At 42.9% G+C, this 117762-nt stretch overlaps 1 protein-coding gene across 1 annotated transcript; it reads left to right on the top strand.

Moving 5' to 3' along the window:
• Positions 1–1494: 1494 nt before the first annotated feature.
• On the top strand, positions 1495–116909 carry TMC3 (transmembrane channel like 3). Its single transcript, XM_077473268.1, has 22 exons — positions 1495–1624; positions 3220–3363; positions 6698–6773; positions 49959–50040; positions 52157–52263; positions 58754–58852; positions 62248–62390; positions 66516–66663; positions 71966–72009; positions 77711–77858; positions 81905–82014; positions 82111–82183; positions 84872–85099; positions 87656–87784; positions 90407–90474; positions 92213–92341; positions 96421–96531; positions 98846–98971; positions 105211–105289; positions 105365–105407; positions 110846–111107; positions 116011–116909. Exons 1-22 carry the CDS (start codon positions 1521–1523, stop codon positions 116858–116860), a joined length of 3303 nt encoding a protein of 1100 aa, XP_077329394.1. The 5' UTR covers positions 1495–1520; the 3' UTR covers positions 116861–116909.
• The last annotated feature ends 853 nt before the right edge of the window (positions 116910–117762 follow it).

The raw sequence follows: 117762 nt of genomic DNA, 5'->3' as shown, positions 1-117762 counted from the left end.
AACGCTGCTGCCAATAGCGCTTTTCAGGCGTTCTACAGGTGCTTCCCATTGATTTCAATGGGAAGGGGCGCTTCAGGAGCGGTGTATTCACCGCTCCAAAAGCGCTGCAAAGAAGCTGCTTGCAGGACTTTTTTTGACGCCCTGCCAGCGCAGCGCCTCGGTGTGTGCTTCTAGTGTGATCTAGCTTCCTCCCAGACTCCAAAAGACATGCTGGTAAGTTAAAGGGTCTGTAAAGTCCCAAGGTTTTTCACCTTAATGCATTCTAAAAATCTTTTTTGCTGCAGCTGCCTCCAGAGCCCCCCTTTTACTTACCTGAGCCAGATCCGTTATAGCGATGGGCGTGAGCCCAGCGGCTTCAGCCACTGTCTCTCTCATCATTGGATAGATTGATAGCAGCAGGATCCATTGGCTCCCGCTGCTGTCAATCAAATCCAGTGAAACGGAAGCGGGGGCGGGTCTGGGTCCTGCTGTCTGTGTCAATGGCCCCCAGCATTGGGACTTGGGAGTAAGCCCACATGGGTGCCCACAGGGAAACATACCTCCCAACATTTTGAGATGGGAACGAGGGACACCTATCAGCAAAAGTATACAGGCATAGGACAAACCCCTGCCACGCCCCCTTAAAGGGGAATTGTATAAAAGAACAAGATTGGTTAAACCCATAAGTGCTTTTTTACCACTACTATTCCTTTATATTGGCTTTTGGAATTTACAAATGCAGTAATTTAGAAATCAGATGAAAGGTTTAGCACTGGCAAATACTTTTTGATAGATAAAAAGTGCATTTTATATACAACTATATGGATCAGACCAAAATGAGGGTCAAATGAGGAGGAAAGAGGGACAGAGGGACATTGTTCCAAATCAGGGACAGTCCCTTAAAATCAGGGCCAGTTGGGAGCAATGGGGAAAGCGGCTCTATGCAAGGGCACCTGATGGAGGGGAGGGGCCTGGAGCGCTGGCGGGGCACCCCAGAAGAAGAGAATCTGGGCTGCTCTGTGCAAAACCCTTGCACAGAGCAGGTAAGTATAACATGTTTGTTATTTTTATGCAAAAAAAAAAAAGGAGCCTTTACAACTCCTTTAATTGTCTCCTGTCTAAAGTGGCCTTAGTATGCCTCCAAACTGTAAGCTTATTGAATGCAGAAAATTATATGTATGTATAATATGTAAATTGTTGGCGCTATATAATTAGCTGTAATAAATATTCTCAACTTTAGCTTGCTTAGGAACATTACAGGCAAATTGTTGGTACTATATTGTCATACTAAGACATATTTTACCTTGATTGATTTTACTCTTATTATAATTTTCTTAATTACAACTTAGTTGCTGTTGTCACAAACACATACAACTAAAAAGTGAAGTACATGTGAGCCCATATAAGATAAATGTGACATTAGAGACGTATAGCTCTGAGCTATGTTACAGAGGTAGGCGTTCCAGGCAATAAAACAGGAGGAGAATGCTCTAATAAGCACACAGCTCAGCTCCTCCTGACAGAGGAAGGATTGTACTGAAATGACAACGGTGAGTGTGTCTGCCGCACTAAAACCCACAAAGTCAACCAAAAGATATAAAAGTGTCAGGAGGAATACCAGCATCTACCAAGTCCCTCCACAGAGGTAAGCTAGGTGTTTATTCACTATGTATTATATCATCTATGCATTGACTGTAGTGGTTTGGTATGATTACCATTCAAGGATGTATGTCATTCTAAAATCAGTCTATAGAATAAGCTAACATTCAACATCTCAGTGTATCATGTGTTCAAGAATTTTGTGCACTTTATCCTTTCTGTGAAAAAATTTCACAGCTTTGTGAAAGCGAACATTGAAAAAAAACAAACACTAAAATTATATTCTATATGGTAAAGCACTGTGTAAACTGTTGGCGCTATATAATTCCTGTATTATAATAATAATATATCTTATAGAAAACAGAATTATTTAAAATGATATGACGTGTACAAAACATTGTTCATTTTTGTGTATTTTATTGTGTATAATATTAATATTATTATTATTATTATTATTATTATTATTATTATTAATAATAATAATAATAATAATAAAAATAATAATAATAGAAATGTAGAAGAGTGGCAGCAGAAAAAGTGGTCCATTGGGTCTCCCCTTCCACTCCCAGTACAGGTCTTTCACTAAGCATGTTTGAATCCACTTACTGTACTACTACTACTACTTATTATAATAATAATAATAATAATAACAACAATTGCCATCATCATCACTATTGTTATTATTCATATTCATTTTATTCATATGAATGCATTGGTCATGCAAATATTTTTTTTAAATACATAAGTACTGTAGTACATTTAAAAAGCTGGGAGATTCAGTACCTTGGACAGCACCTGCTTTTTCGATGATACTCTTTAATATCTATGAGGCTCCATGCACCCTGGGCTTAAAAAAACGCCAGTTCCCTTGGCATAAAAAAACACTCATATAGAGCATTTTTTTTTACAAAGTTTAGATGAGTTTAGGAGAGTTTTGCATTTTTTTCTGCCAGAACGTTTCAATTAGGAACGCAAACCAGAAGGGTTTTTTTTCCTGCCTCTAAACGTTGAGCACATAGGAGAACATTGAGCTGCTTCTACAGGCAGAACACAAAACTCCTGTAGAAGAAGCGATTTTTAAGCCAGTGTGTATGGATCCTTATGCCCCGTACACACACTCGACATTCCGACCACAAAATCTGTCAGATTATTTCCGACGGATTTTGGATGAAACTTGTGTTGCATACACACGGTAGGACAAAGTTGTTGGAAAATCTAATAGTTCGGAATGAGGTGCGGTAAACATCTTAGGACAGGACTATGTAGAGGGCAGTAGCCAATAGCTTTTGTCTCCAAATTTTTTCTGAGCATGGGTGGCACTTTGTGCGTCGGAATTCTTTACACTAGATCGGATTTTCCCGACAACATAATCCGATTGGACTTTTTCTATCTGAAATTCCGATCGTGTGTATGGAGCATACAGTCCTCTGTTTTAATTTATTTGTCACCTTATAAAAAAAAATATAAAAAAAATAAAAATAAAATACATTACCAAGAAATAAAGCCATACATTTGAAATGCCAATAGGACACTTTTTTCACCCTGTTATCTTTGTAGACTTTTATGCCAGTTATAATACTTCTAAACAAATCACTCTTTTTTTGTTTTTTATTTATTTTGCTTATGGTTTTGTTCTTTCAGCATTTCAGATGATGAAAATGCAGAAGGAAAAGAGGAGAACAATGACCCAGAAACAATCTTCCAGAATATTCAGATGCAAAAGGAACTTGTTGCAGACATTCGATGTAGACCTTGGCCAATGCGACAAAAGCTACGCTCGCTCAAGTAGGTTTTTATTTTATCTTAAACATTCCTATCCACCATTATGTATGTAGCAACCACATGAAAAATATACAAATTGGCATGCCATGCTTGTGATGACAAGGATATACATATATGAGGCATACATAGAAGAAAATAGGGTAGTTAAAGTCGCATGTCAAGAAAGGGGTGCACAATGAGTGTTCAAAGAGATACTTGTACCTGCGATCACCAGACGTTGGCTTTGGAACTACCCTGTTTCCCCAAAAATAAGACCTAGCGTGATTGTCAGTGATGGCTGCAATATAAGCCCTACCCCCCAAATAAGCTATATTTAAAGTCCTTGTAGGTCTTATTTTAGGGTAGGGCTTATTTTGGGGGCAACAGGGTACATATCACATAGTTCTCAGTAGGCTCCCACCATATTATAGAGTACTATAAACATGAAAGTAAGCAGGTTAGACACACATAAAATATATATAAATGTCTGGAAAGTTTGGATCACCTGTGGTCGCCCAGAAATGAATGTAACCAGTTTAACTCTTTTCTGATGGTATTGCTTCCTGTTAAGATTCCCCTTAGCCCTCCCTTTTCCCAACTGTATTTTACCCCCCCCCCCCCTTTCCATTTTCTTACTCATTTATATTCTGCCATGGGGCCGTAGACGTCAGGCTATAAAACTACAACCCACAAACATGCATAATAAAATACAAACCACACCACACATAAATAACTTGGATAAAAATAGGCCACTGCCTGGTTTATTGGTTTAACATAGTTCATCCAGAATTCACCAAAACTCAACCCAGCCACTACTACTTGGGTTGACGATTATCTCTTCTTTAAACATATTCTCACATATCCCCTTTGCTTATTTGACCAAAGGGACCCTACCACTTAAACCGGCCGTGATAAGAGGGAGCATTAAAGTGTTACTAAACCCACAACAGTAAAATCATTCTGTATATGCAGTAAAACATGCTTGTAATACTCACTGTGGAACCCAAGGGGTTAATCCTGCACATTTTACAAAAAGGCTGTTTGATTCCTCTGATCCTTCTCTTCTTGCACAGTCCCCAATCCATCTCCTGATAAGATAGAGCCTTTGGAGTCACTAGAGAGTTTTTTTTCTTTCTTGGGAGAGTGCATGTGATCATCACTGTCCAGACAGAGGGTCAGGGGACTTGCAGCCTCATAGGACAGTCAGAGTAGAATGAAAACTCCTTCTACAAGCTTTAACCAGACACTGATAGAAGTCACAAGACTGCTACATACTGCTGATGTGAAAGGGTACTAAGCAGTTTATATTTACTAAAATAATTGCATTTCCATGTTCTGTGTACTGTGGGAGACCAAATATAGTAATTGCGGGGTCCTGGGTTTAGTAACACTTTATTAGAAAAAATATTTATTTACTTTACTTGATGGCTTATGTTTTTAAGTACAAGTGTAATTAAGCAAAAAACAATGTATGAAATGCAATGGCTTATAGTAAAACAATCAGAAATAATGCTTGGCTGATGTGATTTGGATCACATGTCTTTGCACGTCATTATTGTTCTATTTTTTTGCTCTGTGTTACTGAATAAGTCACACCAGTAAGTGCGGCTCACTGCAATTTGTTATTACGTGCAAGACGACAAGGGTATAGCACAGTGGCTAAGTGGTTAGTGCTTCTGCCTGCCAGCACTAGAGTTTGAATCCTATCCACACCACTACCTGAACAGAGTTTGCATTTTCTCCCTGTGCCTGCATGGGTTTCCTTCCACACTCTGGAGACATGCTGGTAGGTTAATTGGCTCCTGTTTAAACTGGCCCTAGTATGCATATGTATGAATGCGAGATAGAAACCTTAGAGTGTAAGTTCCTTGAGGGCAGGGACTGATGTGAAGGTATAATAAATATCTAAAGCACTGCATAAATTGATGGTGCTTTAAGTACCTGTAATAGATAAGGGTAAAAACGTTTAAAGTTTAAACCACATTAGGAAAGAACAGTTCCATATGCATTACATAGTTAGTCAAGCTGAAAAAATACCCAAGTCCATCAAGTTCAACCAATAGATAAAAAGTTGACAGCCTGCATATATGGAATCCTAAACCCAAAGTTGGTCCAAAGGAGGGCAATAAAAACCCTTATAAAACATGGTCCTATTTGCTCCAACAGGAAAAAGAATTCCTTACAGATCCATTAAGGTAGGGATCTCCAAGCTTTCTAAACAAAGGGCCAGTTTACTGTTCTTCAAACTTTAGGGGGGCTGGACTGTGGCTAGTGGGGGTAAACAATGTCCTAAAATCATTAAGAGTAAATATTGCTCAGCTTGGTGGTCATTAGGAGTCAAAAAGATTACAAAGTTGATGTGATTAGTAAGAGGAATAGTGTTCCATCCATCCAGAAAAATTGCCCCATTGTTGGTGTCAGTGCCAGGAGGAGTGCCCCATCATTGGTATCCAGTGGAAGGAATAGTGCCCTACTATTGGTGTCAGTAGGAGGAATAATGCCTCAAATCAGTGGGAGGAAAAGTGCTCCAAGGGCCAGATAAAGGCTAGCAAATGGCCACATCCCCTCCATTGGCCAGAGTTGGAAGACCACTGCTCTAAGTCAATTACATTTTCCCTGGATCAACGTTCTATGGTGTAAATGCTTATAAATAGTTTATTCTGTGCATTTAGACATCTATTGCCTTTTTTAAAAACAACTAAGTGGTCTTTTGGGGAAGTCTCTTACAGTGAAGAAGTCTTTCCATTTACTGAGGTTTAAAAGGGTTGTAAAGGCAGAAGGTTTTTTTAACTTAATGCGTCGCCATTGGCTCCCGCTGCTGTCAATTAGAGGAAAGAGGGGGTGGGGCTTTGTGTCTGAATGGACACAGGGAGCTATGACTCGGCTCTGGTGCCCCCCATAGCAAGCTGCTTGCTGTGAGCACACTGAACAGGAGGGAGTGGCCAGAAGAACAGGAGTGGGACCCAAGAAGAGGAGGATCCAGGCTGCTCTGTGCAAATCCAAGGCAACAGGGCAGATAAGCATAACATGTTTGTTATTTTTATTCATCACTTTAACCTTATTTCTTCCAGACTCAAAGAGCGCCCCTTCCTATTTCAATGACCTTAAAATAATGAAAGAACAAATGTCTCCTTTATTCTGAAGCAATATTCAAGGGATTGCATGGTGACTATAGGAATCTATTCATGTGTAACTCTGAAAAAAATCTAAATATATACGGTAAATGACACTAGAGTGCAAAATGTCCCTTTATTTAGTGCTACATGCATCAGGTGAAATCAATACATATTTAGAAGCTTGAGGTCGACCTGTTCATTAGTAAAAATATATAGTAATGCATTTTGTCTCCATCCAACAGACAGGCTAAAGAGATTGTGTTGAAGTATGAAGGACGGCTAACCAGAACACGAGGCTACCAGGCAGCTGGAGCAGAGGTGGGATAAGACTGATATCATATATAACATTTACTAAGAAAAGCCATATAAGATAAGAGCAGTAAGGGGGAATGGAGGGCCAGTAAGTTGTGATGAATTCCTTTATTCATTTGTAGTTGAATACAAAGGTTACAACCTAGTTTCCAAAGCTTTTGCATCATTTGCTTTAAGGGTATTCATGATACATGATTAATACTTCTTAGTGCAATCTGTCTACATACAGTTGAAAGATCTGTTGATGGAAGGGTCCTTTAGGACTGATGGAGTATTGACTTATGTCACACAGCCAGTTATCATGTTCCCTGTCTGTTGTATGAGTAAAAATGTCTTCTACAGTATGTGCTGAACTGTTAGCGCTGAGATACAGTTCAAAAACAAAAATTTCCATCCCACTCCTTCAAATTTTCTTGTCACTGTGGGCAAAATTAAAGGTCTATTTGACTCCACTGAAGGTTAGATAATTGAATAAACGTTCTTAAGAAAATTTCTAATTAAATTCTACTAGCATCTACCCAGTTTTAGTGCATATGGTAACAATTGACTTGGCAAATAATACCTACTCACATGCAAAGAAAAGAAATGTGTTTTTGTCTGCACATGATTGGATGATAGAAGTCAGCAGAGCTTCACCTTTCACTAAGCTACAGAAAAACTCTATTTCCTATTTGCTTTTAATAAATCAACTCTAAAGGCCTCTAAAAAAATCATAGCAATCACATTTTGGCAGTACTCTGATTAGCATGCTTTACAATTAGGAGTTCATGCTCCAAAGGCATTAGAGATGAGCACACAGCAATCATGGCTTCTATTCATCTTTGCTTGCTAAATACTAATAATTACCACTATCCCTATATAAAGGTGGAATTTTGCTCCGGCGTTTTCTTGTGATAGTCATGGTTAGAGTGCCCTAGAATGGGAAGCCTATGAATATAGAACTAGAGCAGCTGTCATTATTGACTTTCTATTTTAAAGACCAAGTCATTGACCTGGAACAAGAATGGAGGATGGTAGTTCAGAATTTCTGGCTCCACTGCCTGCATAGGTAAAACATCCCATGGCACTGCTCCAGACTCGCTCCTTTACCTTGTCTATGGGCTGTCAGGGTACTGGCTCAAGAAAGCCCATCTTTGCTCATCATTGGAAAAAATGTGTAAATGAGAGTAGCTACAACCATGATGTCTCCACCCAGAAATCACAATTTCCTTGACACACTTCACCAAAAAACAGCTTGATCACAAGGATAGGGGATAGGCTATTGTGGTATTATCCTTTGCTTCAATATACTTTAAGTCACTGACATCAAGCATGCAGTCAGTGGAAAAATGTGTGAATAAAAGCCACACTCCAATCTCTGCTTTTTATTTGAACATTGGTAAAGTAGCTTCAACTATGTCTCCATCCAAAGACCACTATCTTCTTGATGCATTTCACCGAAAAAAAATATTGATTATAAGGATAGGGGGTATGTGCTACATTTGCAAAGCAAATTTCACCACATTCACTAAGCTAAGTGCGAATTCCCTTGCACTTAGTGAACAGCCCATTTGCCTATTAGCCTTTGGTAAACCAGCCAAAATAAACTGTGTAACTATTCACTTCATTTATCCAATTGTGTGAAAAGCTAATTCCTTATTTGACTTATTTGCTTTTATAATGATTGGTAAAGTAAAGTGAATATTCACACAATTTATTTTTGTGAAGATTCCCAACTCCTTTAGTAAATCGGGACAGCTGCTTTTGACATAATGTATTTTGGTAGCAAAATGTATGGTTTGTGATAACAGTACAGAGAAAATAATAAGGTTAGATAGTAAAACTATCATTATACTCCACTCCAATGCTGTAATTAATACAAGAACTAACCACTGAGTTTTAAAGAGGAAGTAAACCCTGATGAGTTTTCTTCCTCTTTCATTCCCTGCAAAAGTAAAGCATAATGGACTACTATGCATCGCATAGTAGTCCATTATGTGTCACTTACCTGACACAGGAGCCAGCGAAGTCACCGATGTCCCCTGTAGTCCGGCGCATCCATATTCTCGTGGGGTCTCGCTGCTCCGCCACTGTCATTCGGCAAAGCCGCGATGACGTCACTCCAGCGCATGCGCACGGGAGCCAACATGCGCGGCATCTTCGTCGTTGACGATGCCGCGCTCAGTGCGCCTGTACGCCGCTGTCTACGGTGCATGTGCCGTAGACAGCAGTGCCTGTCTTTCTGCAAATATCTCCTAAACCATGTAGGTTTAGGAGATATTTCTTGGACCTACAGGTAAGCCTTAATCTAGGCTTACCTGTAGGTCAAAGTGTGTTGTAAGGGTTTACAACCACTTTAAGTACAACTTGAGTTAAATATCAAATCTCATTCATCATAATTGAGATTATTCATCATAATTCATCATAATTTATATTTAACCACTTCAGCCCCGGAAGGATTTACCCCCTTCCTGACCAGAGCACTTTTTAGAATTTGGCATTGCGCTGCTTTAACTGATAATTGCGCAGTCATGCAATGCTGTACCCAAACTAAATTTGCGCCTTTTTTCCCCCACAAATAGAGCTTTCTTTTGGTGGTATTTGATCACCTTTGCAGCTTTTATTTTTTGCAATATAAATGAAAATAGACCGAAAATTTTGCAAAAAAATTATATTTTCTACTTTTTGCTAAAAAATGAAATTTTAGTCATACATTAGGCCAAAAAGCATTCAGCAACATGTCTCTGGTAAAAAAAAAATTCAATGAGTGTATATTTATTGCGCAAAAGTTATAGTGTCTACAAACTAGGGTACATTTTCTGGAATTTACGCAGCTTTTAGTTCATGACTGCTTATCTAATTTCTTGAGGTGCTAAAATGGCAGGACAGTACAATATCACCCCCCCCCCAAATGGCCCCATTTTTAGAAAGTAGACACCCCAAGGAATTTGCTGAGAGGCTTGTTGAGCACACTGAATATTTTTTATTTTTTTGTCATAAGTGATTGAAAAATAAAAAATAAATTAATAAATCAATTTTTACACAAAATTGTCACTGAAATGATATATTGAATTTAAAGATTGGAGAAGAAAGATGGACTTTTCAGGCACGTATATAAAAAATAAAAATTTCTTTATTTATACACATCAGAGACACACTGGTTACAAAAACAGAGACAAGTTAAAAATATCCAACAGGCCCATGAGTTAGCCCTAACAGAAAAAGCAAAATCACCAAATAGTATTTCCTGTAGGGTATTATTGTTAATACAAATACAAACTCCCACTGGGGTGTGATATCAATTGCTGGAATGCATTCATTGTATTCATGGGATATATTGCTCAAACATGGCATGGGCATATGTGAAATTACACTCCAAAATACATTCTGTTGCTTCTCCTGAGTATGGGGACACTACATGTGTAGGACTTTTTGGCAGTCTAGCCACGTACAGGACCCCGAAAATCCAATCACCACCTTCAGGATTTCTAAGGGTGTAAATTTTTGATTTCACTCCTCACTACCTATTACAGTTTCAAAGGCCATGAAATGGCAAGATAGCACAACCCCCCCCAATTGACCCCATTTTGGAAAGTAGACACCCCAAGCTATTTGATGAGAGGCATGTTGAGTATTTTGCAGTTATTGCTTTTTGTCACAAAGTTTTGAATATTGAAAAAAAGGAAAAAAACATTTTTCCCCTTCTTTATTTTCAAAAACAAATGAGAGCTGCAAAATACTAACCGTGCCTCTTAGCAAATACCTTGATGTGTCTACTTTTCAAAATGGGGTAATTTTGGGGGAGGTTGTGCTATCTGGACATTTCAGGGCCTCCGTAAGTGTGATAGGTAGTGAGGAGTAAAATCACAATTTTACGCCTTTAGAAAGCCTGAAGGTGGTGCTTGGTTTTTGGGGTCCTGTACAGGGCTAAGTTCCCAAAAAGCCTCACACATGTGGTATCCCCATACTCAGGAGAAGCAGCAGAATGTATTTTAGGGTGTAATTCCACATATAACCATGCCTTAGTTGAACAATATATCATTTAGTGACAACTTTGTGTAAAGAAAAGAATTTTAATTTTCCCGAAACTTGTGGCAAAATATAAAATATTCCACATGGACACAACATGCCTCTCAGCCAATAGCTTGAAGTGTCTACTTTCCAAAATAGGGTCATTTGTGGGGGTTTTGTGCTATCTTGATATTTCATGCCCTCCGAAACTGTAATAGGCAGTGAGGAAATGAAATCACCCTTTTACTCCCTTTGAAAGCCTTCCAAAAAGTCTCACAGTGGTATCCCCATACTCAGGAGAAGAAGCAGAATGTCTTTTGGGGTGTAATTCCACAAATGACCATGGAATGTTTGAGCAATATATCATTTAGTGACAACTTTGTCAAGTCAACAAAGTTTGTAATTTTCCCAAAACTTGTGGCAAAATATAAAATATTCCATGGAATATAGATTTTTTCAAATGCAATTCTTGGGGAAGAAACACTTTTTGATTTTAATGCACTAAAACACACTATATTGCTCAAATGTTGCCCAGAAGATGATCTTATGCTGAGTACATGGATACCAAACATGACATGCTTTAAAATTGCATACAACTGTGCAGCGGTGACAACTACCACTTTAGATTTACAGAGGAGGTCTACTGCTAAAATTGATCTGATGTGATACCTCACACGCATGGTGTAATTGCTGTTTACATATGACAATTTTTAATTATTTATTATTTATTTTGCTTTTTTATTTTACTTTTACACTCTTCCTTTCATTTTTATTTTTTTATCATTTATATTGTTGTCACAGAGAATGTAAATATCCCCTATGAAAGCAATAGGTAGTGACAGGTGCTTTCACAATGGCTCTGTTTATATCTGGCGAAATCAAAGCATTTAAATGCTCATAGCTTCAGGTTTCTTAGGCCATAGAGATGATTGGAGCCATTCTGATCTTTGATTAGCTCTATGGTCAGCTGGTGGAGTGGCCGGCTGCATTATCAGGTTCCCCGGTGGGACAGGAGAGCAAGAGAAAACCAAGGAATACGACAGGAGGGGGAGGGCGAATCATTCCCTCCTGCTGCTTTTAAAATTAGTCTAGTGGCTAATTAGCCACTAAGATTGCTTTTTAAAAGCCGACCGCTGGCTGAAAAGAATGATACCAAGGTAATACCTAAACCTGCAGGCATTATTCTGGTATAACCACTCATAGTCCAACAACATACCAGTACGTTGCTGGTCCTTGTTGGGCACATATATTGCCCCTGTGGGCTGAACGGAAAAAAAAGTTATTGATCGGTGGTTATGGCCACCACTAGAATACCGCCCTGCATCCACCCACTTCTAATGATGGGCATACATGCACCATTTTTTTTTAAACTGTGGTGGTGAAATCACCTTCTACAGCACTGGAGTCACTGATTTACGTACCGCGAGAGCAACTGCTGTTGCTGTCAAGATAAATAAATCAGTGCTGCAGCTGAATGGTGTACCGTATATACTCGAGTATAAGCCGAGATTTTCAGCCTCTTTTTTGAGGCTGAAAGTGCCCCCTCGGCTTATACTCGAGTCGCCGCTGTCTGACTGCTCGATCAGCGTATCGAGCAGACAGACGGCGGACATTAATTTTCAAAAGCCGCGCCTCCTTCTCCGCCTCCGCCTGTGATAGGCGGAACACTGAATTTCCCAGCAGTCAGTGTTCCGCCTATCACGGACATCCGCTCATTCTCATACTACGGACGAGTATGAGAGGATGTCTGTGATAGGCGGAACACAGGCTGCTGGGAAATTGAGTGTTCCGCCTATCACAGGCGGAGGCGGAATTTTGAATTGTAGAATGGCCGCCGAGAAGAGCGGCGATCCATCGGCACGGGACGGAGGAGGCACGGCACGGCACGGGACGGAGGAGACACGGGACGGAGGAGGCACGGCACGGGGGAGGCACGGCACGGGACGGAGGAGGCACGGCACGGGACGGAGGAGGCTCGGGACGACGGCGGCTCGGGACGGAGGCTTGGGACACAGGTAGGCTGGACACACACACAAGGCTGCACGGACACACACACACACACACACACACACACACACACACACACACACACACACACACACACACACACACACACAGGGATGGATGGATGGATGGATGGATACACACACACACACACACAGGGATGGATGGATGGATGGATGGATACACACACACACACACACACACACAGGGATGGATGGATGGATGGATGGATACACACACACACACACACAGGGATGGATGGATGGATACACACACAGGGATGGATGGATGGATGGACACACACACAGGGATGGATGGACGGACACACACACAGGGATGGACGGACACACAGGGATGGACAGCCATGTCTCACCCTCGGCTTATACACGAGTCAATAAGTTTTCCAGTTTTTTGGGGGTAAATTGGGGGCCTCGGCTTATACTCGGGTCGGCCTATACTCGAGTATATACGGTAACTGAAAAGCAAACAATGGTAACAATAAAACATTAACTCAATAAAACCACAACAATCTGTGTAAAAATAAAAAAAGAGTAGAAAATATATACCGAACCATGGGGGTAATCCGCCCCATACGCTGTTGCTATCAAAATAAATAAATCAGTGCTGCAGCTGAATGGCGTATCTGAAAAGAAAATAATGGTTAACAATAAAACACAGTAAACAGTAAAGTATAAAATAATTACATACCTGAAAACATAGTAAACATAGTAAAAAGAGCAGAACAATAGAGAGAGAGCATTAGAGAGAGAGCAATAAAACAACAAATATTTTTGGCTTTTTTATAATATATATATATATATATATATATATATATATATATATATATATATATATATATGTCTACACTTTTATTTGTAACTGTAACGGTTCCAGAATCAGGTCTCTAAAAATGCAATGGCATCATTGGAGACCCTGTGAAAATGTGTCCTAGTCTGTGCAGTGCTGTACCCTACACCAGTGTTTCTCAACTCCAGTCCTCAAGGCGCCCCAACAGGTCATGTTTTCAGGATTTCCCTCAGATGAAATGGATGTGGTAATTACTAAGGCAGTGAACCTGATCAAATCACCTGTGCAAAATAATGAAAATCCTGAAAACATGACCTGTTAGGGCGCCTTGAGAACTGGAGTTGAGAAACACTGCCCTACAATAATACTCCACTAGTGTCTAGTAGCGTTCGAAACATTCACCAATGCAAAGACCAGGATGGTCAGGACAGGAGAGACAGTAATAGTGGTTGTCACGCCTATATACATGTTTCCTACAGACACAACATCTTCTTTGGGGTGATCGTTGGGTAGGAGTACCAGGGAGGACATACAGAAAATGCCTCCCAAGCAGCCGGCTTACTGCATTTGCATTGGGAAGTCGGGGCACAGCACCGTCTAGAAACAAAAGGGCTGAGGCAATCTCTTCCTGGAATTTAAGGAAGGATCTACCGTATATACTCGAGTATAAGCCGAGATTTTCAGCCTCTTTTTTGAGGCTGAAAGTGCCCCCCTCGGCTTATACTCGAGTCATCGCCGTCTGCCTGCCCGATCAGCGTGTCGAGCAGACAGACGGCGGCCATTCTACTATTCAAAAGCCGCGCCTCCCTGTCTGTGATAGGCGGAACACTCAATTTCCCAGCAGTCAGTGTTCCGCCTATCACGGACATCCACTCATTCTCATACTACGGACGAGGATGAGAGGATGTCCGTGATAGGCGGAACACTGACTGCTGGGAAATTGAGTGTTCCGCCTATCACAGACAGGGAGGCGTGGCTTTTGAACAGAGGAATGGCCGCCGTCTGTCAGACCAGGAGAGCATGGCACACAGAGGCTGCAGATCGGCACAGGTAGGCAGGGATGGACGGGACACAGCGTCGGACGGGACACAGCGACGGACGGGACACAGCGACGGACGGGACACAGCGACGGACGGGACACAGGGACGGACGGGACACAGGGACGGACGGAACACAGGGACGGACGGGACACAGGGATGGACACAGGGACGGACGGGACACAGGGATGGACACAGGGACGGACGGGACACAGGGATGGACACATGGACGGACGGGACACAGGAATGGACACAGGGATGGACGGGACACAGGGATGGACACAGGGATGTCTCACCCTCGGCTTATACACGAGTCAATAAGTTTCCCAGTTTTTTTTGTGGTAAATTGGGGGCCTCGGCTTATATTCGGGTCGGCCTATACTCGAGTATATACGGTAGTTTGTCCTGACACTTTGTATAGCACATAACGCATTCAGCAGAGCCAATTAGAATAAGTATACAGACACTTTTTTATACCAGTGTCTAGCCTTACAGGCAATTAAGTAGAGCGCCATCAACTGGTCATTGAGGTCCACCCCTCCCATATTAAGGTTGGACACAGAGGGGTTTCTCCACAACACCAGTTGCCATTTGATTTTGGAATGTCATGTTAGCGTGAAGGGAGGACAGAACGAAAACATTCCGTGAATCCCTCCACTTTACTGTGAGCAAATTATTACTTCTCAAGCAGCCTCTCTCCCCCAGCCTAAGATGGGATTCTACAAGCCGCTGGGGTAAGCCCCGGCAATTAGATTGCACAGTGCCACATGCGGCAATTCCATTATCAAACAAGTGACTAAAAAGTGGCACGCTCGTGTAATAATTATCCACATACAAGTGGTACCCCTTTCTGAATAAGGGTGATACCAAGTCCTACACAATCTTACCAGCTCTCCCTATGTTGTTTGGGCAGTTCTCTGGCTCCACGTAACTATCTTTTCCCTCGTAAACCATAAAACTATATGTATAGCCTGTTGCCCTGTCACAGAGCTTATACATTTTGACCCCATATCTGGCTCGCTTGTTGGGAAGATACTGTTTGAATGACAAGCAGCCAGAAAACGTAATCAGGGACTCATCAACACAGACAACTTGATCGGGAGTAAACAAGGCTGCAAACTGTTGGTTGAAGTGGTTTACGAGGGGCCGAATTTTGTGGAACCAATTGTATTCAGGGTCACCGCAAGGATTACAGAGTTCATTGTCATTGAAGTGCATAAATCGCAAGATCTGCTCGTATCTAGTCCTGGTCATGGAGGCAGAGAACATGGGCATATGGTGAATTGGGTTAGTGGACCAATATGACCACAACTCACTTTTTTTAGTTATGCCCATGAGGAGGGATAGGCCCAGAAAGGTCTTAAATTCTGAGACCATGATAGGTCTCCAATCTCTGGCAAGGGTCAACTGGGGATTAGCGATGATTAATTGTCCAGCATACAAATTGCTTTTGTCCACAATAGATCTATAGAGATCTTCAGTGAAAAACAGCGAATAAAAATCAAGTAACGTAAAATCAACTGTTTCCTCCTGAATTCCAGGTTGGCCAGTGAATGGGGGAAATACAGGTGCTGCAGAAGTGGTGGGCTCCAAATTCGGATTAGCAAATGCAGCAGGAAGGGCACTATGGGCTGTGGGACACTAGTTGTGCTAGCCACCTCATCAGCTTGAACTGCACTTATGGGACTTGCCACGTCACCATGTGATACTGCATTGCTGTTTTGTCTATGACCAGGGTGTACAAGGCTGCTGGTGCTTGCCAGATCACCAGAAGGATGAGTGGCACTAGTACTGGCTCTCTGCTCCATATGAGAGCCCTGCGGCTCTTGCACCTCAACAACAGCAGAAGAACGAGATCGGGTACGCCTGGCCTTAGCAGGAACCACTACTTCATCATCAGAGCTATCTATCAGGGTGCCGCTACTGTTTACAGGATCGCATTCTGAACCTGAATCTGACAGATGGGTGACTTCCTCTTAACTCTCATCTGTCATGCTTACAAACGTGTAGGCCTCTTCACAAGTGTACGTTCGATTGGACATTGTGGCCTCTACATTTACTGGTACAACTAGTGAAACTCACAGGAAAAAAGAGCACTTGACTGTCAGAGACTGCTTCAAACACTACCAAAAAAACTGTTAGCATTCGCAGGGATCAGGCCTGTCTTTGTGAACACTGCAGTTATGTGTTTTGCCTTTTGTAAGTGATTTGATTGATACTGCACTTGAGTGAGCTGGGCTGGGCTTGGTGAAGGGGCTAAACGTAGATGCTAGCAGGTATCTGGGCTGATCCTGTTAACACTGCGTTTTTGGGAACCCTAAACTACTGGGGATGCCAGATCTGATTAGATATTGATCCAGACACTATACTACTAAGGGAGGTGTATGGAGCATGTGTGGGTGTTAGCGCTACTGGCACTAATCTGGCACTAATCTGACCCTGACTGGCGCTAAAACCTAACTGATGTCACACGCCAGGTGATCGGGGGATTAAACCTTCATTGGGTAATATATGGCGGGTGCCCTGACGCTATAAAAAACTAACTAACTAGCATCACCTATGACACTAATACAGTGATCACTGGTGACAGGGGGTGAAAGGATTAACTAGGGGGCAATCAGTAATATATGGGGGTACCTGACGCTATAAAAACCTGATGGCGAAACTAATCAACTAACTGGCTAACTAGCATCACCCGTGACACTAATATGGTGATCAGAAAAAAGATCAATTAGTAACACTGAGACAGAGAGTGAAAGGGTTAACTGGGGGCAATCAAGGAGTTAATCCTTTATTGGGGGGGTTGGGGGGGTACCCTAGACCTAACGGGGCCTACTACTAATTGCCCTAACACTGATTAGAGTCACAAGTGACACCAATGCAGTATTCAGTGAAAAGTCTGAAAACTGCAATTGGTGACACAGTGACAGGGAGTGAAGGGGTTAACTGGGGGGGAGGGGGGGCGACCGGGGGTTATCGGCGGGGTGACAAGTGTACCTACATGCACTGGTGTTAGTGTAGTGTTGTGCAACTCATGGTAAGATGTTCTCTCTCCTCTTTCTGGAACGGAAAAAAATTCTAGAGAGGGGGATGACGTCACTTCCCCTGTCTGTGTTTACACTTACACATGCAAGGGAGGATTTCATTCACCAGAACCGATCAGCAGGTCCAGGCCAATGACTGATCGGTTCTTCTACGAATCTGATCACTGCGGGCACAGCAGGGGCGCGAGCAATGTACGGGTACGTGATTATGCACACCCGTGCCACTTTGCCAAGGTATATCGGCGTGAGCCGGTCAGCAAGTGGTTAAATATATATATATATATATATATATATATATATATATATATATATATATATATATATATATATATGTTCTTCAAAACATTTCTGCACTTTTTTTAATCTCTATTAACTATAAAGAGGTGCGGAAACTTTTTGAAGACACTATATCTATCTATATTTCTGTACTTATTTAGTGTGTGTGGAGACATTTTTAAGAACGCATGTACATATACACATATACAGTTGTGCTCATAAGTTTACATACCCTGGCAGAATTTATGATTTTTATAAATCATAATGTCAACAGAAACTACCAAAATGACCCTGATTAAAAGTTTAACTACCCTGTGATTTTGGCCTGATAACATGCACACAAGTTGACACAAAGGGGTTTGAATGGCTATTAAAGGTAACCATCCTCACCTGTGATCTGTTTGCTTGTAATTAGTGTGTGTGTGTATAAAAGGTCAATGCGTTTCTGGGCTCCTGACAGATCCTTGCAACTTTCATCCAGTGCTGCACTAATGTTTCTGGATTCTGAGTCATGGAGAAAGTAAAAGAATGTTCAAAGGATCTGTGGGAAAAGGTAGTTGAACTGTATAAAACAGGAAAGGGATATAAAAGATATCCAAGGAATTGAGAATGTCAATCAGCAGTGTTCAAACTCTAATCAAGAAGTGGAAAATGAGGGGTTCTGTTGAAACCAAACCATGGTCTGGTAGACCAACTAAAATTTCAGCCACAACTGCCAGGAAAATTGTTTGGCATACAAGAAAAAACGCACAAATAACTTCAGGTGAAATACAGGACTCTCTGAAAACATGTGGTGTGGCTGTTTCAAGATGCACAATAAGGAAGCACTTGAAGAAAGATGGGCTGTATGGTCGAGTTGCCAGAAGAAAGCCACTACTATGCAAATGCCACAAAGTATCCCAATTACAATATGCCAAACAGCACAGAGTCAAGCCTCAAACCTTCTGGCACAAAGTCATTTGGAGTGATGAGACCAAAATTGAGCTTTTTGGCCACCACCATAAACACTACATTTGGAAAGGAGTCAACAAGGCCTATGATGAAAGGAACGGAAGTGGATCTCTGATGTTTTGGGGATGTGTGAGCTACAAAGAAACGGGAAATTTGGTCCAAATTGTTGGCAAGATGAATGCAGTATGTTATCAAAAAATACTGGCGAAACATTTGCATTCATCAGCTTGGAAACTGCGCATGGGACGTACTTGGACATTCCAACACGACAATTATCCAAAACACAAGGCCAAGTCGACCTGTCATTGGCTACAGCAGAAAGTTAAGGTTCTGAAGTGGCCATCTCAGTCTCCTGACCTCAATATCATTTGAGAGATCTCAAATGTGCATTTCATGCAAGACAGCACAGGTGTCGCCAGGGGGTGGCTATTGAGGCTGTAGCCCCGAATCTGCGAATCTCACAACTGCTACTTCTTCCTGTGTTAGCGTCTGCATGCTGCAAACCCCAGGAGCAACTGCACTTGCAGAGTACAACTGCATTTTGCAAAGTACACAGTCTATTTGTCTTTAGTAAATCCACCCCTATATATCTATTCAGACACATAGGGGGAGATTTACTAAAACTGGTGCTCTCAGAACCTGGTTCAGCTATGCATGGTAGCCAATCAGCTTCTAACGTCGGCTTGTTCAATAAAGTTTTGGCAATAAAACCTGGAGGCAGATTGGTTTGTTTAGAGAGCTGCACCAGATTTTGCACTCTCCAGTTTTAGTAAATCAACCCCATACAGAAAAACCCTCTAGTGAGAGGATTAAGGGCAAGAACTAAAAAAAAAGGGGTAGGATTTGCAAAAAAAATGTACAGCATTTTATTTAGTAGATGTTAAAAGACAAAAAGGTAATGATGCAGATTAAAACAATGCAATAGATGAGGTTACAATCAATACATAATGATTATAAATGTATAACCACAGTTCTCTGTCAATGGTACAACCAAGATCAGAGTAATACCCAACATGTTTTGAGAGATTACGTAGTTCCTCTTCTTCAGGGGTGGGTGGTTAAAATTACACAATAGTATGTATAGTGAATGAAATTAGGGAGAAGGGAGATACAATTAGAGGCTTCACAAACATTCTTAATATAACACAATTTAATTTTGCAAATGTTTACTAACCATGTGGATATATATTCATATCCTGACTAACTGCATCATTTAAAAACAAGAAAAATTGCTGCCATTAGACACTAGAAGGATGGGGAGCAGTGGGCCCAACTTAAAGCTCCCCACAAGGGGCACAAAACCCAATCCCAAGGTATTACGCCACACCGTTTGCCAAGGGACCAAGGAAATCTACTGGTACAGAGCAATATAATCAGTAATCTGGTTTATACTGAAATATATAATATTCCACACAAAGGATCATTGTGCCCACCTGGGCATTTAAGGTATGGTGATTAAATAAACTCCAAAGCACCAAAAGATCGGGGTAATAATTGTATTAACAGACCTAGAATGTGTAGGATTTTATAAACCTCAGCTGTGTGTTGACAAATTAACCAAGGCATCACCTTAATCATATTTACAGAATGGAACTTGAATCAATAACATCAGAAAGACAGATCAAATTAGATGAGTCAGTAAAGTCCCTGATGTATATGTCCAAAAAGGTCTCCAAGTGGATGAGGATAGCCTGTCCATGACAGAGAAAGAAAGGGGGAGAGAAAGGAGGGTTTTTTAGTTAGATCTTATAGGAGTATACATGGGATCTTTAAGGCTCAAGGGCTGCAAGAGACGTAACCTCTAAAGCCCCGTACACACGAGCGGACTTTTCAACATCCAAAATCCGTCAGACCGAGTCCGTCAGACTATCCGATCGTGTGTGGGCTGCAATGGACTTTAGCTTCGCAAAAGTCTGACGGACTTTAGAAATGAAGCATGCTTCAAATTTTCCCGACGGAACTCCGCCGGACCCGGTCCCCTTCGAAAAATTCGCTCGTGTGTGTGCTACTCCGACGGACTAAAACCGACGCTAGGGCAGCTATTGGCTACTGTCTATGAACTTCCTACGTCGAATCCAGTCGTACGTCATCACGTTCGACTCCGTCGGAGTTTGGTGTGATGGTGTGTGGTCAAGTCCGTTCGGTCGAAAAGTCCGCCAGAACTCCGTCGGAACTCCGTCGGAACTCCGGCGGAACTCCTTTGGAGGTCTGTCAGACTTAATCCCTCTCGTGTGTACGGGGCTTTAGATTACCTTATCCACAATGGTGAGTCAATAGGTCTGGAGAGCAGTTTTGCACTGAGCTGCACAAATATACTGCCTTAAATAGGCTGAAGTGGGCAGAGGGGGAAGTCCCTGGAGATGCAGGCTTTAAAAAGGGGAGGGCGGTGAGAGTGCCCCACGAGCCGGCCACGCGCGGAAACACCTTCCGCGACAACCACTTGGCAATGGCAGTGTTCTGACAAAATGTCGAACCTGGCAGAATGAGCAACCCGCATCACTTCTGTTTTCTTTAAATCATCATGAATTGCAGATTTTGATGAATTGCTGTTTTTTTTCCACAAATTGTTGTTTGGACACAACATCAGCAACCAAATAGATGTATGAGCAGAGATTGTTACTTCGCTCCAAAACAAACCAAGAAAATGGCACCTCCAAAGCGGCGACAACTTTGTCCTCATTAGCCGCTGTGCTGTAAAAACAGCAAAATCTTCCTGTACCAGACTGTATTCGGTAGCCGGCATTGTATCCAAACACCAATTCATCCAAATGAGCAATTACTGATGGTTTAACTAAGCGGAAGTGACGTGGTTCGATTTTCTGCCGAGTTGCCTATTTTGTCAGGACAGTGGCCAAAAACCATGGACACCAGGTGAAGAGCAGTGTCCTGGCATCATAGGCCCACACAAAGCCATGCCCATCACCTTTGCCATGGAGCCCCTTATCAGCGGTCCGTGAGCGCATAATGGAGCCATGGCAACCAGGATGCAACCTGGCCGCCACACCTACTGAAACAAGCCAATACAAGATATTAATACTTGATCAGTGAACATTTATATATATATATATATATATATATATATATATATATATATATATATATATATATATATAACAAAGCAACTACTCTAAAGGGAGAATACAGAGGCTACATGTATGCTATTTGGGGAGCAAACAGAGTACGAAGGGAAAGACAAGAAGGGAAATACCGAATAGATGAAAATACGGAAAGCCATACAGGAAATAGAACCAATGAGTCGGGATTGAAATAGACATTCATGCCTTACTGAAATTAAGTCATTCAATTTCTGGGCCCCCTGATGTAAATCCTTCTAAAAAAGGTCAGAAAGACAATAAGTTAAACCTGAGGGGCATGTAGCATTGAGGTGAAATATCCATCTTTGTGCCTGTTGTAGAAGAATTTTGTTCCAATCCCATCCTCTTATTCCTGGGTGTATCCGATCCAAAATTAGAAAGGATATTTTTGGAAAGACACCACCATGTGTAGTGATTACATATCTACCTAGGGGGAAATCGGGAGTACAGGTTTTCATGGAGGCTATATGTCAATATGCCCGTTGCCAGAATTCCATTTTCGTCTTCCCTACATAGAAACATGAGCATTTGCAAGAGAGAAGGTAAACCACTCCCTCAGTCTTGCAGTTAGCATAATGTTTAGGCCTGTATTTTTCCCCATTGGGTAAAATAACAGGATGGGATATATTCATGAATCTACAATAATTACATCCCCCACATCTGAAAGGGCCCAAATGTTTGCAGGGATCTCTGCCTGCTCTGCCATTAAACTCACTTGAAACTAATTTGTCTTTTACATCAGGGTGTCCCATCAGAAGCCCCCTTACATCAGAGTGTCCCATCAGAAGCCCCCTTACATCAGAGTGTCCCATCACCAGCCCCCTTACATCAGAGTAAGAAACTCCCGGTAGTCCCAATGGCCAGTACATGCCTGCCCTGGTGATATTCCTGAGTCTGGCTCAGGGTGGAATTTCAGTACCATTAGCGGTAAACCCAAGCCAGACTCAGGAACGCAACGCAGGATACAGGGAAAGTTACCTACCTTGTCCCCTGGATCCTGCAATGTCTCCCTGCTGTGTGGGTGAGCTGTCTCCTCGCTCGATTCACACAGTGCCGAGTGCCACTGAGCTCCATTGCCTGCTATGTTGCGACGCACGGGAGCGGAGATCGGCGCCAAAGTCAAAAAAGTAAAAACACAGTACACATACAGTACACTGTATTCTTACAGATTACAGTACTGTATAAAGAACTTACACATCTCCTTTGTCCCTAGTGGTCTGTCCAGTGTCCTGGATGCACTTTTATATTATAAATACTGTTTTTTTTCTGCCTGTTTTTTTTGCCTGGAATTTGGAGATTGTCCATAGCAAGCAAAAAGTGTCCCTTTATGTCAAAAGTGGTTTTAGACCAGCTATAAAACAGTGATAATAAATTAGAATCACTTGCAGAATTGAGCGATAGCGATTTGTGGGGAAATTCGTCATCAAACACTAAATCTAATGACAGCGACAATTCTGCAACTGAGCAAATTTCAGTATTTTTGATTTGATTACATTATTGAATAATTATTGTTATTATATTATTATTTGTTATAATTATTTATAGTTATTTATGATATTATAATTTATGATTTTGTGTTTCAAACATTATCATACCCGGGATGTCTACTAGACTCTGGTTTGGACAGATTTAAGTGAGTTATTCCTAAGAATTGCAGGCCTACAATATAAAATACCAAATTTCCATGCAAAATATTGTACCGCTTTCAGCACCTAAAATAATCATACCGCCAGGGAGGTTAAAGGGCCGACGTACAGTTTTGGCTATTTGTGGTAATGAGCCGAGATGCCACAGTATAACCACTTTCAGACCGGACCATTTTGCTGGTCAATGACCAGAGGTCTTTTTACAATTTGGCACTGCGCTGATTTAACTGGTAATTGCGCGGTCATGCAATGTTGTACCCAAAAAAAATTTGCGTCCTTTTTTTCCCACAAATAGAGCTTTCTTTTAAAGGTATTTGACTGACTCTGTGATTTTTATTTTTTGCGATATAAACGTAAAAAGACCGCAAATTTTGAAAAAAAATGATATTTTCTACTTTTTGTTATTAGAAAAATCTAATAAACTCAATTTTAGTCATACATTTAGGCCAAAATGTATTCAGCCACATGTCTTTGGTAAAAAAAAAGTCAATAACTGTATATTTATTGGTTTGCGCAAAAGTTGTCACATCTACAAACAAGGTACGTTTTCTGGAATTTACGCAGCTTTTAGTTTACGACTGCCTATCTCATTTCTTGAGGTGCTAAAATGGCAGGGCAGTACAAACCCCCCCCAAATGACCCCATTTTGGAAAGTAGATACCCTAAGGAAATTGATAAGAGGCATGTTGAGCCCATTGAATATTTTATTTTTTTGCCTCAAGCGATTGAATAATGACAAAAAAATATTTTTTTTTTTTTTTACACAAAGTTGTCACTAAATGATATATTGCTCACACATGCCATGGTTATATGTGGAATTGTACCCCAAAATACATTCTGCTGCTTCTCCTGAGTACGGGGATACCACATGTGGTCGACTTTTTGGAAGCCTAGCTGTCATGGTCGGTCCCGAGTCCCTGCAGCCCGTGGAAGACTTACCCACAATGTCGGTCCGTTGAGCGCTGATGGGTCTTCCCGGGCGCGCGTTGGCGCGAGCGGACGCACGCGGGTGCGAGCTGGTACGTTCGGGCGCACGCGGGTGCGCAGAGTTGTAGACGTACGCACGCGAGTGCGAGCTGGTACGATCGGGCGCACGCGGGTGCGCAGAGTTGCAGACGTGCGTACGCGGGTGCGCGGGGCCACGCTCGGTTGCACGGTTTGACGTGGGCACGAACTGACGTGCCGTGCGACCGTCTTTGGCGCCCAGAAGGCTTCTTAAGTGATTCACTCTAGGGGCTTGTTGCTGTCCTGTCTACAGCGTTCCTGAGAGTTGCTCTGTTTGCCTGATTGTTCCTGTCTCTGTTTACCTCGGCTTGTTCCTGATTATCCTGCCTGCTGCCTGCCCTGACCTTCGGACCTCCTGACTACTCTTCTGCCTTATCCTTCGGTACCTCTGCTGCCAGCCCGTTGACGACCCGGCTTGTGACCACTTCGCTTCTGCCTGCTGTTCCACTTCGTGTTGGTGCCCACCTGCTTGCTTCCAGCTGCTGACGTCTTACCGTTCCTGAGTCACCTGACTTCGTCCTTCGCTGTCTACGCCAGTTCCTGACCAAGGCCCACCTTCACGGACTTGGCACTTGTGCCCTCTGCCCTCCAGAACCCCTGTTCTCACCTTCAGGGGGTCTCGAGCCAGAGGCTTACGAGAGGCCGCTCCCTGCACTCCGGGCTCCTACCACCAGGTACGTGACAGTACAGGACAGCCATGTCCGAGCCCACGCAGGGAGCGTCTCCAATGGACGAACTTTGCCACCATCTCGCAGGTCTCACTCAAGCGGTGAAAAGCTTACAGGAAGGCTACAATCAACTGGAGGAACGGGTTCAGGCCCTATCCGCTTCCTCTCCTGCTTCCTCCGGATCTCCTGCTACTCCTGCTGTAGTAATGCTGCCACCCGAACCCAGGGTGCCTACACCCGAGAGATTTTCCGGAGATCGAGGGAAATTCCGGTCTTTCAGGAACTCTTGCGAACTGTTCTTTGCCCTACAGCCAAGGACTTTCTCCCTCGAGGCCACTAAGGTGGGCTATGTGATCTCTTTGCTGACCGGTGAACCTCAGTCTTGGGCCCACCGTCTTCTTGAAAGAAAAGATCGCTCCCTCGAGACCCTGGACACCTTCTTCCAGGCCATGTCGCGGTTGTACGAGGACCCACAGTTAACCGCCACCGCTGAAGCAGCTCTGCACTCGCTGCAGCAAGGCCGTCGGCCTGTAGAGGACTACGTGTCGGAGTTCCGACGCTGGAGCTCTGACACGGACTGGAATAATGCAGCATTACGTTACCAGTTCCGGATGGGCCTATCGGAACCATTAAAGGATGAGCTCGCCCGAGTAGGCATCCCAGAGACTCTAGAAGCCCTAATAGATCTGGCAATCCAAATTGACAGACGGCTGAGGGAACGCCGTCTGGAGCGGTCTACAACCACATCTCGTCCGGTCTGGATGCTTCCACGAGTCCCCAGCTCTCCTCACCTCATCCCTCCTGCTACCACCACGACCAGTCAAGACCTCCCTGAGCCCATGCAGCTGGGTTTACTCCGGCCTTCTTTAACGCCTGAAGAACGCCAGCGCCGTCGGGAAGGAAACCTCTGTCTCTACTGTGGTGGGTCTGGACATTTTGTGCGCAATTGCCCTGCTAAGCTCCGTAAGTCCCTCCGTGTTTCTCCTGCCCTCACATTAGACTGTCCTAGTGCTGCTTCCCATTTGACTGTGTCCATTTCTTTGCAGCTACCAGGAGGGAACGTCCAGACCAACGCCATTATTGACTCCGGTGCTTGCAGTGGCTTTATGGATTCAACCTTTGCCTCTAAACATAATATACCACTTCGGCCCAGGGCAAGGGGTCTTTCTATACACCTGGCCGATGGTTCCACTCTCAAGTCCGGACCTGTTACCCAACAGACTCAACCCCTGTTAACTACAATTGCTGGAGTCCATCAAGAATTACTCTGCCTGGACATTATCACCTCTCCCCTCTCCCCTATCATTCTCGGCATGCCCTGGCTGAGGGCACATAACCCCTGTATTGACTGGACCACTGGGGAGCTGAGATTTCCTTCTCCTTACTGCCTCCAACACTGCCTTCCGGGAACCGACCAGGCCTCTTCTGCTTCCTTGTTCTGTCTGGAAGCTGACGAAGAAACCCGCCAAGTTGTACCCGCTGCCTACCACGATTTCCTAGACGTATTTAGCAAGAAGGGTGCAGAGACCTTACCCCCTCACAGGCCATACGACTGCCCCATTGAGTTACTTCCTGGGGCAGAAATTCCTTTTGGGAGGATCTTCCCGCTGTCTGAAACTGAGTTGGTGACTCTGAAGTCTTATTTGGACGATAACCTCAGGAAGGGATTTATCCGTCCCTCCACTTCTCCGGCAGGGGCAGGGATCTTTTTCGTGGAAAAAAAGGATCAGACCCTGCGCCCTTGCATTGATTACCGGGCCCTTAATAAAATAACGATCAAAAACCGTTACCCCCTACCACTCGTACCGGAGCTTTTTCAGAGACTGGGATCAGCAGCAGTATTTTCAAAACTGGATCTCCGGGGGGCTTACAATCTGGTCCGCATCCGTGATGGTGATGAGTGGAAGACGGCTTTTCGTACTCGCTTCGGGCACTTCGAGTACCTTGTCATGCCTTTTGGATTATGCAACGCTCCCGCCACGTTCCAACATTTTATTAACGACATTTTCAAGGATTACCTAGACCTGTTCGTCATCACTTACTTGGACGATATCCTGATCTTCTCCTCCTCTCTGGCAGAGCACCGGGAGCATGTCAGGAAGGTGCTATCCCGACTTCGTCTGCATGGGTTATACGCCAAGCCGGAGAAATGTACCTTTGAGCAATCTAGCATTCAATTCCTGGGGTTGATAATCTCTGTAGATGGCATCAAGATGGACCCTCAGAAGGTTTCCGCTATCCAGGATTGGCCCGCTCCCACTGACAGAAAAGGCGTCCAGCGTTTCATAGGATTCGCAAATTTCTATAGGAAATTTATCAAGGGGTTCTCTACTATCATTGCCCCCATCACCAGACTGACCAGGCAGAGTCTAAAATTCCAATGGTCTCCAGAAGCTCAGAAAGCCTTCTCCACCCTGAAGGACTTATTCGTGTCAGCTACCATCCTCAAACACCCTGATCCAACCCGGCCCTATATTTTAGAGGTTGATGCCTCTGAGATCGCGGTTGGGGCAATTCTCTCCCAGAGACATGGTCCTAGGGCCCGCTTACACCCGGTGGCATTTTTCTCCCGCAAATTAACGGAGGCAGAAGCAAACTATGATGTCGGTGATCGGGAGCTATTGGCCATTAAAGCGGCTCTCGAGGAATGGCGTTACCTACTGGAGGGAGCTACGCATCCAATCCTCATCTATACGGATCACAGGAACCTGGAATACTTGAAATCCGCTAAGAGGTTGAAACCACGCCAAGCCAGATGGGCTCTTTTCTTTTCCAGGTTCCTGTTCCACATAACGTATCGTCCGGGTTCCAAGAACACCAAACCGGACGCCCTGTCCCGAATGTACAATGAACCTGAGACTACTCCACACCCGGATACCATCTTGGCCTCAGGGAACTTTCTTTTTCTTCAGGCCGATTTATTGTCCCTGATCAAACAAGCCTCTGTGGGTGCCACTCCTCCACCAAATGTCACGCTTCTGACCCAAGACGAACTTCTCTGGCATGAAGATAAAATTTTTGTCCCCCAGGAAGCTCGGGTATCAGTCCTCAGTGCATGTCATGACCACCCGTTGGCCGGTCATTTCGGCGCCTTCAAGACTACCGAGTTGGTCAAGCGCTCCTTTTGGTGGCCCCAGCTGAGAACCGATTGCAAGAGGTATGTGGAAGCTTGTGTCATTTGCACCCGTAATAAGAACAGCAAGTCCAGGGCCTGGGGTCTGATGAAGCCATTACCTGTTCCAGAGAGGCCCTGGCGAATGATTTCGATGGATTTCATCGTAGAACTTCCTCCATCAGAAGGTCACTCCACTATCTTCGTGGTGGTGGATAGGCTAACGAAGATGGCCCACTTCCTGCCAATGAAGGGCACCCCGTCTGCTGCAGAGACCGCTGAGGTTTTTATTAAGGAAATCGTAAGGCTGCACGGTGTTCCCGCGAATATTATCTCGGATCGGGGTGTGCAGTTCACATCCAAGTTTTGGAGAGCTCTCTGCAGGGCTTTAAAGATTGACCTCTGTCTTTCATCAGCCTACCACCCGCAGACCAACGGGCAAACAGAGCGGACAAACCAGACGCTAGAGCAATACTTACGCTGCTTTTCGTCCTTCTCCCAGGACGACTGGACTTCCTTGCTCCCGTTAGCGGAGTTCGCTTACAACAATTCCATCCATTCTGCCATAAGTCAGTCTCCATTCTTTGCTAATTACGGCTTCCACCCTTCATTCTTGTCCCAAGACCTGCCTGAAAGCCCGGTACCTGCTGTCCAGGAGAGTATCAACTTCTTTAGTGCCAATAATAAGCTTCTGCAGGAGACCTTGGCGAAAACTCAAAAACGTAATAAGGAAATCTTTGACAGGAAAAGAAGGGGGGAGCTTGAACTTAAAATTGGAGACCAGGTGTGGCTCTCCACACTAAACCTGAAGATGGCCTGCCCTACCAAGAAGTTGGGACCAAGGTTTGTGGGTCCCTTCCCTATTATTAGAAGAATTAACGAGGTAACTTTTGAGCTGAAATTGCCTGAGTCTTTCCGGATTCACCCCGTGTTCCATGTGGCGTTACTCAAGCCAGCCGTTCCAGACCCCTTTGTCAGCCGGAGGATTGTCCCACCGGAACCTGTGGTCGTCGACGGTGAAATCGAATACGAGGTGGAGTCTATCCTGGACTGCAGGCGTAGACGGAATCAAGTCCAGTTCCTGGTAAAATGGAAGGGGTATGGACCCGAGGAGAATTCTTGGGAACCTGAATCCAACCTTCATGCCGAAAGATTGATTCTCGCCTTCAGAAGGGCCCATCCTGATAGAATAGCCCAATTGGGCATCCGGAGGCTGCCCCTCGGGGGGGGGCAATGTCATGGTCGGTCCCGAGTCCCTGCAGCCCGTGGAAGACTTACCCACAATGTCGGTCCGTTGAGCGCTGATGGGTCTTCCCGGGCGCGCGTTGGCGCGAGCGGACGCACGCGGGTGCGAGCTGGTACGTTCGGGCGCACGCGGGTGCGCAGAGTTGTAGACGTACGCACGCGAGTGCGAGCTGGTACGATCGGGCGCACGCGGGTGCGCAGAGTTGCAGACGTGCGTACGCGGGTGCGCGGGGCCACGCTCGGTTGCACGGTTTGACGTGGGCACGAACTGACGTGCCGTGCGACCGTCTTTGGCGCCCAGAAGGCTTCTTAAGTGATTCACTCTAGGGGCTTGTTGCTGTCCTGTCTACAGCGTTCCTGAGAGTTGCTCTGTTTGCCTGATTGTTCCTGTCTCTGTTTACCTCGGCTTGTTCCTGATTATCCTGCCTGCTGCCTGCCCTGACCTTCGGACCTCCTGACTACTCTTCTGCCTTATCCTTCGGTACCTCTGCTGCCAGCCCGTTGACGACCCGGCTTGTGACCACTTCGCTTCTGCCTGCTGTTCCACTTCGTGTTGGTGCCCACCTGCTTGCTTCCAGCTGCTGACGTCTTACCGTTCCTGAGTCACCTGACTTCGTCCTTCGCTGTCTACGCCAGTTCCTGACCAAGGCCCACCTTCACGGACTTGGCACTTGTGCCCTCTGCCCTCCAGAACCCCTGTTCTCACCTTCAGGGGGTCTCGAGCCAGAGGCTTACGAGAGGCCGCTCCCTGCACTCCGGGCTCCTACCACCAGGTACGTGACACTAGCCGTGTACAGGGCCCCGAAAGCCAAGCACCGCCTTCAGGATTTCTAAGGGCATACATTTCTAATTTCACTCCTCACTACCTATCACAGTTTTGAAGGCCATAAAATGCCAAGATGGCACAAAACCCCCACAAATGACCCCATTTTAGAAAGTAGACACCCCAAGCTATTTGCTGAGAGGCATGTTGAGTCCATGGAATATTTTATATTTGGCACAAGTTGCGGGAAAATTACAAACTTTTATTTATTTATTTATTTTTTCACAAAGTTGTCACTAAATGATATATTGCTCACACATGCTATGGGCATATGTGAAATGACACCCCAAAATAAGTTCTGCTGCTTCTCCTGAGTACGGAGATACCACATATGTGGGACTTTTTGGGAGCCTAGCCGCGTACGGGGCCCCGAAAACCAAGCACCGCCTTCAGGCTTTCTAAGGGCGTAAATTTTTGACTTCACTCCTCACTACCTATTACAGTTTTGAAGGCCATAAAATGCCAAGATGGCACAAAACCCCCACAAATGACCCCATTTTAGAAAGTAGACACCCCAAGCTATTTGCTGAGAGGCATGTTGAGTCCATGGAATATTTTATATTTTGCCATGCCACAAGTTGCGGGAAAATTACAAACTTTTTTATTTTATTTATTTTTTTCCCAAAGTTGTCACTAAATGATATATTGCTCACGCATGCCATGGGCATATGTGAAATGACACCCCAAAATAAATTCTACTGCTTCTCCTGAGTATGGGGATACCACATATGTGGGACTTTTTGGGAGCTTAGCCGCGTACGGGGCCCCGAAAACCAATCACCGCCTTCAGGCTTTCTAAGGGCGTTACAGTTCTGAAGGCCATAAAATGCCAAGATGGCACAAACCCCCCCAAATGACCCCATTTTGGAAAGTAGACACCCCTAAATTTAGGGGTACACTAGTGAGACTAGGTAATAAATGGCGGGTGCCCTGAAACTATAAAAAAATAACTAACCAACCAGCGTCACCTTATATGGTGATCACTGGTGAAAGGGTTAACTAGGGGGCAATCAATTTATGCGGTAGTATATGGGGGTCCCTGGCGCTATAAAAAGCTGCAGCGAACCTAAATACCTACCTGCCTAACTAGCGTCACCTGTGACACTAATACAGCAATCAGAAAAACGATCGCTTATTAGGCTGGGTTCACACTGGAGCGATGCGGGAACGCCACGAATCCGCGGCGGGTTCCCGCATCGCATGCCTCCCGGCGGCAGTTCACACTGCCCTATGCGAACTGCTGGGAGTGTCGGTGAAATGTTAATGACACCCCCAGATCAGTTCGCATATCGCAGTGCGATCTGCAAACTCGGATCGCATGGTGTGAACACCCATGCGATCCCATTCTGCTGCGGACCAAAAAAAGGGTCCCATGCGAGTTTGCGGCGGGTGCGGCGCGAATTCAGCCATACTATCTGTATGGCTGAACTCGAATCGCACAGAGATCGGATGTGATTTGCACTGCAGTGCGGTGCGAATCACATCCGTTCTCATAAACCGCTGCAATGTGAACCCAGCCTTAGTGACACTGGCGACGGGGGGTGATCACGGGGTTAAACCTTTATTGGGGGGGTTAGGGGGGTACCTTAGAACTAAAGGGGGCTAACCCTAACTGCCCTAACAGTTATTACAGTCACAAATGACACCCGCCGGGTGATCAGGGGGTTAAACCTTTATTAGGTAATAAATGGCGGGTGCCCTGAAACTATAAAAAAATAACTAACCAACCAGCGTCACCTGTAACAGTTGATCACTGGTGAAAGGGTTAACTAGAGGGCAATCAGGGGGCTTTATGCGGTAGTATATGGGGGTCCCTGGCGCTATAAAAATCTGCGGTGAACCTAAATACCTACCTGCCTAACTAGCGTCACCTGTCACACTAATACAGCGATCAGAAAAACGATCGCTTATTAGGCTGGGTTCACACTGGAGCGATGCGGGAGCGCCACGAATCCGCGGCGGGTTCCCGCATCGCATGTCTCCCGGCGGCAGTTCACACCGCCCTATGCTAACTGCTGGGAGTGTCAGTGAAATGTTAATGACACCCCCAGATCAGTTCGCATATCGCAGTGCGATCTGCAAACTTGGATCGCATGGTGTGAACACCCATGCGATCCGATTCTGCTGAAACCAAAAAAGGGTCCCGTGCGAATTTGCGGCGGGTGCGGCGGGTGTTAGGGGGGTACATTAGAACTAAAGGGGGCTAACCCTAACTGCCCTAACAGTTATTACAGTCACAAATGACACCAATGCAAAAAAATAAAAATAATGCAATTGGTGTCACTGTGACTGGGGGGGCAGGGGTAATTGGGGGGGTGATCGGGGGGTGAAGGGGGGTGTGAGTGTGCCTGGCATGTTCTACTGTGTAGTGTCGTGTTGGTGCAACTCACCGATCCTCTCTCCTCGGTGCCGGAACGAAAAATACCGACACGGAGGAGAGATTACATCACTTCCTCTGCCTGTGTTTACATTACAGGAGAGGAAGTGATGCAATGCTTCACTTCCATTCGTCAGGAGCGATCGCGAGGGGGTGGCCATGAATGAATGGCCGCCCCCTCATCCCGGATCGCTCCTGCACGGATACCGACCGCCGCTGGCACCGGGGGGGGGGCCCGATCGGGCCCCCCACCCGCGGGAAGGCAGGGACGTACAGGTACGCCCATATGCCTGCCCGTGCCATTCTGTCGACGTATATCGTCGTGCGGCGGTCGGCAAGTGGATAATGACGGCGGCTGGTCAGCAAGTAGTTAAGAATGTTTGTGAAGCTGGTGGTGCAGTTCCCTCACTGCCAATTTCATGCACATATTTTGGAATTGCTCGAACATTCAAGTATTTTGGAAGGGAGTCACGAAATGTATAGCAGAAGTAACAGCTATTCCTATACAGCCTACAATAGAGGTGTGCCTTTTGGGACTGGTGGACAATGTAGCCCCAAAAAGAGTAACTCGTACCTTGCTGATGATCCTATTCTATTATGCAGGAAAAATGATGTGTTATCATGGAAAAAGCCTAATCCTCCAGCGGTATCAGCGTGGAAAGGTTTGGTTAATAAGGCTGCACCCTTATACATAGAGTAGTAGGGGCATACCACAAAAATTTGATAGGGTGTGGGGCAGTTGGATGAATAGTGAACCCACAGTGGCGGATTGAGTAATACATAATAGTATGCACCTGAGAGGGGCGTTTTAACATGTATTTAATTATCTGACATAAGTGAATGTACCATTAACTGTTGTTGGGAAAAGGTGGCCTTATTATTATTATTATTTAGATTTTTTTATTATTGTTCTTATTTTCCCCTGAGCGGGGGTTGGAAGGAGGAGGAAGAGTCAATGCTGAAGCTGTGTTTTTTCTTTTTTTTGTGTGTGTGGCCCCTTGGGTCTTGTATGTACCTGTTATGTTAAAAAAGTAATAAACAAAACTTTTCAAAAAGAATGTTTGTGAAGCCTCTAATTGTATCTCCCTCCCCCCAAATTTCTTTCACTATAGATACTATTGTGTAATTATAACCACCCACTCCTGAAGAAGAGGAACTACGTAATCTCTCGAAATGCATTGGGTATTACTCTGGTCTTGGTTGTACCATTGACAGAGAACTGTGGTTATTTATTTGTAATTATTATGTATTGATTCTAATTGTGATGCAGCTGCCCCCCTCTTCCCATGGTTCCTATGCTCTCCTGCCTTACCAGAGCCTGGGAACACAACCACCAGCTAGGGGAGGGAGATTGCTGTGAGACCAAGGCAAATCCGTGCCTCAATCTCAATTACAAACCATGAAACTGGAAGTGATGTCACTTCTGGTTTAAGATGCTCCCTTTCCTTGCCAGTACAGCTAGGAAACACGTCTAACCAAGCCGATCTGTGCTAGGCTACATGGTGTAAAGAGCAGGGGAGACATTGGGGTCTATTAGACCCCTAATGTCTCCATAAAGAGTACCTGTAACCTACCCACTGCTATCACATAGAGGTTTATTAAATGGGTTGTAAAGGTACTTTTTTAAATTTATTTTTTAAATAACAAACATGCCTATACTTATGCAATGGAATCGCACAGAGCGGCCGGGAACCTCCTCTTTACCCCGCCGGCACTCCTGGCCCCTCCTCTCTGGCCAGTGTCCCCATCGGAAACCACTTTCCATGGGATCCATGGGAGAACTTATGCCTGCTTGCACCAGAGTCCTTCTGCTGCGCCCATTGACACAGACAGAGGGACTCGGCCCTGCCCCCTGCTCCCTTTTCACTGGCTTTGATTGAGAGCACTGGGGGCCAATGGCTCCCAGTGCCCCAGCAAAGCCAGAGAGACCCAGAAGTGAGGGGAGAAAAGATCTGCCGACGTGCACGGCGCTGGATCGAATGGGGTCTAAGGTAAGTAAAGGGGGGCTGAAAGGGCGATGCTGACACCTAAATATTTTTTACCTTAATGCAAATAATACCTTAATGCATTAAGTTAAAAAAAATTTTAGACTTTACAACCAATTTAGCCCCTTGTGATTGCAATCAAGTAAAAATAAAAAATAAATGAAATGAAAAAAGTTTAAAAAAATTAAATTATAATAAAAAATATTAACATTTAACCACTAGAGATCTGCGCTATAGCCGAATGACGGCTACAGCGCGGACCTGCTTTGCCGGGACTACGTCTATTGATGTCGTCTCGTGCACGAGCGGCCAGCGCCCTGTGATCAGCGAGTCTATGAGCAATAGGAGCAATAGGTTGATCCCGACCCCTTACCACGTGATCAGCTGTCAGCCAATGACAGCTCATCATGTGACAAAACAGAGCCGATAATCGGCTATTTTTCCTCCTCGCGCTGACAGCACGAGGAGAGAAAAAAAAAGCCGATCACCGGTGGCCGTGATCGGGACATTAGTCCCGATCACGGCCAGCTTATCAGTGCCCACCTGCCCCCTGCCAGTACCACCCAGCTATTAAAAAAGTGCCACCCATCAGTGCCCATAGTGCCATACATTAGTGCCATACATCAGTGCCCACAGTGCCATACATCAGTACCCACAGTGCCATCTATCAGTGCCCACAGTGCACCTATCAGTGCCCACAATCTGCCTCAACAACAGTGCTGCACCTCAGTGCCACATATCCGTGCCCATCAGTGTCATCTACCAGTGCCCAGCAGTGCCACCTATCAGAGCCACCTATCAGTGCCACCTATCAGTGCCCATCAGTCCCATATATCAGTGGTACCTATCAGTGCCCCTTAGTGCCACCCATCCATGCCACCCATCCGTGCCACCCATCAGTGCCACCTATCAGTGCCATCTTATCTGTGCCCATCTTTGCCCATCAGTGCCGCCTTATCTGTGCCCATCAGTACTGCCTTATCTGTGCCTATCGGTGCCACCTTATCTGGGCCTATTAGTGTCGCCTTAACTGTGCCTATCAGTGCCCACCATTGCCACCTATCAGTGCCCACCAGTGCCGCCTATCAGTGCCCACCAGTGCCGCCTCATCAGCGCATTTCAATGAAGGAGAAAAATTACCTGTTTGCAAAATTTTATAACAAACTATTAAACACGATTTTTTTTATTTTTTTTTTATTTTGCACCTTTTTTTGTTTGTTTAGCAAAAAATAAAACTCCCAGCTGTAATTAAATACCACCAAACGAAATCTCTATTTGTGGGAAAAAATGATAAAAATTTCATTTGGGTACAGTGTTGTATGGCCGCGCAATTGTCATTCAAAGTGCATCAGCGCTGAAAATTGGTCTGGGCAGGAGGGGGTTTAAGTGCCCAGTAAGCAAGTGGTTAAAAAAAAAAACAATTGCCGTAACCTCCGTTTCTCCATGCAAACGTGAGTGCAAGCCCAGGGTGTGTATGTGTATGTAAACCACAGTTGCACCACACATCAGAACTTCAAAGTGAGAACAGTAAAGCCATGATTTTTGTCTTCAGATTTACCAAAAACCATGTAGTGCAAGGGCCTGCCTGATTGCTTACACATTGAAACTCCTAAGGTTTGACCTCATATTATATGGTTTTGGTAAATCTGAAGGAAAAATCAGCAGAAAATCTGATAGTGTGTATGGAGCTTAATTCTAGCACAAGAGCTCCTACTTAACTTTAAATTGATAAGCTGTAAAGGCTTTTAAATAGTCACCTATGGTGATTTTTGGGCACCATAGATTTTGGCGATATTATAGAATGTTTGGTATCTGTTTACTCGATGCATCCTTGTCTTTTATATTTTAGCCAAAAATGGGCATTATATTGCGTTTTATAACAAGTTGCTCTAATATCATCCGAAATAAAACTTTGCAACTATCATCCTTTGATTCTACAGGGCCTCTGCTTTCAGAAAATATATAATGGGGTTTAAGTAATTATGTTGCCAAAAATGTTATTTATTTATTTTTTTTGTGAAAAATGTAAAAAAATGCTCTGGAGCCAAACTGGATAATAGCTAGTGTGCAAAGCATGCTAGCACATTATGCCATTACCTTGCAGGGGGGTCCGTTTTTGTTTTTTTCCTGGATTTACTACCATTTAAAGGGCTCATTCCCATGGGCGTACTATAGCATATGCCTATGCGAAAGCTGTGTTTGCCTGCATAGGTGTTCCTTGCATCTGTGTGCTGCAGTCCAACTCACGTCAGTCGGGATGCAATGATTGCACAATGACAATGACACAGCCGCTGCCCCCAATATGACAGCCAATTGGGTGTTGGTGCATGACCTTGAATACAGACAGTGTGCATTCAAGGCCATGCATTCTCACCCGCATGGCTGTCAAATTGGGAGCGGGTACTACAGTCGTGCAGCCACTGCATCCCAATTGACATGAATGGCACTACTTACATGGGTGTGCATGGAACACCTCTGCATCCCTGTACAGGTAAATACAGCCTTATCATGAGCATACACTATAGTATGCCTGTAGGAATGAGGCCTTACCCTGAACCTATAAAGTGTTTTTGTGCAGCGAAACACTTTTATTTGCCATGGTAGGAGAAGCATACTGCACAGTTCTATTTTTACAATGCACCAAGCTGGCCAATTTACATTTTGCGACCAGAATAATTTAGCTTGCATTAATATTGCTGTTATAAAACATGTACCTTCAATTATAGACATTATAAAGGACTCCAATACCTCTGTTTATCGCCGTGCTTTCACTCCATCACTGATCCTCCATAACAGAATAAACGCATTTTTATCTGTGCTAGCCCAGACCTTTCCCAGTGACACCTATGTGTAATTTATATGTCGTTAATTTAACCTCCTGGCTGCTCTTTAGTACAAATAAACAGCAGCTCTCAAATTAAAGAACCCCGTCCGGCAGTTTCTGTGGCTGCTAACCGCCTCAGTTAATTCTTTGTTTAATTAAAATACTTCAGTCACACAATAAAATTTGAAATAGCTCTGTAAAAATTAATTAACTTTCCCATGCTGATTTATGGAGCAGTTAGGCACTGAATTCCCAGGACCGCTTTATCAGTAGAAAATACAGCAATTTGTGTGTTTGCTAAAAGCTTTTGGAATACATTTTGAGTAAATATATTGAAGAATTAATATAAAAAAAAAAAAAAAAAACAGAAAGCCAAAGCTTTCCCATTTCTAGATTGACTGCCAATTAGAAAGAAGTTTTAAAATTTATTTAGACATTGCTATGCAACTATATTGATGGCAATGCTATTTATTAAAAACAAATACTTGCATATGATTCTAATAGAAAGGCATGTATTACTTAGTCTGATAATTAGTTTCTATTCAACATTTTTTCTATCTTTTTCATGCAAATTTGAAAAACCTTAACAACTCTTTTGCATTCATTTTTAAAGTTCAACTTGAAAATTCTCCCTTGCAGTGGGGCTGGGCCTGCAATTAAAGTTGTAGCTGCTCGTGTTGGTCTAGAATAAGTATAAAAATAAATGTACTTACCCAATCCTCTGCTCCTATGCACTGCTAGACCAGTCCCCACATTGTCATCTCCCCCTGCTGTAGTGTACATCAAGACAAATGTAGGTTCCACATCCCTACTTTGGAAAAGAGGACACTACAGGAGCCCACACCACAGGGCACCACAGGAGCATGTGGGAACATTATCAGCCAGGCAAGCGGAGGATCAGGTCATTAAAAATGCTTATTTTCTCCGCTAGACCTAAAAGCGCCAACCCTTACAGTGGGGCTGAGCTTTCAGTGTTCCAGGAGCCATAGGCTGTAATAAGTGTCAAAAAAGGTAAAGGCAGTTCACCCAGCTGTGTTAGAAAAGTGAATGAATATTCATTTTCCTAACACTAAACTGCCTCTCCGCCAATCAGGTACTCAGGTCTGTTACCCATCACCTGATTGGCTGAAACGACAGGTGCTGTGAGGAGAGGAACGGGAAAAGAGAACAGGAGAAGACATCAAGGACATGGAGGGGCATGGAGGACACCGCTCGCCACCCCACGCCCCCACCCGATGCCCCACCAAGACATGGTAAGTGCCAGGCAGACGGCGGGCGGGGGGCACAGTGGCAGCATTCGATGGGCACAGTGGGAGCATTCAATGGGCACAGTGTCAGGTTCTAAAGAGTCTTCAGGGGACAGTTTTTCTGCATTACAACAGAATTTAGCAGCTCCAGCAGCAAGAGAGGTAAATATTATATTTCTTTTTGGAAGGGCACTCTTTTTTTCTTCTTTTATTTGCATTTGGATTTTAGAGACAGAGTCATTTTTAAGGGATTGTAAAGTGTTTTGTTTATGTTCTCTTTTTTTACTATGGACTAAAAAACTAAATTTGTTGAAGTTACATTTTTAGTTATATAAAACACAGAATATTAATATTTTCAGCATTTGTAGCCAGTAGGTGGAGCTCTAGGTTCATTTGTACATGTTTACCAGCCAAAAGTAAATACATAACGCTGATCACTTTTAAACATACTGTTTATCTAAAATACATTGGATGCTTTAAATTCAGCATCCTTGTTTTGTTGGGCTGTGCCTTTAACTTATTCAATAGTTCTGTGGCTTTAAAAAGAACATTTAGGCTTAGTTTACACTTGCAGTTGGGGGTTGTAAAAAAAAAATGGCAGTTAAGTCATGTTTTTACTGCCCCCCCCCCCCCCCCCATTAAGCAGCAAAGGCAGTCATACGAGGGTGTACAAATGCTGCATCCACAATGCTTTGCTTCATTGGGGCAACAAAATGATCCCTTCTGTTGTATTTGGTGGGCAGTACCACTGCCAATGGCAACATATTCAAGTGAATAGGACTGCCCACAACCACAAAACAAATGCTTGGCTTGCTGTTACGGCACAGTTTTCCCATTCAAACAGCCCACTTGGCAGTCAAAGAAAACAAAAAACAGGCATCCATGAGGCAGCAGTATTGTCTCCTGAATGGCTGTCAGCTGTGCCTACACCACTCTGTTTTTTCTTGGCTATCTCTATAACAGAATTCCTAATACCAGATCCTACAGCTGTGCTTCCACTGAAGACGTAAAATATTGTGTTTTAGATTTTCTTTCCTGGTCAGATCTTATTAATGCACATTTACTTATTATATTCTATATGCATTGCCTGCCTTCTATAGCTCACAATTGCAGATATTAATTTATAAATGTTAACAGAGACAAACTGTAGCTATTTACAGCCACCTGCCGTGTTCTCCTTAAGGCAGTAGGAAGTTGATTACACCAATTGCTGCTAATTAGGTATTGATTTGGTGATGATATTTTGCCTTTTGGCAGCAATGCAGATGATCCATCAAGTCCTACAAGGGGCCATCTAAGTTCTACAGTATGTGCTGGCTTGAAACATGGTTGGGCATTTATGTGAAATACTGGCTTCATGTTAAATTAAATACTGCTTACAAAAAATTATTCGAGAAGACTTTACCCAATAGAGTAATGAGGAAAAACAAAGTCATAATTATAAGTCCTTGCATGTGGTTTTCTAGCACTAAAGTAAAAAGATGTGCACTTTATAAGGCTGATCTATAGAACATTTACTCTTAAGCCTAGTACACAAGTGAACAGTAAGTGCAGCACTCAGAATAGATCTCAGAATAAACTGAAAAATAACACATAAAATGCAATAAATGATCTAAGAAGAAACTCAAACAACATATATATGCAGATAATGTGTATAAACACTAAAATATATGTGTATAATAGACCGAAAAATGTATGTCCTATGTGACAATCAAAATATCAGTGAATGATGTCCAATAATGTGAAGGAATAAATTATTTTAAAAATAAATTATAGTCCTCAGTGTTTGGACAGATGAACGAAACAATAATTTGTAGATATCCAAAATATTGTTCAAGATAACTGACACTTGAACTGGATAACGATGTCACAAAGGAAAACGTGCCCAAGCTTGATGATAAGTGATCCACCACCAGAGAGTCAAAAGGTTTACGGGAGCAATTTAATCCAAATCAGTGTACACCCAATGGGTCAATCAGGCTTGTAGGGTCACACACCCTGGGGAAACTGTCACAGAGGACACAACTTCCAACCAGAAGACCAACTCCAACAATGGACCTCAATGGGATAGGTGATAGACAGAGAGACACATGGATAGTTGCTCCAATAGGACAAATTGATGAAAAGGAAGAAGAAGTAGGCACATAGTGTAATCCCATTTAAATCGGAAGTAATTTATTCAATAAAAACAGGAGGAAATACACTCACATTTTAGTGGATAAAAAAGCGCTTAGGAATAAAACAGTGACTTCAGCAGAGTCATCCAGTGTTAGTACAATGATCTCCCCGCTGAGCTATTGTGTTCTGACAGGGAGATGCCCTGACCAGAATTCACCAGTCAGTGCTCTCAGCCATTGCCTGAGAGCGCTGATCAGATGCCAATCCGCAGACATTTTTCGGTCATGCCCCGAAACCGGCCAATATTCTGTCCTCTGTCCGTGTGTACCGGACTTTAATCTCATATTCCCCTTTAAAGCACAGCCTCGTACAGTACTCTATGGGCTATGACAGATGTACAGTGCCTTGAAGAAGTATTCATAGCTCTTGAAGTTTTCCACATTTTGTCATGTTACACCCAAAAACGTAAATGTATTTTTTGGGGATTTTATGTGATAGACCAACACAAAGTGACACATAATTGTGAAGTGAAAGAAAATGAAAAATTATTTTCAAAAATATTCACAAATATGTGAAAAGTGTGGCGTGCATTTGTATTCAGTACTTTGTAGAACCACATTTCGCTGCAATTAGAGCTACAAGTCTTTTTGGGAATCTCTATTTGCTTTGCACATCTAGAGAGTGACATTTTTGCCCATTCTTTGCAAAATAGTTCAAGCTCTGTCAGATTGAATGGAGAGCATCTGCGATCAGCAATTTTCAAGTCTTGCCACAGATTCTCAAGTGGATTTATGTCTGGACTTTGACTGGACCATTCCAACACATGAATGTGCTTTGATCGAAACCATTCCATTGTAGCTCTGGCTGTATGTTTAGGGTCGTTGTCCTGGTGGAAGGTGAACCCTCGCCCCAGTCTCAAGTCTCAAGTCTTTTACAGACTCAGGTTTTCTTGTAAGATTGCCCTGTGCTCAACTTCTTTGGTCGACCATGGCAAGACCTATTCTGTGTGGAACCTGTCCTGTTAAACCGCTGTATGGTCTTGGCCACCATGCTGCAGCTCAGTTTCAGGGTCTTAGCAATCTTCTTATAGCCTAGACCAGTGATGGCGAACCTTGGCACCCCAGATGTTTTGGGACTACATTTCCCATAATGGTCACGCACTCTACAGCATAGTTGAGCATCATGGGAAATGTAGTTCCAAAACATCTGGGGTGCCAAGGTTCGCCATCACTGGCCTAGACCATCTTTATGTAGAGCAACAATTCTTTTTTCAGATCCTCAGAGAGTTTTTTTTGCCATTAGGTGCCATGTTGAACTTCCAGTGACCAGTTTGAGAGAGTGAGAGCGATAACACTAAATTTAAAACACCGGCTCCCCATTCACACTTGAGACCTTGTAACACTAACAAGTCACATGACACCAGGGAGGGAAAATGGCTAATTGGGCCCAATTTGGACATTTTCACTTATGGGGTGTACTTACTTTTGTTGCCAGAGGTTTAGACATTAATGGCTACTGTTTAATTTACACTGTTATACAAGCTGTACACTCACTACTTTACATTGTAGCAAAGTGTAATGTCTTCAGTGTTGTCAAAGTGAAAAGATATAATAAAATGTTTACAAAAATGTGAGGGGTACCCAGAGTGATAACCGATGGGTTACAGGATGTGCAGATTCACTTTTGCTGTTTGGTTAATATTGATTCTACAAGCTCTTACAGTTCACAATCAGGAACTACACTTTTAAAAAAGGAGAGGAGGGTGGGGGGGGGGGGGGGGGGGTAGTCTATATCCTCAACACAGTTTCAATACGATGGAGGTGTCTATAAGGTAACCAGTATGTCTTTATATTTGATTTGTTCATATCTGTCTACACCCTGCTATGTCTTATGTACTCTTACAAAAAATATCCTCATTGTTAGAGCTCTTTGTATGAAAAAAATTGATAACAGTTTTTTACGTGCATTGCTCTTTGTTCATGTAAAACCCTTAAATAAAAAATGTTTGGAACGAAAGAAAAAAAAAAACAATAATGTGAGGGTTGTACTCACATTTGTGATATACTGTATATGTAGAAGTGGCTCTTCACCATTGGATATACAGTAATATATTGCAGTAGACTGTGTGGGGATAACATGTTGTAGGTGGTAGCTACTTTCTTAGTTTTTTGTTTTGATATAGTGGTGTATATTAGAGTAGCACAGGGTTGTTGTTTTTCATCATTCGTGACCTCATAGACCATATCACGCCAGACTTTTCTGTCCTCCACTGCCTCCCGGAGGTTGCTTAAAGTGGATGTAAACCCAATTCATGAAATTAGACCTAGGCACTATATGTATATCTGCAGTGTTTTCTTATCTCTCTCCAAAGCACTAAGTCCCATGTCTTTCTGCTGTTTTGTTCAACTGCTTTCATTATAAGTTCTGACAAGTTCTCCGAGACAGAAGATAAAAGCAGCTGAAAATGTGTGAGAGCTTGTCTTGTCACAGCACAGCTCTGAAAGTATCTTCGTTCATCTGCCTATGTGGAGGGGGTGTGTGTCTTTCCTCCAATCAGCTGTCTCCCACTGTAAGCCAAAAATCCACTCCTACTGCTGAATGAGGAAGTGAAAATTTTAACCCCATGTAAGAATTCTAAAGAATATAGCAAGCTGAAGACAGCAGATATGCATGTAAAATTTATGTAGGGAGATTTGTTTCATTCCTGTGTATCATCTGAGGCTGTTAACTTCACTGGGTATATGTGAGGGTTTACATCCACTTTATGTTCATTGTTTCGATGATGCTATCTATCTATCTTGATTTCTGCCATCCTCTTCTCCTTTTTCCTTCCATGTTACCCAGCATCAGTCTCTTTTCCAGTGAGTCCTCTCTTCGCATTAGGTGGCCAAAGAATTTGAGTTTCAGCACAGGGTACCTATATTTTTCAATTTTACAGTTTTCAGCACAGGGTACCTATATTTATATATGTAGAAGTTTCACTGCCTTGTCAAGGCCTTGCTTTATTTTCGATTCTAACTCTAGTCTATGAGAGCCTCCATGTTGGAGCATATATAGTAATGGATAATTTGGGGGAAGCAGGCATGTACTGGCCATCGGGACTACCGGGAGATTCCCGGTGGGCCGATGGCTCAGTGGGCCGGTTTCAGTGACAGCCTAGCCAAATGAATGGCTGCGCTACTCGCACAGCCATTCATTTGAGCACCGCTGTACTTCTGAGCACAGCGCGGCGCACTTCGGCTCTTTCCGCCCCCACTCGGCGCTCTCATAACACATCTTCGGCCACCTCCGCCACCGCTCGGCTTCCCCCGCCCTGCTCCTCTCCGACAGCGAACAAAACTCGGCTATCTCCGGCGGCCCCCGCGGTAACGGACGCTGTGAGTTTAAATGAGCCGGGGGCCGCCATGAGAGCAGCCGACAGGCAGAGAAGTCCCTGGAGCAGACGAAGGAGCCTGGAGGATGGCGGTGCTGCAGGAACCCATCCAGGTAACCGGCCGGCCCATTGAATACTGTATATAGCACATGGCTGGATATATATATATATATATATATATATATATATATATATATATATATATATATATATGCTGTGCATGTGTGTATATATTATATATATATATATATATATATATATATATATATATATATAGCTGTGTGTATATATATATATATATAGCAAAGGATGTGGTGCTAAATAAAATAACATAAAACATCCATTTGGTGAAAATAATGGTTAAAATAATATGCAAAATCCAACATAGCTAAAAGTTCACCAAAACTGTCAATTAATATTAAAATGTGCATAAAAATATTTTCAGCAAAAAAATCATATATAAAAATGCTTATAATTAAAAACCCCCCTTTTTTTTGTACTCTTTTTGCACTTTAATACCAAGGACATAGTTTGGATAAAATGGTTTTAATTAGAGGCATCGTTTATATACAAATTTTTTGCTGAAATTTTTTTTTATGCACATTTCAATATTAATTGACACGTTTGATGTACTTTTAGCTATGTTGGATTTTTTGTATTATTTGAATCATTATTTGCACCAAATGGATTTTTTTTATGTTATTTTGGTTAGCATCACATCCTTTGCTATATATTCAATTTATCTGTGGGTTTGTGTTAGGCCCCTTTCACACATGCAGATGATATGTCCGTATTTCATCCATCCATTTGCAGATGAAATACGGGCATACATTCATCCCTATGGGATAGCGGGTGTCTGCGGATGAACATCCGCAGACACCCGATTTCATCCGCCTCCGCAACAGTCCGATTCTGCAGACGGAGGAAAATCCTATTTTTCTATCCGTCTGCAGAGCGGATCGGATGAACACGGACAGACGGTCCGTGCTCATCCGATCCCCATAGAGGAGAGCGGAGAGCTGACAGGGCGGTCCCCGCACAGTGTGCGGAGACCGCCCTGTCCGCAGCCGGCTCAGCGAGGACAACGGAGCGATCCCCGCTGAGCGAGCGGATCATCACGGGGCGGATCATTACTGATCCGTCCCGTGTGAAAGGGGCTTAAACCTGTTTGATGTTGGCAGCTTCTCATTACTGCGGTTGATCAAAAATAGGTGTGCGCATTAGTTGTTTATTTTAAAATATATAATGCAGAGCCAGACTTCGGGCAGGTGACAGGGGGACACCAGGGGGTGGGGGGGGGGGGGCTGGAAAATAAAAGATCACCAGCAGTGTGCTGTCGGCTTCTGAGTTTGCATACTCCTGCTATGTGTCTAGCCGGGCCGTGATGACGTCACTCTCGTGCAAGTGCCCAGCATACTGTTTTTGTGCGCGTTTGCAAAATTGGAGTGGGCCGGTCTGGATGAAGTCCAGGGCCAAATTTTTGTCCCAGTCCAGCCCTGGGGGGAAGGTGTGCATTGAGGGAGCTCTGTCATCTTTAACGGTACAGGGAAAGACCCGAAACCCAGCAAAACACAGTGGCAGTTGAAGGCGTCCAATTTGTCCCTGCACTAATTCTAGCAAGCTAATCAAAAATGACAACTGCCCCATTTTTGCTCCATATTTTGTTTTGTTTGTTTCATGCAAATCCTTCCATGTGCACATTATTTTAAAAGCTAATTATAAATTGGGCAGTTGCTATCTTTGTTTAGCGTGCTAGAATTGGTACAAGGACACATTAGATGTTCTCCTACAAACAAGGCCAAGGATAAATCCAAGGGAAATACCAAGCCTAACTGAACACCAGCCCGCAGACAACCAAATAACCTGTCTAACAGTATACGTTTAAAGCAGGGTTTAGTCTGCACACATTTGCAAATGCATGCGTAAGCCACAGAGCCTCGTCAAGGCACCCTGGTATCTGTGGTACCCAATCAACATTCATTTTTTACGATAGTAATGAGGAAACTCAAAATAACAGGATGACATTTTTTTCCTCAAAGATTAATTTCTATCAGCATATGCAGCTTTTATTTTGAAAATGACATTCGTTCCAAAATCATATGATAAATGCAAATGAATAGTGAAGAGAATTTTTGTACAAATGTTTGTTCTAAAACTTTCTAGTGTATTGTCAGCTTAAAGCTTAAAGGGGTTGTAAACCTTTGTGTTTTTTCACCTTAATGTATCCTATGAATTAAGGTGAAAAAACCTCTGGCAGTCACCGGCCCCCCAGCCCCCCCCCCCCTGTTTTACTTACCTGAGCCCCCAAACTTGACCCACGGGGATGCTCTGTCTCTCTGCCTGGGGTTCTTGGCTCTTGATTGGATAGATTGATAGCAGTACAGCCATTGGCTCCTGCTGCTGTCAATCAAATCCAATGACGCGGGCGCTGGGGGGGCGAGGCCGAGTCCTGCATTCCGCCCCTATGGACGCCGAATGCTAGACTCAGGTGCGTGTCCCCGCAAGGTAACCCCCCGGGAGAGAGCTTCTCCTAGGGAATTATCTGATGTGGGGAGGAGCCTCAAGAGACACCAGAAGAGCAGGTTTGGGGCGACTCTGTGACAAGCGAGCTGCACAGTGGAGGTAAGTATGATATGTATGTTATTTTAAAAAAACTAAAAAAAAACCTTTAGTGTAACTTTAAGCGCATTGATTTACTTTTCCACAAAAGAAGATATATTCAAGGCATGTTGTCAATGGTAACTGTCACAGTTGCTTGTGCTCGCAACCAAGCTGTCAAGCCATCAAATGGCAGGTATCATAACTGTGCAGCACCATGGCAATTCTGATAAAACAGAAGCCAAGTAGGCAACTTCCTTGGCGGTAAATGATAGGAGGGTTTGACAGTGTCATTTGTTTTGTGTTCCTAAATACAGCCTTTATCCTAAGATGTAGCTACTAGATAACACTCAGTGAGGAGGGAATGTATCTCTCAGCTGTACAATTATAAGTGCACAGATACACAGATCATTTCCCTGTATGAGTCACGTATGATTAGTTGAAAAGCTTTTTGTCCATTAGGATCTATGGGACATGGGCATGGCAGCAGATGCACTGCAATAAGCCTTCATGTGAAAGAACTATTTAGAGTGGATGAAAAATGACCTAGCTGGGAATGGGAACTACCATATTTGTTCCTAGAATTATTATATTAAAAAGTAGATAGTTGCTAACATTGTGATAGTTAAAGCTGTTTAGAACAGTAGGTAACCAGGTAACAACTGAAACCAATCTGTAAAGTGCTGATATTATCTAGTAAGCACTGCAACTGTGCTAAAGTAACAAAGACCTATCAGTATTTCTTAAATCAGGAATTAAGGTCCCTTTCACCAGGGGCAGTTTCGATTGAGATCAGCAGGAGATCTGTCCACTGATATCCTGCTGATTGGGGCAGAGCAGATGAATGAGCCATCTGTATCCTCTCAGTTTATGCAGATGGGACATGGACAGAGCCCATTCTGATCTATGGGCGGCCTGGAGTAAACAGACTCCATTGTCGGTTTACACTTGACGGCCCTCCGATCCGATTCCCCCAGACGGAGGAAGGTGGTTCCCCTTGCATTGGTTTTTAATGGACCAGATTGGAGCAGAGGTAGGCACGTGTAAATGGATAGTCCTGAAAGTCCTGAAAAACTGACAGGCTGACCTGATTGGACCTTTCCTGTGAAAAGGGCCTAACTGTACCAATTGAAAAACGATATAATTAATTTTGTAACTTTTAAAGCATACTCAGCCATTCATCCATGTCGCCATGCTTTTTTTGTTGAGAAATCACCTTGGTCATCTTGAGTAAGGGCAATAATTCATGTAGCATTTACTTCCTGGAATCCATCGGTCCTTAGCTCAGGAATGCAGGCAGGAGGGTGTGCTTAGCTGAGAAAGCCCCTCCTCCGGATGAAAAGAAAAGATGCCATGAAGACTCCTGGGATATATGATATCATTTTAGCCTAGGCCAGAAACCAGAAAGCAACTGAAGAAATGTAAAAAAAAGGTTAAATGCAGAATGAAGATTAAAAATAGGTAATGTTGGTTGAGAGTAAAGTTAATATTTCATTTAACTTTCCTGTAAGCACATTTGGCAGATTCCATAAAGCTCCTCACCTGTGCTGAGATAGGGTCTCTTTTCCTGTTAAGTATTCTTACCCCTTTTAATATGAAGCCATTCTGATCTAATATTTTAAAGACAGATTTCAATCTGGTTAGCAAGTTTGATTGATTTCTTAGTGATTAGGCATTGATGATCTAACATTTCTATATGTGAGGGACAGCAAGAAGTCTACAGAGGGGGTTTTGGTTAATATATTGTGCATTATAAGCAGAAAAGCAAAGAGATTTCCAGATTACTGGAAGGTGGTGGGGTGGGGCGGTGCACTAGATCTATACATGGATTGAAATCTGAAGCTCTGAGCAGGTAGGTTGGGTTCCTTGTATACATTTCTAAGCATATGTTTCCATTTTTAATGGGATGTATATTTAAAGCACCTTGGTAAAAAGTTTTCTTTTTCATAAACTGAAAATATTTTATTTTACAAATTAGTGTAGAAATTGAAGTATCGTGTCTTCAAGTTTGTGTCCATTGAAAACAAGAGGAAAGGTTCACTCATGTTAGAAGCCAAACCTGTCCCATCTATAATTAATATTTTATTTCAAATGAATGGAGAAAAGTATTACCTTTTAGTCACATAATATAGAATACCATATAATACTTTATGTTTAAAGGGGTTGTAAACCCTCGAGGTTTTTCACCTTAATACATTCTATGCATTAAGATGAAAAACCTCCTGTTATGCGGCACCCCCCCCCCCAAGAGCCCCTGTTTTACTTACCTGAACCCGGTCCTTCTTGCGCCAGGGACAAGCACACCAGCAACAGTCTGTGTCTCATGTCCTGATTGGCTAGATTGATAGCAGTGCAGCCATTGGCTCCCGCTGCTGTCAATCACATCCGGGGGCGGGGCCGAGTCCTGCTGTCTGTGTCAACAGATGCAGCAGCAGGACACGAGAGCGCGCCCCCGCACAAGTGCCCCCGATGGGGCACTCAAAAAGAGGAGGAGCCAGGAGTACTGCTGAGGGACCAGAGAAGAGGAGTATCTGGGCCACTCTGTGCAAAACCAACTGCACAGAATAGGTAAGTATAACGTTTGTTTAAAAAAAATACCTTTAGATATCCTTTAGGTATCACACACATTATTTCTGATTCGTGTCTACCAATGATCTTTATGTAGTAGATTATAGAGTACAAACATTCACATCAGCCCCTCCCAAGAGGAGCTTACAATGTAATTTCTCTATGACAGCCATCACATTTCCAGCCCAGTTTATTCAAACATCTATTAACTTACCAGTATTTTCTTAGATCAATGAGGAAACCAGAACATAGAGGAATTTATATTTATACTTCATTTACTTAATGGGATATGAATTTAGAACCCCAGTGCAGTAAAGAATGAACCTTAACCACCACACACACATATTGCAAATTATAATATATAGTCACAAAAATTAATACAGTATATTCGTTTTTAGCTTTGGAAAAAATTAATTCGCCTGGCCTACAACTTTGTTGTCCTGTTTATTCCTTGGGAGATGAGAATAAAGAAGATAGAAAGTAAGTGTATTAAATTGATTTATCAACATATAATATGATTTGTATGAGCCATAATACTTTACAAGCCTGGGGAAATGGGATCTTAGATGGGTAGGTTTTACCAACTTAAAAAACAAAGATTTATTCTACACTGTGATTACTGTAAGCATCTTTCTCTTAGAAACCAGACTAATTGATAGCACACAGAGGGGTCCATTTTAAGTCAATCGTATTTTTTTGATTTTTCAGAAAAACGAAAGTCAACAATATATTGACATTAAATAGTAGACATATGCAGAACAGAAAAATTTGTTTAGTTTTGTTTCGGATATATTCGTTATGTTACTAATTTTGTTTTGTTTTGGAATTCATATAATGCGGTTCTGAAATTCATTAAATTTAGTTTCATTTTCATTATATTTAGTTTTGTTTATTCATTTACTAATGAATTCCAAATTTTTAGCACGATTTAAATTCGGATCGGTCGAAAAATGATCGACCCATTCTATTTCTGCGTGAAGAATAGTTAGTTGTTAAGCAGCAGGCTGGGAAGCTGGCCGCCACGCCTTTAACAACCAATGGCTCATCAGCTGTCAGCGGGCTTTCCCACTGACAGCTGAAATGTAAACAAAACAATAGAAAATTCAGAAAAAAGACAGCGTAAAGGGGCTTCCAGATTTCGATAAGCCCCCTGCCCGCAGACCTCCAAAACCACCGCCCAGGGTTGTTGGGAAGAGGCCCTCGTCCCCATCAACATGGGGACAAGGTGCTTTGGGGTGGGGGGTTCCCACTTTAAGTGAAACTATAAAAATGAAAAATTCCTATAAATATAGTGCCTGGAGGGTCCCCTTAGTCTGCCTGTAATGTGGCGCATCTGTAGCATGTATAGAACATGCTGCAGCAAAAATGACATTTCTGAAGAAAAAAAACAAGTCAAGTCACATTTAAATTGACTCGCGGTTGCAGTTGTCGGCACCCGGCTATTTACATTTTTTTAAACTCCATGCCCCCTCCCCCCTAAATCTATACCAGACCCTTATACGAGCAGGCAGTCTGGTAGGCCAGGAAAGCACACCATACCATGCCACATGCCCTCAGCATGGGGGGGTGGGTGCTTTGGGGCCTCTTCCCAACAACCCTGGGCGGTGGTTGTTGGGGTCTGCAGACAGGGAGCTTAGCGTAATCTGGAAACCCCCTTTAACAAGGAGGCCCCCAGATCCCAACCCCCAATGTGAATGCATTTGGGGTACATTGCACCCCTACTCATTCACCAAAAAAAGTGTAAAAAATAAGGAAAAACAGTAGACGGTTTTTGACAAGTCCTTTATTTAAAAAAAAAAAAAACAATGTCCCCCATGTAGATCCATCTCATGCTGCCCACCACACCGCCAAACGTGAAAAAAAGAAAAAAACCTTTGGCCTCGTTGAACGCTTCCTGCAGACTGCCTCCTCCTTCTCCATCTGTCATTTCTTATATAGGTAAGAGGGGGACCACCTGGTGACATCACCTAGTGATCCTACCCCCTTGTGACATCACCGACCCAGCATGCCCGGTTGGTGATGACACAAGTGGGGAGTTACTGGCTGATGTAATCAAGGGCTGACTATGCCTCTTGGCTATTTAAGAAATGTCAGACGGAGGAACGGACAGGCCGTTAACATCTTTATAAATCTGTAGAGGTTACATTGCTAACCACCAGATGATGGATAGTTCTTTTCTTCGACATCTATGGTTCCTTTCCACTTAGTATACTTCTTATTCTGTTCCCATTTCTTATCTCTTCTTAATATCTATCTACTTCTTTGTTTTTTTTGGGTTTTTTTATCATGACTTTTGAAAATGTCCTATACAATGTGCCCTGTATAAGATAATAATTCTGCTAAATGTCATACATGTATGTTAAAACGCATTGTTTTGTCTTATACTGCTATTTCATTGGAATTTTGCCAATAAAAATCTTTTTGAAAAAAAAAACATCTCTTGTGCTGCTTTTTATTTTTTTTATTTTACCTAAACTAAGGCTTTAGGTAATCATTTACGCTTCAAATGTTCTGAAATATTTGATGTGATATTTTCACACGTAAATTTAGCTTCCATAGTCTAAAAGCATCAAGCAACCTATGTTTTCTCCATCAGGTCACTTTGGATCAGGTGTTGCTTCATACTTCATATTTTTACGATGGCTATTCGGCATTAACATCGTCCTCACAATACTGACTGGAGCTTTTGTTGTATTGCCAGAGGTAAGCGGTCATCTTCATACACATGCAGTACACAAAAAATGTAAACTAATAATCCAAGTTTTTTTAAGTGATTATCGTTAAATAAATACATCCATACAAACCGAGATCGCCACAATTATTTAATATAGTAATGTCAGCACCTATATTTACTGCTACTTAGACAAACCAGTAATCTGATGATATATAGGTGTTGTCCACATACAAGACACCAGTTGATTTATTATATTCTGTCTTGACCACTACTTTGTAACCTCTATAAAAGCCATAGACCATTTATCAGCCCCGCCGTGGCAGACACCTATAAGCTTTGATAGATGTGAGATCCATACTACCATTCTCATCAACTGATGGATAGTTCTAGTATCAGTGTGCCCTTGTGGTAACAAGTCTTGTTACTGAAGGCAACTTTTGTATGCACTCCTTGTTCTCTCAACAAGCACTGACATTTTAAGAATAATGGTTACAATAAGGCAGGATCTCTTGACGTGAGTCTTTGACCAGTCACTCTTCCATGTGTAGTCATGTATTCAAGTAAGGAAAAGGAACTCTATGGGCACAGGTTTGTGCAGCCCATGGGCGTCCGCAGAACTTTTTCCAAGGGGGGGGCACCATTTTAAAAACCACTCATGCTCTGCCCCTTTTCGACAATCTCATGAAAATCTTTCCACTGGAAATACATATGTGTTATATAACAGATAATTCATCTTCACTTAGTATTGGAAGTTACTCTGGCAGCTGTGTTCCATGCCCATATAGCCTAGAGAATGTACATCTTTTTACATTGCAATACATCTGTTGTGGCCATATTTTGATCTCATACTGTCACTGTATAGACTGTTTTCATCAAGATAAAAATATGGCAAAAACAGATGTATTGCAATGTAAAAAGATGTACATTCTCTAGGCTATATGGGCATGGTACCCAGCCACCTGAGTAACCTTGCGGACGCCCATGCTTTCAAAAACCAGTCCTGGAAAAAATTTCATACCAGCCTCACAGCATTATTATACCAGTCCAACAGCATAACGTCATTATTTTCTTGTTCATGAAAGGGAAAACCATACATTTTAAAGCATATTTGATGAAGAGCGTATTATATATAGATATGAAATCACATAGGGCTTATATTATATATATATTATACCTGATGTGATGTAAATTTTATCAATAAATTTACTTTTGTTTGTGCAGCAATCCCTTTTCTGCTTTTTTATATTGAGTCTTTGGGACAGACTCGATTGCTGGCACACCTGTTTCACTGACCGTGTGTGCATCTTACCTACTACTTTTATATACTGTATATATATATATATATATATATATATATATATATATATATATATATATATATTCAAATTACAGTTAATAGTGGTAAGTGATCAATCATCAAGGGGGGCCCCAGGAACTCAGAACGTGGGGGGGGGCACCTTCTGCAGAAAAAATACTCTCAGGTAAGGGGGGTGGGTTACTAACAAAAGGAGGAAACCCTTTATATCAGTGCCCCATACATTATCGTATTCACTCCCCCCTTACATCAGTGTCCCCCCCCCCCCGACTGGCCTGGCGGTGCTTTCACTGACCTCCTCTCAGGTGCACTGTGCAGGGCTCAGTCAGTCGGCTCCAGCTTGGTGGCTCTGGTTTTATCCTATAGTCTCCTGTCTACAGTCCTGACAAGTCTGACTTCTCCCATGACCCCCATCCCGGCGGCGTTCCCACTCTTGACTCCTCTCCAGACTCCCTCAGAGACTGCAGACATGCTACAGGAGATGGTCAGAGACTGCAGACTTGATGCAAGAGCTCAATGCAGCCTCACTGTGCCCACCAAATGCAGCCTCACTGTGCCCACCAAATCACTGTGCCCACCAAATGCAGTCTCACTGTGCCCACCAAATGCAGCCTCACTGTGTCCATCAAATGCAGCTTTACTGTGCCCATCATTGCAGCCCCTCCTGTGCCACATGTCCCAGTCTGTAGTCCCTGTCTGTGGGAAGGTGTGTTGTTGATGCTTGGTACGGTACCTTGCATGCCAGCAGGATATCCATGACGGGCAGCAGCAGGCAGGCTCTGTTCTCGTTTTGGATGGGGACGGTGCTCCTTCCAGGGGATCTGTCTGCTGTGAGATGGAGTGGTCCCTGGCCACCTGCACCTTCAGCCATCCTCATTTTCCGGCCCCAGTCAGCCTGTCCTCTGGTCCTGGGGAAGTGGAGAGCACTGGGTGGGAGTTGGAGAGAAGGGAGAGTGTACTAGAGAGTAGAGAGTACTGGCGGGGTTGGAGAACACATGGGTGGGGGCAAAGAGCGAGGGGGAGTGGAGATCACAGGGGTGGGGAGCAGAGAGCACTGGGGGGCCAATAAAAACAGGGGTAGAGAGCACGGTAGGCTGAGAGCGCTGGAGGGGCTAAGAGTGTGGGGCGGTGAAGAGCACTGGGGGGGGCAGAAAAACAGGGGTGGAGAGCACTGGGCTGGAGAGTACTGGGGGGGTACAAAGAGCAGGGGGGAGTGGAGAGCACCAGTGGGGGCCAGAAAGAACAGGGGTGGAAAGCACGGGGGACTGGAGAGCACTATGGGGGTGGAGAGCAATGGTAGGGTTGGAGAGCACATGGGTGGGGGCAAAATGCAGGGGTGGAGAGCACGGAGGGTAGAGAGCAGTGGGGGGGCTGGAGAGCACCAGGAGGCAGAAAGGACAGGGGTGGGGAGAATGGGGGACTGGAGAGCACTGGGGTGGGGGCTGGGGAGTGATGGGGAGAGCTGAAGAGCACTTGGGGGGGAAAAAACAGGGGGGAGAGCATGGGGGGAGCACTGGGGAGAGTGGAGAGCACTGGGGTGGAGAACAGGGGGGGAGAAATGGGGGGAGTGGAGGGCCCTGGGGGGGAGAACCGGGTGGGAGAGCACTGGGGGGAGTGGAGGGCACTGGAGGGGAGAACAGGGGGGAGAGCACTGGGTGGAGTGGAGGGCACTGGGGGGGAGAAAGGGGGGAGAGCACTGGAGGGAGTAGAGAGCACTGGGGGGAGAACAGGGGGGGAGCACTGGGGAGGAGAACGGGGGGAGCACGGAGGGGAGAGGACTGGGGGGAGTGAAGAGCACTGGGAGGGAACAGGGGGGATAGCGGGGAACAGGGGGGAAGAGCAGTGGGGGGGAACAGGGGGGAGAGCACTGTGGGGGGGAGCACTGGAGGGAGTGAAGAGCACTGGGAGGGAACAGGGGGGAAGAGCACTGGGGGGGAACAGGGGGGAGAGCACTGGGGGGGGGAAACAGGGGGAGAGCACTGGGGACGACAGGGGGGAGAGCACTGGGGGGACGACAGGGGGGAGAACACTGGGGGGGACAGGGGGGAGAGCACTGGGGGGGGAGAGCACTGGGATGGTGGCTGGAGAAGGATGGGGAGAGCTGGAGAGGGGGGGGACAGGGGGGAGAGCACTGGGGGGGGGAGCACGGGGGGCAGGAGAGTGTGGTGCAGTGAAGAGCACTGGGGGAGCAGAAAAACAGGGGTGGAGAGCACGGGGGCTGGAGAGTACTGGGGGGGTACAAAGAGCAGGGGAAAGTGGAGAGCACCAGTGGGGGCCAGAAAGAACAGGGATGGAAAGCACTGGGGACTGGAGAGCACTATGGGGGGTGGAAAGCACTGGTAGGGTTGGAGAGCACATGGGTGGGAGCAGAATGCAGGGGGAGTGGAGAGTACAGGGGTGGGGAGTGGAGAGTGCTGGGGGGAGCCAAAAAGAACAGGGGTGGAGAGCACTGGGGGGGGCTGGAGAGCACCAGGGGGGCAGAAAAAACTGGGGTGGGGAGAATGGGGGGCTGGAGAGCACTGGGGTGGGGGCTGGAGAGTGATGGGGAGAGCTGAAGAGCACTGGGGGGGGGGAAGCACTGGGGGAATGGAAAGAACGGGGAGGGAGAAAGAACGGGGGGGAGAGCACTGAGGAGGAAAGAATAGGGGGGAGAGCACGGGGGGGGGACAGGGGGGGGAGAGCACTGGGGGGGGGAGAACAGGGGGGGAGAGCACTGGGGAGGAGAACGGGGGGAGAGCACGCAGGGGAGAGGACTGGGGGGAGAGTGCAGAGGGGAGAGGACTGGGGGGAGTGGAGAGCACTGTGGGGGGGAGAACGGGGGGAGCACTGGGGGGAGTGGAGAGTACTGGGGGGGAGCACTGGGGGGTGGGACAGGGGGGGAGCACTGGGATGGTGGCTAGAGAAGGATGGGGAGAGCTGGAGAGCAGGGGGGCAGCAAGAACAGGGGAGGAGAAAACTGTGAGGGGGGCAGGAGAGTGTGGTGGTGGAGGAGGGGGGGGGGGCAGGGAGCACAAGGTGAACTGGGGACAGTAAAATAAGTTGGATAGGAAAATCTGCAGGGGGCCCCCTGCAGCCCCCCCCCCCCCTCGATCCACTGTGGCACACAGGGCGGGCTGTACCTGCAGCATCTCCTTCTCTTGATCACCGCGCTGGATGGCTCTGTGTTCGGCGGCCGCTCTGAAACACAGCCCCGCCCCCCCAGACCGGCTCGTGTGATAGGGGGAGCGTTGATTCTCTTTACTATCACACAAGCTGGTCTGAGGGGGCGGGACTGTGTTACAGAGCGGCCTCCGAACACAGAGCCATCCAGCGCTCTGATCCATAGGAGAGGGCAGAGGATGCAGCCAAAAAAAATGAAAAAAAAAGTGAAAAAAAAATGCAGGATGGCGGCGGCTACGGCAGACACCTTGGGGATTCCAGGGGGGGGGGGGCACTTGACCCCCCTTGCCCCCTGCTGCGGACGCCCATGGTGCAGCCTATTCCATTAGGATGTGCACCCCAAACACACATGCATGTATGTGTGTATGTGTGTAGATATATATATGGCACACACACTCTATTAAATAAATGTAAACAAACATTTTAAAATGTATTAAAAATCGGACCGTGTCTGGGTGTCAGTAGAGCAGTGGATGTCTCAGTAGGGCAGAGATTGGTTGAAGTCAGTAGAGCAGTGGATAGTGTCAGAAGTTTTTTTTTTTTACAATATTATTTTATTAATTAATTTATTAATTCATTTTTACAATTAATTTATTTTTTAACAGTATTCATTAACAGTTATTAACTGTAATTATTTTTTTACAATATTAATTTATAAAAAAATTTACAATTATTTTAGGAGCCGCATTGGGGGGCTTTAGTGAAATATCAGGGATCTAAATAGACCCCTGATGTCTCACTTTTGGCTCAGGCAGCATGGGAATTAGGGTGGGCCCAGGCACATCCAGCACACCCTGTGCACACACCTATGATTATGGGGTTGATTTACTAAAACTGGAGAGTGCAAAATCCGGTGCAGCTCTGCATGGTAGCCAATCAGCTTCTAACTTCAGCTTGTTCTATTAAAGCGGTAGTAAACCCGCAAATTTTTTTTTTTTGTTTTTAAACCTGCAAAGCAAAAGGCATAATGAGCTAGTATGCACCGCATACTAGCTCATTATGAAATACTTACCTTAGAACGAGGCCCCGACATCTGGTCCCGATTTCTTCCGGGTATCGCGGCTCCGGCGCTGTGAGTGGCCGGAGCCGCGATATCGTCACTCCCGCGCATGCGAGCGGGAGATTTCAGTCCGGCCGCTCGGCCGCTGCCGGATTTTGACGGCGAGAAACCCCTTGTGCGCATGCGCAGCTGCAGTCAGCGGCGCATACCAAGGGGAATATCCCCTAAACCGTACAGGTTTAGGAGATATTTTTTTTACCTACAGGTAAGCCTTATTATAGGCTTTCCTGTAGGTAAAAGTTAAAAATGTGGGTATACAACCACTTTAAGCTTTGCTTTTTTTCTCAGTAGACTAGCCCTCTAAAATCCGCAAGATCTGTGTTTAGAATCCTCACTTCAGTGTCATTAAATTAATGCAATATAATATTGCTGTCAACCAACATAAAAGTCAGTTGATCAAATTATAATATATACCGGTCAGCCTTAAAATTATCACCACCCACCAAATTTTGGGTAAGTCCCCCTTTTGCCATCAAAACAACCCTGAGCCATCGAGGCATGGACTACACTAGACAGAGCGTGACACTGCCTCCGCTGGCTACCAGAGGTGATGGAGTGAGAAGTACATATCAGCAGTGCAGAAGGGGGGTTTTCCAGCATTCCTTGTTGCTTTGCTCTGAACGGGGCAAGGTACAAGTTCACTTTAAGGAGAATGTCTAGTTTAAACCATAGTGGAGATTCCCAGCTTAGGAGCCTCCCTATTAGTCAGTGAGATAACTTATCACATCAAATGACCATTAAGGAATTTTACAGGAAAAGTCAAGATTTGAATACAAATCCCTTTCCCTATATCTCTATGTTATTCAAACACAATAAACGCTGAAATTAAACCATATAGACATTGTAAGTACATTATATTCAATTAATTATATGTACAATGTTTTTTACTTACTGTGCATGCCACACATTTCTTCTTTTGAGTGTTTTTCTCATTTTACCATGTTTTCTTGCTACAGAAGCTAATACTTATATGTTCCTTTATCAGATCCTTGCTGGAGCTCCATTTGGAAGCACTGTTAACAAGAAAATACCTGACAAGGAGTTTCCATCAGCGCAGGACCTGAACACCATCTGGTCACTTGGGGCAAGGATTTCATTGTCAAGTTTAACTGATAATTAATTTGATATTTCATTTAAATAGCATGGCCTCCTTCTTAGCTATAGATGCTCTTTACATAGTTAGGTTGAAAAGAAGACACAAGTCCATCTAGATCAGAGGTAGGCAACCCTAAAGGGGTGGAGATCTACCTGAACAACACGGGAGAGGTCAATGCTCACCGGGCACACTGTCGCCTCCTCACACCTGATTTAAACCTCTAATTGCAGTACCACCGTGTCGCAAATGCGTGCATTGCACGGCAATCATGGGTTTAAATCAGGTGGCGAGAAGGCAACATATCACCTCCTCCCCACTTATCAACATACACTTGGATGGTTTTTCAGAGGTGCAGCACTTGTGAACGAGCCCTTAGTTGCATTCAGCAGCGGCGCATTTGGGGCTCATTCACATGTAAAGTTGGGGGTAGTATAACAGCAGGATATAATAGAAGTCTATGGCTAAACACAGATAATTTGCAGGAAAGCTGCAGATAATCTGCAGCACATCAGTGTGAAAGCAGCCCCATACTATTATGCCCAGTGAATTGCTTCACACTGACCTGAAGATCTCTTCTTTCCTGCTGCTGGCACCATTCCGGAGACCGCTAGCCAGGATAAGAGGTGGAGTGCAGTTGACATCACTCCACATGGGACAGGAGCCGGCACTACAGAGGAGGCATCCTCTTATGCAGCTCTTGCTCCCTACTACAGCTCCAACTTTATAAGCAGTACCTCTGCATTGCACTCTGTTTGATGCTCTGGGATGGCGGGTCAGCAAACTCAGGTCGCGATCTACCAGTCACCTGTCTGAGATCTACTGGTAGATCACGATCTACAGGTTGCTGACCTCCGATCTAGTTCAAACAAAATAAAGAAACATACAATCCCATCCGAAAAACCCCAGCACAGCATAGCATGATCTAATTTGCTCCAGCAGGGGAATACCCTCCTCCCTGATCCCCTGAGAGGCATTTGGATTTTCCCTGGATCAACTTTACAGGTCATGTGATATGGCCTCTTTAGGTCTCATCATACAGAAATGACCTTTGTGTGCACCAAGTGCCTTTGCAAGCCCAGATATTATATAAAGTAGCAGTGACATCAACACTGTGCTGTACAGAGCCTGTTGGGGGGGGGGGGGGGGGCAGCAGACTCCATCCACTACAGGCTGCCTACAGAAAACTACAGGAGGAGGTGGAGACAAGACCGGTCACCCTACACAAGGAGAGAGAGCAGCAGTTACCAGTGTTTATTATACAGGATTGTATCTTCCTGTGCCCCCTTCCTGATTTTTTTTTACACTTAAAAGATTCAGGTCATCCAACAGATTTTAATATTACACAAAGATATCCTGAGTAAATTCAAAATGCAGTTTTTAAATGATGATTTATTTTATTAAGGTAAAAGCTGTCCAAACCTGCCGGGCCCTGTGTGAAAAAGTCATTGCCCCCTAAGCTTATTAACTTGTTGTGACACCCTTAGCGGCAACAACTGTAATCAAGTATTTGTGATAATTGCCAATGAGTCTTTGACATCGCTGTGGAGGAATTTTGGTCCACTCTTCTTTGCAGAATTGTAATTTAATTCAGCCACACTGGAGGGTTTTCAAGCATGAACGGCCTGCCACAGCATCTCAATCAGACTTAAGTCCGGACTTTGACTATGCCACTCCAAAACCTTAATTTTGTTTTGTTTGAGTCATTCAGAGGTGGACTTGCTAGTGTGTTTCTGGTCATTGTCCTGCTGCATAACCCAAGTGCGTTGGAGCTTAAAGTATTACTAAACCGAGACCCTGCATTCACTATATCTGGTCTCCCACTGTACACAGAACATGGAAATGCAATATTTTTAGTAAATCTAAACTGATGAATACCTTTTTCATCGGCTGTATATAGCAGTTAGAGCAACCTTGTGGCTTGTATCAGTGTGTGCTGATAGCTTGGAGTTTTCATTTCTACCATGATTGTCCTATCAGGTTTCAAGACTCCTGAACCTCTGTCTGGACATGTCTGGACAGTGCTGATTGGCCTTGTGCTAATCACATGCACCCTCCCAAGAGAAAAAACCTTTCTAGAAATACACACCAAACTGAGCAGCCTGACTTCACAGACTCTGTAAATTTTAGGTTATTTTTTGGGGTCTGTGGAAGAAGATGATCAGAGAAGACAGGATTGAACAGCCTTTTTACACAAAGCAGAGGATTAACCCCTTAGGTTCCACACTAAGGGGTATAACAATCATGCTTTACTGCGTATACAGACTGATTTTACAGTTGTGGGTTTAGTAACACTTTAATCATTTCCCTGAGGTGGCATCTTTATTGTTAACATAGTGTTCCATATTTCAATAAGCCCCCATCCACAGACCATGTTACCTGCCACCACACATTTGTGAGGAATTGACTCTTGTCCTCTCAACATTATAATAAGCTGCTTTGTCAACGCAGGTGTTTGGAAGCTGGCAATGGGTTATAGGGGAGATGAGGATGACAGGGGGTGGGGTGTTAGCAAGGTGGCATTGGGGTGCCAGCCTCTTTAGAGAATGCAGAAGATTAATCACTTAAAGTATTACTAAACCCAGGACTCTGCATTCACTATATCTGATCTCCCACAGTACACAGATCATGCAAATGCAATTATTTTAGTAAACTAAAGTAAACTGCTAAATACCTTTTCTCTTCAGCAGTATGTAGCAGTCTTGTGACTTCTATCAGTGTCATGGTTAAAGCTTGTAGGGGTTTTCATTCTTCCATTATTGTACTATGAGGATGCGAGACCCCTGACCCTCTGTCTGGACAGTGCTGATTGGCCCTGTGCTGATCACATGCACCCTCCCAAGGAAAAAAAACTCTCTAGTAAAACACACCAAACTGTGCATGTGCAGCTTTCCCTCTAGCTCTGTACCACCCAAAGATGGTTTGGAAGAGGGGGAAGATCAGAGAAGACAGGATCAAACAGCCTTTTTACACAATGCAGGGGATTAACCCCTTAGGTTCCACAGTGAGTAGAACAAGCATGCTTTACTGCATATACAGAATGATTTTACTATTGTGGGGGTTTAGTAACACTTTAGGAAGCTAAACATCTTTCTCCTGGACTCACCAGCTAGTGAATTATTGACTTGGAACAAGCAAGCAATCAATGACATTTTAAAGGTTATAACTTCCTCTATGCATGTTTGTTCAGTTCAAATGGATTAGTAGGTAGTGAAGCTAAGATCAGGATGACAACCCCCAAGCCTAGAACTTCAAAGTCCAAATAAACAATGGCCGTACTCATATTTCTGTCTTTACATGTTCTCATTAAGGTGATATTAACTTCCTAGAGAAATGTCAGTTTTCTGGTTTCCTCTTTTTCTGATAGGACTTTGTGTATTTTCCAGGGTTATCTCCAATACTCTGTACTATTTTATGGCTACTATGGCAGAGAAAGGAAAATCGGAAGTGCCGGATACCGTCTGCCGCTGGCATACTTTCTTGTTGGGATGGCAGTCTTTGCCTACAGTTTCATCACACTGTTAAGAAAGTAATATAATATATCACCTCTATTAAGTGTATATAATATTCTCAGCAAATGACATCTGTGTATGCAGTTTTGATTCTTTACACTAAGCACTATGGGGCTGATGTACTGAAAGCAAATAGGCTGTTTATTTTACAAGGGAATTTTCTCTTAGTTTAGTAAATGTGGCAAAAATGTACTTTGCAAAGAATACCTAATCACAGGAAAATAGAATAAACACACAATTGGATGATGAACATTAACAGAGCCTCACCTTATTTACTAAGCTAAGGGGAAATTCCCTTGCAATGTGAAAAATCCCTTGCAGTGAACAACTTTTTTTGCCTTTAGTAAATCAACCCTTTTAACATTTCAGTTCCTGTTAATTAGTAAATGAAAGCACATTCCATTGGTACACCAGGCATCACGTACTTTGGTCAAACCACCATTTGAAAGCTATGTATTTTACTGTGTGTAAGTGTTAGTTTTGATTAACTATAGCAGTGATGGTGAACCTCGGCACCCCAGATGTTTTGGAATTTCCCATGATGCTCAACTGCACTGCAGAGTGCATAAGCATTGTAGTGGCCACAACCTTTGCTGTGCGGCCTTGACTTATTGGGCTTACCAGTTACCTTCTTTCTGCCTGCTCTTCCACGTCTAGGGGTTCCCAGGGTTGATACCCAACAACTTGAACGCTGACACAGATGAAGTCCTCTTTAAAGGGTTTTATTTTGCAATATTAACTTCCAAACAACAAAGTCTCTTTGGGAACAGAGGGCACGGGTGAAGAACTTAGGCACCTTGAACTGCAGGTCTAGCAAAGTCTCTAATTCTACCCAGAGAGTAGCCACTCGCAGCTGGGTACTTCAAGGCTGAACAGATCGCCAGCCAGAGATCATGGCAGTCAGCACATTGACTCAAAACTTGAAACAGTCCTGTAAACGTGGACAAGTTGTAACCAAAGGCGAATAGGAACCTTTTCCTCAGTACCTGGAACGTTTCCCGTCTCCTCAATGGTACTGGAAAAGCGTGAATTTGTCAATGTCCTTCCCAACTCAGTAACCAGGCACTTCCCAGGATGCCACTTGCTGGCCCTCCTCCGAAGAGTCCTCCGCCATTCACTACCACGAGCTGTGGTGCCTCTCCAAGCCAAGAGCACACCTGGACACCTTGAATCCTCCCTCAGTTACTGTGCCTCGGACCAGCCTGGTCTGAGACTCGGGAACAGACAGATCCCTACCCCAGACCAGACGGGTCTATCAGGGGCCTTCCACAGGAACATGTTGCGGGGTGTCGAACACCCCGTGACCGGGACCCCTCACGGGGCTACCCCGGTCCTGGAACCTGAACAGACAACACGGGTCTCACAAACTCCTCTCCCTGAACATGTGACCCACACCTCTTAAGTACCCCTTCCCAGACTCCTCAGCAGGCCCCGGCACTCCCACTGATTGGTTCCGAGAAGGCTGATACCTAAACATCCAACCAGACCTGGTTCTGGCCTGCACCTCACCGTTCACATGACCAGGCAGAACTTCCAAACACAGCCTGGCCAGATTGGTGTCAAGGCCCACCTACACAATTAACCCTCAGAACCCCTACTGTTCTGAGGCAAAAACTAAATGTACATGCGTATGACATTTTGTCCAAAATGTCATATGCTACAGCATCATAGGAAATGTAGTTCCAAAACACCCAGGGGTGCCAAGGTTCACCATCACTGAACTATAGGATGTATTGTAATCAATTATTCGGGATTTGCTCTGGGTTTCACTAGCAGTATTAGGTATTTATATGATTGTGCTCCTGTAGCGGTACTCCCATAGGTGTTGCTGTACTTTTACCTGGGATCCCCACATCCCCAGGCGCAGGGTATTTCCCACAGCCAGGTGCACACACTCTTGTGCTTGTTAATCCAATAACCAGTCTAGGGGATTTTGTTGGTGTTGTTTTATTGGAGAACTTGGATAGGGAAGGGACTATAGTGGGATACTCCAGAAGAACTGTTCACACCAGAACGCTAGCTTCTTATCCAAGTGAAGCTTTGGTGAAGTCTTTCTCTGAAAGCAGATGATGGTTTCCTCACAACAGCAACAGAACGACTTACAGCACTGAGCAATGGTGGAGATTTACTAAAAGTTTGTTCAATGAAGTTTTGACAATATAACCTGGAAGGTGATTGGTTTATCTGCAGAAGTGAGCCTAATTTTGCACTCTCGGCTTTAGTAAATAAACTCCAATGTCCCTTTGAAGTAGTGGACAGGGTTGGACAAGGCTCTTCAGAACACTAGCCAGTGTTCCGTTTTGTGTGGGCCTTCAGCTGCCTTGTGCACACGATCGGTCATTCCGACAACAAAATCCATGGGATCCAATGATCCAATGTTGTCAGAAATTTCCGAACGTCAAGAGCGTGGTGACGTACGAAGAGCGTACACACGATTGGAATTTACGACAACGGATTTTGTTGTCAGAAAATTTGAAATCCAGATCTCAAATTTCCAAAAAGCTCCCATCGAAAGTTTTCCATCTGAAAATCTGACTGTGTGTATGCGCCATTGGAGCACAAGAGTGGTTCAATGTTTAAGATTCCTTGGGGTGCCCCCAAGGCTCCTGAAGCACCACCGGCAGCCTTCTCTCTCTGTCAGAGATAGCAAGCAATTGTGCTGCAAGTTTGAAAATAACTTGCTAAGGTATTCCTAGACTTGCCAGGCTTCACAAGTTTGTTGAACAATTTCAGTAAGCCAGCGTTGTATGACTCCAGATCAACTTGCTTTGCAAACATCTGCAAGTCTGCTGAAAGTTATGGTTCAGTTATGTTGTACAATAGTCATCCCACCACAGGGGTCACTGTGGCAGAATTTTCATGTTGCGGACTTGCATAGCTCTTACTGTAGACTCGCCACTGCAACTTTGCTCTTGCTAGAGACTTGCCACACAAATTTGCTACAAATTGGAAAAGTGCCAACTAGAACTTGTGCTTCAAGTGCTCTGCACGTGTACAAATTGCCTGTGAAAATGTTCAGTAAGTTAACAGACCTACAATTCAACATTACCACAAATTTCTGGCAAGTTATCCTTGCTATCTGAGGTTATACCACACCAGCTGCTCTATAGACTCTCTCTGTCAGCTATGGTAGGACCAGGGTTAGCCACACAGACTTCAGGCCTTCAGGTCGTCCACCTGAGTCTACATGGCAGAAAGTGCCAGGGGAGGCAGTGTGCCTCCTCCCTGACTGGTGCAATCCTCTCCAGGAAAGTCCAGTAGCTCAGGTGCTACCTGAATAAACATACAGGCCCCCAGCATGCCTAGGGGCACCTTCCTTTCCAATTAGCTTGGATTGAATCTATAATAATACTATTCATCTTACTTGTCTCCATCTACAATCCAGAACCTTCCTAGGTTGCTTGTATACAGGGAAGTTTCAGAACAGCATCAGAGCACACTGAGCAAGCAGAACTAAATGATCACAGCCCCTGTTAAGCAGACAGCCCAAACAAATGTACCTAGCTTCTCCACTGTTAAGCAGAGGTGCCAAAAATGATTGTAACTACTCTAGCACCTACCTAGGAGGGTGCTACACTCCTGTTTAATGAATCCCACAAAGCCTGTATTTTACAATAGGGGGTAAAAATATAAGCACATAACATAAACTGCAGAAGTAATTTATAAGGGAGGTACAAAAAACATAAATAGGACCTAAACTCATGAACACAATTTCTTCATTGCTCCCACCCCAACCCCATCTTCCTAACATGTCCAAAAAGAACCAAAAACACTCTGACTAGAAAGTGCCATCCTTTCCCCTTTGACCAGGCGGAGGTCTAGCAGCATTATCCTTTTGAAGCTCAGAGTTAGCTGGTACATATACATGGTGCATCTTCTCTGTTCTTCTTCGAATCCTGCTTTTTTACTTTTTTTTGTACACATTAGGAAGGGTAAGGGGGGCAAGAGGAGGAATCGTGTTCATCGTTTTAGTTCCAGAGATAATATCTTGGTAGTGATAAGTGGAAATATGCTGCCCTTACGTATAAATATGTGGGAAGATACAACCTGCTCTTTGCACATGGTGATTTATCTTTTCCATTTTTTTTTTTACAATAAATCTAACTACATTGTCTAAAAAAAACATGGATCATCTTTACAAGAATGGCAAAGAACTCTAGGCTGAGCTTGGCGAGTGCATCGGATGAGAACTATACCTTTTGTTGGAGAATCTTCTGTGCATGGGATTATCTCATTGGGAATTCAGAAGCTGCCGAAAGTAAAACTGCTGCCATAGTTAACAGCATTAGAGTAAGTACTTTGTTGGCATAAGACAGTTACTTTCTCAGTACCTTATTCATTTTCTAGCATTTACAATAATAAAAGCACTGACTAGTTAACATGCATGGTTTATCCATTCCTCCAATGCTTAACCACTTCCCGACCAGCGCACGACGATGTACGTCGACAGAATGGCACGGTCGGGACCCCCGTGAGTCCGGTCGCGGGACCCGCGGACTCGATCGCCGCGGGCATCCCCGCGATCGTCTCACGGAGCGGCCGAATGGAGGAAATGCTGTGTAAACAACATTTCTCCATTCTGCCTAGCAACTAGTGACGCTGATCTCTGCTCCATGTGATTGGAGCAGAGATCAGTGTTAACTAAATGAAAGCCCAACCCCCCCACAGTTAGTAACACACCCCTAGGAACACTTAACCCCTACACTGCCACCCACTGGTTAACCCTTTCACTGCCAGTGTCATTTACACGGGAATCACTGCATTTATATAGCAGTGATTACTGTATAAATGACAATGGTCCCAAAAATGTGTCAAAAATGTCCGATGGGTCCCCCACAATGTCGCAGTCACAATAAAAATCGCTGATCGCCGCCATTACTAGTTAAAAAAAATAATAAAAAATTATTAATAAAAATGCTATAAAACTATCACTATAACGCTATAACTTTTGCGCCAACCAATCAATAATCGCTTATTGCGATTTTTTTTACCAAAAATATGTAGAAGAATACGTATCGGCCTAAACTGAGGGAAAAAAATGTTTTTTTATATATTTTTGGGGGATATTTATTATAACAAAAAGTAAAAAATAATGCGTTTTTTTCAAAATTGTCGCTCTATTTTTGGTTATAGCGCAAAAAATAAAAACCGCAGGGGTGATCAAATACCACCAAAAGAAAGCTCTATTTGTGGGAAAAAAAGGACGTCAATTTTGTTTGGGAGCCATGTCGCACGACCGCGCAATTGTCAGTTAAAGGGACGCAGTGCCGAATCGCAAAAAGGGGTCTGGTCTTTGACCAGCAAATTGGTCTGGTCTGCAAGTGGTTAATTGTTACTTTTATTCCACTTTTATTTATAATCATGTAACATTCAAACATAGGGGTTGATTTAGACCCGATTCACACTGGGGTGCTTTGCAGGCGCTACAGCGCTAAAAATAGCGCCTGCAAAGTGCCCTGGAAGAGCCGCTGCTGTGTCTCCAATGTGAAAGCCCCGAGGGCTTTCACACTGGAGCGGTGCGCTGGCAGGACGCTAAAAAAAGTCTTGCTAGCAGCATCTTTGGAGCGGTGTATACACTGTTCCTTCACCGCTCCTGCCCATTGAAATCATTGGGGCAGCGCGGCTATACTGCCGGCATAGTGCTGTTGCAGCAGCGCTTTGCCCTGGGCTTAACCCTTTTTGACTGCAAGCAGGGGGGATAAAAGTGCCCCGCTAGCAGCCGAATAGCGCTGCAAAATTGATGGTAAAGCACCGCTAAAAATAGCAGTGTTTTACCGCCGGCGCACCCACCGCCCCAGTGTGAAAGGGGCCTTACTAAAGGCAAATCCACTTTGCACTACAAGTGCACTTGGAAGTGCAGTCGCTGTAGAACTGAGGGGAATATCTGAAATGAGGGGAGGTTCTGCTGATTTTATCATCCAATCATGTGCGAGCTAAAATGCTGTTTTTTGTTTTCCTTGCATGTCCCCCACAGATCTACAGGGACTGCACTTCCAAGTGCACTTGCAGTGCACTTGTAGTGCAAAGTGGATTTGCCTTTAGTAAAATAACCCCCATAGTCTTAAAATGCACTCATGGCAGTCATGTGCTAGATTTCAAGTTATTTTTTTTAAAGCAGGACTGACCGACATACTATAAATAGGAGCAAAAAATAAATTAGCTTCATATAGGAAAATTAACCAAAAAAAAAAGTTCCACTTAAACAGTAACTCCAATTTTTTGAAAGAAAAAAAAAAACATCCAGCTCTGGTTATCTATGTACATTGCAAGTATTTTAACAAACTTTGTTTCAGATTCCTACCTTTTGCTATTCTGAAGAAATTTCTGTTTTTCTGTCTCCATGTGCAAAATGAATGGGATTGGGACTTATTTTATCATTATCAATCTTGCAGAGTTTCAATAAGGAAAGTTGCAGGGTCTGCACCTGGGTAGCCAACTGTCAGTAAATTCATGGACAGTTTGTAAAAAATGTGTGATTTTTACAACTGTCTGTAAATATCAGGGGCTGATTATTTATCTTTCTGTGTTGACTTTTTAAGTGTAAATCAGGCACATTGCTTGTTATGGGTATTGTAAGTGTATTCATATTGTGTTTATACTGTTTAAATATGAATTGTTTTAGTAGAACTTCTGTCATTTTTCAGGTTGTCAGTAAAAATAATGCTCCGTCTGTACCTTTTCCATGTTTTGTCAGTAAGAAATGCTTCAGGAGGTTGGTAACACTGGTCTGCATACCTTTAGGCCCCTTTCACACGGGGCGGATCAGTAATGATCCGCCCCGTGATGATCCGCTTGCTCAGCGGTGGATCGCTCCATTGTCCCCGCTGAGCCGGCGGCGGACAGGGCGGTCTCCGCACACTGATCGGATGAGCACGGAGCGTCTGTCCGTGTTCATCCGATCCGCTCTGCAGACGGATAGAAAAATAGGATTTTCCTCCGTCTGCAGAATCGGACCATAGCGGAGGCAGACAATAGCGGGTGTCTGCGGACGTTCATCTGCAGACACCCGCTATCCCATAGGGATGCATGTATGCCTGTATTTCATCCGCAAATGGATGGATGAAATACGGACATACTGTCCGCATGTGTGAAAGGGGCCTTAGATGTGATTTCCCTTTGTGGGTATCTCACCAAAAATTTTATTTTTGTTGCAGAGGATGCTTGGGAAAAACAATAAGCTAATCACACTGGCAGGAAATGACATTTCTGGGGGTCATTCTGTACAACATCTATTTACAGAACGCCTCTAGGTTGCCATATTGTATTACATTTTACAGTAACTTAGTGCTGCAGATTGAAAAGGAAAGGTAATTTTTAATAACATTCAATTACAATATGACTTGTGTTGCAATTGTATATGCTATATACAGGTGCATCTCAAAAAAATAGAATATGATCAAAAAGTTAATTTATTTCAGTAATTCAATTCAAAAAGTGAAACTCATATATTATATAGATCCATTACTCACAGAGTGATTTATTTCAAGCATTTCTTTCTTTTAATTTTGATGATTATGGCTTACATCTAGTGAAAACCCAAAATTGTGAAAAAGTTCAATATTGTAGACTCATGGTGTCACACTCTAATCAGGTAATCAACTCAGAACACCTGTAAAGGTTTCCTGAGCCTTTAAATGGTCTCTCAGTCTGGTTCAGTAGGTTGCACAATCATGGGGAAGACTGCTGACTTGATAGTTGCCCAGAAGACAGTCATTGACACCCTCCACAAGGAGGGTAAGTCACCAAAGGTCATTGCTAAAGAAGCTGGCTGTTCACATAGTGCTGTTTCCAAGCATATTAATAGAAATGGCCATTCAAGAATTTGGGGGAGATCCACGAGCCACCACACACAGACGTATCCAGGACTTGGGCTACAACTGTCGCATTCCTTGTGCCAAGCCACTCCTGAACCAGAGACAACGTCAGAAGCATCTTACCTGGGTTAAAGAGAAAAAAAGACTGCACTGTTCTCAGTGGTCCAAATTCCTCTTTTTGAATGAAAGTAAAATTTTCATTTCATTTGGAAATTAAAGGTCCCAGACTCTGGACGAAGAGTAGAGAGGCACAGAATCCAAGTCGCAGGAGGTCCAGTATGAAGTTTCCACAGTCAGTGATGATTTGGGGAGCCATGTCATCTGCTGGTGTTGGTCCACTGTGTTTTATCAAGTTCAAAGTCAGCGCAGCCCTCTATCAGGAAATTCTAGAGCACTTCATGCTTCCCTCTGCTGACCAGCTTTAATGAGATGCTGATTTCATTTTCCAGCACTACTTGATCTGTCCACACTGCCTAAAGTACCAATACCTAGTTTAATGATCATGGTATCACTTTGGTTGATTGGCCAGCAAATTCGCCTGACCTAAACCCCATAGAGAATCCATGGGGTAGTGTCAGGAGGAATATGAGAGACACCAGACCCAACAATGCAGACGAGCTGCCTGGGCTTCCATAACACCTCAGCAGTGCGACAGGCTGATTGCCTTCATGCCATGGCGCATTGATGCAGTAATTCATGAAAAAAAAGAGCCCTGACCATGTATTGAGTGCATACTATACTGTACATAGACATACGTTTCAGTAAACCAATATTTCTGTACCAAACAATCCTTTTTTTTTTTATTGGTTTTATGTAATATTCTAATTTTCTGATATACTGAATTTGGGGTTTTCACTAGCTGTAAGCCATAATCATCAAAATTAAAGAAATGCTTGGAATATTCCACTCTGTGTGTAATTAATCTATATAATATATGAGTTTCACTTTTTTAATTGAATTACTGAAATAAATTAACTTTTTGATGATATTTTTGGAGATGCACTTGTATATGCTATAAAGGAGTGGTGCAGGAAATGCATGTGATTTGGACAGGAATCACACTGCATTCCTGTTAAAGTCGTATGTGATTCTTTGCAGTGCGATTTGCACCCTATGTATGAATGCAAATCGCACCGCAAAGTAACGGTTTTCGGTATCGGAAGCATTTTTACGAGTATGAGTGAAAGTACTCAGTATTGGCACCAATATCAATACTGGTATAGGTATCAGTGCATCCTTAGTTCTTTGAATTCTGTATCTTCCTAAACATTCCAATAATGAATATAGATAAACTGCTGCCACCTCCCCATGCCAATGAGCCTTCATCTCTTGTTGATTTAATGTATGCCTTCAAACGTGGGACAAGCATAATAGAATTAAATTTATAGAAAGTGTATAGTACAATTTTGTTTTTTGCTGCTGGGATTAACTCTATCAATTTTGTTGGAATAGTGGGATTATTCAAGAATTTTAGAAATAACCCAAATTTCCACTGCCGCTGCTTGAATTGCATTGCCAGTTCTCCCCTTCCATAGTCACAGGAAAAGCAGTAAAAGGCCTAGCTGGCCAGGGAATCCTTTCTGAGTGTTGGTTCCCATTTCAGAACATGATAGTCAGCTGTTCTATAACACTGTAGCTTTATGGAAACAGCAGATGCTCATCCAGGGGCCTAAGTTGGCACATAATAACACTGGCTGTTATTACTATGTTGGTCTGCAGACCAGAGCTATTGTAAAGTGATTTCCCTAATTTCCTTTTAATTTCTGTCTTTAATAAAGGAAGCCATTTTAGAAGAACAGGAGAAAAGAAAAAGCAATAATTTGTACGTAAGATTCCTTTTCAGTTTCATTCTATGCATGCCTGCATTTTTATTGCTTCTATAAAATAGGATTCCCCAGAGCTCTCCGTATAATAAATTTATGGTTTTCTATGTTTTTCCCCTTAGACTAATTTAAGTACATTTGTAAATTTATAGATATCTAATTTTTACATTTTCATTCCACCAACATATGGCCTTGCGAAGTGTTCAGATTTTGGAACATGAAGATATAGACTTGGTAATCTCTGCACTTTGAAAATCTAATTAACTCTGCTTTACAGCTGTCATACATTTATCTGCATGGGGCACTATAGGATGTATCGGGTCTTGATATGAAAGGACATTTTTGGCAACTGTCTCAAAGTTGTAGACAATTATAAAATACTAGACAACTGCACCACTTAAAGTTGAACTAGAGCCAAAAAAGTATTTTGTTCTTAGTTTTTGGATAGAGTGGGCAATGCTTAGAGCAGCCTTGGACCTTTATCCAGAAAGTCAAAACCTATTAACTGTAAAAGTTATAGTTTTTAGAGGCAAATATATTTTTATTGTACATATCATTGAAATAAAAACAGAAGGATACCCACTTAGCCAACAAAACCTGCTGGATGTTGATGACAAATGTAACAGTTTTGTTTGTAACATACCCTTAAGGGTAGATATATCAAGCATAAGAAATCATAAATATATAATAAAAGTCCAAAAAAAGAAAATACAAAAGATAAGCTCAACAAGATAAAAGAGGAGATGAAGAAAAAAAAAGGGGGAAAAGGGAGGGGAAGAAGGGGATAAGCCCTCGGAAGAGTTTGGGAAGAGGGAGGGAGAAAGGACTTGAGCAAACATTGTAGACCAGGTTGTATAGAGATGATCAAGTTGTGGTACTGGATTGGTCATCAGACGACAACACGCTGTACGTTTCAGGATATCGGAGGTGGAGAAGTTGATCCAGATAAGCCATAGCCATATTACCGTAAATTTAAAGTTACAGTTTTTAAATTAAGGTCACAAACTGCAAAAATTGTATGTAAAGCAACCCTATCAGTAAGATACAATTTTAAAACAGGTAAAATCACGAAAGTAAAGAGCGAATAATTACCTTTTCTGGTGATACCAGCCAGCTACTACTCTGTTCAAGAGGAATCTTCAACAGATGTCCACTAAGAAACTGACATTGCCAGGAGTGTCAATCTCCTTGGTTCCTTGTGCAGCCGACAACGGACTACAGTTATCTGGCACTGCAGACTCCCCTCTTTTTTCTTAGACCGTCTCTGTGCTCTTCTAGTGCTGGGCATGAAAATACTTGCATCATCTTCCTGAGCCCAGCAGAGAGCAGTGTGGGGACCGTAGTCTCCTGAACCGACATCCTGGAACTGCAGAACTATCCCTGGACTACACATCCCAGAATGCCATCTGCTCCAGAGAAAGAACTCTGGGAGAGGCTTTAAAAGGGTCAGCCGATTAGGCCCAAGCCTCTTGCTTACCTGGTTCCATCAAGTAAACACCCCTCTGCTGCTGTGTGAAAGGACTGCAGCCTACCACGTGGTAAAACAGTGACCCCAGCTTTGACTTAGGCGGGTCCAACGCCGCTTGCTACACAAGGGGCATCACTGCAGTGTCACTGAAACCAGCCAAATCACAGTACCAACAGCCGGTCCGGCATCTCCACACGTTCTGCAGAAGGATGCATTGATGCTCTTCAGGAGGATTCTATGCTGTTCTTCAGTTTAATGAAAGGTCATCCAGCCATCAATACAATCTCTGCTTGATCTTAGTTCACAGAATACTGTATATAGACACCTAACACCTGGAATTGCCTTACCCTATATCACAGAACACTGTATACAGACACCTTACACCTGGAATTATGTAAAGCGCTGTGTAAATTGACAGTGCTATATAAGTACCTGAAATAAATAAATAAAATAAATTACCCTAAGGATTACAACTAGCCAGGCACAACTGCTTGCTTTGATTACACATCACTGTGCCACACTCAGGATTCTTGTTCTATGAGATCCAACTTGCCGGTGAAGATCATTGCAAGGCCTTGCATCCTGGACACTGTTATCCTATTGCTGTTTAAAGGGACACACCCCTAAGATCCAGAATTTCCAGTCTCTCATTAGAAATAATGGTATAATAGGTCATCCTGGGGTCCCCTGTTAAGCAGTGATAGTATATACAGCAAGTAGTAGTTTTTGTTAGATATTTATTCATTTATTGTCTGCTGCTATGTGTATTGATATTTTATATCTGTGATTCCAAGTTGTTATTTCTTTGCCTTAGGGGACCTGTTCAACTGAGTTTTGGTTGTTTATCCAGGACTTAGCTGACTAATACCCTGTTACATGACTCTCTCTTTGAATGAGTAAAATCAGAGAGAGATAATCAACCTGTATTGTATCGGTGTATTATTTAAAGGTACATTCATCATGTTTGAACCTAGAGTGTCAGGAGAGCTGGAAAGTTCACACGGACAAAGTGGTGCAGATGAATATGCAATTCTAACAAACACCCAAAAGGGCAGTGCTACACTTGTTGCACTCAGTAGTCCCCTTCACCAACCCCAAAGTCCCTATTGTGTCCTGTGTGTTAAAGGGATCTCTTTAAAGCGGAGGTCCACCCTAAAGTGGACCTTCCGCTCATCGGAACCCTCCCCCCCTCCGGCGCCACAATTGGCACCTTTCAGGGGGGAGGGGGGTGCAGATACCTGTACAGTACAGGTATCTGCACCCACTTCCGGGATAGCTCTCTGCGGAAAGGGGCGTAGATTATGCCCCTTTCCGCAAGTGCCCCGCTGCCTGCTGGGAAACACACAGATCCCAGAGGCAGCGGGGACTGTCCTTATTGCGCAGCGCAACTCGCGCATGCGCAGTAGGGAACCGGGAAATGAAGCCGAAAGGCTCCATTTCCTGATTCCCATACCCAAGATGGCGGCGGCAGGACCCGAGAGACGATCTAGAGATCGGCTTCGGGTGCCGACATCGCGGGCGCGCTGGACAGGTAAGTGTCACTATTTTAAAAGTCAGCAGCTGCAGTATTTGTAGCTGCTGGCTTTTAAAAAAAAAATAAAACGCGGAGTCCCGGCGGACTCCCGTTTTAACTGGACAAAATATTAAAGCAGAACTTCACACAAAAGGGGAAGTTCCACTCTTTCTCCTCTTACTTCTCCCTCCTCTACCATAATTGAAACTTTTGGGGGGGGGGGGTCCGTGAACCTAGTTTTGGCAGGTACCCGCTCCCACTTCTGCTCGGATCGCCTAGGTGATCTGATTGGAGGTTTGCCCCCCCCCCCTTCCTGCCCTAAAGCTTCTGTGACACTTCACAGGTCCCAGAGGAGGCTGTGGGGGCATTCACAGGGCACAGGATGGCTTCTCACAGTTAAAGCGGAGGTCCGCCCACAGCTGCAAAAATGAAAAGCCAGCAGCTGCACATACGGCATCTGCTGACTTTTAATAATCAGACACTTACCTTTCCTGGAGTTCAGCAATATCAGCACCACAGCTGATGTTTCCAACAGCTGTCAGGTGCAAGCCGCCTCCATTGCAGATAAGGGAACAGGGAACCCTACTGCGCATGCACGAGGCTCTGCTCCGCTCTCCTAATGGCCCGTCGGCTGGGTAAGGAGGAGGGAGGAGGAGGGAGCCTGGGCGATGATGTCAATACCCACGGCTGAGGCTCCCGGAAGTGGGAATAGGATACCTTTATTAGACTGGCATCCTGTCCCCCCCCCCCCCCCCACACACAAAAGGTGCCAAATGTGGCACTGGATGGGGGAGGAGTACAACGAGCGGAAGTTCCACTTTTGGGTGGAACTCCGATTTAACATGCTGGTGAGGGGGACCCAAAGACCAGCAAAGAATCGACCTGGGTGAGGACAGTACTGGCTCTCTGGATAGGTGAATGTCTGTTTATTGAAAGTAAGCAGCTTCAGTCTTTGTAGCTGTTGACTTTTATTTTTTTTTGGAACCCAGCTGAAGCTCCTCTTTAATTCTTCATACTGATACAACTCCAGTCAGATTTTGTAAGGCCAGTGATGGTAAGCTGTGTAATTAGCAGAGGCAGGTGCTAGAGATTGATATCTGTAACTACCCAACCTAGATTTTCTTGTTGCCAAAAATTAGATTAAGTTTAAAATTAGATTTATTTCATAACTACTAATGCATCCAAAGAAAGAATATGGGAGAAATACTCATTCTATTAAGCTATTGCGCTTTGTCTTTGTGAATGTGTTGTAAATATTTATTAAAAGCCAAAATGTCTACCTTTTCCTAAGGTAAACAGAATAGCAGCAATCTAAAAAATAATTCTCTTTAGGCACCTTTCACACTGGGGCGGTGTGGGTGCCTGTGGTAAAACGGCACTTTACCGTCATTTTAGCGGCGCTATTCGGCCGCTAGCGGGGCCGCTAGCTCCTGAAAATAGGTTAAAACTGCCCACAAAGTGTCACTGCAGCAGTGCTTTGCCGACGGTATATCCGCACTGCCCCATTGATTTCAATGGGCAGGAGTGGTGAAGGAGCGGTATATACAAAGATGCTTCTTGCAGGAGTTTTTTAATGTCCTGCAAGCGTACCACTCCAGTGTGAAACCCTTGGGCTTTCACACTGGAGACACAGCAGCGGCTGTTACAGGGCGCTTTGCAGGCACTATTTTTAGCGCTGTATTGACTGCAAAGCGCCCCAGTGTGAAAGGGGTCTTACTGCTAGTGCTTGAAAGACAGAAATGACCCTTAGGTCATTTCTGTGCCCCAATGAGTGCTGGAGGGGCAGAGCAGAGAGTCAGTGACAGCACAATGAATACAAAGAACTGAGCGATCAGCGTTTTTTGATCGCTAAGTTCTCAGTGTAGAATCTACAGGGGACTGCTGCAGCTGGGATCAGTGCTTCAGCTGTCTACATGAGTATAATTGTTTATTTTTTTAAATTCCTGAACTTTTCTTTTAATAATAAGGTCATAATTCTTATGACACATCTTGGTGGATCTGCATGACAGACATGTCCTGCAGGACTAAAGAGGGGGAGTGGAGGGGACTAGTCACCTTGTACATCGTTAGCATGGGTGCCTGCCTTCTTAACAGGAAACCCTGCTTCTACAATGGTTAGCAGACTGCATTTCTTAATAAAACAGCAAAAGGACCCAGGGATTATTTGAAGTTGGGGCACTTGCTTTAGTTTTTTTTTAAAAGCAATTACCTGGACAACAGCTGTAAATGCTCTTCTATGATGTTCAGATATTTACTGGAGAGAGAATCTATAAATCTGTATACCATCATAAAAATTTGGAAAAGTAATCAAGTAAAATACGACGAATATATACAAAAATATTTATTAGTAAGACCTATAATAATAATTTACAATGTGTACTGTGAAAATATAAAGTAATTCACATATCAGTAATGTTTTCTCAACATCTTCTGCACATGTTAGTAGTCTACATGTGGTTTCTTAGATCTATACAGAACAATTTGTGAAAAAATACCTTCAAAAGTGCATAATTATTCCCAATGTTCATAATTTTAAAAAACATAATTGCTTAGATTTGTAACCATGAGCTGCATTGAGTCCATCTGTGATTTTTTTTTTTAATTGTTGGTACACTGAAGATCGGTGTGTAAATTTGTAATAAGAAACTCCAAGAACAGATCAAAATTTTGTAATATAATCTCCTCCTGATTATATCTGACAATGGTGTCTCTTTTCCAGGGCAGTTACAATAAGTCTGAGAATTCTAGCAAACATTTTAGTTTTGCTCTCGCTGGCAGGAAGCATTTATCTTATTTATTTTGTGGTGGACAGATCACAGAGGCTCGAACGCGAAAAAGCAGAACTAACCCTTTGGGAAAAAAATGAGGTAAACATGTTTTGTTTTTTCTTAAATGCTTTTATGGTAAACTTTTGCATTGGTACAGATATCAAATGTGCACTGTGCATTCCTCAAGAGAGAGAAGGTGAAAGAAAATATCTATAACACAGGAGGAAGAGGCAAGGGTCATACGTCTCCCTATTCCAAACTACATTCTAGTCTACTAGAGTGAAGGACAGTGTTGAGATGCTTTTATTCACTTTAAATACATTTTGCATCTCATACAAGTTAATGGGAATGCAGAACCTGCTTGAAGTAAGTCAAATGCCGGTCAGAAGACGGTCAACTGCAGGTAAAGGGATAGGGATGCTTGCGACTTGCTCATGATTGGGAAGCTTGTGACATTATGAACCTAATATGGCCACATGGCCATATTTTCTTAATGGCATTGACCCAATATGGCCATGTGGGTGAATGTGTCACGAGCATACTATGTGTGTTTGTAGTTGTGGGTAATTCCCGACTCACAGCTCATTGGCCTGGAAGTGACAGCTGCTTCCCAGGTTTGGTGGAACATGGGTTCAGACCAATCTCAGAGCCCATACTCATTCATATTAATAAAGTAAGGCTGTGATCACTTTGAACACCAAGGAGAAAATAATAACATTAATGTGCAACCAATAGAAAATAGAAAATCAATGAGTGGCTGCCAACATTGAAAGTGTTCCCACACAGCAAAGAGTAAATATAAGGTGATAATGTGGCGCTTACTCAAAAGAGGATAAACAACATAAAGTGCAAATGCACCAAGATGGTAATTAAATCAGTACACATAAATAGATAATGAAAAATATGTGCAAAGGTTGCAAACACACCACAAAACTGTATGAGAAGGCAATATAAATGCTTAAGATAAATAACGTGATCAGGCCAAAAAATAGTCAATCGAGTCAATTGAGTTGTTGGTTGCTCTTATACACAATTACAGAGTCCAAGCACCGGGAGAAGCCAGCCCTCCCTATCCATCACTCAGCTTACTGTGACATTGTTGTAGGCCTTAGGATAGTAGAACTCCAGGGGAGCAGCTTTCCCACACAGCCCCAGCCTCTGTGCACACTGCCCTGGGAACGGCGGCCCTCACCCTCCCGCTCCTGGCTCCCTTTCTCTGTGGGCTCCACACTAACTTTTATTGATGGTGTAGGGCATCGGGGAAGGACAGAAAGTGTTTTTGGAAGAATCGGCAGGTGATAAAGGGATCCATCTAAGGACTGCTTTGAATGGAGGAGAGTGGAGGATATCAAGGAGGATAATATTTACAGTGGAGTATACTTTCCAACAATTGTAATACACCTTATCTGGTTGGATGCTCCAAGGAAAGGAGTCTGGTGTTTTGCCCATCAAGGATATTTAACAACAGAGGAGTTAGTAGACCTTTAGGGGTCTCAACTTGAGTTGAGAGGCTGGTGCACACTATTGGTGTACTACGGATGGTGGAAGCTATTATCACTTAATTGAAATGAACTTTTTGCACCTGATGTCTTATTTATCACCAAGCATTTTTGCATGAGTACTTTATTAATTTTATTTTTTGGATTGACTATTTTTTGAACTGATAACATTATTTTCTTATATTATATATATATATAACGTATATTTATCTTAAAGAGGTCGTAAACCCTCTGCGTTTTTCACCTTAATGCATTCTATGCATTAAGGGGAAAAACCTTCTTTACTGCAGCAGTGTCCCCGAGCTCCCCTTATACTTACCTGAGCCCTGTAACATCCGCAATGGGAAGGAGCAAACCAGCTCTGGCCGGTGTCTAGTGTCCTTATTGGATAGATTGATAGCATCACAGCCTTTGGCTCCCACTGCTGTCAATCAAATCCAATGACGCGGGCGCGGGGGGGAAGTGAATCCTGCTGTCTGTGTCAACAGACGCAGCAGCAGAACACGGGAGCGCGCCCACACGGGTGTCTTGTCAGAGAATGCTTCTCCAACAGGACACTTGAGAAGAGGAGGAGCCAAGAGCACCACGGAGGAAGCCCAGAAGAGGAGGATCGGAGCCGCTCTGTGCATAACCAACTGCACATGGGAGGTAAGTATGACATGTTTGTTTAAATAAAAAAAAACAAAAAAAAACTTTACAATACCTTTAAGCATTTATATTGCCTTCCCATACAGTTTTGTGGTGTGTTTGCAACCTTTGGACGTGTTTTTCATTATCCATTTATGTGTACTGATTTAATTACCTTCTTGGTGCATTTGCACTTTATGTTGTTTATCCTCTATTGAGTAAGTGTCACATTATACTTATATTTACTTTGCCACCAAGTCACGTGTGAAGGAAATTTTAAAAAACAAACAAAAATTGGTTGGTTTAGGTGAACACTGCTTTACCTTAATTATTCAGTAGATAATCATTCACATGCAAAGTGCATATTAAGTTTGCTAAGCAAATAGCTTCTACTGCTTTGAAAAAAAAATCCACCATGAGAGTAGAGGACAGATATGAGAAGGAGCTAAAGCATTTTAATGTTTTACCCTTAAAGAGTTAGTTCACCTTTTCAGAAAAAATTAAAAGGGGAGCTAACAGCCTACACCCTCCCCATCCCCCGGTCTCTGCTGTACATGCCCCTGTGGGTGATGAGCTGTCACTGCCCACGCACCTGGTGTAGTGGTCTGGGGATTTTAAATCTCCCCCTTATTTCAGTAGGGCTTCTTGAACTGATCAGAGCATTCCTAATTGGGTAACGTTGACATGTGAGTACAGAATGGCTGGAGAGATGGGAGAGGGTGTAGGGTGTTACTTTACATTTAAATTTTTTTCTGAAAAGATGAACTTACACTTTAAATCTAGTCATCTGAAAATTGAAGCTCAGTTCCAGAATTGTTTTATGGTTAGAGATAACAGGAAGAAGGGTGAGAACCTCTAACAGACTTTTATTGGTAATTGGGACTCTCTTTTGGAGTGTTTCCCCCTAAGCTACGGTCCAGACAAATGTTTTAATAAAGGTCGAAAGCTTTAAAATTTCTAGCAATGTGATTATATCAGTCTGCACCTTTCTGTTTTGTGAGAACTGATCCCCATTACATGTAGGGGCGTCACAGAGATAGGAAGTGTGGGGAAATCTCCCTACATAGGGTCGCAGACAAAAATAATAACCTGGACAAAAATGTAACTCTTTCCCACTTTATCCAAAACTGAAAAAAAGAATTCTGAAGTTGGGTTCTGCATGATTCAGAGAATAAGAGATTTGTCCAGTCATGTATGAGCCAAAATCAGTTTTTTGGGTATATTTTGTAACTTGCTTTGTACATAATAGGGCATACAAAGTAAACAAAGCTTTTCCCTATTTACTAAGATAAGTGAACAGCCTCTACTCCTTTAGTAAATCAACTCCACCAAATACTGTGAACACATTTCATCTGTCCCTTCTTCTAGTCACCACCTTCCTCTAGAGCAGTGTTTCTCAAACTTTTTCCAGTAAGGGGACCCTTTAAAATTATGAACGATCTTGAGGCACCCCCTTCTAAAATGTAAAAAATATACACTAATAATTTTACATATTGTAGCAGCATCCACACACTTAGGACACCCAACATTAGAGGTGATTTTCTCCTTTTTGCACACTGGTACTGACTAATATACCAGCATTTCATTCTCATTTTTCTCCCTCACACAGCTAACATGACCCCAGTTCTGACGGAGAGTGAAGCAGAGTGGGGGGGGGTAAAAAAAGGCACGCTGTGCAGGTACCTGATGTCCTCCTTGTCAACCAATGACGTCAACAGTTGTTAGGGTGCTGGTGGCTGACTGGCCCAGTGCCCAAGGTTGTAATGTTGCACAATGAAAACCTTTGGCTTTGTGTAACAAAAAAGCAACATTGATCCACTTCTTGGCTTGTACACAATTTTTGGGCAATTTGTAGACATTTTGCTAAGGCACCCCTGAAGAACCCAGAAGGGTGCCTAGGAACCCTAGTTGAAAAAGGCTGGTCTAGAGAATGAAGTGGGTGAATGAAAAAAATTTTTTAGGGAGAAATGTAAAAGATATTATAATAATAATATACAAATGTTGTGTGTTTATTTATAGGTAAGCGTAGTGGTTTCCCTAATCACTATGATTGCTCCATCGGCATTTGAGCTGGTAGCAGCCTTGGAAATGTATCACCCTAGAACAACATTACGCTTCCAGCTGGCAAGGTAGGTATTAATAATACAGATAGCAGCAACCACCAGTCTACATATCTGTGGAGGACTCTAACCTGTGTGCCCTGTGGGCTTTTTTTCTCTTTAAAGGGTCCTTGTATTGTACTTGGGGAACCTGTACAGTTTGATTATTGCACTGCTGGACAAAGTTAATATCATGAGTGTAAGTACACAGGTAAAATTAAATGTTGGGGCCATGTCCAAAGCCTTTGTTGACCTCAGTGTACAAACGTTTGTACATAAAGTTAAATGAACTTTGGTAGATTCATATGAACATTCTATTTTCTCCTTTTAATAATAATAAAAACTGTATGTCTGATCATGGAACAGGCTGAATATAGAAAAATTACCGCAATGGCAGGAAGCACAGGGATTTGCATTGGTACAGTGATGGTGTGAGGTGTGCATTGCTGCCATGGGAGCAAGTGTAGAGCTGAGTGTTGGTGCAGTGGTGAGTGAAGTGGGATCATATGGAAAGGGTGGTAAGAGGGAGAATGGGGGTCAGGCACTGTGGTGAAATGGGGGTTAGTGTGCAGGTGTAATGCAGGAAGAGGAGGTGGGGGTCAGATGTAGTAGTGAGAGGGCAGGGGGAGTAGTGAGAAGGTTTCAAGCAATGTGATGAGAATGAGAGTTTGCAGTGGTGTTGAACGGGGTGATGAAGGCATGGTGATGAGTGGTACCTATGCAAGGAAGTGCCAGCTTTAACTCCAGGTGCATTCCTCCTGGCCAGCAGCAGAGGTCAGAAAGGGAATGTTGGTGGTGAGAGCTGCCATGTCCAAGATAAGAGTGCCTGTGGAAGCCACAACAGAAGCCAGGCAGTAGGGAGGTGGTGACAATGTCAGAGATTAGACCATGTCCGATTACAACACAGACTCATCTGCTGTATGGACCACTCTGGATGTGCTTCCCACTGGGTATGGCTCTTGGAGAAGGTTCTGGTCTATAGTTAAACATCAGTGCTACCAGTCATGCATAGTAGTGACACAATGTTATTACCTTCCTGCTGCTACTGCATATGCACCAGCTATTAGTGCCATTTTGGGTTATCCTAAAGACTGTACACAACCTCCAGAGTGAACCTGGTATTAAAGTGGTTGTATACCCACTTTTTTAACTTTTACCTACAGGAAAGCCTATAATAAGGCTTACCTGTAGGTAAAAAAAATATCTCCTAAACCTGTACGGTTTAGCAGATATTCCCCTCGGTATGCGCCGCTGACTGCAGCGGCGCATGCGCACAAGGGGGTTCTCTCCGTGAAAATCCGGCAGCGCTCGCCCGGCCGGATTGAAATCTCCCGCGCGCATGCGCGGGAGTGACGATATCGCGGCTCCGGCCACTCACAGCGCCGGAGCCGCGATACCCGGAAGAGACGCCGAGGGAGCATGTCGGCTCCCTCGGCGTGGATCGGGCGAGATGTCGGGGCCTCGTTCTAAGGTAAGTATTTCATAATGAGCTAGTATGCGGTGCATACTAACTCATTATGCCTTTTGCTTTGCAGGTTTAAAAAAATAAAAAAATAAATTGCGGGTTTACTACCGCTTTAAGTGACAGTGCTTCTGATCTCCTCTGATCTACAGCTGTCCTTCCAAATACTAGCAAAGAGCTCCCAGCACAGGACGTCTATTGTCACTAAGAACTGATTTCTGGCTTCTATATGTCACATGATCTAATTAAGAGAGTTACAAATAAGTTACTAGGAAAATTCCTGTGTTGGGAGCTGGTATGTGGGGGGACCACCAAAGGTTAGAGGTGATCATCAGCACTGCCACTTAATGCTAGGTTCACATCCTGCGTGTGCACACTTACAGTATAGCCCAATAGACTTTTATGGAACAGATCAGTCTTGGCCTGAGCTGGGTTCTATTTCAGACATGTAGGCAGCAAGTATTAGAAGTGGCACTGGCCACTGGTAAACTGTTTGGGCTCCCTCTGAGTAGAAATCCAGGGGTCTCAGGTATTATTAAAAATGACGTTTGCAACACCAGTTTCTGATGTGGTATTGTACTGTTAAAAAATCACTGCTGAATCATAGTATTTTGCTCTCAGAGACTAACAGAAGGGCTAGTTATTACAAAATTGATTTGAGTGCAAGCCAGTCAAGTTCCTCCGCCCCAAACTCACTCATCCATGCCTTTATGGACCTTGCTTTGTGCAATGGTGCGCAGTTATGTTGGAACAGGAAGGGGCCATCCCCAAACTGTTCCCACAAAGTTGGGAGCATGAAATTGTCCAAAATATCTTGGTATGCTGACACCTTAAGAGTTCCCTTCACTGGAACTAAGGGGCCCAGCCCAACCTCTGAAAAACAACCCCTCACCATAATCCCTCCTTCTCCAAATGATTTGTATCAGTGTACAAAGCAAGGTCCATAAACACATGGATGTGCGAGTTTGGGATGGAGGAACTTGACTGGCCTGCACAGAGGCCTGACCTCAACCCGATAGATCACCTTTGGGATGAATTAGAGTGGAGACAACGAGCCAGGCCTTCTCAAGCAACATCAGTGCCTGACCTCACAAATGCTCTTCTGGAAGAATGGCCAAACATTCCCATAGACACAAACCTTGTGGGCAGCTTCCCAGAAGAGTTGAAGCTGTTATAGTTGCAAAGGGTGGGCCAACTCAATATGGAGCCCTACAGACTAAGACTGGGATGCCATTAAAGTCCACGTGTGTGTCAAAATACTTTTGACAATATAGTGTACTGTATATATATATATATATATATATATATACTTAATATATATACTTAATATATATATACATATAGTGCACTGTGTATAACTATGATAAACAAAGACATATACTGTTATATGAATATTCTTGAATAATATGTAACAATGTGTTTCAGAACAGTAGCAATGACACCTTCAGGGATGCAGCCCCACTTTATGCCACAACAGTCCCTGTATTAACCACAGTCAGTCCTAATTATGGAATGGATAGAAATTCCACTTTTGCAATAGAGATGGATCAGAACATTACAAAAGTCATGGTTGCCATCAACCAGACATCATCCCCGGTTATGTCTGAGGTTCCAATGAATAAAAATGAGTGCTGGGAAACCTATGTTGGACAGGTGAGATATCAGCACAATTATATAACATATTGTATGTTTTAAATGTTTGCCCAGCCAATTTTCTTTTTTTGGGGGGGTTTTTGATGGGGAATACATCAAATTGTCCTGTCCTGCTCTCCAGGGTTCTGTTAGAGAGATATCAGCTCACTTCCTGAAGCCCAATTGCTGAGATTACTATCAGGATTTTATGGATGGCTGGTGGGAGGGGAGAAGCACTATTACCTAAAACAGTGCTTTAGGAATTAAAAAGAAATCTCTCAAATAGGGACACAAACAGAAATAAAAAACCTACAGAGACACTTTCAGACCATTCCCCGCTCTATACAGAACAAATGGTTTTTGAAGTTAGACTATACATGATAGTATACAACAGGAGTCCCCAACCCAAGATGCCTGCACCCTCAGGAAGATGGATTTTCCAGGGTGCGACAAAGAGTGTCTTGTGTCCCTTAGACCCCTTTCACACTGAGGCATTTTTCAGGCGCTTTAGCGCTAAGGATAGCGCCTGTAAAGCGCCAGAAAAATGCCTCATCTGCAGTCCCAGTGTGAAAGCCCGAGTGCTGGAGCGGTGCGCTGGCAGGACGTTAAAAAAAATCTCCAGCAAGCAGCATCTTTGGGGTGGGGGAGGAGTGATGTATATACCGCTTCTTCACCGCTCCTGCCCATTAAAATGAATGGGCACCACTGCCAAAGCGCCTGCAAAGCGCTTCAGCAGCAGCTCTACGCGGGCACTATTAACCCTTTCCTCTGCCACTAGCAGGGGTTAAAAGTGCTCTGCTAGCGGCTGAAAAGCGCTGCTAAAACGACAGTAAAGCACACTAGCTAACCACTAACGTGGCCGCGGCTGCAATGTGAAAGGGCTCTTAGTGACGAGTCATGCCATTGTGCCTTAAGATGTGGTAGTAGGTGATAGTAGGTGGATGTGTTGCGTAGATAGTAGTCTCATTATTTATTTAATCAAAAGAATAAATTAATATAATTATCAAATAAGTAAAGTAAATAACTGACCAGAGCATTGCCTTTGAATTCATTATAATGCAACATCTGACATAATCATTCATTGTGTATTGTTTCACTCATAACATTTGATGGATATTTTGTTGCCGAAGACCTGAAGACTTCAGAAGAATGGATCATTCATGAATCCATTATTCAACAATTTGGAACTTTTTAAGTTGTGGTTCACAAATTAGATATGAGAGTACTGCGTGCTCAAATATGAAATTAGGGGATTCAAACATTAACCAGTAATTTCTTAGGTGTGTTGGGCATAGAAAAGTTTGGGAACCACTGGTATAGAGAAACAAACAGTATTTGTATACGGGACTTTATTGGTGCATATGAATGGTAAAGCAACAAAATTTCAAGTGTTTAATATAATGGCACTTTATTGTAAATATATATATATATATATATATATATATATATATATATATATATATATATATATATATATAAAGTACTGTGTGAAAGCCTAGGCAGGTGTGAAAAAATGCTGTAAATTAAGAATGTTTTCAGAAATAGAAGTGTTAATAGATTATTTTTATCAATTAACAAAATGGAAAGTGAATGAACAGAAGATAAATACAAATCAAATCATTATTTGGTGTGACCACCCTTTGCCTTCAAAACATTCTCAATTTTTCTAGGTACACTTGTACACAGGTTTTGAAGGAACTTGGCAGGTAGGTTGTCCAAATATCATGGAGAACTAACCAAAGATCTTCTGTGGATGTAGGCTGCAGCAAATCCTTCTGTCTCTTTATGTAATCCCAGACAGACTCCGTGATGTTGAGATCAGGGCTCTGTGGGGGTCCAACCATCACTTCCAGGACTCCTTGTTCTTCTTTGGCTGTACTTCTGTGGATCACAGGAGTGCAGTTCGTTCTGCACTTTTGTGACCCGTTTTCAGCAGACACAAATGCTGCATCCACCTATGTATGATTCTTAAAAAAAAAAAACTCCAGAACTTATCTTTTAATGACATTGGCTGTATGTTTGGGGTGGTTGTCCTGCTGCAGAATAAATTTGGGGCCAGTTACATGCCTCCTTGATGGCGTGGCATGATAAGTATTTGGCTGTATTTCTCAGCATTGAGGACACCATTGATCCATTCCTGACCAAATCTCCAAATCCATTTGCAGAAATGCAGCCCCAAACTTGCAAGGAACCTCCACCATGCATCACTGTTACCTGCAGACATTCATTATTGTACCGATCTCCAGTCCTTTGCGAACAAAATGTCTCCTGCTACAACAAAATATTTCACATTTTGACTCATTAGTCCAGAGCACCTGCTGACATTTTTTCTGCATCCCCAGTTCCTATGTTTTAATACATAGGACATGGAAACAAGGCTAAGTGACTCAACTATGCAAAGAAACATAGGAACTATTTCTGAAAGCATTTCTGATAGCATTCCTAATTTACGGCATTTTTTTCACACATGCTTAAAACTTTTGCAGCGTACTGTATATATAAAAAAGCAAAGATTCAAAAATAAGATGTCACAGTGTTGAAACTAGTAGGCTTTACCATTGCGAAATTCCTTTTCAGGAGATGCTGAAACTTTCCATAATTGATATGATTTTCACAGTGGCAAGTATCCTCCTTATAGACTTCTTTCGTGGCCTTATTGTCCGGTATATGAGTGATTGCTGCTGTTGGGATCTAGAAAGCAAATTTGTGAGTATATGGCAAAAATGTATATTTCAACACTTACTTAGTGCAGATTTAGTAAATAGCCTTCAGAAATATTCTCATGTTGCTTCAGCCAACGAGCCTTGCTGTAACCTCATCAGAGCAAGTACACTTCAGTTGATAATACATAGTACCTTCAATACTATTACATTCAAAGAGTAATCATGACCAAAATGGATGTCTGGTCTCAGCCAAAGATTGGTCATGTCTTGGCTTGAGCTGCAATGCATAATCTACTGTATAATGTGTCTATAGGTGGCTTTATCAACACGTCTAAAATGTTCTGTATTGCTCTTAGCAATCAATCAAACTCACCCTGGATAGTGAGTTTGGGAGTATGAGATTTTTTTGTATATGACAACATTTTCTTTTTTTAACATTTATAGTTTGTAGCAGATTTGATAACCTCCAGCAATTTTCTCAAGTTGCTTCTTGCCATAACCTCATCAGTGAAATTACACTTCAGTTGATAATACTTTGTGCCTTCAGTGTTACTACAGAACATATCATGGTGATTCAAAAAGTAGATATGACCACAATAGATATCAGGTCGAAGGACGGGCTTAGGTCATTGCTTGAGCTTCAATGTATTATCTATTGCAATGTGTCCGACCTTTTGAATTTCCTGGGCCACATTGGAAGAAGATTTTGCATTTGCTCAGGCAAGGAAATCCATTCATTTGAATGGGCAGCTGTGCCTCCATTTCATGCAGGAAAAAGTCTCCTGCACCACAGCGGCCGGCAAATCACATGATGCTTTTCCACCATGCAATTACCCTTCGGTTCCCGCACCGAAAAACTCACTGCATTTTTAGATGCATGGGGGTGCCATTAAGAATAACTGGCAGCCCCGCGCGTCTGTAAAGAGCAGCATGTTTTGCCTGCGGGTGGTTACGGGTGCAAGAACAGATGCAATTCCCACACCTGCAACCACCCGCAGTAGTGTGAACCTAGCCTAAATTCACAGACAGTTCGTAAAATCTGTGATTTTTACATCTGTCTGTAGATATATGTTATGGACATGCAGACTGCATGTCCGTAACAAACATTCATGGCCAGATGTAAAAATTACGGATCATTTTACAAACTGTCCTTGAATTTAATAGCAGTTGGCAACCCTGGTATTTGCTGTGTGGAGAGGTAGAGGGGATGTTGTGGGCAGGGGGCTTCAGAGGGAGCAACTGAGATCTGGGCAGTCCACCTCAACATCCCCTCCCCCAATACAGCCAACTGGCATTTACTTGCTTGGCTCTATGTAGAATCCCTGCTTTAGCTGTTGCTGGTGCTGTTACAAAAACAGCACCCCCGGCATCCCTTTAGTTGTGCTCATACCTGCATTCTCTGTGCTTATGTATACATGGCTTCCCTTGCATTACTCCATACATGCTTGCTATCATGGTTTCTTTTCTGTATGGGGTTCTTCCAGACATGTTCCGCGCTGCATGCTGAACTGTCCCAGACTACATGCAGGTTGGACACCCCTGATCCATTGTATTACTTGGTCATACGTGACTTTATCAGCATGTCTCAGATTCTCTGTATTGCTCTTAGAAATCAATCAAACTCACCCTGGATAGGGAGAATGGGATTTCTTTTAAAAATGACAAAAATTATTTTAAAAATTTCATTGTGGCAGATTTTTTAACTAGTCTCCATGGATATCCTCAAGTTGCTTTACTAGGGTTGCCACCTCACCCCTTTAAACCCGAAACAGATAATAATTACACAGGTTCTGTGGTCAATGAAGGTGGTAATTAAACTCACTTGGTGCTTTATCTGCATTAGATTAGCCTCAGAACCTGTGTAATTCATGTGTGTTCCGGTTTAAAGGGATGAGGTGGCAACCCTACTCTTTACCCAACAAGTCTTGCCATAACTCTATGAGTGAAATTACATTTCATTTGATAATATCTAGTGCTTTCGGTGCTGCTACAGAACATATCATCGTGATTCAAAGAATAGACATGGCCACAATAGATGTCAGGTCTCAGCCAAGGACAGACCAGGTCATGGCTTGAGCTGCAATGCATCATCTATTGTATAATATGGCCATAGATGGCCTTATCAGCCTGTCTTAGATTCTCTGTATTTCTCTTAGCAATCAATCAAACCCACCACCATGGATGGTGGCAGTGGGGGAAATAATTTCTGACTCCATAAGCTGCAGTTAAATGATGTCCTTGGATGAAAACATTCCCATAAATCCATTGCTATTTGAGTTTTAGAACTCTGCACTAGTTCCATCTCCCAGACAAATAGTATCCTGAACATATATTATGCTGCTGCTAGAATGGCAGAATCTTTTGTAAGATTTCATTGAGACTGCCTTGTCTCTCCATAATTGTTTAATATGCGTGAATGTGATGTTGTGTATAGAGATCATTTCTTCGTCTCTGTCATCACCGCTCAGCATGGAAGACTATTACATTAGATTATATTTGGTTGTTTAACAAGACAATGAGATATAATTTAATTTGCCTGTTTGATGACTGTGGTTTAACCCCAGCCGCACGATGATGATTTCCAATGTTAGGACAAACCAAACAAAACTCTACATTTTCACATTAGCATTTATATTTATACTTTTCATTGTTTAAATATCTTCAGCCAGAATACGGGGAATTCAAAATTGCTGAGAATGTTCTTCATCTGGTCTACAATCAAGGAATGATTTGGTGAGTACCATTAGTGTGCGCAGCCTATTACATTAGGGTATGCATGCCAGTGCACAAACACACATGGGTGTATATATCAGCAGAGCAGTGGACGGTGCCAGTATAGCAAAGATTGGTGTCAGTAGGGCAGTGGACAGTGTCAGTAGTATTTTATTTTTATTATTTTTTATTATTTTTTTAAATCATTTTCTACAATTTTTTTTATTCTTTTTCTTACTATTTTTTTAAAAGACCGTTATGGGGCTTTTATGAAATATCAGGGGTCTAAACAGACCCCTGATGTCTCACTTTTGAGACAGAGAAAGAAACTGAGGACAGAGATTCCCCAGTCCCTTTTCCTGTAGCCTGCAGTAAACTTAGTTTACTTTGCTTTAGTTAAGAATGAAGACAGGAGCGATTGATACAGATCACTCACTGTGTTCATTGAGAAAAAGGAAGGGGCCAGTCAATTAAATATTTACCAGCCTCTTCCCTGCTCCTGAGAGGAGGGAGGCTGGCAGCACTGCAGGGGGAGAAAGGAAGCAGGGGGAATCGGTACCACACAGGCACACCCAGCACACCCTGTGCTCACGCCTATTGTGAGTACATTTATACAGGACCTGAACCTAAGACTTGGAAATGTATTTTAAAGTGTGCTTGTTATCCAAGTGAAAGTTCAACTTAAAATTGCTCTATGAACATCAATATAACACATGTGCTTAGATAAATGCATAGCACTATGCTTGACAATTGTCCACACTTGTTTCCACACGTCAGTCCAGCAATCAGCACTGGAAAGTGCCAGTCATTTACCACTCTCACTCCTTTATTAACAATTTTGCACCTGTTTCAACTCTCACTGGTGATGTGGGCTCTTCAGCTTCCACTTCTTCCCAAACACCTAGCTTATCTATATCCAATAAGGTAAGTCCAGCTATTTCAGGCACTGGAGGACCTTTGCACCCATTTTTTTTTACCACCAGCCACACTAAATCCCAAAAAATCTGCAATGTGGACATGTGAATCCCAAAAATCTGAACAAAACAAATTCAGATGAATCAATCTATCATCCTATCCACTCACAGATGACCAGGTTCACGTATTGAGTTTAGGTTTAACCTTGTGTCCTACCAAAAAACAAAGATAGTTTTGAATTGGTTAAAGATGTTCATTTATTTGCCAGAAATGTAATGTATATAGTCATATTTGAAAAAAAAAATCAGCCCTCCAGATCTCGATTTTTGGATAATGAAATATGGAAAGACCTCACTCTAAATGATATTAAATCTCTTAATGAACTCATGGAGTTGTGGGAGGAGAGTAATTCCATGGAGGATTCGGATTCCGGCCCACCTGGTGAAGATGGTTTAATCTCTTTCCTTCCAACAACAACTCTGCAGTGAGATGCATCTTCATTGTAAAAGCAGTATGGATATTCCTTGATGGTTTCATATGAAATTCTTACTATTATTTTAATGTTTATAATAACATTTTTATTTTATATATTTACTTGTGTTGGCACCTTTAAAATTCCATCTGTGTAAATTTTGAATAGTCCTAGTAAAGGTGTGTGTTTCTAAAATATTGGCCTTGTCCACAAAATAGTCATGGTACATTCACATTCAAGGCCCAACCAATACAAATATTGTCACCAATGACTATGTATTCTGTAATTGGGCACTAGAGCACTTTACGTGACATATTTATACTAACTGTTGGGATATCCGTCTGAGACTAATTCTTCTAACTCTCTTTTCAGGATGGGGGCATTTTTCTCTCCGTGTCTTCCAGCATTTAATGTGTTTAAACTGATAGGCTTGATGTATTTAAGAAGCTGGGCAGTGCTGACCTGCAATGTTCCACATCAGCAGGTTTTTAGAGCTTCAAGGTCAGTAGCTAAGAGCTTGACTGAACAATTGCTTTACACCTCTGGCTATTCACGATGATAATTATCTGACAGAAACCCATAAGTCCAAGTTTTGGGAAGGGCATACTGAACTTGAACATTCTCAAAAATGTTCTTTAGGTAATTTTTTCTTTAGCGATTTTTGACAAATTACAGTTATATTTAAACATGCTTTTGGGATTTAAAAAAGCAGACTTTACACCAAGATTTTTTTTTTTAAGTGGAAGAAAAACCCTAACTATAATTATTCATAACATTTTTCCCTCCCCCTTCCTCTTACCTGTCTAACCTGTAGTAAAAAAAAGATGTGTGTACATACCTATTTTCAATTCACTCCGGTTTGGTTGTGTGATACTGCAGCTCTCTATAAGGGAGTGCTCAACAACAGCTGTAAATTCTGAGGCTGTGACATCACCCATAGGCTCTCATGGCTCAGCCGTTGTTGGTGCTTCCTAACTTTTCCCTGCAGCAGCCTCTCACTGACACAGGGGAGGTGGAGTTGCTGGATCAGGTGACCGCACCAGAGAGAATTGAAAAATGTTTTAGTATCAGGGGCGTGCAGTCAGGGGAGGCAGTAGGTAGCTGGTCAAAATTTGGGACTCCTATGACCTATGCTTCTGGAGATACGGGGCTCCTTGCATAATCTGTTAGAAGCTACATACAGAGAGGCCAGTATAAATACAAGCTGGCACACTCTGTTTGCAGCAGACTGAGAGGATGAGTTCACAGTGCCTCTCCTCACTTTTTGGTAGAGGCACTGAGCACAATGGACAGCTTGGAGTCTTGGACCAATGGTAAAGTACCATTGGCCCAAGCTGTCCAATAAAAATGCTGCAGTTGAGTCACGCCTCTCGCTGCAGGGTCATAGAAAGGGGGAATGTGTCTAAAAGACAAATGCTCCCTTCCAGCTCAGCCCTCTTAACTAGAAGGAAAAAACATGGGTTTATGAGTATAAGATTTACCCACAATCCCATGTTTTTCACACACAGTTTAGAGGGAGAATGAGAATCTGTTGCTGTTGAAAAGGTACTGTTTTAAATCATAAATCATAAATTATTATGCTATATATTTTAACATAATAATTTATTGTTTATCTATTTACTGTGAAATTACTGGTTGGAAGTTATAAACTTCAGTAATTTGTCTGTTAAGCCACCTGCTTGAGTACAGATTTTGAAAATATAGTAAATTACCTTAAAAACAATATATAATAATTATTTGTATATTACTTACGGCAATTAACCCCTTGCCACCCAGGCCAATTCTGACACTTCTCTCCTACATGTAAAAATATTTTTTTTGCTAGAAAATTACTCAGAACCCCCAAACATTTTATATATATATATATATATATATTTATCTATCTATCTATCTATCTATCTATCTATCTATCTATCTATCTATCTATCTATCTATCTATATCTATCTATCTATCTATCTATCTATCTATCTATATATATATATATATATATATATATATATATATATATCACATGGTATAGAGTTTAGTTTAGCGTTTGGTTTACAGTTACAGAGGAGGTCTAGTGCTGGAAATATTGCTCTCGTCTAACATTTGTGGCGTATGTAACCTGTGTGTATTTGGCTATGATACTAGCCAGTGCCTCACCAGCCACTGACCTCACACGTCCCTGGTTAATATACAGATCTTATTTATACATGTATGACAGGGTAGGGGAAGGAGAGAGAGGGCAGTGCTGAGACAAGGTCATCTAGAGCCCTGGTCATATGAGCATTATGAGTCAAAAGAACCTCTCCCCCCCAAAAAAAATTGAGCACTAATTTGCATTCTTATACCCTAAGCACACATTCTCCTTCCCCCCAATACAAATCCACCTCCTGCTGAAATCCCCTTCCTAGCACAAATCTTACCCGCCCCCAGCTCAAATCCTCTCATTCCCCATATGCCCCCAGCACAAATCCACCCCCCACCCAAAAAAAATTCCCCCTCCTAGTACAAACCTATACTCCTCAAGTTTCCCCTGTAAGTATATATCCTCTCCCCCTACTCCAAATCCCCCCTGTCAGCACAAATTCTCCCCAATCCCCCATCCTAGCAAATTGTCCCTCCTAGCACAAATACCCTCAATTATTCCTGCTAGCAAGGTCACGTGACCATTGCCTTGTATTTGTATGTATATATAGGGATGGAGGTGGGTCACGTGGTATGCTTCAGATCATTAATTTATGTTCCTGAAATGACACGAGAGACTTTGCTGGCTGTCTGCCACAAAAATGGAACAATTCCACCCCATCAACGCATAAAAAACAATCAAAGTCAGTCTACTGAAGACATACTGGTTCAATATGTATTCTGATTGGTTGCTCTTGGCACCTGCACTAAATTATTTGTACTTAAAATAACTACTTAGTGTGATGATGGGTGTGATGATGGGTGACTACTCACCTAACCCCCATCTGTAATTCTATCCAGCCACAGTCTGAGTAAAATAGCCTGTTCCCTGCCAGCATGCTGGAGAGAAGAATCCTTGTTATCTTTTTTTTTTTTTTTAAGGTTACAACCACTTTAAATTAATTTTAAGTTCAGGATGCAAGACTAGATAGAACATGTGGAAACATCCAAGCAGGATGAATACATATGCAAAGCACGGTATCTGAAGAAATAAAAAAATAAAAACATCCCAGCTGCTTTCAGTTTATTTTCAGCTAATTATAACAGCATTTAAAAATGACAGTCACATGTTTAAAAATAACGATCCCTATCCTCATGTAAACCTTTGTGAATGAAGCCCAATGTCTTTTACTCATTCCCAAGTTTTAGAATAGCAGCGAATTTGCAAATTGGCAGAAACTGTGACTAGTTGCTAAAAGGTTATATTTAGAGATCCAAACCACAGCCATTTAAAACGTAACTAACATTTATGCATATACTGGAGTGCTTGTCTTGATGAGTATGTGCATGACTTTCTAAATATGGGCACCCTCCATAATGCCACTACTATGTGTTCACCTATGGACAAAGGGAATCTCCACTTGATCTTCCTGTCCCTAGCAAGGTTCTGGATAATGAAGTATGTAAATATGTGGACATACCCCCTTGGGACTCACCCAGGGTCTCACAAAGGAGGGGATCCTTATTCCCACTATTCACGCCAGTTGACCATGATGTCCCAACAACAATATGAGCACATTTCACAGACATGATTCTTCCTACTAACTCTTACTGACACATAGAGGTCCTAATATACTTCACCCTAAAGTTAGGCTAGAAGCTGACACAACTGTACTTGCAAGGCCTTTCTACTCGGTGTTTACAGGCCGGGCTATTGGGAGTAGCCCTGTGCCACAGCTGAGGACTGTATTGGGTAGCCCAGTGGCTTAAGTGGTGCTTCTCAGACCCTCTGGACCACCCCACCATCAGGACCTTCCGTCACCACCAGGCAACAACTCCTCCCATCCCGACTTGGCTGCTCCTCCTCCTTTTTCCCATTAATTCCTCATTGACTGTGCCAGCCCAACAGGCAAAATTGAATGAAACTAACTGTACTTTCCAAATAATGGCATGCATTATTATACAGTTCAAAACATTAGTACCCAAGATGGGGGCGGCTGTGATAAAGTGTTTTTCTTCACTCACTTAGAGGGTCCATGAAGGGAAACACATGTACAGAATACAGCTACATAATGTTTCTCCTGTGGTCATTCTAGCCCATCTGGCCACCCACCTCCAACTCTACCTACCATACTGTACATCACAGTAGCATGGAGCATGGAGAGGGCTGAACCACTAAGGTAGGAGGGACTCAAGGCATACCAATAATACACAAAGCAATTTAACTCCTTCTACTCATGCCTATACGTATCATTCTTAAATGACGCGTTCATGGTAGTTGTTTACTCTTGGGAACCATCATGAACCTGCACACTAAGCCACTATTGTAGTTTCTACGCTGCCCATGACAGTTCAGCCTTTTAAAAGCTCATTTAGTTAAATGAGTGTAAAGTGACCTACCTTGCATTATGTTGGACGCTGACATGCTATCCACATGACTTTCACCTTTGTCTGTTTTTTTTTGTTGCAGGTCTAACAACTTCTACTTGGCTATGCTGCTTTTCATGCTTTTCCTGTGCATGCTTCCAACAGTTTTTGCTATAGTAAGATATAAGCCATCCAAAAACTGTGGACCATTTAGGTGAGATATGTTGAGATGGAACACATCATCTCAGCATTCTATGAAACTGTATTCAAAATGTTAACTTTTTTTCTTCAAAATGTTTTACATTTTTTGGGCTGCATTAAGGAAGGAATAAATCTCCTGTCAAGTTATATTTTTGCTTTCTGCATCTTGTTAGTTAAATTTCTCTTAATTTCCTGTCTCGGGAGACAACAGGAAATAAGAGGAAACTTCTTCAAAGTAAGGAAAATCAACGACAATTGTAACTGGAACAAGTGTGCCCATTGGAAGATTTCCCTTCTATGTTTCCCTGCAATGCAAAGGTTTAGATTTTCCCTTACTTTAACATTCAGTGGTCACCAGGAAGGAAACAGGGGAGCTAACTCTCCCTCGCTATCCAAAATAAATAAAACAGTTGGTATGTGCAATCTTGAGGCACCCCAGTCTAAAATGTAAAACAAATGTCAGTTTTGCTTAGCCAGGTGAAACCTGAACCTGGGATAAAGCATTAAACTTCCTTAATGAATTTAACTTCACATCAGAAGCCACTCTTCACATAAGAGTCTCCTCTATACATAGGTGCCCTCATCACATCAGAGCACCCCCATTACAGAGCCCCCCATCATAACAATGCCCCCCCATCACCACTGAATCCGCCACCACAAAGTACTCTCATCACATCAGAGCCCCCTCATCACACTGCTCCCCCATCTCAAAGCCCCCAAATCACCCAGCCCCCTAGCACAGAGTCCTCTAGCACAGAGTACTCTCATCACATCAAAGCCTCCTCATTGCAGTGCCCTCCTATCACAGAGCCCCCAAATTACACTGTCCCCACATCACAGGGCCCCCTAATCTCACAGTCCCTGCATCTCAGGCCCTCCATTCACATCCACAGCATCCATTCATCACCCTACCTTTTGGTTCATGCAGTGCAGTAGAGGAACAAAAGAAAATAAAACCGTGCTGAAACCTTCAAAAAAAGGAAACAATTCCTCTTTCTTACTTTAACATACAAGAGGAAAAAATATCAAACAAGAAAAAATAAGTATTTTTCTCAAATGAATATCCCAAAAAAATTTATCTTAGAAATAAAAATAGTCCAAAAATTACAAATGAATGTTTCACAGAATATAAGGCTGCTGCTCCACAGTGGGATACACACACATAAACATAGATAGAAAGTGAACAAAAGAGCTGCGCCAAATAAAATAAATAAAAAAGACAGTTTATAAAGAAAAGTCCATGAAAACTTTATGTTATCCAAAAAAGGAAGACGATCACACCACAGTGATTCCACACTTCCTTATCGCTATAGTGTCCCACCACCGACAAAACAGTGCGCTTACCAGATGGTAAAAGCACAAAGGAGCGTTTAAAGTACCAAGCCACCGGCAGCTCCTCGCTTCCACCGAACACTTTATCCTTAAACCCTCAGGAACGAACGATCCATGCACTGTAGCCGCTCCACATTCTCATAAATAACGCAGTTTCACATTCGTAATATAAAAAGAAAAGAAGCCTCCCATAGTGTAAAAACCTTCAATGCTTTTTTAATTAGTAGAAATACACTTACATAAAAACGAACATTTTCCGCATATAAAATCAAGCCGGCCGGAAAAAACGAGAGCCCGTCCTCCTCTCGTAACACGTGGTGACGTCACACAGTGCAGTAGAGGCCTGGCTGTGCAGCAAGTCTGCCGGAGGTGAACTTCCATCCTCTCCAGAATGTGTGGCCCTGCATGATGCCTGCCCTGGATCAGTGGCATAGTTACATAGTAGGTGAGGTCAAAAAAGACACAAGTCCATCAAGTCCATCCTATGTGTGTGATTATATGTCAGTATTATATGTGTTGCCATGGTGCAGATGGGCTAGCCACCAACACCATAGCAATGAATTACATTATGCTTCCTGTGTGGCGCATCATTGGTTGTTATATTGTTGGCAGCCGGCCCACTCATACCATGTCAAGTCATGACGCTGATCCAGAGCAAACTATGTTCGATGCGCTGCGTGCCACAAATGGCACCCGAGTTGAGAAACAATGTTCTAGGGAGTCATAGAAAGTAGTAATGTGTTCAATTCAACCAATATCTAAACAAACAGATTTCACAAAAGATTGGGTTCCTTGCAGAAACATTCTGCACCATCAAAAAAATTAAGGGACAAGGTGGGAAGATTGCGGAAGGGGGGCAGGAAAAGTAAGGAAGTTGGAAATAGGAGACAGGACACTAAAGAACCTATACTCCCTGGTAAGGGAAACTGCGTAGTCCAGTGGTAACAAAGACTTGTTATTGGTTTAATATAATTAAATGCCAATTTTCTCAACAGTGGACAAGAGAAAATTTATGACATCATCGCTGAGACCATTGAAACTGACTTTCCTGCTTGGTTCAACAAGGTGATGAGCTATGTCAGCAGTCCAGTGGTGGTTGTCCCAGCCTTACTTCTTCTCTTGTAAGTGATTCTCACTCCTTGGGTGTACCTATAAAGAAATGCATATTTTATTAAATTTAAGGGCAGGCACGGACATAGAAAAGGGGAGACGCTTCATACACGGTCACTATACTTACAGGATATATGCAGTCAGGGACTATTAGGTATTACTTGTTAATCCAGGAGCTCCATTTGAGGCGTTGGCTATAATCTCGCCCTGACTACCCTTCAAGCACTTATTGTTCACGTTTGGAACCAAGTCGCTGCCATGTACCTGTTATTACACAGATCTGGAAATTAATTTCCTTTCAAGCTTACAGCAGCTCGGTGACTGGCATCCATCCGTTGCTTCATCATAATAATTGTCTCTCCTTGCTCTTAACATGGAATCATTCCAATTGAGCTAAAATACACCTGACCATACTCTACTCTAAGCCCCTGATGAAGGTGTAAAAAAACTGGAAATGCGTCGGGTATTAAGGTGCAACACCCTTTGGAGAGTATTAATGTAATTTCACATTTTTGTTATATTTTGGTTTTTGTCATTTGTTCGTATTCATTGTATGTACTTTTTAGACGATTCACATCTTTTTATCATTGATTATTCTGTTTGATCTACAACTATTTATTATTAAATAATTTTCTATTCAATAGTTGTGTTGGTGGTCCTTCAAAGTCCCATCTAGGGGGTATTCTTCTCTTTTGTCTATGAAATTTAAGATTACTGAAAACCAATGCATTCAGTTCCGTTCAAGCATGAAAGTGAAGATGTAGATAAGCACAAGTTAAACAATATCAGGGAACAGTATTGTAAATCTGATGAAACATCATTCTCTTTTTTTAAATATTTTTTGATGGTAGCAATGCAGCCAAGAATTGTGCTAACTACAATAGCTACATCATCCTCTAGTTTAAACCAAGATGATATCTTTAACCATTTCAAGTCTGGACACCCCTTCCAGTCCAGGTATATTTTCAGCTTTCAGCACAGTTACACTTTGAGTGACAATTAATCAGGTATGCAACACTGTACCCAGAATAAATTTTTTATCATTTTTTTGAGGCACATAGAGTTTTGTTTTGGTGGTATTTAAAAACCACTGGGTTTTTTATTTTTTTCTATATAAACAAAAATATTGAAAATTAAAAAAAAAAGCAAACACTTTTTTCTTAGTTGTTGTTAAATAAATAATCATTCTTCATAAAATGTGTTCAAAATGTATCCTGCTACATTTTTTTGTAAAAATAACCCAAAACAGTGTATATTATTTAGTCTGTGTGAAATTTATGAAGTCTAAAAACTATGGTATGATGTATGGCGGTGATCGGAACACTGGCATGGCATATGGCAGTAATCAGAACACTGGTATGGCATATGCCGATGATCAGGATGCTTGTATGGTGTATGGAGGTGATCAGGACACTGGTATGACGTATGGTGGTGATCAGGACGCTGGTAAGACGTGGTGGTGATCAGGATGTTGGTATGGTGTATGGAAGTGATCAGGGTGCTGGTTTGGCAAATGGCATTGATCAGAGCGCTAATATGGCATATGGCAGTGATCAGGACGTTGGTATGGTGTATGGCGGTGTTACTATGAGCACTGCTGACACTGGTATAGGTGACAGGGGCTGGCTGCACTCTTTATTTGTATTATGCTAGGGGGCAGTGACCAGGGACACTGGGGCAGGCTCACACTGCAGCATGTGAGTGTACATGCACTGTAACAGGCTGTCGTACACTCACAGGCTGCGGCATCAGTTCTTTCTGCTCTCACAACTAATCTGTGTGAGAGTAAAGATAACCAATGTTTACTTTTCAATGAATTTGCACAGCAATTACATGGTACAAGACACACCAATCACCAGCTTGTGGGTGCGCACTCTGTGAGCCACTGATGTGGGCTGATGTACAGCTACATTAAACCACATTGCCGCTGTTTCACATCTGCCATTTATAGGCTGTGGGTGAATGGGAAGTGGAATTTCACCAGCAAATCAGTTCCCCCACCCCTTTTCTGAAAAAAATCAGGCATGTGTGGAAATGCGTTGTGGGTCTCTGATACACTGTATTGTCAAAAGTATAGGGACACCTGCCTTTACATGCACATGAACTTTAATGGCATCCCAGTCTTAGTCCATAGGATTCAGTATTGAGTTGGCCCACCCTTTGCAGCTTTAACAGCTTCAACTCTTCTGGGAAGGCTGTCCACAAGGTTTAGGAGTGTGTCTATGGGAATGTTTGACCATTCTTCCAGAAGTGCATTTGTGAGGTCAGGCACTGATGTTGAATGAGAAGGCCTGGCTTACAGTCTCCACTCTAATTCATCCCAAATGCATTCTGTCGGGCTAAGGCCAGGACTCTGTACAGGCCAGTCAAGTTCCTCCACCCCAAACTCACTCATCCTTGTCTTTATGGACCTTGCTTTGTGCACTGGTCCAAATCATTTGGTGGAGGTTGGATTATGGTGAGGGGTTGTTTTTGAGGGGTTGGGCTTGGCCCCTTAGTTCCAGTGAAGGGAACTCTTAAGGCATATCAAGATATTTTGGACAATTTTATGCTCCCAACTTTGTGGGAACAGTTTGGGGATGGCCCCTTCCTGATCCAACATGACTGTGCACCAGTGCACAAAGCAATGTCCATAAAGACATGGATGAGTGAGCTTTGGGTTGAGGAACTGGACTGGATTGCACCATGTCCTGAACTCTATATTGAACCCCACGGACTAAGACTGGGATGCCAATAAAATTCATGTCATCGCAATACTTTTGGTAATATAGTGTATTTGGGACCTGGAAGAGAGTGGCAGAGCATCTGTGCATGCATGGGGAATTGCTGCATATGTGCACAATTTACCCTAGTTTCTGGTACATTATATAGGCACTATAGTGGCCTGTGATATTTCTGTGTATGCACAGAAATCCTCTACACGTGTGCAGATGCATCTCACAGTTCTGGCAATCTGCAAATGCGCTGAATCTTGCAATGCATGTGCCCTTGCTAACACACTGCCTCCCAGGATAGGTGTGACATAGAAGTGGCTGCCCTGTTGCATTCTGAACACAGAAGGTCATCCACTCAGCACTGGTGCTATTTAAAGAAAGCCATTCATTTTTTAATAAATGCAAAGTGCTTTTTGATTGGACAAGGTGGAGAGTGTGACATCACTGCCCTACCTCTCCATCTTGTCCAATCAGAGAACGCTTTGCATTTCCTATCAGAGACCATCAGCCAGGTATGGTATAGGCTTGACTTCTCTGCCATTCACAGAATGCCTTGTATTTTTTTCAATGAATACAAAATGTTCTCTAATTGGAGAGGAGGGGTGTTGACACCATGATCTCTACCTTATCCAATCAGAGAATGCTTTGTATGTAGTGCAGACTACTACAGTGATTTACAGCTTCACCAACTGCCCCCCAGATATCAGATATAAATACTTACATTGATCTAAGGTGGATATATGCAAAAATAATTCCTGGAGTTCTGCTTTAACCACTTGCTGACCAGGCCATAGCCGAATAATGGCTACAGCGCGGTCGTCTGGGAGGGCATACTATGATGTCCTCCCGAACTCACACTTCCCAAGTGCCCCCTGGGGCACACACACAGAAGAGTCCGCATCACGGATTGGGGTAAAGGGCAAATGTCAGTGGCCCTTTACCACATGATCGCTCCATCCACTGACAAAGCAATCACTTGTCAACAAACTGGCGTATGTCCGGTTCTCCCCTCTCCCTCCACCAATCGGTACTGCGTGTGAGGAGAGGAGGGAGCTTCATGCCTCATCCATGCCCATCCATGCCTCATTCATGCTCATCCATGCCTCATCCATGCCCATCCATGCCTCTTTAATGCTCATTCATGCTCATCCATGCGCATCCATACCTCATCCGTGCCTCATCCAGCCTACATCAGTGCTCATCCATGCCTCATCCATGCCCATCCATACCTCATCCGTGCCTCTGTGGCTCATTCATGTCACATCAGTGCTCATTTGTACCCATCCATGCCACATCAATGCTCATCCGTGCTTTATCAGTGCTCATCTGTGCCACATCCATGCCTCATCTGTGCTCTTTCATGCCATATCAGTGCTCATCCGTGCCACATCAGTGCTCATCTGTGCCACATCAGTGCTCATCCGTGCCACATCAGTGCTAATCTGTGCTTCATCCATGCCACAATAGGGCTCATCTGTGCCTCATCTATGCCACATCAGTGCTCATCCATGCTACATCAGTGCTCATCCATGCCACATTAGTGATCATCCATGCCACATCACTGCTCATCCACGCCTCTATAGTGCTCATCCGTGCCACATCCATGCTTCATCAGTACTCATCCATGCCACATCAGTGTTTCTCTGTGCCAGATCAGTGCTCATCTGTGCTCATCCGTGCCTCATCCATGCCACATCAGTGCTCATCCATGCCTCATCCATGCTACATCAGTGCTCATTAGTGCTACATCCATGCCACGTCCGTGCTCATTCATGCCTCATCCATTCCACTTCAGTGCTCATCATCTGTGCCACATCAGTGATTATCCATGCCTCATCTATGCCACATCAGTGGTAATCCATGCCACATCCATGCTACATCCATGCCACAACAGTGCTCATCCATGCCTCATCCGTGCTCATCTGTGCCTCATTCATGCCACATCAGTGCTCATACATGCCTCATACATGCGACATCAGTGCTCATCCGTGCCACATCAGTGCTCATTCATGCCACATTAGTGCTCATTTGTGCCACAACAGTGCCCATCTGTGCCACTACAGTGCCTCACTAAAGTGTAATAGGTATTTAAGAAATTAGATGTGTCATTTATGTACCTAGAACACCTGATGGGGCTCCCTGCATGTTGGGCCTTTATATGTGGCCCGACTGTGTAAAAGTCTCACACATGTGGTATTGTCATACTTAGGGGGAGTAGCAGAATCCATTTTGGGGTGTCATTTTTACTATGTGCATGCTATGTGTTAGAAGTATCTTATAATTTGACAACTTTCTGTAAAAAACATTGCGTTTCCATTTTCTTTCCACATATTCCAAAAACTTGTGGAAAAAAATTACATATTCAAAAGACTCATTATGCCTCCTAGATTATGCATTTGGGTGTTTGCTTTCCAAAATGTGGTAATTTTTTGGGCGTTTCCATTGTCCTTGTGCTCCAGGTCCTTCAAAAATGTAAGAGGTAGTCTAGAAATTAGGTTGCTATTTATGCCTCTAGAACATCTGTTGGTGCTCCGTGCATGTGGGGCCTCTGTATGTGGCCAGGCTGTGAAAAAGTCCCACACATGTGGTACCGCCATACTCAAGAGGAGTAGCAGAATGTATTTTGGGGTGTAGTTGCAAGTATGCATATGCCATGTGAGAGAAATAACCTGTTAATATGACAATGTTGTGAATAATAAAAAAATCTACATTTTAGAAAGAATTATGGGAAAATAATGACAACTTCAAAAAACTCACCATGCCTCTTACTAAATACCTTGGAATGTCTCCTTTCCAAAAAGGGGTAATTTGGGGGGTATTTGTACTTTCCTGGCTTGTTAGGGTCTCAAGAAATGAGATAGGCCGTCAGTACATCAGGTGTGAACAATTTTCAGAGATTGGCACCATAGCTTGCAGACTCTATAACTTAACTTATGTAGCAGTATAAATTTTGGGTAAAATTTATAAAGAAAAATTACTAATTTGCTAAATTTTATAACAGAAAACGAAGCAAAATGCATTTTTTTACAATTTATCATTTATAGCGCAAAAAATAAAAAACCCAGCAGTGATTAAATACCACCAAAAAAAAGCTCTATTTGTGTGAAAAAAGGACAAAAATGTCATATGTGTACAGTGTTGCATGACTGAGTAATTGTCATTCAAAATGTGAGAGCACTGAAAGCTGAAAATTGGCCTGGTTAGTAAGGGAGTAAAGGTGCCCAGTGTGCAAGTGGATAACTAGTGGATTTGGGGTATTGGTGCCCAAGTACACTTAAGGGCATATTTATAAATTAGTGAATTTGACTTTCACTAAAGACTCGATGGTAGTAAAACAGTCACTCATTAAAATCACATGTGCCAGGCAGATTCATCTGTAGCAAATGTTGGGTAAATTTCAGATTTACTGCTTTATAAATTTGCCCCTTACACTTTAAAATAAAACATTTAAAGCTAGATGATCTAATCAATATACCAGCTTGCATTACCTTTTCTCTATTTAATTATGTACCAATAATGTTTTCATCTTTTTATAGTATGTTAATCTATTACCTTCAGAGCATTGCAAGATCCCTAAAATTCACCAATAATCAGCTGAGAGCACAGATCCAGACTGTAAGTAAATACTCAGGAGAACACAGATTTTTCATTGAACAGATTATCATATTCCCGGTGTGTTTAATTTTTCAGGAAAGAATGGAAGACAAGAAAAAGGTCTTTCAAATGGCCGTGGGTACGTTTTGTGATCTTTTATAAATTATATTTTAAATCAATAGAAACTGTAAAATTTGGCATGCCACGTAAATATATATGAGGCATTTTTTTTTAATAATATGCAGTATATAAATGATGTAAATATAGAAGTTGTGCATTGTATGATCATAACGTGTTTTGTGCAAGTTACAATTATGGAGAAATAAAAAGGTGTTATATCGCCACTTGGTGGCAAACTTTAGTAATGCAGCAACATAAACTTTGCAAGTCGCAGCAACATAAGAATCTTTATTAAGGCTTTGTAAAAATTGTTTTGAAATATGTAATGTATCAGCAAGAGAAATAAATAGGTCAGCAACATTTTTAAATCAAAGAAGTAACTAAATCATGTTAATCTAGGCTGTAGTTCTCAAAAATAGAAATTGTTTAAAATGTTCACAATGATGTAACTTTTTTGCTTGAATGGATTTCAGAATTATTCCTAATTCTAAACAGCCTTGGATTGTGGTTTTACATGGCTACAAAACCTTGTTGTAGATGATCTTAGATTTAATTAGGCTGGTGTTCACAAAAGAGGCTGACCATATACATATACAGGGTTGATTTACTAAAACTGGAGAGTGCAAAATCGGGTGCAGTGCTGAATAGGAACCAATCAGCTTCCAGGTTGTTGGGGTTTCTTTTGTCAAAGCTTATATGAACAAGCTGAGCTTAGAAGCTGATTGGCTACCACAGCTGCTCCAGATTTAGCACTCTCCAATTTTAGTAAATCAACCCAATACACTGTTTACTTAGCTTAGTGAATAATCTGAAGATATGTTCACTTCCATTAGCCAATCATGAGAAATCAAAAGGCCTGATTTTTATTTTTATTTTTGTTTTTTGGGGTTTTTTTTTCAAACATGATTGGATAGTAATAATGATGCAAGCTTCACCTTATTTACCAAGCTAAATCAACATTCACTTTGCAAATTAACAGTCTTGGTGCATAAGTAAATCAACCCCAACATTTAGACTGTCAGTTACCCTCCTGATATGTACAAGGCAGGCTTCTTCCAAACCCATTAAAATGGTTTTAAAGGCTCAAGGTTTTTTTACCTTCATGCATTCTATGCATGAAGGTAAAAAAAAAAACTTCTGTGTGCAGTGCCCAACCCCTCCACCCCTAACACTTAGTGGAGCTCCTTCTAGATCAGTAGTTCTCAACCTGGGGATCGAATGATGATTTGCCAGGGGTCACCGAATCCTGGGCTGTTCCTGAAGCCCACATCACTCTCCCAGCCTTTTTGTGGCCGCCCAGCCGGGCTGTTCCTGGAGCCACTCAGCCTCTTCACAGCCTCCCCCATTCAGTTCATGGCATGGCTGGGGGGGCAGAGACTAGAGGTCAGCTGACTGGTGAGCAATGTGAAGTGGGAGGGGCTGGAGGAGACCCTATCTCCTGATTTTGGCATAGGTGTCACTGCTATGAGACACCACAAAGTTGCAGACACAGTGAAGCTGGAGACACAGTGAGTAAAACTATCTGTGATTATAGTTGCCATAAAAAGTCCCCACTACAGTTCTCAAGTCAGCAGAAGACCTTGATCAAGAGCACCTAATTTGGAGGATCAGAACTCCTCCCAGCACTGTCACTCATCCCACCCCCCACCAAGGAGTAAGAAAATGAATAAAAATAGAGAATACACGGAAGGGAGAGAAAAAGAGGGGGAGGAACAAAGAACATGGGAGAGAAAGAATAAGAGAAAGAATAAGACAGACGGCTAGAGAGAGGGATGGTCGAAAAAAAGAAAAAAAAAGAATTAGGATAGGGAGTGATAAAAGGGAAAGAAAGGAGAACAAAGAGAAAGAGTGTTACATCCTAAAATGTACCATAAGGGGTTTTAATACTTTGTGAATGGAAGGGACTCAGGGAGAGAGCTAAATATCCATGAGTTAGGGGTGCAAATTACTTGGTCTTGCCTTGGGTGCTGACAACCCACACTACAAAAATAATTTTACTGTTAGGGGTCCCCACAACTTGAGAAATTTTATCAAGGGGTTACGGCACTAGAAAGGTTGAGAACCACTGGTCTTGGTCCAGCGAAGTGCACCAGAGCCGAGCTTCTCCCAGGTCTCTCATTGGCTGAGATTGCATCAGGAGCCATTGGCTACTGCTACCGCCAATCACAGCCTGTGGACCAATGAGGAGAGAGTGGGGGGGGGGGGGGTCTGTGTTTCTTATGGATGCATAGAGCAGGGCTCAGGAGCAAGCATGCCCCAGTGCCCCAGTCCAAGCAGCTTGCTTTTGAGGGCACTGGCTGAAGGGAAGAAGCCAGGAGCGCCAGCGAGGGAACCCGAAAAGAGGAGGGTCTGTGCAAAAGCTTCATAAAGCCACATTTGTAGCTGTGTTTTTTATGAATCTGAACATTGTCTATGTACAATGCAAACAGCTGCATAAAGATCCATAAAGCAGTGATGAATTCAGAAATGGAAAAATGTATCCATATTTTGCACAGTATCCATATTACTCTGGAACTAATGTATGGCAGATGAGGAATGGCTGCTTCTATTACAGCCGGCTCATAACAAAAATCTTCAAATAAATATCAGAAAACTTCCTCCGATATTTACAGCCTTCGTATCTTCTGCGGCGTTGCCTGCATCTGTCCAGTAACTTCCTGTAGCCTTGAATGAAGTTCTACTCCTACAGTAAAGACTCTGGGGGTGTAATAATAAAATATTTGTATAGCAATTTGCCTAGTGAAAGTGCATGTACATTCATTGTTTGTAAATTGAGCGAAAAAAGAAGAATGTTGTTAGGCTACTTCCTGCGCTAAACGATTATTTTTCATCGATTTAAAACAAAAAATACACCATTTGGCCACTAGATGGCACTAAGTGTGGTAGGAATTTCCTGTGATACTTAGGGTTTGATTTACTAAAGGCAAATAGGCCGTGCATTTTGCAAAGTGCAGTTGCTCCAGAGCTTATTAAATGAGCAGAAGCTCTGCTGACTTCCATCATCAAACCATTTGCAAGCAAAAATGCTGTTTTTTTTTTTTAATTTTCCTTGCACGTGATTGGGTACTGTTTGCAAAGTGAAGTTTTAAGCCTCATTTACTAAGCTCTGGAGCAACTGTGCTTTGCAAAGTGAACCGTCCATTTGCCTTTAGTAAATCAACCCCTAAATGTCAGCTTGTGGCCAAACGTGGTATTCTTCTGTTTTATACCAATGAAAAACATTCACCCAGTACAGGAAATAGCCTAAAACATTCATTTTTTCAACATTTGCACAGGAACAATGTACATACCCCTTTCACTGGGCGAACTGCCATGCATATTTTTTTATAAATTCACCTGTAAGTGCTTACAGGTGAATTTATAAAAAAATATTAAAATTATTAAAAAACGTTTTTCTCCATCTGTGATTTCCCTTCACTTCCTGTCTCATAGCCAAACAGGAAGTGAGAGGAAATCCCTGCAAATTCCTTGGAGACCACCAGGTCACCAGAACCAGTGTCCCCATTGGAAGATTTCCTCACTTTTCAGGGGACAACCCAAAATGTGGGTTTTTCTTTTACTTTCACTTTTAATGATAATAGTAAACAGGACAATTAGAGAGGGTGAATCTCTTTAACATGAACACAGACAACAATAAGAACTCAGAGGTGTTCTAATCCCTCTTCACTAAAAAAAGTTTTGTCTTATGGGCACTTTTACACTGAGGCACTGGCTGCCTTAGCGGTAAATCGCCGCTAATTTTAGCGGCGCTTTACCGTAGTTTTAGCGGCACTTTTCAGCCACTAACAGGGCACTTTAAACCCCTCTAGTGGCTGAAATGGGTTAAAAACACCTGAAAAGTGCCGCTGCTGAAGCGCTTTGCAGGATGCTTCGACAGCGTTGGCCATTGATTTCAACGATAGGGGCAGTTTAGGAGTGTTATATACAGCGGTCCCGCACCGCCTGAAAGATGCTGCTTGCAGGACTTTTTGTCCTGTCCTGCAAGCGCGCCGCTCCCAAGTGCTTTCACACTGGGGCTGCAGAAGAGGTTTACAGTCGCTTTTCAGGTGCTATTTTTAGCGCAAAAGCACCTGTAAAACATCTCAGTGTGCCTTAGTTATTGTTTAAAGTGATTGTAAAGGCTGGTTTATTTAAAAAAAATAAAAATAACAAACGTTATACTTACCTCCTCTGTGCAGCTGGTTTTGGACAGAGCAGCCCGGATCTTCCTCTTCTCGGGTCCCTCTTTGCTGCTTTTAGCCCCACCCTCCTTTGAGTGCCCCTCCACCAGCAGCTTGCTACAGGGGCACTCAAGCCGAGTCACAGCTCTGTGTATCCATTCAGACACAGAGTCCTGACCTGGCCCCGACCCCTCTCTGCCCTGATTGGCTGACTTACTTTGATTGACAGCCTCTGGAGCCAATGGCGCCGCTGCTCTGTCTCAGCCAATCAGGTGGAGTGTCCTGAATGGCTGAGGGGATCATGGACATCGCTGGAGAGAGATGGGGCTCAGGTAGGTAATAAGGGGGTTGTGTGGGGGGGGGGGGGGGCGCCTCACACAGAAGGCTTTTTTATCTTAATGCATAGAATGCATTGAGATAAAAAAAAGCTTCCTGCCTTTACAACTCCTTTAAGTTGGTCCTCAGCTGTACATTGAGCCTTACAGAAAAAAAGTAGTTTGATTATTTAACTGATAAAAAATAAATAGGATTTGTTCAGTTTTTTTTTTTCCTAAATTTGGCAGAAGTTTGGAAATCATGGGCATCTAAAGAACATGAAATGGCTTAAAAAAATTAGATACATCCCTGAGGGCTGGGGTGTTTGTGCTGGGGGGGACTGGGATCCGGGGAACCCATCCCATTCCACTTGTTCTACTCTACCCTATTTCTTATTTCTCCCCCCTTCTTTTTTTTTTATTTTTTGAGTTTTTTATTTTTTTTTTAGTTTTATTTTTTATTCTTTTTAGGTTTTTTTTTTTTTTTAGGTTTTGAGGGATGCTATCAGGTGACAAGAAAGCCTCTTGTGACATAATATAACCTTTCTTAATGTTTTTTTTTACTACTTATATGAGAAGAGTCAACAAGCACATATTGCATCCCTGTTTTTTTTTTTTCTTTTGATGAATATTTGAACATAATGTTCTGTATGCTGTTTTGAAAAATTTATAAAAATGATTGAAAGAGAAAAAAATTGGATACAACTAGTAATAATGTAATTAAAAAAACATGACTGGTTAAATCTTCATCATACTCTCAGTATGAATTATTAAATTACTAAAAGAAATGTCAAGATGGGTAGAGGTTCAGTTCTTTTTTTTTTTTTTACTTTATAAAAAAAATTATTGATTTTCCAGAAATACAACAAAAATATACAATAACATCCAGATTAGTTATAGAACCATCAGTAATAAAATGTTGTATGTCTATATAATCAGAATGCATAAATAGGATGTGTGATATAATTACATGTGTGCTACAGCCCGATTCCTGCATAAGGAAGTGCCTGAAAAAAAGCGGGATCCAGAGAGTGACATCATCAGCCAAGAGTCTTCTGTACATTCATCCACTCCCCGGAAGAATGGAAGTGTGGTGAACTTTGAATCCCCAGGCAGCAAGCGCAGCCAGATACAAACCATCTCCCAATCAGCTCCTCGCGTGGTTGTGCCACATCCCCCAAATGTTAGTCCAAGCCCTTCTGGGTCTAGGGTGAAACCGCAAAGGGCTGAGCATGTTGCAAACAGGTATGTCTAATTTGTTGTAAGGTTATTTCTACACTATGTAATGGATTAATATTGATTTCTAAAAAAAAAAAAAAAGATAGTTTACCTTAATCACCCCTTACAAAGCATCTTGTTTGGAGGTGAAACATTGAGCCACGTTGGTTTTAACCACTTGACAACTGGGCACTTAAACCCCCCCCATGACCAGACAAATTTTCAGCTTTCGTTGCTCTCACACTTTGAATGACAATTACTCAGTCATGTAATACTGTACCCAAATGAATTTTTTGTCCTTTGTTTCATACAAATAGAGCTTTCTTTTAGTGGTATTTTATCACCGCTGGGTTTTTTATTTTTTGCGCTATAAATGAAAAAAGACCTAAAATTTTGAAAATAAAACACATTTTTCTTAGTTTCTGTGATAACATTTTGAAAATGATTAGTTTTTCTTCATAAATTTTGACCACAATTTATACTGCTACATATCTTTGGTAAAAATAACCCAAATTAGTGGATATTATTTGGTCTTTGTGAAAGTTAGAGAGTCCACAAGCTGTGGCGCAAATCATAAAAAATGTATCACATATGATGTACTGGCGGCCTATCACATTTCTTTTGACCAGGAAAGTACAAATACCCCCCAAATGACCCCTTTTTGGAAAGTAGACATTCCAAGGTATTTAGTAAGAGGCATGGTGAGGTTTTTGATGTTGTCATTTTTTCCCACAAAATTAAGATTTTATTTTATTTTTTATTTTTTTCCACACAATTGTCATTGTAATAGGTTATTTCTCTCACACGGCATATATATACCACAAATGATGCCCCAAAATTCATTCTGCTACTCCTCCTGAGTATTACGATACCACATGTGTGGGACTTTTTTACAGCCTAGCCACATAGAGAGGTCCAACATGCAGGGAGCGCGTCACGTGTTCTAGGAGCACAAATTACACATCAAACTTGTTTACTACCTATTACACTTTTTAAGGCCCTGGAGCACCAGGACAATGACACGTGACACTGATGTGGCACTGATGACAGATTGCACTGATATGTGGCACTGATGGCATGTGACACTGATGACAGATGGCACTAATACATGGCACTGATGACATTTGACACTGATGACATCTGGCATTGATACGTGCCACTGATGACACATGACACTGATAACAGATGGCACGTGACACTGACAGGTGGCACTGATGATACTGATGACAGATGGCACTGATGACAGGTGACACTGATGACAGATGGTACTAATATGTGGCACTGATGACACATGGCACTAATATGTGGCACTGATGACACGTGACACTAATACGTGGCACTGAAGACAGATGGCACTAATATGTGGCACTGATGACAGATGGCACTAATACATGGCACTGATACGTGACACTGATGACAGATGGTGTGAACAGGTGGCAGTGGGGACAGATGACACAGACAGGTGGCACTGGGAACAGATGTCACTGGGGACAGATGGCACAGGCAGATGGCACTGGGGACAGGTGACACTGGGGACAGGTGACACTGGGGACAGAAGGCACTGAGGACAGAAGGCACTGACAGATGGCACTGTGGGCACTTTATTTTCCCTTTTTTTTCACGCTGCAGCCATTCGCTCTCCCTTCCTCACACACTGTTTCTGTGTGAGGAGGGAGAGCTAGCAATGAGAGATGATCTCATATGATTACATATGAGATCATTTCTCATCGAATACTTAGATTGAGTGCTAAATGGCCGCTGTGATTGGCCATTTAGCACGATCTGTGATTGGCTGTGTCCAAGGGACAGCAGGACATCCAGGGACGCCCTCCCGGCAATTGGCGTCTGCGCTGTAGCTGTCTTTCGGCTATAGCGTGGACGCCTAGTGGTTAAAAGTTACGAAATTAGTATTAAAACTTATTTTTACGTATTATTTTACTGAAAGGGTAGTTGATGATTGGAATAAGCTATCAACAGAGGTAGTGAGACAGTCAACAGTAAATGGCTTCAAACATTCTTGGGATAAACATAGATCTATAGTCAGACAACATAGTTAACGAAAAAAACAAAAAGAAAAAAAAAAAAGAAATAAAATGGGAGGACTCGATGGACTACTCTGTCTTTTTCTGCCATCACTATTCTATGTTTCTACCTACATTTTTAAATAAAATTTATATTTTAGGCCTAAGTGGTGAGATGCGTGGTGATTACAAATAACCTGAAGATTTTATCTAATATTTTCAACCTTTTCCTCACCTAGCTGCAGTGATGTGGCCCTTCTACACCCCCAGTTTTCTAGGATACAAAGCATGAATCCGAGAAAGCTGCAGGGCCGTAGGTGCCAAATTCGTATGTGTTCTCCTGACACTATGGTACTTTGTAGTGTGAAAGACATAGCGCCAGACCGAAACTATGACAGCATATGATGTAAAAGACGTGGCAGCAGATCTCCGTCTGTTCATGGGTGTGATCAGGGGGTCGGTTACAAGAACCAGGAAGAGACAACCGGCTCCTGATGATAAAGAAAACAAGGATGGTGGCATAGGACATGCTTGTAAATAAGTTTATCTCGGGTAAACAAGCATATGAGGAATAATTTTCATGGGGCAAGGCCTGTTTTAATATCTGCCTGGAGTTCAGCTTTTTATAATACCAATTTTTTTTTTATTGCATTTTTTATTTATAATTGCAAAGGTATGATTGGAGCTCAAGTCAAATAATGGGGTTTCACATAGAAACACACTGCAGCATGTACAAAGCCAACATTTTATTCAACAATTCAAATCACAATTAGGAAGCATATCAAAACATTTACCGTACCATCAATAAAAAATATTCATGACAACGTTGTCAAGAAAGTAAAATGAAAGACAACACGTGCCCCCAGACATTCATCATTTCATACCAAGGGACTGGAAGTTGCTGATGTGCCTCCATAACCCTACAGCTGACACCTTGCAGCCAGTCCCTTGGTATGAATGGATGAATGTCTGGGAACCTGGATTGTTTTTCATTTTACTTTCTTGACAACGTTGTTATGAATGTTTGTATCAATGGTAGGGTGAAGGTTTTTTATATGATTCCTAACTGTCAAATAAAATGTTGGCTTTGTACTTGCTGCAGTGTGTTTATATGTGGAGCCCCGTCTTTTGACTTGAGCCTTCTCCTTGAGCTCCAGTCTTACCTTTTTGCATATTGATTCTTTAGCTCCAGAAATCCCACCCATACACAGGGTCAGTTGGCTACCTATTTATTCATTGTGTCTTAAGTGATGTATACCCCTTTTAAAAGATTTTGAGCCCTCCCCTAATACTTACCTGAACTCCCTCTTGATCCAGCGATGTAAACGAGAGCATTGGCTCTTTGGGAACTCTCCCTCCTTATTGGTTGAGACAGCAGCAGGAGCCATTGGCTACTGCTGTTGTCAATCAAAGCCAGTGAATCAATGAGGAGAGAGAGGGGGAGGGGCAGTGCCGAGGCTCCGTGTCTGAATGGACATGCAGAGTGCACTTATTTGGGTGCCCCCATTGCAAGCTGCTTGCTCTGGGTACACTCAACAGAAGGGTGGGGCTAGGAGAGCCAGCAGGGGAACCTGAGTAAAGGAAAATAAGGGCTGCTCTGTGCAAATCCACTGCACAGAGCAGGTAAGCACTTTTTTTTTTATTTTTTTTTATTTTGCCTTTAATATCATTTTAAGGAACACAGACAATTCACAGATCTACTACATATACTGTATTCTGAGGATTTTAACAAATTTTACCTGCTTCTGTGGCTATTCCTTTGGACTGATCTTTTTTTTCAACATGAAGGTTTAACTTTAGATGTTTTTTTTAATAACTTCTACAGCCTTTGTTTATTTTTGGGGAATTTACGGTGCCTTAGTTGCTACCTGGTCTTCTACCATCTATTCCACCAATATCTGCTATTATTTGTGTGGGACAGTTTCTGTTTCCACAGTTCAGTTCCCTAGGGTTCCTTAGAGGTTCCTAGGGGTTCCTTGAGCAGTGGCTGGTTGATTTCCCATTAGATTAGATGGGGCTTGCATAGCACCAATGACCTTGTGTCTAAAGATCTTTTTAGCTTCCTGTATGGGGGGAGGGTACTCTTCCCATTGGCCCCAAATGTACGAGGGAATTTTTCCCACCGACCACCAATGAATTGATTTTAGCAAGGGTTTCCTGAGACCTGAAAATTATTGCAAGGGTTCCTCTGGTGAAAGAAGGTTGAGAAAGGCTGGTTTAGAGTGTATGATTATTATATTTTTAATATCGCATTATTAAGCTGCAATGCAATGTTAACATGGATGCATTAAAGATGTTATAAACCCTTACAGACCACTTTTCACTACAGGTATAATAAGGCTTATTTGTAGCTACCGTAGATATCTCCTAAACCTGCTATGCATACTAGATCATTATGCCATTGTCTTGAAGGTTTTTTTTTTTCCGTGGGTTTACAACCACTTTAAAGGTTTTATAAGCCCTCGTGTTTTTTCCCCTGGCAGTCACCGGCCCCCCAGCCCCCGCGTTCTACTTACCTGAGCCCCTTCATCTCTTCAGCAGGGATGCACTCTCCCTCTCTCCACGGGGTCCCGGCTCTTGATTGGATAGATTGATAGAAGAACAGCCATTGGCTCCCACTGCTGTCAATCAACTCCAATGATGTGGGCGCCGGGGGTGGGGCCGAGTCCGGCATTCGTGTCTGTGGACGCAAATGCTGGACTCGGGAGCTCGCCCGAAAGGTAACCGTCTAAGGAGAGCGCTTCTCCTAGGGGGTTATCTGATGCAGAGTGGAGCCGCGAGAGCCATTCGGGGACCCCAGAAGAGGATGTTCGGGGCCACTCTGTGCAAAATGAACTGCACATATTTGTTATTTATTTTATTTTTTTAAACAATCCTTCACAATCACTTTAATATGTTTTCATTTTCAGACCTCCCAGTATAAAGCAAGGAAGCTCCAATGATGCCTGCAGAACCAAGAACTACCATTCAGCAGGGCCAAAGAAACAAGTTGAGGATGCCCTATCAGAGCCACTGTTCAGGAAAGGCCTGAGACACATTACACCTGAACGCCATGGGTCCAGTACACCAAGTATTCTCCCTCATCGACCACACGCAAGATATTATATAGTTAATGAACATGAATCTCGTAAAAAACTCCTGCGTTCCACATCACGACTGCCAAGACATTTCCGAATGGAAGAGTCTGGTGATATTGTAGAATTATATCCAAGAAATGTCAGAAAGTATGTCGTGCAACCACCACGCCACTCGCACTCACCGCACCTGAGTGAGGAAGAGGAAGACGAAATTCACAGGGATTTAATCCGCAGATCTAACCGCCCTCGCTCACTATCGGATCTCCGTCACAATCCTCGGTTTTACATTGGAGACCGTAATGATGGTCAAATGATATCTGGGCGAGATATAGCTCGCATGCAATATAAATCCTGGGAAGGAGGCTTTCAGATTGACTCAGAAAAGCCACATCATCGCAAAAAAGTTAATCTGAAAAACGTTGACCTTGATGAACAGTTTATGGAACGCCACCGGAAAGTCAAGTCAAAGCACAAACTTGAACCTTGCCTTACAGAATCGGACTCAATGTCTAACGCATCCAGCAGTGACCAGCAAAACAGCAGCACCGACCAGTACATCCAGGTCATTCATACTAAGGACAAATACATCAAAGGTGGTGGAAAATTAACCAAGAAAAAATCAAAAGCCAGTGTGGACTTAAATGCCTCTCCCTTGAATGAATTAATTTGTTCAAATGTTTAGAATTGTAATATTTATTATAAAAATCATTAAAATTAGCAGTTGGACCATTTGACATTCTCTAAATGAATATAACCAGCCATAGTGACCTACACACTCCACATTAGTTCTGAGCATTGCAAGTGGTAAAATTGCACTGCATTTCTCAGTAACGAATACAAAGCAACCATCCAGGTAAAAAAGAACACTTTAGATATGCTATTGTATATTTTTTCAATTGACTCTTGTAGTGGTACCCCCGTAGGGGCTGCTAAGTGATGTGGCCCACCTGCCACCCTGCCACCCCGGCATTCACTTCTCAATCACCTTGGAGACGACGAACAGTCCAGATGTTTGTTTTGTTGTTTTATTGAGGGGTTAGGGAATTTATGGGATGCCCCATGGAAGAAACAATTGAACGATTATATAGCAATCAATTGGCAGCTATATACACTTTGCTACTACAGTCTCCTCCAGCACATCTCTTGCTTGCAGATGGTTACTCGCGCTCTCTCTCCAGTACATCACTTACTTCTCAGGCACAGCTAGCACAGGTTTAGACTTGACATTGGCTCAGCCAAGCTTTAGTATCCGCCATTTGAAGGCAGGGACTGTGGGCCCCTTTAATGTAGTAGAAATAGGAAGTCTTAAGTGCTAGCTGTCCTAGGTAGACTACTGCTCCAGTAAGCCCTCTTCAGATCCTGCTACCCCTCCTGGCTGCAGCTGCCCATGACGTTGCAATCCTCACTGGCTCCTTACCCAACTGTGACCATTTCCTCTCAGTCCTCTCTGGCATGTCTCTCCAGTCCTCCCGATAGCACATGTCCCTCACCAGCTCTCCTGGCTGCAAACCGGTGGCTCCCTCCTGAAGACTTACCCAGCAGAACTAGCTCCTGCTTTCCTCTCTGACTCCTCTCTGTGCCTCC

The sequence above is a fragment of the Lithobates pipiens genome, unplaced genomic scaffold (genome assembly GCF_037356315.1).
Source record: "Lithobates pipiens isolate NorthernLeopardFrog02 unplaced genomic scaffold, aLitPip1_a1.2 Scaffold_8, whole genome shotgun sequence".
Lineage (NCBI taxonomy): Eukaryota > Metazoa > Chordata > Amphibia > Anura > Ranidae > Lithobates > Lithobates pipiens.
Note: the sequence above shows the minus strand (reverse complement) of the source record. Positions and strands in the feature narration are given on the sequence as shown.

Bases quoted from the DNA above. Each gene is read 5' to 3' on its own strand.
- TMC3 (XM_077473268.1), top strand. From the start codon at position 1,521: ATGACAACGGTGAGTGTGTCTGCCGCACTAAAACCCACAAAGTCAACC. The intron at 82,015-82,110 runs GTAGGTATTAAT...TTCTCTTTAAAG, and splicing joins TTACGCTTCCAGCTGGCAAG to GGTCCTTGTATTGTACTTGG. The intron at 85,100-87,655 runs GTGAGATATCAG...ATTCCTTTTCAG, and splicing joins GGGAAACCTATGTTGGACAG to GAGATGCTGAAACTTTCCAT.